Below are 117,087 nucleotides of genomic sequence, written 5' to 3' on the forward strand. Positions count from 1 at the left end.
CAGACCAGTGGTTGGCTGGGGAGCAGAGACTGAGGACCGAATATAAACAGTCATGGGGAGAAGGGAGGCCTATTCATTCATTCATTCATTCATTCATTCATTCATTCATTCTTCATTCATTCATTTTCTTTTTAGTTGCTTTATTTATGGGGAGGTCTTTTAATTTTTTTTAATTATTTATTTATTTATTTGAGAGAAAGAGCAAGGGGGGAGGGGGAAGGGCCTGGGGAGAGGGAGAAGCAGGATCCCACTGAGCAGGGACCCCGATGTGGGGCTCAATCCCAGGACCCTGAGATCATGACCTGAGCCGAAGGCAGATGCTTAACTGACTGAGCCACACAGGCACCTCTATGGGGAGGTCTTTTTAGACAATAGAAATGGGGGATTGTGGTGATGTTTGCACAATTCAGTACATTTACTGAAAATCATTGAATTGGCTGTTTAACCATGGATGAATTTTATAGTAGCTAAATCATAACTCAATAAAGCTGTCCAAAAAAAACACAAACCCTAGGCAAGAAAAACAGAATAAATGGACAGAGTGCCTTATCTAGAAGTTAAAATGGACTAAAAGACTACTTCAAGCGAACTACAAAGACAAAATAAAAAATTATCAATTGACAAACTGGGACACAGTGAGGTTAATATAAAAATTTCAGGAGCTGTTAAAGACATTATGAAGAGATAAACCTATGGAAACAATGTAATTTTAAGAAGGAAGACAAGCAAACAGAAATTCGAAAGGAGATGTTAAAGATAAATGGAGGCATATTAACATTTTTAAGAGTTCGAGCAAAAATCGATTTGAATCGGGCAACATCTGATGCAGCAGATAGGAGGGCCCACTGGTGACCTGTACAAAATGAAAGACTTCTACAGCCAGAAGGGAGATATACCAGGCTAAAAAGCGGGTCTGCTGTTGCAAGGCCACTTTCCTTTAGTGGTGGGGCAAGGGTCTATCAGACAGATGATAGAACTAGGGCTGATCAGGTGACTGTTATCCCGTTTTTAACACAGATTGAACAACAAATATGCAGGATTTTTTTTTTTTAATTAACCCTCCTCTTAATGTTAACACTGATTCTCTCTCAGTTGATCATAAGTGGTTCTCATTTTCTCCTTTTTTCCAAATTTCTTACAATAACACAATTTTGATTATAAAATATTACCTGTGTGCATATTTAAAAGGTAATGAATTTGAACATTTCAGTGAAATGGATGATCTTCTAGAAAACAAAAATCACCCAGAGTGTTTTAAGAAGAAATCACAAAAAAAGGATAAGTTTGTAATTCAAAATGCTCTTATGTCTGTATTACGCATTTTTTAATTTTGGAGAAACAGGTCATTTCCATAACATATAATGCTTCAGGGTATAGAGGAAAATGGGACACTAACCATCTTACGAAGATGACATAATCCCTTTACCAAAGCCTGGAAAGAGTGCACACGAAAGAACCGTAGACCTGTCTCACTTACAGATATCAATGGGAAAATCCTAACTAAAACCCTAGGAGATCAAATTCAAGAGTACAGTAAAAGAATAATGGATCTCAGCCAAGTAAGGACGTGGGCCAGCTGTGTGTTTGAAGGGCCAGGGACCAAGTGACTCCATCCCCACCATTTTCCACCTCCTAATTCAGTTGGCCTCATCATCATCTCTCACCCCAATTTTTGAAACCCTGTCTAATAAGACTCTCTGCCTACACTCTGATGGTAACCTTTTTAAAAGCACATTATGTTCCTTCTATGTTGCAAACTCTTTTAAGCAGCACTTTGCTTTTGGAATAAATGCCAACTTTTCTGCCAGGTTGTCACACACAGGTTGTATTTTAGGGAAGGCAGATGCTGAGATGGGTACGCATGCAAAAGATTTCCTGGGGAGTGACACTGGCAAAAGAAAAAGGGGGAGGGAGCAGGTTTGGGCATCACTGACTGTGACACAGACCTGACAACTTTCTGCTAGTCCGACAGGGATCTTTGGAGCAAAGATTGCCTTAAGAGCAGACGACCATAGGACAGAAACAGCCAGGACTTTTACCACTGTCCTACCCAGTCATTAGTCAGGGGGATGCCTGAGAAGCAGGGATCTCAACTTAAAAGGTGAGGCAAGTATCCTGAATATATGAAGAACTCCTACAACAAAAAGGCAATCCAAGTTAAAAATGGGCAAAGGACTTGAACAGACATTTCGCCAAAGATACACAAATGGCCAGTGCAAAGAAAAGATGTTGAACATCATTCATCAGATTCATCGTTTGTCATCAAAACCATAGTGAGGGCATCTGGGTGACTTAGTCAATTAAGCATCTGCCTTCAGCTCAGGTCATGATCTCAGGGTCCTGGGATTGAGCCCCAAGTGGGGCTCCCTGCTCAGTGGGGAGTCAGCTTCTTCCTTTACTCCCCCCCCCCTTGCTCATGATCCCTCTTGCTCTCTGTCTTTCTCAAAAATAAATAAATAAATAAATAAATAAAAATCTTGAAAAAAAAAAAAGAAAAGAAAAACCCAAATCATAATGAAATACCACTTCACACCCACAGGGGGCCATATCCAAAATGCTGGATAGTTAGTGCTGGTGAAGATGTGGAAACATTTGAACCCTTATACATTGCTGGTGGAAATGTCGAATGGTACAGCCACCGCAGAAAACAGTCTGGTGGTTTCCCAATAAGTTAAGCATAAAATCACCGTATGACCTGGCAATTCTATTCCCAAATTAATATACCCCAAAGAATTGAAAACCGGTGTTCAAAGAAAACCTTGTACACAGATGTTCATGGTGGCACTACTCACAATAGCCAATGAATGAGCCTTGAAAACATGCTAAGTAAAAGAAACCAGACCCAAGAGGCCGTATATTCCATTTATATGAAATGTCCAGACTAGGCAAATCCATATGGCTTGGAGGTTGCTGGGGCAGGGGAGAGGGGGCAAAAAGGGATCAACTGCTTAATGGATATGGGGTTCCCTTTTGTGGCGATGAAAATGTTCTGGAACTAGGTAGCGGTGATGGTTGCATAATATCGTGAATGTCCTTAGGACTGCTCTAAGTGCTCCATCTCTGATGGGAAATTGTATGCTGTGTGTATTTTACCACAATTAAAAAAACATGCTGAGCCAGATTCTGAAAAGCCGAGATGCAGGAAGCTATCAGACAACAAACTGCATTTCTCAGAGCCAGGCAGCCAGCCCTTCCTTGAAGGGGGTTCTGAGTGCACCTCTGTGTCTGCCCTCGGGTTCGTGATGATAATTGTTTCAATATATAAGAAGATCGGGGCGCCTGGGTGGCTCAGACCGTTAAGCGTCTGCCTTCAGCTCAGGTCATGATCTCAGGATCCTGCGATCAAGTCCCGCATTGGGCTCTCTGCTCAGCAGGAAGTCTGCTTGTCCCTCTCCCTCTGCTCCTCTCCCCTACTCATGCTCTGTCTCTCTCTCTCCTCTCTCTCAAATAAATAAATAAAATCTTTTTAAAAAATAAAATAAAATAAGAGTGTAATTCAATGCAGCTTGTACTTTTCAGGGAAGGGAAACTAATTTTCAGAGCAAAAGAGAGTGAGAGAGGGCTGCTGGATTTGGAGGTTCTAGAGGGGAAGGGGCCTTTTTGTCACAGCCCACGTGGATGGAGTTCCCCGAGGTCTCTAGTCTTAGAAATGTTTCAGCACAGGAGTGAAACATAGTAGGTAGACTGAAGAGAGCCCAAACAAACTCATAGAATTCCCTGCAGCCCCAGAGAAGGGCAGGAGAGAAGCCACATTTTACCTGTGTCCCAGTGAAGGGGACAGTTTTAGCTGAAGTAGAGTGGACCTCAAGAAACCCTACGGTAAGGGATGGCGCAGCGGGACCCTGCTCACATCACCATCCTGGGACACATGGACATCTGGGCAGATACCAGCTTGGACAGAAATGAGCAGAGAACCAGCTCCCTCCCTATTGCAAAAGCCCCAGAGGAAAGAGGAGGGAGGACTGCGCTCAGGCCAGGCAGAATGGCAGAAATTTACCCAGGATGCAGATTTTCTCACACCCTGATATAATTTCTCAAAAGAAAAAGTGGATTGACTTGTAAAAAAAAAAAAAAAACAGATTTATTTCTTCCGTGACATGTGCCTTAAGCTAGGGTGCCTGCCACAAAGGCAGTGATGATTTTTCACATGATGGCCCCAGTTCACATTTATGGCCCCTGCTATCTGCCACTTTCTACCCCACACCTAAAATTCCAGCAACATCAGCCTACCCCCTAGCTGCAAACACCCCATGTGCTCTCCTGCTTTCTTAGCATGCCTGTGACATTTTTTTAACTGACCATATGCCTTCCTTTAAGAGGTCCGAGTCTATGTCCCCTCCTGTTAAATCTGAGCTAGCTAACCAGAGTCTCTTTTGTAGCCAACAGAATTTGGTGGATGTGACACCATGTAACTTGCAAAGCAGCTAGGTCAGAAAATACCATGCAGCTCCTGCCTCGTCGTCTGGGAACACTCACTTTTGGAGCCCTGAGCTGCCAAGTTAGAAATCCAACCATCCTGAGGCTGCCATGCTGTGAGGAAGACCAGGCCACAGGGAGAGGCCTCCGGTAGGTCCTTTTGCTGACAGCCCCAGCTGAGGTCACGTCCAATAGTCACTATCAACTGCCAGACACATGCGGGAAGATGCTTCCGGATCATTCCAGCTCCCAGCTGTGGGGTCACCCCCAGCCTCAAAGTCTTCCTAGTCGAGGAGTCAGATACTGTGGTGCAGAGACAAGCTGTCCCCCTTATACTCGTGCTAAATTCTTGATCCACGGAATCTGTGAGCTTCATAAAATGGTGACGTTTTAGGACAGTTGAGTACACAGTAGTAGCAACTGGAATGTACCCTTCTCCATTCTGAGGGGTCAAAGTCCTATTCATTCTTTTCTTTTTTTTTTTTTTTTTTAAAGGTTGGGGGAAGGGGAGAGAGAGACGCTTAAACAGGCTTCATGCCCCTCGGGGAGCTGCCAAACCCTGAGATCACGACCTGAGCCGAAATCAAGAGTTGGACACTTCACTGACTGAGCCACCCAGGCATCCCCAAGGTCCCATTTGTTCTTAATGGCCCAGCAAAAGCATCCCCCCCACCCCTGAAGTCCCTGCTCAGCTCCAGGGCAAAAATCGATGCCCTGGTCAGACTGTTGTAATTTTGAGGTGCACACTGCTCTGCCTCTCCCTTCTCCAAGGCCAACGCATGGTGCGAGCTGCCGTTGGGGGGGCAGCCCTGCCCGGAGTAGGAACTCAAAAGATCTTTGCTCCAAGAATCTTATTCCTCAACTTTACGTGAAATAGTAATTCAGTGCAGCCTGTGCTTGAAATTTGCAGGGAAGGGAAAGGCAGTTTAGAGGACAAACCACGCCTATCTTGAAATGATCCCCCCGCTTCGAAAGGCTCCGGAGGAACTCAGCTGTGTCTTCCTCCTGAAATGAAGTCATAATGGCAGAGAGCCTACAGCATTTCGTCCCTGAGCCTGCGTTCGTTTGTTCCAAGTTTCCAAAATACAGGAGGTTGTGCCTTTTCAGACGCTGCAGTGGGTGGGGCCCTGAGCTGGTGTGAATGAGAAGTGGTCTGGATGGAGCACAGAGTGGTTTTTTTGAAAGGCAGTCCAGAGTATAGTTCCCATATGGTGCCGGCATTCTGCCAGAGAACGTTCTGACCCCCTCTGAATGTCGTTTAGGCTGGGCTGCTCACAGATGCAAGAAAGCACTTGCGAGCCACTGAAAGCCAGACTACACGAATGTCTATTGTAAAAGTAAATTTTATAGCAGCTGTTATGGTGATTGTGATCAGAGTAAACTGATAATTGAGTTTATGCTAACAGATCAGTCTGCAAAAACACTGCATGGACTGTTGGGAAAGGGGGTGTAAAAGGTGAAGCTCTGTGTACACAGCAAGACTCATCAGGAAATAAAGGCCAGGTCACTAATGGGATGACTACAAGCTTGGCTTTCCACCTGCTGGCATTCCAAACTGACAGCACTGAGCCCGGAGTCCAAACTGACGAGCATTTTTATTTATTGTTTTATTTTTAATTTTTTTAAAAGATTTTATTTATTCATTTGAGAGAGAGAGACCACGAGCCCGGGGGGGGGAGGGGCAGAGGGAGAGAGAGAAGCAGACTCCCCATGGAGCAGGGAGTCCAACGGTGGATCCCACGACCCTGAGATCATGACCTGAGCCCAAAGCAGCAGATGCTTAACCGACTGAGCCACCCAGGCGTCTGACCAACATTTTTAAAGATAGTACTGTCTCCCACCCCCAATTTGAAAACAGATTTCCCACAAAATCTTCTAGAACTGAGGGCTGGCTAACAATGTGAAACTAAGCTTCTATTTATTTTAGAGATAGAGAGAGAGAGAGCATGAGCAGGAGGGGTAGAGGGGGAGAGAGAGAGAATCTCAAGCAGACTCCTGGCTGGGCGCAGAGTCCAACGCAGGGCTCCATCTCATGACCCTGAGATCAGGACCTATGCGGAAACCAAGACTTGGGCCCTTAGATCGACTGCGCCACCCAGGCACCCCTATTCAATGTTTTTTTAAAAAGCAGAGTCTTAGCTCTACTGTCTGTCTGTCCTGAACCCACTTTCCTGTTGTTTTTTTAAATTTCCTACTTATGGTAAAGAATATTTCTGCATTGTAAAAATGGGCGCTCCATATATAAAAATACTGCTTGCTTTAAAAAGTTGACACTCAGCAAAATCTGTTTGGGGTTTACCCATCTATTCCTTTTGTGTATCCCCCACCCACAGGGGCTTTAATTTCTCACCTTTAGCCTTCCAGTCCTCTCTAGCCTTCCTTATCAAAACAAAAACGATCAGAGATCGTACCTCAGCCGTACATGAAATCACTTACTCTAATACAACAACTCTCCCAGGCATCTGCAATTTAAACTCTTCTTTTGCAAAATGAGTGACTCAATGTTGTATTAAAATAATGTTTCTGTCACAGCAGGCAGATGGGAAAGTGGTGAGGACGGGTTCGGGGGGCGGGGAGATGGGGGGGCTGAGAGAGAGAAGCAAGGGGCCTTTCTTGTAAACTGTAAATGTCTAACACTGGCCCCCAAGCTAAACCAGTCAACCACCCATCATTCCACTTAGCAAACCTTTGCCACACATCAACCAGAGAAAAGAGTATTCACTCCTATTTACATGATTTCATGTTTCTCACAAGAATCTAACGGAGTAAAAACTGTTATCCTCCCCATTTTACAGATGAGGAAATTGAGGCATAGAGATTCAGTGAAAACAAATGTACAGCTCGTGAGTAGAGAAACAGGGACATGGACATAAACGGTCTGAGCCTGCATCCGCTCCTCTAACCACTGCCCTGGGCAGCTTTTCCCAATTTTCCTTCCTTTCCTTCCCCTTTTCCTTACTGCTGGTAATTCTGCCTCCCATCTCTCTGCCCCAAATATCCAATGCTTTAAGGATCCAGAACCCATTCTTATGCACTCCTTCTCTCCTGGACACCATTACTGTAGGCTGGCTCTTTTTTCCAAACCCCTAAACCCCATCCCATTGCCCTTGGGACTGGCAACATCTGTTCTTCACTGCCTACGGCCTCAGACCTTCCAGGCCCCCCATGCGGGTGAAGAGACACATGGAGCCTGGGAAAGGGGGAGGGGCAAGCCCAGGAGAGGATCAGCTGAGACACATGTACTCAGCTCTGGTGCCTGAGGAAGGGCAACCTATGCAAAGGAACTGGTCTGTGGTAAGAATAACACTGATCTGGGGCACCTGGTAGCACAGTTGTTAAGCATCTGCCTTCAGCTCAGGGCGTGATTCTGGCATTCTGGGATCGAGCCCCACATTGGGCTCCTCCGCTGGGAGCCTGCTTCTTCCTCTCCAACTCCCCTGCTGTGTTCCCTCTCTCGCTGGCTGTCTCTCTGTCACATAAATAAATAGAGTCTTTAAAAAAAAAAAAAGAATAACACTGATCTTTTACTGCATGGACTGAAGTGGGTATCACGGTAAGAATAATTCCAAAAAACTGATAATTGATGGTGTTATCAGGAAATGAAAACACTGACATTCAAAACGTATCTAATAGTACTCTTAAGATCTGTGCATTTCGGGGCGCCTGGGTGGCACAGTGGTTAAGCGTCTGCCTTCGGCTCAGGGCGTGATCCCGGCGTTATGGGATCGAGCCCCACGTCAGGCTCCTCCGCTGTGAGCCTGCTTCTTCCTCTCCCACTCCCCCTGCTTGTGTTCCCTCTCTCGCTGGCTGTCTCTATCTCTTTCAAATAAATAAATAAAATCTTTAAAAAAAAAAAAAAGATCTGTGCATTTCACTGCATATTCACTTTACCTTAAAAAAATCTGTAAACAAACCTTGAACTCTAGTTAATGATGTGCATGTGTTTAGGGATGAGATATTCTGATGTCTGCAACTTTAAAGTCCATTAAAAAAATAAGATAAATTGATGATGGCTAAGTGGATAGATATGTGATAAAGCAGCTTTAGTAAAATGCTATCAACTACTCTAGTCTGTGGGTATATGGGTGTTCTTTGTGGGTTTGTTTGTTTGTTTTTTAAGTAGGCTCCACGCATGGAGCTCAATGCAGGGCTCGAACTCACGACACTGAGATCAAGACCTGAGCTGAGATCAAGAGTTGGATGCTTAACGGACTGAGCCACCCAGATGCCCCAAGTATTTGTACAATTCTTTCAGCCTTTCTGTATGTTTGAATATTTTCATAATAAAATGTTGGGACAAAAATATTGGTATAAATATGGTTGTAGATAACTAAAACATTTTTAATGTTTCGACTAGAGAAAAAGTCATTTTTTTCTAAACACAAAAATATATTTTTTGTGTCCTGATGACTTCTATATATTTTAACGGATTCCAAATTAGTAAGCATGCATGAAACGAACTTTTTGGGCTATTTGGTTATAACATTATACTCTAGACATGTAGTTTCCACTTCGGGAAGTGTGATATCTGCTTGGGCAGATACTCTTTACTTGGCACCTTAAAAAAATGTACAAGAGCTTAGAGCTCAGGACATTAAAGGAAGGCAGGAAAGAGAGACATCTCTGCAGTGAGGGGAAACTAAAAGTCCCAGTAAATTAAGGACATTAAAATATATGTGAACCATTAAAATGAGCGTTGGTCTGATTAAAACAGCGAGTGAGTTTAACGTGTAACAGATGTGACCAAATGACAAGGAAATGACTTGGGAGAGCTGATGAATGCTGAAAAGATAAAGAAGTCAATAATGACACAGTTTAAAGAATTAAATTTTAAGAAAACAACCAACACCCGATAGAAAAATGGGCAAAGTGTATATGAACAGAAATATCAGAAGCTGAGGAATACCAAAGGCAGTGACCTTGGGGCTGAGAGGGGAGCCAGCCTCGAGGATAATGCCAGCACCCCGTGGACTGCAGAGGAGAAAGAGGGGGAAGAGTGTCAGTAAGAGATTTGGGCCATTACCTTAATCAGGGCTGGGACGGCTTCCTTCTAGACTTCCAAGCAAGATAATAAATGTCCTGACTGTTCAGGCAGCTTTTAGGTGGTTCTTATGTTGCTTCCAGCTAGAAAACATCCGTGATGGACTGGTACTATTTTGAGGTTATTTATGAGGACTTTATTGCCGCGCTGTCTGTGATAACAAATGATGGATACAACCTAAATACCAACTGGAGGGGATTGGTTAGATGAATTACGATACATTCATACAACGGAATAACACATAGTCGTTTAAAAGGATGAGTCAACACAGAAGATTACATACTGTATGATTCCGTGCATATAAATTTTAAGAACAGGACAAATTAATCTAGGGTTCTAGCAGCCGGGACAGTGGGTAGCGACTGGAAGGTGCATGAGGGAGTTTTGGGGGGATCCGGTAGTGTTCTGTGACCTGGGCGGTGGTTCCACGGATGTCCAATTATCTTCGTGAGAATTCAATGAGCTGTGGATATACTTTTCTGTATGTGCCTTCTATGCCATTAAAACACACAAAAAAGAATGAGAGCTTCATATACGCGAATAGGGGAGAATATCTAAATGTGTGTGTCCTAAAATAATTTAAAAACTAAAAAGATAACTAGATATTATTATGTATAAAACGTAACAGTGATGATTGAATTTAAAAAAAAAAACTAAATACGTAAGTAAAGGCTGTCCAAATTCACCAAATAAGTAAATGCAGGGGCGATCCAGCCTTCCCTGCACTAGTTAGCTCCTCCCTGTTGCTCCTCCCGCACGGATATAGGTTAATCCAATGTGATTCCAACAAACACACTCTCTTTTTCTCACGACCTAGCGGATACCTGAGCCAGACAACCATCATTCTCAATCCCTCCCCTTCTCCTACGCCGCACGCACGCTCATCACACACCAAAAATATGTTGGGTTTACCATTTACACCTATCTCAAATCTACCCAGGACTTTCTGCCTCTACTCCAGCCAAAGGCATCATTATTCTCCTGGAGTAATGACAGAGAGCCCCACTTCCTGTCTTCAATTGTCCCTCAACATTCTCTCCAATTGCAGCCAGAATTAATGGTTAAAAAGGCAAATTTGACGGTGTCTCTCCCCAGCTTAAAAAACACTGCAGTGGTTTCCCCCTGCCCTTGGGACGAAGCCCAAAATTTTTGGCATGGAGTACAAGGCCATCTTTGGTTGGAGGGAGCTCACCTCTTCCTTTCACCTGAGAGCAAGCATTCTCCAGTTCCTAATCTGTCCTTCAGACACACAGACCCTTCTCGGTTCCTCAAATGACCTCACTTAGTCTCCTGCTAAGACCTCCCCCACCATCTCCTCTTTCCATCTCACCAGGTCCTGCACATCCTTCTAGCGCTCCTTCCAGAAGGGCTTTTTGGAAGCCTACACTGAGTTAGGTCCTCCTGCTCTGCCCCCTGAACTCTCATACGTCCCCTCTCAGAATAGTCACTCACCACACCTTACTGTAATTTACTTAATATCTGTTTTCCAGATAAACCATAAGGATTGTGGGTGCAAGGATGATGTCTGACCTTGAACCACTGTATTTCCAGCATGCAGACTCAGGCCCAGCACATAGTAGGAACACAACGAATACGTTACATAAATGAAATCACAAATGGGTGGCCGGACGAACAAACGCTTTTCAAATTACCCACAGTAAAACTAAAGTTACTTCCTCATCATAAGCGGGTGCTTTCGTGGGCACTGCTCGTGGCAAAGTCCTTGGGGGAAAGCCTTGAAGTCCTTTACAGTCGAAAGCCCTTTTAATGAATACATCCTCCCTTCGATTGCCAAACTTTGTCCCTCTGTACCACAGGAAGTTGTGGGACTCATATAAGGTGCGGGGTTTAGCAGCCTAGAGAGTTACTGAGCTGAGAGAGTTACAGAGAGGGTGAGTGATTTCTGGTCAGTGGAGAGAAGAGAAAGTAGAAGAGAAGGAGAATCAGAATTGTGTGCCTCACACATGACTGGCTGGACCCCAGTTTGGAATGGCAGAGGGAAGAGCAAGAAGACAGCTGGGACAAGAAAAAGGGAAGTGAGTCTGGAGGAAATGTATAATCTAATGGAAACCAGGGCAGAAGTCCAGGGTGCTCCTGACACCTGACATCACAGACATGGAGGGATGGAAGGCAAACAAAGACTGAATGAGCTGCGTGCAAAGAACACCCACCTAGTGGGGAGGCCTGGATTCTGAGCTCTGCCCTGACACGAATTTGTGGTGTGGCCTTACTGGAACCACTTAGCCTCCCTGGCTGTCAGTTTTCCCATTTGCGGGATGCAGGGTTTAATGTAGACTGTGCTTACTGATAGTTCAGAACTTTCGTGAACGTCATGGTTCAATGACAAGGCTTTTCTCCAAAGACAAAAGGAAACGAAATGAAAGAATACTCGGAAGAATTAAACCCTTTCACGTTCATGATCTCTACTAAGCATTTAGCAATCCTCACCTTGGGTAAAGAGTTTCCCTCTCATAAGGCTCTCTAATCTCAGGTATGTTTTCATCTGGGACTAATTTCCCTATGGGATTTCAGTTGTGTTTTCAATCACCACTGCTGCTATTTGTATAATAGAAAGCGTCTAGGTTTTCAAAAGTTCTTTCACGCTGGGCCAGACAAAAGCTCTGAGTGCAGATCTGGAGAGCTGCCCAAGGATACATTGCTCAAAAGGGAAGAGCAAAGGTTGGGGTGTGGGCTTCCCGCATGGACCTGGACTTAGTGCTAATATGGCCAACAGGCTGACATCACCACTTACATGCATGCTTCCACAAAAGACTTCCAGACAGGACAGGACCGTAGCATTTGTCAACTCTCAGATCCTGAATCCCCGGTTTTTAATCCCTCAACATGTTGTGCAAATATTCAAAATTTAAAAATAAAGGCCGTCCATTATATTTCTACAAGCTGTTTCGGAAGTATGCGAGATAATCAATCCTTTCAAATGAAAAGTCTTCCTTTTCCCAGAATTTTTCACCTGAATATACTGTCAGCACCCAAATCCTGATGTTAGTCATGTATCTTGGATAACCTCGATTCACAGCTGTTTATGTACTAAAAATATTTATGTATTCCCTGGTCCTGATGAGCACAATAGCAATCTTTCAAACACCTTGCAGCGGGATGTAACAAAACCTGAACTGTGGCCCTGACTCATTTCTACTTTCGAGTCTGTCTCTCCGTTGCTGAGTCAACTTGGGCATGTTTCAAGAGTAGAAGAGCAGGACCCTGCACTCCCCCTGGAGGAAGTGAGGGGTGACAATTGATCTACTACTTGAGGGAAGAGAGAGCTGCTGACTAGTTTTAGCACCAGGCAAGAGTGCGCAGTTCCCCATTTAATCCTGCAGTGGGCAGGAGGCTGACTGGGGAGCAAAGGTTTTAGAGCCACGTGGTGAAGACCAGAAAGGGCACTGGGTCGAAGTTCGGGCTCTCAGTTCCACAGCTCAGGAACTTGGGACCTGAGTACAAACCTAACAGAGGGACCAGGCCTAGGGCAAAGAGACAAACACCAGAAGCTAAGGGCAGGGTCTTCAGAGTGACACTGACCAGGGCGCCTACACGCTCACTGCATGATACCAGGAAGATGGGGTCAAGTCACCTTAGCCCTCTGCATCCCTGTCCCCCCCTCCATAAAGAGTGTTAGCTCGACGTATCCCTTAGGATTGCTTTGCAGGTTAGTTTCACAGCGTACAAACTACGGGAGAACAGGAGCTGTCTCCGGCTCCTGATGGCTTGTTGGGCACCCGGCACTCTGCTTGACCAAACAGGTATTCACTGAAAGGTTGTTGAATGAGTGAATGCAAAATGCTCAGCACAGAGCCTGACTCATGGTACATACGTAATGAAAATTTGTTGATTGAATGGTTTACGTAAAGCACTTGGGACTGGCCGATCACACAGCATCCAGTAAGTGGTAAATATTAAAATTGACACAGGGCTGATTTGTATAAGAAGAGCTCACCTGAGATAAGAAATCTAAAGGGCGGGTGAACTTACTGCCATCAATGTATACTCTTCCCAGTAAAGCAGCCAACTTGGGAAAGCAAGGTGAGTGAAAAAGTATAAACATGAGCACTTTTCTCTTACTCTCAACATTAAATCTGAGAGTGGAAACCATCTCCCCACACAGAACTTGGGAGCTGAGGACTGAAACTGCTTGCCCTTCTCACACTCTACAGTCGGCATTAATTTACCTTGAGCGTCCCCACTGCCCTTTTTAGCCTGACTTTATTATTCCAGAAGAGTCTGCTCAGACAAATGGCTAGATCGGAGCCAGGACTGGAACTTCCTGAAAGACCCATCAACTGTTCAGTGGAAACCATCAACAGACACTTTGCACCTTAAGATTCTTTGGCTCCCTCACCTCAAAATCCTCACCAATTCTGGATGACTGTATCCTGATCCTTGCCCAATCCTGATCATGCCTCCTGCAGTGAAAGACCCACGGTAAGCCAAATTCCCAATTCTAAGCCAATTTCAACCTTGCCCTCCTGCTTCCAGCCACTGCCAAAGCTCTGTGCCAGTATTGTTCTCTGTTAACCACGGTCAGCAATAAACTTGGCATTATCTTTTTTTTTTTTAAGTTTATCTATTTATTTAATCAAGTCATCTCCATACCCAGGGTGCTTCTCGAACTCAGGACCCTGAGGTCAATAGTGGCATGCGCCTAGGACTGAGCCAGCCAGGAGCTCCCTCAGCCTTCTCTCTTCCATTGGTTGCGTTGGTGCTATTTGGGGAGCTGCTCTGATAAACAGAAACACAGAATCTAGATATTACAAAAATAGCCACAGGGCATTTGATCTTCATGCCGTTCCCCTGACAGTCATTCAGGCTCTGCTCTAAGACCTCCTGTGCTAAGACCCCCTACCTCTTCCCTTCTGCTGGGACCTGTTCTATCTCTACGCAGCTCTCCCCTTGTAAATTCTCCACGCAAATCCTAGTCCTGCCTCTGGAAAGTCTCCCAAACTCTCTTCCAGAAATTAACCGACCCAGAAACCATCAGCCCTATATCGTTATCAGCTCTGCCTGAAGGCAGCCGGCTCATACAGCAGGATCTAAAATGGCAGAGGCTCAGAATTTCCTTTTGTTAAGGTCTGGGGACCTCTCTTCAAATGTAAATGAGTTTTGAATGGGCCACATTTAAAGCTCTTTCCACTTATAATTGCCTCACTCTTCACCCAAGATGAGCTGAGCGAAAATTTTTTTAATATATATTTATTTGTCAGAGAGAGAGAGAGAGAGAGAACACAAGCAGGGGGAGCAGGAGGCTCCCTGCTGAGCAAAGAGCCCAATGCGGGACTCGATCCTAGGACCGCAGGATCGTGACTTGAGCCGAAGGCAGATGCTTAACCAACTGAACCACCCAGGCGCCCCTGAACTGAGGGAAATTTGAATTCTAGTTGACTTGAAAATATTTCATTATTGTTCACTTGCTATGGACATAATGCCTATTCATTATAGAAAAGTTAAAAGAGATCAAATTTTTAAAAGTCTCTATCACCTAAATGTAGCCACCGTAAATATTTTGAATAATTTGGTATTCAATCTTTTGGTTATTTTTCCATTAACATGCAGGAACGAGTGTATGCGTGTATAGTGATAAAGTCAAGTTACACACCAGGACCCACAAAACGGAGGCCATCCCGGTGCCCCAGCCCCCATCACAAATGTAAAGCTAAGTCAGCCTGCACTTACGGGAAACACCTACCAAAGAAACCCAATATACACCAATCACAATCCTCCGACTCAGCTTTAGCTAGCTTACCTTCCCCTAGAAAATAGGACCTGCTAGCCTTACAAGGAAATCCCCAGTCTCCTACCCTACCATGCCCTATTTCCACATTGCCTCTTCCAATGTTCTAGAAAACTTTCTCTTGGCTCAGATCCCTCAGGAACAGAGCTCCACTGCTTGTGAAATGCTATACTCTCCCAATCCATGAATTGTTTTCCCCTGAATACAGGACATCAAACTCAGTACTAAATTGTTTTGTCATTTGGCAATGCATACCTATGTATACATACATACTCTTGTAAACTTTTTAATATATATTGGTTATTTTCATATCATTATTTCCCATAACATCATTTTAATGGTTATACAGTATAAAACTACCTAATTTACCTATTGTTGGACACTTAGGTTTTTCAAATATTATACTGATATTAATTTATTATTCATGTGCATAATTAAACATATGTATAATACACCATTATCTCTCTTTGCCCACCTTTAAGATGTTTCGATAGGAGTGGAATAAAGCCAATTTGTTGTCTTAGGAAACTATGCCACTTCTATATTCCTACCTGCAGAGTATAACAAGGTCCCTTCCCCCCATCTTCATGAATGTTGTGTATTAGCATACCATATACATTTAACATCTATGCCAACTACTAGACAAGATATCGAGCCTCTTGCAATGTTTGAACTACCTCTGATCCTAAACATTCCTTCATGTTTACTGGTCATTTGTGTTTCTGCATGTGCAAATTATCTTTTCATGTCCTGTGCTCACGTTTCTGCTAGGATATTCAGTTTTCTTTACTAAGTTATCAGAGATCTTTATATATGAAGATATTCATCATTGTTCTGTTCCACATTTTGTACAATTTCCTGAAGTTCAGAGACAATAGAGGTGAAGGATCTGGGCCCTATAGTAATAGAGGAAGGGTAGAGCTAGGAAATGTCCACAGAGGTGGATCCTGGGTGGCATGGGGGGATTAAAACCTGGGAATAAGTAGGGAGAGAGAATGTGGAAAGGAAGACAGAACAAGACCCAAGGAGGAGAAAGGCAACAGAAAGAGACCATATAGAGAGAAAGAGGGTGTCTGAATGGATAAGCCTGTCCAAAAAGACTGCGTGAGTTCCTTTTGATTCATCTAAATGGTAATCAACTTTTTTTAAAAAAGATTTTATTTATTTATTTGAGAGAGAGAGAGAGAGAGAGCAAGAGCAGGGGGCAAGGGTGGAGCAGGGGGAGAAGCAGACTCCCTTCTGAGCAGGGAGCCCGACACAGGAATTGATCCCAGGACCCCAAGATCTTGACCTGAGCCAAAGGCAGACGCTTAACACCTGAGCCACCCAGGTGCCCCTTGGTCCCTGTTTAAAAACGAAACAAACCAACAACAAAACCCTGCTAAGTTTCAATCATCTTCAAAAAATCCTGCCTGCTGAATCCTTTTCTGGGCCCTCCACAATCGTACAGAAGCCTTCTGAATCCGTTTGAATCCAAGCTTCCTAGACTCAGTGACGTGATGCCTGGAAGGAAAGCGACCCTTCCCGGAGAGGACTTTACAATCTTCCTTGCGCACCACCCAGAGACCAGCTCACAAGACTGCCTTGGTTGTTGCTTGCTCCTTTTTCGCTCTATATTTAGCCTTTCCTTTCTTTCTATCTTCTTTTCTTTTCTTTTCTTTTCTTTCTTTTTTAAAGTAGGCACCACACTCAGTGTAGAGCCCAACGTGGGGCTTGAACTCACCACCCTGAGATCAAAACCTGAGCTGAGATCAAGAGTCAGATGCTTCACTGACTGAGCCACTCAGAGGCCCCTCTATCCAGCCCTTTTGATTTTTGCTCTGAGACCCAATGAACTCCGACCTAGATGACATAACTCTTTCCAGGCAAGCAGATACATTCAGCTTTCTCTTCGATTGGCATCTAGAGATCTTTGTTTCTTACCATCTGACATTCCATAGCTTGGTTCAGTGTAAGTGATTACCTGGGTTAGGTAATTAATACCAAGCTAGGAATGACCGATAGTCTCCCATTTTCTCAGGACATTGGCATGTCGAAGGTTTTATCAAAGCATATAAGTCTCTAGTGTATCATTGGTAGATCTGTTTTGGGGGTGGGAAGCAGGAAGGGAAACTGTACCTGTGAAATGAGTAGAAAGGAAAAGAGTCGGTGGCCACCTGACTCCTTCCCCTTCCCCATGAAATAGAGATGAACCCCCTGCCCAGCGCTGCCCTGGGGCCTCCACGCCATCCTCAGTACAGAAGTCCTTACCTGGACATGCACTGTGATCACATCCGCTACAAGCCAAGGCCGGAATGTGCTTTTTCTCAATTTTGTCTTCCTAGTATCTCTTTCGCTCTCTCTCCCCCAATCTCTCTCTCTCTCTCACACACACGCACACACACAGTGAAGGACTCTTTATAAATATCAGTTAAATGAATAAACAAACACACACTTGTTAGAACATGCATATGCTATAATCCTTGACTCACTGAAGTGAATGGGTAACACCTTTACAAATGAAAGCTAGTTGGGAGTGTGGGTATGATCTCCCTCCTTCCCCCAACTTTGAGGGTGAGGTGTGTGTTCCCCTCCCCCACCCCCGCTCCGCCCCCACCAGGAAACTATAGACCTTTCCTCTTGAGAAATTAATGTGCTCTGGAGAAAAGTTAACAGGAAACTGACATTTGGGAGTGCCTCCCCAAAAAACCTGTTTGCCACCCCGTCACCCTCGGCTGCCAAGCCCTGCCAATTCACTTAGAGCTGCCTCACTCTTAAATATGAACACATGGCACACATCCTCGAACTTTTGAACTTTTGAAAAAGCTTCCGACATGAGACACCACAAGTAACATGAAGTAAAAACAGCAACAACAAATCGAAGGAAAACACCCTACACTTAATACCTTCAAAGGGTTAAAAAGAATAATGAGAAAGAACTCTTAGAAGTTGAAAACAACACAGAAACAAAACAAAACACCAAGAGGAGCTGAAAGATAAAATCCAGAGAGTGGGGGTGGGGCAGGCAAACAGAAGTGAGGAATGACAAGTGCTACGGGAGAGAAGTTTCAGAAGGAAACTACAGATGAGACGGGAAAGAACAACTTCTTGAAGAAATGAGACAAAAAATTTCATAGAACTGAGAAACACAATAATTCTGATTGAAACTGCACCAGTGAATTTAGAAAGGCCCACGACGGGGTTTTAATCAGGAAATTTCAGGACACTGGGGATAAAAAGAGAATCCCAAAACTCTCAGGATGGGGGGTGAAAAACAGGCCATACAGAAAGGAACAATGTATTAGGGAAGAATCTAAGGGAGTTTAACACAGAGAGATAAAAAATGGAATGGCATACTCAAAGTAGAAATGAATTGCTAACTCACATCACAGCTCAGAGGTAGAGTCGAGGGCTGGAAGGCCAGCTCAGGAATCCCCAACATCCAGCTTCCAATTCTGAGTTCAAGTTAAAGTTTGTTTACCTCCCTCTGTCATGTCTACACCCCACCTCCCTTCATCATGCCTACACCCACCTCCCTCCATCATGTCTACACCCACCATGGGGAAGAGGGGAAAGTGAAAGTGGACTGATTCTTCCTAGGTCACAACCTGAAAGGGAAAACACAGCTTTAACTCACACTCTACTGGCCACAACCTGGTCCCCTGTCTGGAAAGCACCACAAGGAAGGCTAGAAAGTGTAATCCCCAGGTTGAAAGTTAGACACCATTTCACTAAAGGAAAAAAGGAGAATGGGTACTGGAAGGGTAACAGAAGCCTCTTTACCAAACAGATTCAGAACTGAATCCAGTTTTTTACATCGCTGGATACTAATAACCAGTAGAGTAATGTCTCCATAATTTGGAGGGAAAATGATCTTTACTCAAGCATGTCACACTAGGCGTGCCTAGCTGGCTCAGTCAGTGGAACGTGCTACTCTTGATTTCAGGGTTGTGAATTTGAGCCCCATGTTGGGTGTAAAGATTTCTTAAAATTTTTTAAAAAAATCTAAAAAAAATGTCACACTAATTCAATATCAAAGGTGAGGTTAGAACAAAGGCATTAAAGAGAGAAAAACAGGGCGCCTGGGTAGCGCAGTCGTTAAAGCGTCTGCCTTCGGCTCAGGGCGTGATCCCGGCGTTCCGGGATCGAGTCCCACATCGGGCTCCTCTGCTGGGAGCCTGCTTCTTCCTCTCCCACTCCCCCTGCTGTGTTCCCTCTCTCGCTGGCTGTCTCTCTGTCACATAAATAAATAAAAAAAAATCTTAAAAAAAAAAAAAAATAAAAATAAAGAGAGAAAAACAGAATTTCCTGGGAGGTACTGAATGATGTGCTTTACTTAAATAAGAAGTAATCCAAGAAAAAGGAGGACATGGAATCCAAGAACAGGCAGGATGGTGTAAAAGACACGTGGCTTTGGAAAGGAATCGCCAGGACAAAGATGGAATCAATAAATTATATATTATGTTTGATACTTGGGAAAAACTAATGATAGGAACACACTTGATCGAATGAAGCAAATGAGAAAAACTGTAAGAATAGTATGTGAGTTAAAAAACAACAACAACAGGGGCGCCAGGGTGGCACAGCGGTTAAGCGTCTGCCTTCAGCTCAGGGTGTGATCCTGGGGTTATGAGATCGAGCCCCACATCAGGCTCCTCCTCTATGAGCCTGCTTCTTCCTCTCCCACTCCCCCTGCTTGTGTTCCCTCTCTCGCTGGCTATCTCTATCTCTGTTGAATAAATAAATAAAATCTTTAAAAAAACAACAACAACATAGCAATTATTAAGTCCAGGGGTGGAGGGAAGAATAGATGAGAGGAAATATGATTATAATACGCTTTTGAAGCTCTAGCTAATTGTGTTTACATGTCATAATAAGGCAAACTGATCACCAAATTGACCCCAAACCATGATGCAACTATGGAACAGAGAGGAGGCAGGGGAGGACGCTGTGCATGCTTGGGGGGTGGGGGGATAATATTAATGAAGCAAATCCTCATTTATTATCATAAGACATCTGAATTATAAAAATCAAGTAGCAGAAAACCTCATTCATAAAAGGAGAAATGCTATATAAAAGTAAAATGAGAATATTTTCGCCTATCAGACAGGTGACATCCCCAAAGTGTGGTAATACACATCCTTGGCAAAGCTGTGGGGAGGCAGATGCTGCCATACGTTGCGGGGAAGACCGTCAACTGGCCCCACCTCTGGGGAGGACAATTTGGCCATGCCTATCAAAATTACAAAGGTGTATACTCTTTAAGACTTTATTTATTTGAGAGGGAGAGAGAGAATGAGCACAAAATGAGGGAGGGGAAGGGAAAGGGGGAGAGAGAGAATCTGGAGCAGACTCCTTGCTGAGCGAGAGCCCGAAGCAGGGCTCCACACGGGGCTCAATCCCACGACCCTGAGATCATGCCCTGAGCTGAGATCAAGAGTTGGACGCTTAACCGACTGAGCCACCCAGGCCCCCAAAGGTGTACACTCTGTGAACCAGCAATGCCACTTAGGGAAATTTATCCTAGAGGAACATTTACAGGTGTGCAAGATAACATCTGAATAGTCACTGTAGCATTTGTTTGTAAAGGAAATATTGGAAATAATGCAAACGTCCATCTGCTTAAGAAAAAAAACAGTAAAGATGCTCTGTTTACCCAAGTGGCATGATTCATGAAATATTTCTTAGCTGAAAGAAGCCATATGCAGAACGGTACATATACGAGGTAATCATCAGGCCTGTTCACCAGCGCGTCTGGCTCTCTGACTCCTGAGTGGTGGTAAGTTTGCACTCCCCTGCCCTCTCTAAGCTGCCAGGTCCACGTGACATGCTTCGGTCAGTGACCGGGAGCAGAAATGATATGTGTCGCCTCTGGGAGGAAGGCTTTAGGGGCCAGTGAGCAATCTGTCACCTTCTCCGCCCCTGACATTGCAAGCATGAAGCCTCAGATGGCAGAGGCTCTGTCATCTTTTTTTTGCAGCTCCAGGTGAGGACAAGGTGAAATAACGTACGATGGCCGTCGAACATGAGTGAGAAGGAAGCCACTTAGACGTCTGGATTGTTTGTTACTGCAACATGTCCTACTTGATCATGGCTGATACAGGGTACTGTTCCACTTTTTGTATGAAAAAAAGAAAAAGGCAGAGAACGTAAATATATCTTGTTCTTTTCTTGTGTACTGATATGCACAGAAAACTAATGACCGTGGTCACCTGAGGAGAAGCAGAGTAAGGTAGGGACTGGAAGGATCGGAGAAAGGGGTAGGAGAGGTGCTCTTCACTGTATCTCTTTTTGTGTTTTGTTCTGGAGCCATATGAATGCACTACTTATTTAAGTACTTCATCTTTTTTAAGTTTTGTTTATTTATCTATCTATCTATCTATCTATCTATCTATCTATCTATCTATCTATTTATTTGAGACAGAGAGTGAGAGAGGGAGAGCCGGAGCAGGGGGGCAGAGGGAGAGGGAGAAGCAGGCTCCCCACTGGGCAGGGAGCCTGATGCAGGTGAGCCAAAAGCAGATGCTTAACTGACCGAGCCACCCAGGTGTCCCTTATTCAAACACTTTAATTAAACAAGAAATAGTAGCCTAAGTACATTAGTTAGAAATATGGAAGTAAACATATGAAACAGCAAAAGAGCTGAAAGTGGTTATTTCTAGGAAGTAGAATCTGGGCAGGAAGATGATTGCTTTCCACTTAGCATCATTTAGTAGTTTTAAAACTATGACTACGTATTTTAAAACTATGACTATGTATTACTTTGATTTTTTTAAAATAAGAGAAAAAAACCACGGAGAGTGACCGTGTTAAGCATCTTATGAAGTGATATTATGAGGGCTAAGCTTTAGTCACCTCAGTCTTGCATTGGGAAGTGATATATGACTGGAAATTTAAAAATTGTTCCAAAGTGCCAATCCTTACAAATTGAACCACATCTTTTATACTTGTAGGTCGCTTATGGAAAACTCCAGCCAATCTTGAATACTATTTGGCATAAAATGTAACACAAAGATTGATATCTGATTTCATAGTCTAGAAAAGAGGAAATCTAGAAAAGACGAGAGGTATTTTTGCTTTTGCCAAAAAAAGCAACTTCTGCCTCCGAACACTTCTCACCCACCACTAACACCTACCCAGTTGTCTGAGTCAGAAACCTGGAAGTCCCCTTAACTCTTCCCTCTCCCTGACCCTGCATTTCTTTAAATGCCAGGTCTGTAGGTCCTACTTTACCTGGACCACTTTTCTCCATCTCAGCTACCTGCATCTAATAGCTTGTGTGTTCACTGTTCTTGTTTCCAGTTTTGCCCCTTCAAGGACATTCTCTTTGCTACAATCAGAGTGATATTTTATTTTAAAGATTGATTTATTCATTTTAGAAAGAGAGTAGGGGTGGCAGGGCGAGGGGCAGAGGGAGAGAAAGAATCTCAAGCAGACTCCCCACTGTGTGCAGAGCCGGACGTGGGGCTTGATCTCACTGAGATCATGACTTGAGCCAAAATCAAGAACTGGATGGTGAACAGACTGAGCCACCCAGAAGCCCCCGGAGTGATCTTTTAAAAGACAAATACAACCACATCACTTAGCCTAAGTGCTTCAATATTCTCCCATTGCATCCAAAATAAAATCCAAACCCCTGTAACAGAACCTTCCATTACCTAGCCCCTGTCCACCTGTTGGCGTCATCTGTCTTTACCTGTTGGTATGTCCTCTGTTTACTGAATTTTCAGATCCTCAAATGAACCAACGACTGTTTTTCTTTTGCCTTCAAGCCTATATGTATGCTGTTTTCTCTGCCTCAAACGTTCCCCTATTTAATTTGTACTCAATCTTCCTTCTTCCAGAAAGTCTTACCTGGCACCCTGGGCCCAGGTTGGCATGGCTCCCGTCTCTTCCCAGAGTTCCCTGTCTCTTACCAGACCTGATGGTTTGGACTCCACGGAAGATACTTGTTTCTTTATCTGACCTCCCTTCTAGACTGTAAACTTTGTTTCTTTTATTTGACATTGTATCCTCAGCTCTGGCACATGGGAGGAGGAAATATCTGTTGAATAAGCAAATGAACAAGACTCAAATCTAGAAACAAGTGCAGGTTGATATTTGATTTTCAATCGAATAGAAATGGAATAAATATCTGCTTTTCTCTGGTAAGGTATAATACTAAATCTTGGTAAATTCATCTTTTTTTTTTTTTAAGATTTTATTTATTTGACAGAGAGAGCCAGCGAGAGAGGGAACACAAGCAGGGTGAGTGGGAGAGGAAAGAAGCAGGCTCCCAGCAGAGAAGCCTGATGCAGGGCTTGATCCCAGAACACCGGGATCACGCCCTGAGCTAAAGGCAGACGCCTAACGACTGAGCCACCCAGGCACCCCCTTGGTAAATTCATCTTTAAAACTCCCGAGTTCTCCAAGTGATCCAAGCTAGCTGCTACCCCAGATATAATCAATAATAATACTCAGTGCTTGGCTAAGAACTGGCTCCTAAACTATAGGTAGGTTATAGCGGTGTGATTTTTAAAAGAAACAGCAGATCCTTACACTCTCCCAATTTAAGGGACTCATGAAAAGATGCAGTTGGTAGACGAAACCTGGTGCCCAGATCCCTCGGTTAATTAAATAAACCTTGATAGGAACAGATTACAATTGACACCTGCCACTGCTCGGTGTCTGCGGCTCTATTTGGTTCCTGCAAGCAGCCAAATCTGCCTTTCATCCATCACATCTCTATTCCCCAGGTAAGTGAGATAAAAGCCCATATAAGTTTCCAGAATGAGGCATTGTTTCTCTCAGCCAAAAATCTGTAATTTCTCATTAGACTTTCAATAGCAACATCGAAGATGGGCAATTTCATTTGAAGCCAGTTGTACCAAGAACAAATGTCACTGCTGGGGATTGTACATCGTGTAATTAGGAAGCAAAATGGTGACATACGTACTGGGAGGACAGAGCAGATAAAACGTTTCTCCGGACGCGGCCCAAGCAGAAGTCTGCCCTGAAATTAGAGGAATGAATGAAACCAATACCTGTGAAAAAGTTTTCAGCATCACAAAGTAATGAGAAAAACAGAGACTTGAGAGTTTTCTAAAAAGCTAAATGTATTCTTTCCATTTTTCATTTTAGGTTTTCATTACATACGTCCAATTGTTTGAATTTGACAGACTTTTTAATATGAGCTAATGTTAAGTAGAAAAGCAAGTAACAGGACAATGTATAGAATATTAAAAGGTGGGAAAGAAAAATACGTTTGTCTATTTGTGGAAGATTCTTGGAAGGATACACAAGTCATGGTAACAAGGGTTTTCTCAAGGGAGGGAGCTGGGGCGCTGCTGAAAAAGGCAGGGAGAGAATTTCACTACATACTCTTCCAATCCTTCTGGATTTTGAACCATGTGAATTCATTAATTTTTCAAAAAATATATAGATTAAGTTAAAATAATAGGAATAAGGTCATTAAAACAATGAAATGAAGTGGGAATAGTACACGACAATAGTTTATGGGCTTATTTGGAAAAAATTTAAAATTGGCAATTCTCTGTCAGACTTCAAAAGAAGTAAAAATTTTTTAATCCATGAAATCCCAAAGTCTGGGGGCTATTTCTAAATTTTTTTTTCAACAAGCCTATCTTAAATGAATGATGTCTCATTCCAGCTAAAGAAGACACATGTGTCAGTTTGACCCATCACTGGGGATGTTGACTCTGGTCACTGGGTTAAGGTATCGTCAGTCAGTTACTCTGCCGTAAGGTTATTGTTTTATCCTTTGTACATAATTTGTGTGGAGACTTTGAGGCTAATATCCTGTCCCTCATCAAACTTTCACCCCTATTTTTAGCATTCCCTGATGATTGTGTAGGACTGTCATTCCTTCTCTATATATTAGTTGGCATTCTACTGCAAACAAGAGCTTTTCTTTCTGCCTTATTTATTTGTTTGCTTATTTCTTTAGGCTATCCTAGATACACAAATTTTTATTTTATTTTATTCAAAGTGTTTAAGTCTATTACTGTTATTATTTATTTTGATGCTTGTGTTGACCCAGATTTGGTTAGTGGAAAATCCTTTTTTTTTTTTTTTCTTAAACTGTGGACAATTTAACCTGGCCTGACTGCATTTTATGATTGAAATTCTCTCCTCTCACATTTGTTTACTATATTATATAGTTTTCTGTTCCTCAAAAACACAGGCTGTTTAGTGCCTCAGGGCCTTTGCACTGGCTATTCCTTCTTTCTGCAATGCTTTTCTATCCATCTTCCCATGACTGGCTCCTTTGATTCATTCATGGTCCCCTCCTCAGAGAGTCTCATCTAAGTTAAGGCTAATTCCTTTCTCACTTTCTTACTCTCCCTCTCATTCTCTGTTCTCTATTTTTAACCTCTCCCGCTCCACTGTCTCCTAGGAGTATACATGTTCTAGCCTCTTCCACATAAATTGTTCTAGCCTTTACACATAAAACAAAACTAAACTAAACAAAAACAGAACTCCCAAACCTTAAGATTTCTTCCCATTTCTCTTTAGTTTTGCCTTTCTCCTCCCATGTGTCCCTATCCCTTATCTTGTTGTCAGCCTAACTTCTAGAAAACATTGTCTACGTACACTCAAGCTCCACTTCTTTGCCTTCCATTTATACTTCCACCACTGCAAGCTGGGTTTATACTTTGTGCAAAAACTGAAGTTAAACTAGTCTCACCAGGGTCACCAATGACCAGGGTGGTGGCTAGGCCATAAAATACTTTTGTGTGACCTGGAAAAAGGTGCCCCTCCTTCAAGGCACTTGCTTCCATCTGTCAGAAAATAGTCATGTTAAGCATACCCATCTGCAGTGTTCACAGTACATCATTCCCACTGACATTATGCAGTACACTACCTGCACGACCATACTCAAGGGCTCTGTCAGCAGCCTCCTTTCTCCAGCTTTATCTCACTTGACCACTCTCAAACCCACCTCCCTCCCCACGACCATCCCTCCTCTCAAAATGCTATCTTCCTTTGGCAACTGCAATACCATACTTGACCTTCTTGCTGCTCCTTTCTTATCTTCTCAGGCTCCCCTTCTTTGGACCTTCTCTTGACTATTAAGTACATTTCAGAGTCCTGTCCTGGTTTGTCTTCCTTTGTTCCTTGACCCATCTGAGTGATCTCAGTCACTTTCATTCAACAAACATTTACTGAGTGTCCACTCTGTACCTGGCATTGGTCTAGGCACTGACCACTAGACTTTCCACATACGTGCTGATGAACTGTAAACACGTCAGACCAACATATCCAATGCTTCCCTGAAATCTGAACTTGAATACCAAATGGATTCCTCAAACTTAACTTTTTGTTTTAGACTTTATTTTTAACTAATCTCTACACCCAGTGTGGGGCTTGAACTCACAACCCTAAGATCAAGAGTTGCACACTACAATGATTGAGCCAGCCAGGCACCCCTCCTTAAACTTAACTTCCCCAGAGCTCATCATCTTTCTCTCCAGATCTATTCCTCTTTTCCCGTTTCAGCAAATTACATTCATTCATTTGCCCAAGACTGAAAGCTCGAGTCATCCTAGATGCCTTCCACTCTCCACTCAAGAAAGTAGTAAGTCTCATTTTTCTGTTTCCTAGGTATGTCTTGGCTTGGCCCACTTCTCCCCATCGCTGTCACCATCACACTGGTCTCCATCCTCGTCTAACCCACTGTTGCTTTTCATATAGAATACCACAGCAGGCTCTTCCCTGGCTTCTGCCTCCTGGCCCTCCTCCGGTGAATTAATTCATCTGGAGGACTCTTCCTATGACACAGGCTGGTGATTCATTCTTCCCCCATCCACAGTGAATTCCTTTTAGTTTCTGCACATGTCCCTCTCTCTCTAGTCTCTGAATTCTTGCCTATGCTGTTTCCTCTGCCCAGAGGAGCTCACTCGTGCACTCCTGTCTCCTCACCTTGCTGACACCACCTTTTCCTTCCGGCTTCCATAGAGATCTTCCTTTATCTGGGAAGCCTTCCCAGAGACTCAAAATCTGGGACAGGTTTTTGTTTTGTTTTGTTTTCTGGGCTGCCATAGTAAACCAGTAGAATTTATCACACCATTGGTTACTTATCTGTTAATTGGCCTCTATCTCCTTCCAAATTTAAGTATCTAAGAGGGAAGGGACCCAAGGGCGCCTGGGTGGCTCAGTCTTAAGCGTCTGCCTTCTGCTTAGGTCATGATCTCAGGGTCCTGGGATTGAGCCCTAAACCAGGCTCCCTGCTCAGTGGAGAGTCTGCTTCTCCCTCTGCCCCTCCTCCCTGCTCATGCTCACTCTGTCTCTCTCTCTCAAATAAATAAAATCTTTTACAAAAATAAAATAAAGAGGGAAGGGACCCTGCCTTTCTTGTCAGTATTGAAACCCTGGGACCCAGCACAGTGACTGACACATAGCAGGTGCTCAGTAAATATACGCTGAATGAATGCATAATCGGATGAGTATGCGATATGGAATCCAAAAAGCCCGGCCCTGACTCCCCATGGGAAGTTTAGAAAGTCTTTTTTGAGTCTGTACCTCAATTTCCTCACTTGTAATGTGAAAATACACAGTTGGCCCTTGAACAAGGCAGGTGTTATGAGTGTTGACCACCCCCATAATTAAAAATCCTTATACAACTTTTGACTCCCCCCAAACTTAACTACTAATAGCCTACTATTGACTGGAAGGCTTCCTGATAGCATAAACAGTCAATTAACACATATTTTGTATTAAATATGTATTATACACTGTATTCGGACAACAAAGTAAAAGAAAATGTTATAAGGAAACCGTAAGGAAGAGAAAATACATTTATAGTACTGTACTGTATTTATTGAAAAAAATTCATGGGTTTGTATAGAGCAGGTCCACTTATACATGGATTTTTAAAATAAATATACATACAATACTGTAAATGGTATTTTCTCTTACGATTTTAATAACGTTTTTTAATCTGGCTTATCTTAATTATAAGAATTCATTATATATCCCTTCCCCTAGAATTTGGGCTCTGTGATTTCTTGGCCAAAAGATCATGACAGAAGAATGCTATGATAATTTGGGGGGTTCAGATCTTAAGAAACCAGCAACTTCCCTTTTGTTTCTCTTGGGATGCTTGCTGGTGGAACCCAGATACTTTGCCATGGGTCAGGCAGCTTCCCGTTGCTTCTGGAGAGGCCCACACGGAGAAGACTCGGGCCTGCAAGACTGCAGCCCACAGCTGAGGCTGAGCTCCCAGGCAGCAGTCATCACTAACTAGCCAGCCCTGTGAACGAGCCACCTTGGAAGTGGATCCTCCAGCCCTGTTTGAACATCCATCCCCATGCCGTAGAGACCCTTCCTCCCCGAGCCTGGCCTAAGCTGCAGATTCTGGGGCTAAATAACTGAATGTGGTTGTTTTAAGATCTAAGTTCGGGGGCAGTTTGCTGTGCAACGGGTGATAACCAGAACAGATTTTGCTACCCACAAGGGGAATGTTGCTGCCACATAGGGTGCGGCATTGGCTTTGGGACCTGGCAGCCGTCGGAAGTCAGAAAGGCCTCCAGGAGGATAGGAGGTCGGTGGGGAGGGCTTAACAGAGCTGGGAAAAATGTTCTCTGGAGCTAAAGGAAAGGAGAGTCTAGTTACATAGGGAAGTTTGGCAATACTGACGCCATTGCCTCCTGTAATGCAGAAAATAGAAAGTATACTTCCTGAACTCAGCGACCTAGCTAAGGAGTTTTCTGGGCTGAGTGTCCAAAGTGCTGCCTGCTTTCTTCTGGCTGCACAGCCAGTCTTTATCATGATACACGTGTAAACCAGTCATGTTGTCAGAGACATGGTGCCCATGCACCAAATCATATACACCCTCTGGCTTCTCCAGGTCCTCGAAGGGTTGGCCCTGGCACAATGAGAGTGGCTAACTCCAGCCTTCCAGGCTGCTCCCCCCTCTTGGGGAAGTGACACACAGAAGGCCAACAATGTCAGCACTGCCATCTTAGATGACCAGATACGGGTCAGAAGACCAGCTCCCTCAAAATCAGCTTTCCTCACTCTTCTGTACTGTCACTTCTCCTCGCTCCCATGATTTTCATTACATATATATATTAAAACATGTTTATAATAAATGCAAAAGTTACAAAGAATAACCAACCCTTCCCTCCACCATAAACACAGTCCTGCATTTTGTTTACCTTTCCATTGTTCTCCTTCGCAGTTTTACTACACGTGTGTGTATCCCTACCTACTGATATATTTAATTTTGCTTATTTCTGTAGTAACAGAAATGGAATCGAGGTGCATGCCATCTCTTCTGAGTTGCTTTATTCTCTCAATATTGTGTTCATGGGTTTCACCTACTTAGTTTTTGTCTTAATCTTTGTAATCAATCCATAAAATAATCGGTAACTTACTATGTTCTGGCACAATGTGGTGTGCATATCGGGTGATCAATAAACACCGTGTGATGATGCTTTGTCGGGTATGTCCACAGAATGGCCAGAAGCTCATTATCGTACAGGTGTCCTTGCCACACTGGAAGAACAGGAGTTTCCAGACGAGGTAGAAAACTTTCAGGCAAAAGTGAAAACTGGATCACTTGATATAAATCTTTGCAATGCTTGGATACTCCCCCAGTCCATAAATTCATTATTTAATTTGACAACCTCATTTTCTAAGAAAAAAACTTTCTGTGTGCCTGGGTGGCTCAGTCCGTTAAGCCTCTGCCTGCAGCTCAGGTCATGATCCCAGGGTCCTGGAATCAAGTCCCATGGCAGGCTTCATGCTCAGCGGGGAGTTTGTTTCTCCCTCTCCCCCTCACCCCACTCTCTTGCTCTTTCACTCTTTCTCTCAAATAAATAAAATCTTTTAAAAAAATTTCTAGCAAGAAAAAACTAATAAAGCTTGAAAAGTCCGTCTTTCACATTATCCCTGCCTAGAAGTTTTCCCATTACTGCAAAGAAGTGAGAGCAAACTATCAGTGAAGGAATGGAGAAAATCCGTCTCATCCACTACTTTAAGTACTTAGCATAAGTAGTATCGAGAAATCTTTCCTACAATGTAAAGATGAAAACAAAAATAATTGTTAATCCTCTGGACATCGGACTAACAGGCTTAGTATTTTTCTACGGATCAGAGCATTTGTTTCTTCAGCCAGTCGCCACTCAGTGGTTTGGCTTTTTGGTGCTCATCTTTACCGCCTTTGGCAATCACCTCTCGAACTTTAAAAAATTGTGATGTTTGTGTCCCGGGAAATTCTAATAATCCAGGATGGTGCCGAGGCCTGGGGATTTTTAAAAGCTCCAGAGACTCTTCTATGCAGCAGAGTTTGAGAGCCACTGTCCTAAGCCACTTTGTCCTCTTCCCACGTGTCTAGCACGGTGCCTGGTGGAAAGTGACACTCAGAATGAATACATAATGTTCTACTTGTCAGGAAGGAGAAGCATAGTCTCTAGTGTCCGAACCACAAACTCTCCAGGTGCCCTGGGCAAAGACAACGAGGAGGCGCGTCCTGCCAAGCAAGTGGGGGAGGGAGATGCCGCCGGCGTCCAGGTCTCTCTCTCGACTAACTAGAAAGTGTCCACCCTGAAGCTCAGGTACCGTCCAGCCACGTCCAGAAGGCCTCAGAAAACACAAGTTCAACTAAGAAGTTCAAGGGGTGCCAGACTGTTTCCTGTTTCCACAAACGAGGCAGACGCTGAAAAGGCAGGTGTGGGTACTTTGAGCTCAGGCCCAAGTCGAGTCGACTCTAAAGCCAACCTGGAATCTTCTGCTCCAAACTGCAGTGTGGCCGCTCTCCCCGCGTGGGGAGAACGGCGCGAGTGGGGGATGGGCACCACGACGAGCCGGGGTAGGCCTGTTCTGCGGGGTCAGCGGTGCTGCCCCGGACGCTGCGAGAGAGCAGCTGCGCAACCACCCGCGGGTGCACGTGGCCCGGCTGCAGCCGCTGTCCAGGGGCGCGCGGCGGCTGGGGCAGCGGGGCCGCGGACTACAAGTCCCGGCATGCCTCGGGCAGCGGCGGGTAGGCCCCGGAGCCCGGCCCGGAGGCCAGCCCGGCTCAGGCGTGCGCAGTGTTTCTCGGGAGTGGCGGGGCGGGTCCTCCCAGGCTGTCAGCTGTGGCCCGGGGCGCCCGGGCGGCGGTATTTGCGGCCATTGGCGGAGAGACGGGAGGGGCGGGGCCCCCGCGAGCCGCTGTGGGCAAAGCCGTGCGCGCGGAGGCAGGCAGGCGGCCGGCTTGGGGAGGCGCGGGTCGGGCTGCTGCGTTCCATCCTGGCCATGGCAGCGGCGCCCCTGAAAGTGTGCATCGTGGGCTCGGGGAACTGGTGAGCGGCGGCGGGCAGGCGGTGCGGGCTCCGCCTCCAGGAAGCCCCTCTCCCGGGCGGGCTAGGGCCGCGCGTCCCCGCCGCAGCGTGGGCACCGGGCACCGCGCGCAGGGAGGCGGGGCGGGCGGCCTCGCGGCCGGGCTGGGCACCGCGCACCCGGGGAGGCCGCGCCGAGACACTGGCCCGGGAGGCCTTGGGCCCGCGTGCCCGCGGAGGGCAGCACGGCGAGAGGGTACTGCGCGTCCGCGGGCACCTGTCTGCGCTCTCGTCACCGCGCGGCGGACGCACGGAGGCCACCTGCTCGCCACGCCCGGGTGTTTTGCGCACCATTCTAAGAGCGTTCTCCAGTCTCCTGGGCGGGTCGCGTGGGTCGAGGAATCGGTGGAGACGCGAGCGTTTTTGCTGTAGTTTCGGTATTGAGGAAACCGAAGCAGAGAGGGGCTTAAGGGCTCTTGCCACCAGGTCGTGGACGGGACCGGCGCTGTCCTTCCAAGTGCGGGTCTCACCCACCGCTTCTGATACGTCCAGTATCTTAGGAAGGTTATGTAGATAAGAAAAGCCAAGTTCAACAGGCCCGGCTCCCGGAGTAGTCCAGCGGCCTTGGGGATTCTCTGGAGGGGTATTTGCGAAGCTTTGCATCTCCTTTAGGCTTTATATGACTTTTAACATTTATACAAGCACTTTGTGACAGGCGCTCTCCTAAGCACTTTGTAAATGTCGGCTCTTTTAGTTGCCTTTATCAAACTTCGCTACTCTGGTGTGTTGGGTGAGTGTAGAGGAAAGTGAGGCCAGGTTGGGTGGGAAGAAGCAAAATATAATAACAGCCTCTGATATTTTCAATCATTTTTCCATTGCGCACTTTTTTTTTTTCGCACATCCGAGGGGCGGGTATAGAATAATTCAGAGTTGTGTCCTTTCAGTGCTTGTGCTTCTCTGTGGCCGGACACTCATCACAGTTAAGGCTTCTAGGAGAGCTGCAGCATTAGGAGTGGTCCTAATTACTGGTGTTACTTTGTCTTTCTCTTTGACCTGGCCCAGAAAGTTCTTGGAGGAAATCTTATCTGGTTCTCCACTTTTCCATCCCAATAAGGCTGCTGGCCTCTCCCTGTGCCACACCCCCACCCCCTTCAGGCAAGGTAATGATTTATTTCATTATCTGTTACCACTCCTTCCTATCCAGCTCTTGAGAACAGGCATCTACCCTAGTGCCTGGCATATGCTAAATAAAAATTAAATGAATGTTGGAAAACTAATTTTTAAAAAATGTAATTATATTTGATTAGGTAACATATTCACGTTCAAAAACCGGAAGGTACCAAAAACCCCACACAAAAACAGTGAAATACCTGACACTCACACTTGTCTCCCAGGATATTTCCTGGAGGAAAACCAATAATGAATCAGTCTCTTCTGGCCTTTCTGAAGGAATTCCTTCAGATGCCAGCGAATGCTTACATATATTCCTTTCCCTCTCTGCCCTGCAGATACCAGGATATTATGCACTTTTCTGTAAACTTTTTTTGGCCAGCAACAGAATGTTCTATACAACATTTAGTGGAGTTGGTACCTCTCCGCTGCAAAGCTTCATTTCGACTTCCAGGTTGACTTTGCCAGTTTTGATCCCAAGGTCACCTGAATGAGATTACAGCAGCCCCGTTGGCCAGGGGACTGGAAAAGTACTCCTTTAGCACATGTTCTTTTAACATTAGTTTCCTCTTCTGTAAGAGGACACAGAGCCACAGATGACAGAGCCTTTTCCTAATTTGCAAGATGCAGAAGGAGCACGGCTTTGCCACGCTGGATTTGGGCCTGGAGCAGGAGTAGTGAAGTAAACCTCCTGCCCCCTCCAGTGGGATTTGGCTGCCTTCCCATGGCTTCACTCTGATGTACTTGACTGTTTTCTTGGCCCACTCCAGCCCAAGGAAATGGAGTAGAATTTGGCTAGTGACCTTAGAGTGCAGCAATTGAGAAATGTGCCATCCTGATGGTTTGGGCTGGCTGCCCAGCTCCATTAATTATGGGATCAGACAGGAACATTGTTGTTCACACTCGAGTCCTAGAGAGAGGATCACGACCTCCCCAGAGAGATTTCAGAAATCTGGGAACTGAAAACGGCATGGAGAGTCTTCCTAGGGCCCGTGGGGTGTTCAGCTCTGGTCAGCAGGCATTTCCAGCAATGCAGGCACAATGGTACAGAATCCTTGCCTATAAAGAATTTACCTTCAGGGCTGAGATCAATTGTAAGATAAATTCAGAAGAAATGGAAAGTGGAATGTAGTATCTGTCACAAGGTTAGTTAGATGTTACATTTTAAATAGTGTTGCGTAAAGTGTGGTCCAAAGACCACCCGCAACAGAATGACCACTGAGGCTACACTTGCTGACTCATAATCCCTGAGGGTGCAACAGATTTTTCCTTATGGGACTTTGGCCTTCTGCTAATTTTGAAATATTATCTGGAGATGGACCTGCCCTTCCAGATTTGGTCCTTAATTCAAGAATGTGAAGTTGCTTAAGCAATGTTTAAACTTAGGACTTTGAAGTGGCTGAACGTGGCTGTGTAAATAAAGGTGTTGTCACATCTAAACCCATAACTAAAAGGTGGCTATCATGCTCGCATTTGAGTGCCCTGTCCCATGAAAATGATCATTAATTGCAATACAGATAACAAATCTAGCTGACTTGGCCAGGAGCTTCAGCTTGGAATGACACGGGGGTAAAGTCAAGGGGTTGTATATTGTGCCTTTGTCCTGTCCTTTGGCACCTCCTTTTCTGTAGACAGGTCAGAGGGAGGAGGCCCAAGTGGCCCTCATGCATCCGGCTGAGCCCTGCGATGGTGCCCAATAGCTGGGATGCAGGGAGGTGCTTCCTTTTTTTTTTTTTTTTTTTTAAGATTTTATTTATTTATTTGACAGAGAGAGCCAGCCAGCGAGAGAGGGAACACAAGCAGGGGGAGTGGGAGAGGAAGAAGCAGGCTCATAGCGGAGGAGCCTGATGTGGGGCTTGATCCCAGAACGCCAGGATCACGCCCTGAGCCGAAACTGAGCCACCCAGGTGCCCCAGGGTGGTCCTGACCTGCCTGGCTTTTCATGACCCTGGGAACTCAGAAAAACAACAAAAAGAAAAAACAAACATAAATTTTCCTAAGTTCCTCCAAAGGTGAAACAAAGTTTCTTCATCAGAACTTTGGGAAAATGACCCAGACACAGGGCAAGATCCGGTTCTAGCGTTGAAACCTCAGGGCTGTATTTACAGCCAAACCTCTAGTAGGGAGCATATGTCCAAGCCCCCAAGCCCCTTTGGAGGCAGAGTAATGCAGGAGGGGCTGGGGATTCCTACTCCTTGGGTTTCAATCCTGGTCCACTATTTGGCAGCCATAAGGCCTTGAGCGAACTGCTTCTTCAAGAATCATTGGTTATGATATTGGTACCTACTGTCTAGGATTTTGGTGAGGATGAAATGACAGGATGGGGAGAGCACAAAGTGACCGGCACTCTATTACAGACATCAGCTCCTGCTATTGTTTATGTGATCAACCTCGACCAGCACCATCATTAAGTCACCAAATGGATCCAGTTGGAATCTGACCAAGAAGCAGAGGCAGAGAAGGGAGAGAAGGTGAAAGACAAAGAGTGGAACTGATTTGCAGCTGGAGGAGTTGGGGCAGTTGTTTCTCTCTTGCCCTCATTTTCACCATCACCCCACAGCTGGACTGAGGGCAGGGACAGCTTTGGCCTACTTGCACTGATGACCGGAGCTGGATGTGGGTGACTCTTTTTGGTCTGCTGGAACCATCTGAATGCAGTGTTGTGGCCCTTAGCCCTGCTCTGTCACCCTTTTGTCTATGCTGCTCCAGTTTTTCCAGTGGTTCTTGCTGCATGCCCACATGGAGTGTCAGAAGCGGTCTGAGCCGCTGTAAATGAGCTCCCCTGAGGTCAGAAATAATCCCTTCCCTGTCCATAGGGGCCACTGACATTACCTCTGCTTTGGGAGCCAGAGGGATAGTTGAATGGTAGGATGGGTGGGAGCTGAACTGGGAAAAGATCAGAGTTCCCTTGTGAACCAGAGTGAGTGAGAGTTGGTACAACTAAAACCCAGAAAAAGCCCTGATACTTAACTGCCTGTTTCCATCACCTCTGCCCCCTGATCTGTACAGAAGTCCTCCAGCTTAACGATGGTTCGACTTACACTTTTCGACTTCATGATGGTGCAGAAGTGATATGTATTCAGTAGAAACCGTAGTCCGAATTGTGAATCTGGATCTTCTCCCGGGCTGGGGCTGTGCAGTGGGTCCTCCGTCATGATGCCGGGCAGCGGCTGCAGCACCCGGTCAGCCACCAATCACAAGGGCGAACTGGTGGTACATGGACATCCCGTTCTTTTTGTCACTTTCAGGGCAGCGTTCAGTCAGTTACCTGAGCTAGTCAACACGTCATTGTGAAATAGGCTTTGTGTCCAGTGATTTCGCCCAACTGTAGGCTTACGTAAGTGTTCTGGGCACGTTGCAGTTCAGCTAAGCTAAGCTATGGTGTTCGGGAGGTGAGGGGTACTAAATGCATTTTAGGATATTTCAAACTTACGGATGGGTCTCTTGGAACATAACCCCATTGTAAGCTGAAGAAGATCTGTATACAAACCATGGCTGCTCTTGTAGGGGTGAGTGAGGAGCTCCCAGTTCTCCTCCCTGAGCCTTTCACCACTGTCATTATCATTCTCTTCCACGTCCTCCCTCCCCAGGAGGTCGTTTTCCCTCGTGTCAGGTGTGTGCATTACTTCATTTAAGCCTCATAACAAGCCTGTGTAGTACTGTTGTTCTCCCGATTTTAGATGACAAAATGGAAATGCAGAGAAAACTTTTCGAGGTCAGTGGTTAATAAGGTGAAGTTGAAGCCCAGATCCTTGTACATCTAACAGCCTTGTTTCTATAAATTGTTGTCATTTTCATTGAAAAGCATACTTTTCCCTGAGGACAAACCTCATCATCACAGAAATATTGAATATCTGATATCTTACCCTCCCAACAAAAGTCTAGTATAACCGTATTCCACTTAAGAAAAATCAAATTGAGGGGCGCCTGGCTGGCTCAGTTGGTGGAGCACGCGACTCTTGATCTTGGGGTTGTGAGTTCGAGCCCTGTGTTGGGTGTAGACATTGCTTAAAAACCTTGAAAGAGAGAGGGAGGAAGGGAGGGAGGGAGGAAAGAAAAGAAAAAAAGAAAGAAAGAAAAGGAAGAAAGAGAGGTCAAATTGAAATGTGGCCTTGAAAATTGTCATTGTCACCCTCTATAACCGGCCTCCCTCCTTTTGTACCCATGGCAGATAATCATAATGCCCTATTTTGAAGGCAGCTGATCTTCCTAAAATTAATCTAGCAGAATAATTATTAGAAAAACCTTATATCTGAGTGAAAAATCTGTCACTCTAACTTCCATCCCTTAATCTCCGAGCACTGCCTGGGGGAGCCCACTCTGTTCTAAGACATCCCATTGGATAAGTCTTACGTCTGCTCCGTCCGTCTTCTCTGCGGCAGGCCGGGTAGTATCTCCAGGTCTGTCAGTGGTTGCTGGTGGGGGTCCGCACTAGCCAGGTCTCCCTTCTCTCTCTTCCCCTCATGCCTCACCTCCATGCTTGGTGATGTTGCAGACTAACTGCAGCATGCCAGAAGTCTTCTGGGTTTTCTTAAGGTTATACTGGTGGCATTTGGCCATCATTCCCCTTTGGGGCTCAGTCCCTTCCACATTTGGGAGCTGGGAATGGAATCAATTTTCTGCTGCTGCCTGACCGTATCCCCCAAAACTTAATGGCCTCAAGCAGTCGTCATTTATTAGCTCATGATTGTGGGAATCAACAATCTGAACCAAGCTGGAAGGGTCTTCTGCTGGTCTAGCCTGGGCTCACTCAGAAGGCTGAGGTCCGGTGATGGGTTGGCTGGGACTCTTGGTCCTAGATGACATCCTTCGTGTGTCTGGCAGTGGGCAGGCTTCTGCCAGGGTGAGAGGAGTGACCGAGCTGTGTGTCTCTCATTTGTCAGCAGGCTAGTTTGGACTTCTCCATTTGGTGGCTGGATTCCAACAACAGCAAGAGAGAGCACATATAAGTACCTCATCTAAGTGGAATCCTGCAGTATTTGTCTTTCTTGTAGCTGGCTCACTTGACTTAGCATAATGTCCTCAAGGTTCATCTGTGATGTCCCATGTGTTAGAATATCCTTCCCTTTAAGGCTGAATAATATGTCATTGTGTTTATATAGTACATTTTGTTTGTTTATTCATTCATCCTTCAATGGACACTTGGGTTTCTTCCACCTTTTGGCTGTTGTGAATACAGTGGTCCCTCTTACCCACGAGGAATACGTTCGAAAACTCCCCAGTGGATGCCTAGAATTGTGGATAGTACAGAACCCATAAAGACCACGTTTTTTCCTATACGTACGTATCTGGGATAAAGTCTGACCTATAAATTAGGCACAGTAAGAGATTACCAACAATAACCAATAAAATAGAACAGTTACAACAATATTATAAGTTATGCGAATGTGGTTCATCACCCTTGAAATACCTAATTGGACTGTACTCCCCTTTCCTGTGATGATGTGAAATGATCAGCTGCCGACATCATGAGGTGAAGTGAGGTGAATGGCACAGGGATTGGGACCTGGCATTTGGGGGGGGGGGAGGGTAAGTGAAAGCACAGCAAACAGAAAGGGCAGATGAGGGGGACCTCTGTAAGGCTGCTATGACTGTGGGTGTACAAACATCTGAGTCCCTGCTTTCCATTCTTTGGGGTCCATACCCTGAAGTGGAATTGTCGGATCATATGGTAATTCTATTTTTAGTTTTTTTGATGAAGCACTGTAGTGCTTCCCATGACAGCTGCACCGTGGTACGTGCCCTCCTGCAGTGCCCAAGGGGTCCGATTTCTGAACACCCTCACTAACACTCATTATATTTACGGTTTTGTTCATTTGGGTCCCCCCCCCCCCGCCCCCGTAGTAACCATCCTAATGGGTGTGAGGTGGTATGTCTTTTGTTAACCGCATGTCATGTGGCATGTGCAATTTTGCATCCCGTTTTTTGTTAAATGTAACATTCTGTCGTAAGCTGTGTCTTCTGCCCTTTGCATGCTGATAGATAGAAAGGCTTTTTTCCTCTTCCCCCCTCCTTTTCTTTGTGAAGTTGCATACATTGATCTTTTTTCCCCTCTGTGGTTCCTTGCTTTGATTTTAAGCTGAGAAAGCTTCCCGATCCAGAGATCAAATAAACATTCACCAAGTGGAATCTGTATTTAAAATACTTGATTTTTCACATTTGCATCGAATACTCTGGCATTTGATTGTACTTTAAAAGCCCTTTAACGCAAAGAATTACACAAAATGTTAACAGTGGTTCTCCCTGGGAGGTGAGATTATTCATAATTGTCTTTTCATCGTTCATGTATTGCTTTTCCGAGTAAAAAAGTAGATGTTATTTAAAGCAAAGCTTACCACCCTCTTCCCTTGGTTACATAGTCAGATCACCTCTGGAAGAGACTGGGCCGTGGATGTGGAAAATCTGGCTGACCCCTTGCTCATTCCCCTCACTGGGTCTTAGTTTCTTCTGTACAAAGGAGGAGGTACCATAGGGTCCTTTCTGGCCCAGAAGGATTTCACATTCAGTGGAGGAGCATGGGCCACCAGAATTCTGTCGGGTTCGCACCTGGCTTGGTAGGTGGCCGTTCCTTGGCTGATGGAGCACGTGCCCTGCCTGATGAAAACACTACATCTTTTTAGAGAGGAAAGGGCAAGAAGGCAAGAGAGTGAATACCCAGGGGGCTGGGGTGGAGGTATGCCAAGCCTGAGGTTAGGACCTCCCGCAGGTGGGTGTCCATCCAGCTGGGACCCAGGGAGGGAGTCGAGAGTTGAAGACAGGGCCTGGGGTGTGACTGTGACCCTCTGGTCATCCACTAACCACCTGTGTGCTCTCTGGGCTTCAGTTTCTTCATGTAAAAAAAGTGGGGATAATAGAGGCACCTGGGTGAGTCCATTAAACTTCTGACTCTTGATTTCAGCTCAGGTGATGATCTCAGGGTTGTGAGATCGAGCCCCGTATTGGGCTTTGTGCTGGGTGAGGAGCCTGCTTAAGATTCTCTCTCTCCCTCTCCCTTTGCCCCTTCTCCTCTCTCTTTCTCTCCCTCTTTAAAAAAAAATGGGGATAATAGATGGATATTGTAATATATGTAATATATATAATATAAAAAATAATGATAATAATAAAACCTGCCTCAAAGGGTTGCTGAGGCATGAAACAGATAATGTGGGTAAGATATGAAAGCAGTGCTATGGTGGTAATCATACAGCATATATAAATGTATCCGATCAACAAACTGTACATCTTAAACGTACACAATGTTATATCCATTACATTGCAATAAAAACAGCAACAAAAACCAGGGCCTGATACCCGGCAGGCATACCCCTTTCTGGCCTGGCCCCCACCGCTCACTCCCCTCTTACTTTCTCTTCCCTCCCTTGCAGTCCCATTCTTTTCCTTCCTTTCTCCACCCTCTCCCTCCTGCCCTCCCTCTCTCTTCCTTCCCTGGACCTCTTCCCTTCCCGCCTCCCATCCCCTCCTCCCCGCCCCCTCCCTGCTAGTGTTGGCTCCAGGTTAAAAGCAGAGGATAATCTCCCAGCCCCACCTGTTCCTCCACCTTTGCTCCAGGGCCCTGAAGGCTCCCCCCCCCACCCAGGTGAGGGCCTCTCAGCCTTCCGAGTTCAGGGTTCAGCCCTTATTGGCGCTTTCTCCCAGCTCTCCTGGACCTGAGTGTCACTGTGTCATCTGCTTAGCCACTTGGGTCGCCATGGCATCGTTTACTTTTCTTTGTGAGCTTGCTGGGGCAACCTCAGTCTCCATTTACCTCTCTCCGGGCTCCGTGAAGGTGCGGACGTGTGTGCTTTATTGCCTGTCTCCCCCGTTCCCAGCAGTGTCTACGCTTGATAGGTGTTCAGCATGCATTTTCAACACACGATTCTACTCTGTACAAGGGCAAATATGAAAGAGCAGGAAGTGTGGGCTTTGGGAGCAGATCTGGGTCAGAACTGCTGGGTCTAGGTGGGTAACGTGATTTTTGGGTGACACTCTCGAAGCCTCCACTTCTTCATCTGTAAAGTTAAAGGGGACAATGAACGCCTCTCTTGGGGCTGCCGTAAAGATGAAAGGAGATCAAGCCCCAGTAGGTAGCTGGCACTGGAACATGGCTTCCGGTCCATGTCCCTTCTGAACTTCATTTGCATAGGCTTGTAAGTTGCGGTCCCTCGCCTGGTTCTGCCACTCCCTGGTTGTGCGACATAAGGTCAGAGTGACTCTGATCCTCGGTGTCGTAATCTGCAAGGTCGAAAGGTTGGACAGGGTTAAGCCTCCGTCTTGCAGGCTCTGTCCTTACGGCTTTTGGCTCCGCTTCATACTTGGGTTACTGTTTGCTTATTATACTTTGTGTAGAAGTTGACTTTAAAGAAAACTTTCTGTCACTACTGTCAATATCATATGTTGGAGGTAACAACAACCAGGAGAATGAAAACGAAACAGTGTTAATAGAATTCTTGCCAAATCCTGCTACTGCCCAGGCTCAGTGTCTGAGGCCCTTCCAGACTTCGTGAAGAAGGGAAATTAGCACATGCTGGAGAGATGGTAACAACATGGTAGCACTCAAATGAGATGTTCTGCACTCTCTCAGAAGGCCATGGGGGTTGAAAGGGCATGAGTGAGTCAGTGTCCTTTGGTGCGGTGTGGGGGGGTAGCACTTGGCCATTGGGGGTGCCCCTGGTACCCATTCCTCACTTTGGAAAACACTGGACTGGATCGTAGACCTGGAAGGGACCTCAAAGATTACTGCCCCACCTGTCATTTAGTAGATGAATGAGCTGGGCCGGGGGTAGAAATGGTTGCCCGTGCCCTTGACCCTGACAGTGGAAGATCCATGCCTGGATCTGTTGGTGCAGTGGCAGAACGATCCCTGACACGTGGACAGCTCCACCAGTGTGCCGGGGAACCCCAGCCCCAACCACAACCAGGTCACATAGAGACTGCCTGTGTGGACTGTAGCATAAAAGTGTACTTTTATTTTAAGCTCAATTCTAATATCTGGGAGTGTTTTTGGACTGGTTTTCAGCAGGCCAGTCACTTTTTTATTTAAGAGCAGGGTATGTCACTTGCAATAGCCTCCAGTCCCTTCAGAACGCTCAGGTTCCTCCAAAACACTTGGTTTGCTCCATCTGATCTGTTCCTTCGTGTTGGTCAGAAGTAGTACACGTGTGATGAGCACAGATGGTGCCATTTCAGAGCCAAAAAGGAGTTAGGGGTGTGGATTATATACTTCTTTGAAAAAAAACAACAATAACAAAAAACAGCTTTTTTGAAGCATAATTAATATACAAAAACCACTGGACATATTTAATGTATATAATTTGATGGATTTGGAGATATGAATATACCCGTGAAAGCACTACAAATCAAGGTAATAAAAATCTTTGATAAAAATGGAAAGAAAAGGGGCGCCTGGGTGGCACAGCGGTTGAGCGTCTGCCTTCGGCTCAGGGCGTGATCCCAGCGTTATGGGATCGAGCCCCACGTCAGGCTCTTCCGCTATGAGCCTGCTTCTTCCTCTCCCACTCCCCCTGCTTGTGTTCCCCCTCTCGCTGGCTGTCTCTATCTCTGTCGAATAAATAAATAAAATCTTTAAAAAAAAAAAAAATGGAAAGAAAAAAATAATAAATAACAATAAAATAAATGTTTATTTCCTAAAATAAAAAGGTTCTGCTTACCCCTCCCCCATTTCTGGTGGTAAGAACACCCACTGTCATGTCAGCTGTGGGCTTGTCATATTTGGCCTTTATTATGTTGAGGTGGATTAATACATGGAGGTTTTATAAACAACCCAGAAAAAAGGTGGGCAGCAAAGACAATGTTTGGTTCAACATGGAGATTGTACCAAATAACAACCGAAGTACTTGGTTCAACGTGAAGATTTTACTAGATTGCCCAAAGAGATTTTGCTAGATTTTACTAGATTGCCCAAAGAGATTAAAAAAATAAAATAGAGTGTTAGAAGTCCTGATCCCAAAAAACAAAAACAGATTACTGTGTAAGGTATTTAGAAATAACAAGACAAGGCCTCGTAGGCACTAGAATCTTTTTTTGTCCTCGCTAGATTTGTCCTTGAATTAAATTCCACGCTTCTCAGGGCGCCTGGGCGGCTCAGTTGGTTAAGCATCTGCCTTTGGCTCAGATTGTGATCTTGGGGTCTTGGGATCAGGCCCCAGGTCCCTTGGGAAAAAAAAATCCCTGCTCAGCGGGGAGTCTGTTTCCTGCCTCTGCCTACCCCCCCCCCATACTCTCTCTCTCTCTCAATAAATAAAATCTTTAAAAAAAAAATTAAATTCCATCCTTCTTCCCTCAATCCCGATCACCTTCCTTTATCACCTTATAAATGGATAAATTAAGCTACTGGTTCTCAACTTTGGCTGTAAAGTAGATTATTTAGGAGCTTTAAAAATCCTGAGACCCAGGCCACGCTGCAGACCAATGAAATCTGTGCTTGCAGAGTGGGATCAGGCATGGGTATTTTCTAAAGCTCTGCAGGGGCCGACGTGCAGCCAGCATGGAGAACTGCTTTGCACAACCGTCCAGAACTTTGGTGCTGTCCTCCCTCACAAGGAAGAATAGCATGAACTGTTGTACACATCAAAGCTCTGTGGCTTTACCTGTAAAATTCTTATTTTATGCTGGCAAGACAGTCTGTTAGCTAAATTCCTATTCATCCAGTTCTCCTGCTGACACTTTGTAGAAGAGAGGCCAGGAGAGGTGCCTGGGTGGCTCAGCCGGTTAAGCGTCTGCCTTCTATTCAGGTCATGATCTCCGGGTCCTGGGATCGAGCCCCATGTCGGGCTCCCTGCTTGGCTGGGAGTCTCCTTCTCTCTCTTCTTCTGTTCCTCCCCCCACCCCCTTCCATGCCCCCGGCTTGTGCTCTGTCTCAAATAAATAAATGAAATCTTTTAAAAAAGGCCAAGATTCTCCCCACAATCACTAATTCTAGTCTGGGAAACAGCTGCTCGCGGACTCCCAGGGAGGTTAACAGCTCAGGCTCACGGTGTTCCTTGGCGTTGAGTAACTCACACAAGGTCACAGGGAGCAAGTGTGATTCTGGGGAAGTGAGCAAAGTGAGGGGGGCTACTAGGCATTAGGAATCCACATCTAGTAAATCAAGTGGGAAAATAAGCCAGAACCACCAGATCTTCCCGGTGATCTTACCAGAACATATTTGCTTCTCCCTTTACAAACCCCTCTTGGGGAAGCCAAGCATCTGCAACCAAAGGCAAACCTGTAGCATCTGCTGAAATGAGTTAGTTCAGAAAAATCAAATGAATATGGGAACTGTTAAACATTAAGCCCACCAGACCATGCTGGGTATCCTTTGGGATTCATTGGTGCTAAAAATGACATGACAGAAATAAGTGGGGAAATCTCATTACATTACATGTGAGGTCATCAGGGACTTCGCTCTGCCTCCTCCCTGGTTTCACCAGTCACTTGGCTCAGTCACCCATTCACTCATTTATCTCTGTTATTACATATTTACCAAGCGCCCGCTGTGCCTAATGTGTTGGACTAGATGCGTGAGCCAGTAGAACGAGGGCAATGTGCTCTTTGCTCTCAGAAGCTTACCACCCACTCAGAGAGGTGAACAAGGTAAGGGGAATTGCTTCCCGCACCAGGAAAGTTGTCTAAGAAGCAAAGTATTTCTCCATTCAGGGCCACCCAGGCCCAGTCAGCCGCCCGTGGCCCACTCTGCACTCTGCGCATGTGTGGGACGGACACAGGTGCCCGGGGTGACCGGGAACACCTCTTCCGAGGTGGCTGCCGACCCTAGCCCCGTGGCCCTTGTCCAGCGGACTGGCCTTAACCAGTTGGAATGCCTTCTCTTCCTCGTAGCAAAGCCTATGGGACACATCAGTTACCAGAATGTGTCTGGTGAACAGAGATGCAGGAGAAAAAGGGAGCTTGGGGGGCGGGGGCTAGAGGCCAGCTGGGGGGATGTCTACTGGGGGCACCAAAGACCCAGGCAGCCAAGCCCTGTGCCCTCGCTCTGCTCCTTTTCTGGAAGTCACCTAGGTTCTTGTCCTCCCATTGTGACTGCAACTGTTGCAGGTCACCAGAACCCAGTTTTTTCTACGGTAGCTACGTTTTAATCTGTGTGATGGATTTGAAATATAGCCTGGTTGCCTCGGAGGCTTGGAGTACCTGCCAAGTAGTATTTTTATGTTTTATGTCATTTCCTAGGTGAGGTTCTTTTCTGCCTGTCATGGTCTCTTCCAGGATAGGTCGATGCTTACTAGTTTCAAGGGGTGGTGGTTTTGACCTTGAACCAAATTCTGGGGCTTTCCTCATCACGGGGGCAGGGGGTGTTCTTTCCAGGTGAAAACAACTAAGCTTCAAATGGCTTGTGGCTGATAGGACATCCCATCTGAAGTTATAAGCGCAGTGCTTGAATCAGAATCACATGTTTCTTCTGAATTACATCGAATGCTTTCTCTCTTCTGCCCAAGTGAGTTTAATTTTTCTTTTCTACTGTTTCTTTCGTAGGGGTTCAGCTGTTGCAAAAATAATTGGTAATAATGTCAAGAAACTTAAGAAGTTTGCCTCCACAGTTAAGATGTGGGTCTTTGAAGAAACGGTTAATGGGAGAAAACTGACAGACATCATAAATAATGACCATGAAAATGTAAAATATCTCCCTGGACACAAGCTGCCAGAAAATGTGGTAAGACTTTGGGATGGAAAGTACTTTTGGTTAATTCTGAAAGTTACGCTTGGCTGAGTTAGCGCTTGGGGCTTGGGGAAATGGGAAAGCTACTCCGTGCTCCTTTGTTCCTTTCTACTGCCAGCTTATTTGCTTGGTCAGTTTTGGTTTTCCTGACTCTGAAGGTGGGCTTTGTATTGGTTTGCTAGGGCTGCCATAACAGGTACAGTAGAACAGGTGGTTTAAACAACAGAGATTGATTTTCTCACGATTCTGGAGGCTTCCAAGTCCAAGAGGAGGGTGTCGGCAGGTTTGGTTTCTTCTGAGGCTCTCTCTCTGACTTGTAGATGGCCATCTTCTTCCTGTGTCTTCACACGGACTTCGTTCTGTGTGTCTGTGTCCTAATCTACTCTTCTTCCTTTTTTTAATGGATTTATTCATTTGAGAGAGTGCATGCAGGAGCTGAGGGGAGGGGCACAGGGGGAGGGAGAAGCAGACCTTCCGCTGAGCAAGGAGCCAGACACGGGGCTCGATCCCAGGACCCCAAAATCATGACCTGAGCTGAAGGTAGATGTTCAACTGACCGAGCCACCCGGATGCCCCAATTTCCTCCTCTTATAAGGACATGAGTCATGTATAATTAGGGCCCACCGTAATGTCCTCATTTTAATGTAATTACCTCTGTGAAGACCCTGTCTCCAAACACAGTCTTATTCCAAGATACTAGGGTTGGGATATCAATATATGAATTTGGGATGGGGGCGTGGCACACAATTCAGCCCACAACAGGCTACTTTCTTGGCATTCAAAGTGCTGGTCCCATCAGAGCTGGAACTCACAACCTTGCCTTTAGCTGCTCGTGACCCCCCCCCCCGTCCTGATATTCCCTTTCCAAGTGCATGGACTTGATCTGCACACGGGGACAGCTAATGGACTGGTCTGTAATTAAAATTAGGGTCAAGGCCTAAATTACAGAAAGAGATTGGAGAAAACAGAAGATCGTAAGACTGACAGTTTAAAATTTAAGCCTATTAGGTCTGAGAGGGAAGACTACAGGTAATTGCCTGGCCTCATTCCAGTGACTGTGGGAGGTGGGGGGAGGGAGAAATGAGCAAGAAGAACAAAAAGAGTGTACCGTGCGTGCTGCTTGTCTGAGTGGAAGTGAACTTCTGTTGCCAGCTTCACCCTTTGGTGGCTTTCTGTGATAGTCTGTTTGAAGAGCGGGCCACTGTGACTGCCTGATTCCCGGGTTAACCGGACAAACACATCTTTGTTCATGAAATATTCATCGCTTTATATATTCACTCATCAACCTTTATGAGCACGTACCCTGCATGCAAAGCACAGTGTTGGTTGCTGGAGACAGGAAGAGGAATAAGACGACTTGCTTCCTTCAAGGAGTCCAGCAGGGGGGACGGAGTTGTAAGCTGATAAACGCCAGGAAGTCCCGATTTGCAAAGCCCTTGCTCGCTGGAGATTGCTGTTTGGCTTTTGGTTGCAGTGTTCACTAGCACCAAGCGCTGTGCTAAGTAGCTCACGGATCTTGTCTCGTGTAATGCTCTCAGTAACCCTCTTAGGTTGATACCACTGATTTTCCTATTACGAGGATGATTTTGATTTTATAGGGGAGGATACCAAAGCTCAGAGAAGTTAATGAACTTGCCCAGGGTCACACAGCTAGAAGCTAGGGTTTCAGTTTGATTCCTGGTGGACTCATCCCGTTGAATCCGTTGTCTTCTGGACACTGATCACTTTCTCCTCTGTGTCACTGCAGTGGGGTCAGGCAGCATTTCTGCACATTCTCGGCATTGTTGGTGGGGAGAGAAAGGATCCCTACGGTTCTGAGCTTTGAAGTTAAGTTGTCCAAATATCCGAGGGGAGGAACAAAGGGAGCGGCTATTCCCACCGCAGTGGAAGGCTTCTGAGGTCATCTCTGACCCATGCTTGGAGTAGGAAATTCCTGCGTTTCACTTCTCATTCTTGTTGGACTCGATGGCTTCTTCCCTAACAGAAACCACAGGCTTTGTTAATACGTTCCTTCCACCCTGCTTTGTGCCAGTCTCTTACGTACCTACCTGTTCGACCTCACCTGCCCCCAGTGTATGAACCTGACTTTCTGGTTTTTTTGTTCTTCAGTGGTTCCTGGTGCAGTGCTCAAGGCATGTGGGGGGAGGGGAACTTGCCAAGTGGTTCTGTGAAGCTGAAGCTTGTGCCACCGGCCGGGGAGCCAGGAGGGAAGGAGACAGGGAAAGAATTGACATAGAGGAGTCAACAGCCATTACCACGTAGAGCCCAGTCCCCACACTGACTGATTCCACCACCTGCCCCATGTCCCCAGGTGTGGACAGAGGGAGGAGAGAAAGGAGGAACCATCCACTCCCAGGACTCTGTCTGTGGATGTCTGAAGCCTTGTAGGTTCACAAAAGTGAATGTATCCATTCCCTGGAATGGACATTTGTGTGGTTTCCAGCTCTTTGCTGTCATGGACCATGTTCCCAGGCTGGTGGAACTGCCAGGAACACACAGCCCTGACGTCACCACGTCACACCACTGGTTTCCAAAGTGGTTGTACCAGTCTACACTCCCCCTAGAGCACGTCTGAGGGTTCGTGTTGTTCCGTGTCCTTGCCAGGGCTTGGCAGGAGAAACCCAGGCTGTTAGAAAGTTTTATTTCTTAAACTGGTGGAAGGTACACAGATGGGTTTTTTTTTTCTTTATACTTTTTATAGTTTTGAACTGCACTTACAAAATGTTGCATGGTAAAGCCGAGCGACGAGAGGTGTCATGGAGGAGGACTCCTGGGGAGTCCGAGCGCCTGGGCTCGATGCTCACTGTACGGCCAGACGGTTGGGCTGTTCCTAGGGCCTTATTACCCTTAGGGGTTTTGTGAGGCATGAGTGAGGTGATCCACGTGTATTTAGTCTTCTGCAAAGCATTTTTTTAAAAAGCTGGGGTTGTTTTTGTTGTTTTATTTTAGTTTCATGTTTATTTCAGAGTTTTTCAGCTATCTCATTTGATCCTTTAAAAAATCAACTAGTGTTAGATAAGACCCCCATCGTTATGAGAGACCAGTTGCATTTCCATCCACATAGGATTGTTACTTGTGATGTCTGTCAGTTGGCATGCTGACGTGAGAACGTGAGTCTTTTTTGCTCGGGGCCCCCATGCTGTTTCTCACTGAGGTCCTTCATGTCCATCCTCATCACGTGACCCCCCAACCTCTTGTAACAGTGACGTCACCGTGTCATCACCTGTTGGCTAAAAGCTGGGACAATCTGGGTTTGCAGTTTTCTCTGAAACCTCAGTGGAAAGAAAGCTTCCCATTTCTTGCCACTGTCGGGTATCAGGCATCGATCCCGGTTTACAGCTGTCTGTCCTGGTTTACAGCTGTCTGTCCAGCGTCCCATCCGGGTGGAGAGCTCCTTTGCCTTCTCGCTGCCGGTTTAACCAGTCGCAGCGTCGTGCCAGGATTTACGATCACAGCATCTTCTGTGAAATACCGTTGTCATTGCTTCTCATCTTGCTTTCTAAACCTTACGCTTTTTTGAAACAACTTTACCGAGGTACGATTCACAGATCATACAGTTCACCCGTTCAAGTGTACCGTTCAGTGGTTTTGAGTATATTCAGAGTTGTGCAAGCATTAGAATATTTTCATCACACCAAAAAGAAACCCCATACCAGGTAGGAGTCACTTCCTGTTTCCTCCTATCCCCTGCCCCAGCTCTAAGCAACTGCTACTCTTTCTGTCTCTATAGACTTGCCTCTTCCGGACATTTCCTATAAATGGCACCATACAATATATAGTTTTCCGTGTCTGGCTTTGATTTAGCATCGTGTTTCAAGGCTCATCCGTGTGGTAGCTTGTGTCAGTACTTGATTCAATGTTTTCATGGCTGAATAAGATGCTATTTTATGGCTGTACCACATTGTATTTATCCACTTGTCTGTTGATGGACATTTGGGTTGTTTTGCACTTTTTGGCTGTTGTGAATAGTATGGCTGTGAACACTTGCATACGGTGTTTCGTGCGAACATGTTTTCATTTCTTTGAGTGGGTACCTAGGAGTGCAACTGCTGGATCGTATGGTAACTGTTGACCTCTTCGAGGAACTGCTGGGCTGTTTTCCAAAGTGACTGCACTGTTGAACACGCCCGCCTGCAGTGTGTGGGGGTTCCAGATGTTCCACGTCCTTACGAACACCTTTGTCATTTTCTGACTCTTTGATCCTACCCATCCTAGTGGGTATGAAGTGGTATTTTATTGTGACTTTGATTTTCATTTGCCTAATGGCTGACGATGTTGAGTATCTTTTCATGTGCTCATTGGACATTTATATATCTCTCTCAGAGAAATGTGTATTCACAGTCTTTGTCCGTTTAAAAAATTGGGTTATCTTTTTATTAATGAGTGGTAAGAATTCTTTTTTTCTTTTTTAAAGATTTTATTTTGAAGTAATCTCTACACCCAGCGTAGGGCTCGAACTCACGACCCCAAGATCAAGAGTCACATGCTATTCCTACTGAGCCAGCCAGGCGCCCCTAGAATTCTTAATATGTATTAGATACAAGTCCATTTTCAGATACATAATTCAGAAGTATTTTCGCCTTCAAGTTTTCACTTTCTTAATGCTATCCTTTGAAGCATGTAAGCTTCTAAGTTTGAAATTGAATTTATATATTTTCCTTTCTTACTAACTCTTTGGACTTGGTTTCTTACATCAGCCAGTGCTGATGTTTCCTCCGCACCTAGAGTAGTGACTGGCTTTGTTGTGGTCTGGAGGAGTGCCAGGGATGGTGGACATGGTGAGGAGGAACGAAGCAGGGTGAAGAGTTGTATTTCCGTGCTTTCAGTGGTATCCTGTGCGATGTAAGGTTAGGCCGAGACAATTAAAAAAAAATGACCACTTTCTTTTGGATAATAGGGTTGCGATAATAACTATTAATTTTGGCTGCAAGCCTTCTCAAAATTAGAATATCAGGTCACTAGAAGCCTCATTGTTAACTCTTTCCTCCCTGGATTCAACTTTCTGGTTTTCGTTAGAGGAGTCATTGTCACTGCTGCTTCTCGAATTTAAGTGCTCCTCAGAATGGCTTGGAGAGCTTAACAGGGATTGTGGGGTCCACCCGAGGGCTTCTGATTCATGAGGTCTCAGATGAGGCCCATACATTTGCATTTTTAACAAGTTCCCACGTGACGGTGATGCGGTTGCTTCAGGAATCACACTTTGGGCACCACGGGTCTACCTGATCAGTCTACATCACTCGTGTTGTACTGGGGAGTCCAGCTGGTTAACGGCTGTGTTTCTCTCCAAGCGACCTCCCTGGTGGCGTATTTGCATAAGACTCATCAGATAAGGTTGTCTGTGTCTCAGGATCATGTTTCTGAATATAGAGCCAGGGATGTAAATTTCACCTATGCTCTTGGCTGAAATTGAGATTAAATAGAAGGGGAGGGCACCATACTTATATTTTTGAACCTCTGCTTTGCTATATGTGTTCCTCACATGCTGCTGTGTTTCATCTAAATACTTATTCTCTCGAGAATCTAGGCGAGTTGCCTGTGGGTGTCCAGTTAGCTGAGTGGTGACAGAGCTAGGCCAAGGTGTGCATGTACCGTACAGTGATAACTAAGCCAGGGGGATCCAAAAGAACCTTTAGGCTTCTCCACATACATTCACCGGCTTTGTTTTAAATGATTTTGTGTGTGTGTGTGTGTGTGTGTGTGTGTGTGTGTATACATATGTATAAATGTGGACCAAGAGCCCTGGATTCCTGGAAGTCTGAACATTAAGTGGACCAACCATGATGCCTTGGCTCTGTCTTGATTATTTATCCTCCTTGCCTTTGAAAGGCAAGCCCTTTTGTTCTGAGTTGTCTTTCCCAAAGTATTTCAGGTTCTTTAATGGTAGACACCCTCAGAAAGATTTTGACAGGAAGCACGTGAAATAGGTCAGCATTTCTAAAGCAGCGTCTTGATTTTGTTCAGAGTAAAAGATAGGCAAAGCCTTAGCTAAAGGTTTTATTCTGAAACAGGGTATTCCAGTTACTGGGTTACTTGAGGAGAGCTCGTTTGATACCGTGTAAGAGGAGTAATGTTCTGTGAGTGGACCGTGCGCTTCTGTGGGTGAAACCCTAAGCACTCCACCAAGGGGAGCGGAAGGACGTCTGTGTAGTGAGCCCCCAGTCATATCGTCCTGGAGAGCTGTCACGTTCCCAGCCAACTGCAGGTTCTTTGATTTATTGAAGAAGGAAGTGGAAGGGACAGGAAAAAATCCAGACCAGCTGGCAGCTTCCTTGCAAGTTTTTAAAAATGGGACACAGGGATGGGCAACCTCCTTGAAAGGTAAGAATTGTAGGAAGCAGGTAGATTTTTCTGATGTGTAATCTCTTTCGTTTGTTTGGTATCATTTTGAAGCACTCTTATTTATACTACTTAATCCGAAAGCGTTTTGTGAAGTGGCTGAATAGGAAAAGTGATTTTTTTTTTAAGATTTTTTATTTATTTATTTGACAGAGATAGAGACAGCTAGCGAGAGAGGGAACACAAGCAGGGGGAGTGGGAGAGGAAGAAGCAGGCTCATAGCGGAGGAGCCTGATGTGGGGCTCGATCCCATAACGCCGGGATTACGCCCTGAGCCGAAGGCAGACGCTTAACCACTGTGCCACCCAGGTGCCCCAGGAAAAGTGATTTTTATACCCCTTTGTATATGGGGTGATTGCGGTCAGTGAAGATACGTTACTTATCCAAGGTCACACAGCTGATCATTTGCAGATATGGGACTCAAACATACATCTTTTCCATATTTTCTCTTTGGTTCTGGTGTCTTTTCCATTTCACCATGTTGGGAAATGCCTCGAAAGGGCAGAAAGGGAGGGGTGTGTGTGTGTGTGTGTGTGTGTATGTGTGTGTGTATTGGGGATGGATGGGACAGAGGAGGAACAAGAGGTCTAGAGAAGAAAAAAGATTTTAACTACAGTTCAGGCTGTCAGGCTCTGTATGAGAGTGTGCAGAGCAGAAATCCTCGCCTGAGTAAGGCTAGTTACCCATGGTGGAGTGAGGGGTCAGTTCTTAACAAAGGCCGGGAGAGCGTTGGGTGGGACCACAGGCAAATGCAGAAGAGCATAAAGAGCTTTGCCAGTAAAGGACATGGCAGCTGGGAATTGGCATCAGGAGCCTAATGGAAAAGAGTAAGAAATTGCTCTTGGGAGCAGGTAGAATCTGCAAATGCGAGGGGACTGATAGGCAGGTAGATTTTTGGTGACACATCCTTGCCACTCAGCCTGGATTACTAATCCAGAGAAGCCCCTCTGAAGAGGAAAGCAGCTTCTCCCTGCTCTGGGGAATGTGACTAAGAGGGGAAGTGCCAGTAAGCTTTGGGTTATGATCTGCTCTATGGGGAATGACTATGCTGCCATTCAAACCAGCTGAAGCTGAGATAGGGGATGATTTGGTTCATATGACTAAAAACCCAGGTAGGGCTGGTTTTAGGCACAGCCCGAACCAATGGCTGAAATGAGGTTGACTGGGCCCTGGGTTTTTCTCAGTCTCTCTGCTCTGCATTCCACAAAGTTGGCTTCATTCACAAGGGAGCCCCTTGGCAGGACTAGGTTCTCCCCCTCACATTTGTAAAATGGTTGCAGCTGTTCCAGACCTCACACCATCATCCCACACTGTTCAAGGGAAGACCCGGTAGCTATTGGAGAAGAGTAAGGAAGCAGCTGTCACAAAGAAGCCCCAGCAAACATCTCCTTGGCTCTCATTGTTTTATGTGCCTACTGGCTTGGACAAAAAGACCATCCATGGAGCAGGGGAGGGGCCAACTCCACCCAAATTGCATGGTTAAAATGGGGAAGCAGTAGCTTTTGAAATGAAATGTAGGGGCACTTTTGCCAGAAAGGAGGAGAACCCAGGCTGGGTGGTAAATTACAGAAGTCTTCCATACCAACCAAAGGGATAAGGGGATGAAATAATTCCAGATAGATTTCCCTGGGGGACCCTCGGAGGGAGGGAGTGACTCTTAGCATATGTATTAGTTAAGAAAATAGACTAAGATCAAAGAAGAGACCTAATAATCACGTGACTTAAAGAACAAAAGGACTTATTTCCCTCTCATGTAACAGTGGTCTAGCAGTTTTGCTTCACACTGTTAGGCTTGGTTCTATCCTTCTTCCGCATGTCCTGTGCCATCTCTTAGGTCTGGGTTGCCATGAGTTTCAACAACAGAAACTGGGGAGAGAAAGTGTGGAGGAAGCAGCCCGCTGTTTTAGGGGCTCTGGGCCATAAGTGGTGTGCACTGCTCCCTCTCACGCTCTGTCGATGAGAACTCAGTCCATGGCCTGTGTCACTGCGGGACCTGCTGGAAAATGCGATTCCTAGCCATGTGACCAGTGACCGGCTTCCAGCTCTGTGATTACGGAGGAAGGCGAGAAGGAATTTTGGTGAAGAGTTGGCAGTCTCCATCACAAGGACCAAACTAGCTCTCCTAGGAGGCTTAGCCATCCCGAATGATATTCCTGTGGCACATAGCAGCATTTCCTCAGGGAAGAATCTTCCTCTAGTCCCTTCATTTTGGGAACCAGTATGCTTCATAGGAGCTCTATCTCGGTTAGAGTTCGGTTCAGGTTTATATGACAGAAAACGTATCATAGCAGTGACCTAAAAGTTTGCTTTTTCTTCTTTCCTGTAAAAGATGCTTATGGTATTAATGATGTGTTTGTTAATGGTGTCAGGGACTCTTTTATCCTACTGTTCTGCCATCTCAGTATTTGGTTTCCTCCTCATAGTCCAAGGTCACTGTCTGAACTCCAGGCATCTCTTCACATTCCGTCTGGCCAAAGGAGGAGGAAAGGCCTCAAAGAGCATTTCCCGGAAGTCACACACAGCACTTCCGTGGACGCCCCGCCAGTCAGAACTCAATCACATGGGGCACGTAGCTGCAAGGGAGGCTGAGGAATGTAGCCTTTCTGCTGGGCATTTATGAGCCTAGCCCCAAACTGGGGCTTCTCGTGCTGAGGAGGAAGGGGAGAACGGACATTGGGCAACAATAAGCATTCTCTGCGAGAGACCACATGCCCCCACGTCCTCACCTCTGCCTGTGAATGTGTGTGTATGTGTTTCTCTGCCCATGTTAAATTCTAACACCCATCTTCATATTTATCTGAAGGAAGGAAATCACCAAAAGAGCTGACGTGTGTTGAGTGCACACCAGGTGCGAAACACGATCTATATCCCTTATTCTTCACGAGAGCGCTCCAAGTGCCTTACCGAGGAAAGTTTAGCGTGGGACTATTTACAGAGGTGTGGGCAGAGTCAAGGCAACCCAGAGGGTTTCCTGGAGTGCCCAGAGTTTAGCAACAGCAGGAAATCATAACCCACCCCTGAAAGGGCAAGGGGACAGACGGGTGTCAACAAACCAGCCCGACCAGAGCTTAGAGACATGGGAAGAGGGACTGCCTGTCAGGAGGTATAACTGTAGAATGAAGCCAAGCCAGCACCCCTGTGAGCCTGGGCCGGAATGGCCCCAGGAGGCTGACGAGTACCCTGACCTGTCTCTCCTCCCACCTTGGATCTCCTAACAGCGTCCTGCTTTGGCAGACGCCACCTGGGAGGCAAAAATGGTCCACAGAAAGCAGCTCCCTGGGGCAACACAGCAGGGCAAGGAAGGGCAGAGAATGGATTGGGGCATTGGGAGAGCAGCAGAGAACAACCCACACAGTATCAGGACTCCTTTTTCCAGGTAGGGAAACTGAGGCATAGAGAAGCTAAGTCACTCGCCCAACCGGTCAGCAACAGAGGCAGGACCCTCCACGATTCAGATGCGTCCTGAAGGGGAAGGCAGAGCACACAGCACACTTGACTTTCCTGTCTATCTGCACGGTACTGTGCACACAGTAGGCGCCTGATAAACGGTCAGTGAATGAAGTCATTGGCAGAGACATGTTGGTATAGGAGTAACTGTTTCCTCCTCCTCCTCATTGCAGGTAGCCGTCCCAAACCTCAGTGAGGCCGTGCAGGACGCAGACCTGCTAGTGTTCGTCATTCCCCACCAGTTCATTCACAGAATCTGTGACGAGATCACCGGGAGAGTGCCCAAGGAAGCACTGGGAATCACCCTCATCAAGGTAACTGGCCCGTGACCCCAGGCAGAGAAAGCATTGCTGGACATCAGTTATGGGGGGGAATTTATTTTCTCTCACTTCCATCTGTTGGCAAGAGGAGCGGAAAGGGAGGTTATGGCAGTTTTTTTGTTTTCTGGTTTTTTTAAAAAGATGCCTGGAAGGTAATAACACATATCCCAGGAGCTTAGCTGAGCTCAACTTCAGGCGAGGGCTGCTTGCTTTCTGTCACAGCGGGTTTTGGCAGCGGCGGTGATGTGAGGACGGGCTCCTCCTGATGAGCCTCGCTGTCAGAAAGAACCCGTCCAGGACATGGGTCTCAGCCTGCGTTCTGGAAATCACCGGTGGTTTGTGTTGCTGAGAAATGCATCGTCATTAGTTTCCGCTCCAGCGTATACTCCCTGAAGGGAGTTTTTAACTAGAAGTCCACAAGCCACCCCCACAGGTCCCTAGACAGAATTCAGGAGGGTCCTGGACTTAAATGGGGGGAGAAGAGTCCCATTTTTATTCATTTTAACTTCCAACTGAGATGAGCATTGCTTTCACGGATGAATGCCAGCCACAGGTCAGACTTGCCATAACAGCGTTAGCAGGACTTGTGTCCTGTTGTCAGTAGAAATCCAAGGTATTTTCATGCCACTTTATAATGGCTCCAGGTACCTCAAGGTATCATTTATGCTGATCATGACCTTGAAATTATGGTAATTGTTCAACCTGCCAAATCATCTTTTTCTAATTGCATTAATAAAACAGCACGTATATTTGTCATAAATTTGTGTGGTTTTTTAAAACATTTTGATAACCACATTTCAGTGGGTAATCTCATACATTTTGCTTTATGCATATGAAATTCCAAGAGTGAGTCCATAAAACTTCAACAGATGGCTGAGGGTGAGGGCCATATCATAAAAAAGGTTAAGAACCCCCTAGAGAGACTTTGTTCTCAAGTGGTTCATAGATGAGTGTTTATGAGAGCAAACTTGAACAGCTCACACATCAGTTATAAGTACAATGGATAAATGAATAGTGGGCTTTCATTTTGGAATAATACACAGTGGCAAATAGAAACACACCAGAACATTCATGCAGTCACAGGGGTGAATCTCTAAAATAATAGCGTAGCACCGAACAGTACCGCATAGGTGAATGGTGCCATTTCACTTACAGGCTTTCTAAAGCAAGCGTTATGGCATAACACATCGTTTAGGAATAGCTTTATGTGGCAGAATGGTCCAGAACAGAAGGGAGCAGTGCGTCCAGCCTTCAGGATGGTGGTTCAGCCTGGTGGGGGTGGGGACCAGTAGTGAGGAGGAGGACAGACTTGGGGAAGGACACAGGGGACTTCAGGGGTATAGGTCATGTTTCGGGTGGTTACATGTTCATTTCTTTCCCTTTCATCGTTACGCTTGCAATAGTGCAGACGTGGTATGCATGTTACTCTTGTAAGAGCTGTTTTCTAAGTCGTGTATGCCCCCGGGTTCCTGCGTCTACGTGAGTAACAAAGCGACTGTGTCATGCGTCTTTCACTTGGCGGTTTGTTTTCCCCTAACTTGTTGACATCCTTGCAGGGCATAGACGAGGGTCCTGAAGGGCTGAAGCTCATTTCCGACATCATCCGGGAGAAGATGGGCATTGACGTCAGCGTGCTCATGGGAGCCAACATCGCGAGTGAGGTGGCTGCAGAGAAGTTCTGTGAGACCACCATCGGTGAGGTTGGCTGGGTCGGGGGAGCCTTGGGAGCCTGGGCATTCGGTGCTCTAAAACGTACATTTGCGGCATCCGGTGTTTTCTGTAGTGGACTCTTCTTCAGGTGGATATTCCGTGGGTTGGGGATTTACTATAAGGAGGTCATTCTGTGGAACGGAAATGTTTCAGCAGCCTCTAGAATGAAAGGAAAGGCCAGGAGACCCTTTGGACCTCCCATGATTGAATAATGAATGATCAAGGTTAAACACAAAAATGCAAAGTTGCTTATACAGAGAAGCAGGTGGGGATATCCATGGAGGGGCTGCCCTGGCCTTAGAAAACCCACATTTTTTTTTTTTTTTCACTCACAAATGCCAGTATCTTCATCCTCGTTGGATTCCGGTGCGATTTAAAAATTGGTGGTAATGTGCTTGCTTTGGCAGCACATATACTAAAAATTGGAATCATAAAAATTGGTGAGAATGATCCCTGTTTTCAGGTGAATAATCCAAAACTCAGTGAATAAGTTACCTGCCCCAAGGTCACGTGGCCAATTTAGAACCCAGGCATGAACTTGGCCATCTTGTTTCCTAAATCAGAAAGCTCTTTCTATTCTTAGGCAACATTGGTGTTGTGAAGATTTCTGCTTCATTTAAAAAGAGCTTTGGAATTCTCATGTGCCGATGTACCACATTAAAAGACTGATAGAAAAGTAATATTCCTATATTTACAGATGCTTTGCAAAAGTTTTATTTACCACTCCAGAACTTACTTCTACCCTTGTCAAACATACCAGCAGTGTGAATGATTTCTCCTTACAGCTTTGTAAAAGGAAGCTCTGAGAGGGGTCAGGCTCTTTTGAGTAAGATAGAATGCGTGAGAAAAAGTAGCTCCTGATTTTTTTTTTTTTTTTAAGATTTTATTTATTTATTTATTTATTTATTTATTTATTTATTTATTTGAGAGGGGGGATAGTATAGAGGGAGAGTGAGACGGAGAAGCAGATTCCCCGCTGAACAGAGAGCCCAACACAGGGCTCGATCCCAGGACCCCCCGGGATCATGACCTGAGCCAAAGGCAGATGCTTAATTGACTGAGCCACACAGGCACCCCAGTAGCTCTTGATTCTTACACACGCCTGCAAGTTAGGACATTTTTACTTCTTTTGCTTATTTCTCTTTTACTTTTAATTGCATAGATATTATGAAAAATAGGGGTGATCAAAAGAAAACCCTGTCTTACATTTAATTTCCATTATTTTTTTCCTATGTGTGTAAACTACTAATTTACATTTATCGTTAAGCTACATACTGCTTTAAAAAAATACTTTACTTAATATATAACAGGCAACTTTCAAAGTCGGTCAGCTTACATCTTCATAGCTGGACAGTAGTCCATCAATCCCATATATCTGCGCACTTAAAACTTTTTTTTTTTTTGAGAAATACTATTTGTGGAGAACAGAGGTATCACAAATAATAGAATGAAGAAAACAAAATGGACTATAGTCAACCTAGGTTGATATTTATGAAAATGATATATGTAGACACAGGGAAGAAAATTTAAACAGTACAAGAAAATGTGCAAGTAGAATTAAGATTGTAATTTCTGGAATTTGGGATGATGGCAGAGTAGGAGGATCCTGAGCTCACGCCGTCCCACATTTACAACTGGATACCATCCACATCCAAGTCCGTAACCAGAGAGGGATCCAGAGATGGGCAGAACGAAGTCCACAGCTAAAGATGGAGAAGAAGCTGCACCTGACAGGTTAGGAAGGTCAGAGAGGTGGAGGGAGGCTGCCCACAGGAAGGAGGGGGCTGTGTGCATGGAGACGGCAGAGAAATGAGCCCTCGCACCAGGGAGCTCACATGGGAATGCTAATCCCCATAACATTTGGCTTTAACAACCAGAGGGGCTGAATTCTGTGAGTTTGTAACAAGTGGGACTTGTTACAGCCTGGAGCTTCAGAGGTCAGCTGACTCAGCCCTGGGCAAGCCTGGAGGGCAAGTGATAGTTGGGTCTCTACCCTTATAGAGAGCAGCCTGAGTGGAGAGGCAGTTTGCACGACGTGGGGAGCAAACAGGAGACAGATCTGATCATATTGATTTTGGAGCATGTCGGGGGACTTCTCTGAAAATGAGAGAACTGACAGCTGCGATTTTCTGCCTCCACCCCCCAACATAAACACAGAGCCATCTGTGGAAGGCAGGGCTGCACAGACACTTGTAGCCTGTGCCCCAGGGCTCAGGGAAAATTGTATTAAAGCTGTGTGCATGCCCTGCCCAGCCACCGGCTGCACAGCCGTCTCCTTGCATAGCACCCAGCCACCACACCATGCCCAGCTGCATGCCCCCGGCCATCATCACACACCATGCCCGGCCACCACATCAGGCCATATGCCCCCAGCCACCATTATGCACTGGACCCAGCCACACCCAGCCATTATCAAATACTGTAGCCAGCCTCATGCCCCCAGCCACCCTTGCGGGCAGCTCCCGGCCAGGGTGACGCTTCAGGGGATCCGACATAGGACTGGAGGCCCAACACAAACTTTGCTAACACCACCACCCCGCTCCCAAGTTCCCCAGTGGGTATGTCCTATCAGAGCTGACCTGCTTGGGTCCCACTAACACCACGGGAGGAAGCACAGCCCACAACAGGCAGAGAATCAGTGCCGACGACTGCGCTGAAAGGAAAAGTGACTCTGACACGACAGCAGGACATAAGCAACATGCACAGAACTCTCTCCTGGAGTGCCGGGTTCTGGTGAATGGGGGACATGCACTGCAGGGACTCCAGGACCTCCTCTGCATAAAGTTACTGCATTCAAGACAGAAGACACAGATGACTTTCTTCACACACAGAAACAGACACAGAGAGGCAGACAAAATGAGGAGACAGAGAAATTATCCCAAACGAAAGAACAGGACAAGGCCACAGCCCGAGATCTAAGCCAAATAGTACAAGTAATTTGCCTGATAGAGAATTTAAAGCAGTGATCGTAAGGATACTCGCTGGACTTGAGTAGGGTGGAAGACATGAGTGAGACCCTTAATGCAGTGATAAGGAATAACATAGCAGAGATAAAAGGCTCAATAAATGAAATGAAAAACATGCCTGATGGAATGAGCAGCAGGATGGAAGAAACAGAGGAACGAATTAGTGACCTGGAAGACAGAGAAATGGAAAGTATTCAAGCTGAACAAAAGAGAGAAAAGAATTATGCAAAATGAAAACAGACTTAGGGAACTCAGCGACTCAATCAAATGTAATAACATTCATATTACAAGAGTCTCAGAAGAAGAAGAGAGAAAAGGGGGCAGAAAATTCAGTTGAAGAAATAATAGCTAAAAACTTCCCTAATCTGGGGAAGGAAACATATCCAGATCCAGGAGGCACTGGGAACTCCCATCAAAATCAACAAAAGCAGGGGTGCCTGGGTGTCAGTTAAGTGTCCGACTCTTGGTTTTAGCTCAGGTTATGATCTCAGGGTCATGAGATCGAGATCGAGTCCTGAACCTGGCTCTGCACTCAGTGCGGAGTCTGCTTAAGATTCTCTCTCTCCTCCCTCTGCCCCTCCCCCTTGCTCACTCACTCTCCTCTCTCTCTCTTTCTCTCTGAAATAAGTAAATAAATCTTTTTTTAAAAATCAACAAAAGCAGACCCACACCAAGACATATTGTAATTAGATTTGCAAAATCAGGTGGTAAAAAAATCTTAAAAGCAGCAAGATAAAAGGAGTCAGTAACTTAGAAGGGAAAACCCATAAGGCTAGGAGAAAATTTTTCAACAGAAACTTGACAAACCAGAAGGGAGTGGCATGATCTGTTCAAAGTGCTGAATGGGAAAAATCTGAGGCCAAGAATACTCTATCCAGCAAGGCTGTCACTCAGAATAGGAGGAGATAAACAGTTTCCTAGACAAACAAAACTGAAACTAAAACTAAAGGAGTTCATGACCACTAAACCAGCCCTGCAAGAAATATTAAAGGGGCCCTTTTGAGTGGAAAAGAGAGACTAAAAGTGACAGTATAAATGTAGGAAACACAAAAGCAGGAAAAATGAATATTTATGTAAAAAACCAGAAAGGAACTCAAGAAAAAAAGGATATAAAATATAATAACATACACCTAAAACATAAGGAGAAGAGGAGAAAAGAATGCTTTCAAACTGAAACCACTGTCAACTTAATATAGACTGCTATATGCAGAAAGAGGCTATGCACAAACCTAATGGTAACCATATATCAAAAACAACTACTAAATATGCAAAGAATAGAAAGAAATCCAAATATATCACTAAGGAAAATCAGCAAAACATGAAAGAGAGAAAGACAATAAAGGATCAGAGAAAATCTTCGGGAACAACCACAAAACAAGTAATAAAATGGCAATAAATACATATCTATCAATAATTACTTTGAATGTAAATGGACAAAGTGCTCCAATCAAAAGTCATAGGGTATTGGAATGAATACAGAAAAAAAAAAAAAAAAAAGACCCATCTATATGCTGCCTACAAAAGACTCATTTTAGACTTAAAGACACCTGCAGATTGAAAGTGAAGGGATGAAGAATCATGTATCCTGCGAATGGATGTCAGAAGAAAGCTGGAGTAGCAATACTTAACATTGGACCAAATAGACTTTAAAACAAAGACTATAACAAGAGACAAAGGAGGACACTATATAGTAATAAAGGGGACAATCCAACAAAAAGATAGAACAATTGTAACTACTTATGGACCCAACAGAGGAGCCCCCAAATATATAAAACAGTTAATAAGAATCACAAAGGAACTGATCAATAATAATACAGTAATAGTAGGGGACTTTAACACCCCCGCTTACATCAATGGACAGATCATCTAAACAGAAAATCAACAGGGAAACAGTGGCTTTGAATGACACACAGGAACAGATGGATTTAACAGATATAGTCAGAACATTCCATCCTAAAACAGCAAAATACACATTCTTTTCAAGTAGACATGGAACATTCTCCAGAATAGATCACATATTAGCCCACAAAACAGGCCTCAACAAATACAAGAAGATTGAAGGTATACCATGTACCTTTTCTGACCACAACACTGTGAAACTGGAAGTCAGCCACAAGAAAAAAATCTGGAAAGACCACAAATACATGGAGGTTAAATAACATTCTACTAAATAATGAATGGGTCCATCAGGAAATTAAAGTAGAAATAAAAAGATACATGGAAACAAATGAAAATGAAAACACAATAGTCCAAAGCCTTTGGGATGCAGCAAAAGCGGTCCTAAGAGGGAAGTATATAGCAATACAGGCCTACTTCAAGAAGCAAGAAAAGTCTCAAATGAACAACCTACCCTTACACCTAAAGGAGCTGGAAGAAGAACAACCAATAAAACCTAAAACCAGCAGAAGGAAGGAAATAAAGATTAGAGCAGAAATAAATGATATAGAAACTAAAAAAAAAAAAATAACACCACACAAAAAACAGTAGAACAGATCAATGAAACCAGAAGCTGGTTCTTTGGGAAAAAAATCAATAAAATTGATAAACCTCTAGCCAGACTTACCAAGAAAAAAGAGAAAGGACACAAATAAAATCAAAAATGAGAGAAGAGAAATAACAACCACAACAACACAGAAATGCAAACAATTAGAATATTATGAAAAACTATATGCCAACAACCTGGAAGAAATGGATATATATTCCTAGAAACATACAAACTATCAAAATTTAAACAGGAACACGTAGAAAACTTGAACAGACCAATAACCAGCAAAGAAACTGAATCAGTAATCAAAAAACCCCCAACAAACAGAAGTCCAGGACCAGACGGCTTCCCAGGTGACTTCTACCAAACATTTAAAGACGAGTTGATGCATACTCTTCTCAGCCTATTCCAAAAAAAATAGAAGAGGAAGGAGAACTTCCAAATTCATTCTGTGAGGCCAGTATTACCCTGATACCAAAACCAGATAAAGATACCACTAAAAATGAGAACTGCAGGCAATATCCCTGATGAACATAGATGCAGAAATTCTCAACAAAATACTAGCAAACCAGATTCAACAATACATTAAATTATTCACCATGATCAAGTGGGACTTATTCCTGGGTTGCAGGGGTGGTTCAATATTTGCAAATCAGTCAGTGTGATACATCACATCGATAAGAGAAAGGATAAGAACCATATGATCATTTCAGTGGATGCAAAAAAAGCAATCGACAAAGCACAGAATCTATTCATGATAAAAACCCTCTCAAAGTGGGCTTAGAGGGAACATGCCTCAACATAATAAAGGCCATATATGAAAAACCCACAGCTGACATCATCCTCAATGGGGAAGAATTGAGAGCTTTTCCCCTAAGATCACTTTCACAACTTTTATGCAACATAGTACTGGAAGTCCTACCACAGCAGTCAGACAACAAAAAGGAAATGCATCCAAATTGGTAAGGAAGAATTGACGACTTGCTGATGACATGATATTGTAGATAACCTGAAAGACTCCACCAGAAAACTGCTAGGACTGATAAATGAATTCAGTAAAGTTGGAGGATACAAAATCAGTGTACAGAAATCTGTTGCATTTCTGTGCACGAATAATGAAGCAGTAGAGAGAGAAATGAAGAAAGCAATCCCATGTATAATTGCACTAAAAATAATAAGATACCTAGGAATAAACCTAACCAGAGAGGTGAAAGACCTGTATTCTGAAAACTACATGACACTGATGAAAGGAATTGAAGACGACACAAAGAAACGGAAAAACATTCCATACTCATAGATTGGAAGAGCAAATATTGTTGAAATGTCTTACTGCCCAAAGCAATCTGCATATTTAATGCAGTTCCTATCAAAATACCAACAGCATTTTTCACAGAACTAGAACAAACAATCCTAAAATTTGTATGGAACCACAAAAGACCCTGAATAGCCAAAACAGTCTTGAAAAAGAAAAGCAAAGCTGGAGGCATCACAGTTCTGGACTTCTAGTTATATTACAAAGTGGTAATAATCAAAACAGTATGGTATTAATACAGAAATAGACACATAGATCAATAGAACAGAATAGAAAATCCCAAAATACACCCACAGTTACATGGCCAATTAGTCTTTGACAAAGCAGGAAACAATATCCAATGGGAAAGGGTCTCTCCAACAATCGGTTTTGAGAAAACGTGAGAGTAGCATGCAGAAGAATGAAACTGGACCACTTTCTTAAAACATACACAAAAATCAGTTCAAATGAATGAAAGATCTCTAAATGTGTGACCTGAAACCATAAAAATCGTAGAGGAGAGCACAGGCAGTAACTTCTTTGACATTGGCCATAGCAACTTCTTTCTAGCTATGTCCCCTGAGGCAAGGGAAACAAAAGGAAAAATAAACTATTAGGACTACATCAAAATTAAAAGCTGCTGCACAGCAAAGAAAACAATCAACTAAGCAAAAAGGCCACCTACAGAATGGGAGAATGGAATGGAATATTACTCAGCAGTAAAAAAGAATAAAATCTTGCCATTTGCAGCAACATGGATGGACAGAGCTAGAAAGTATAATGCTAAGTGAAGTCAGTCAGTCAAAGGAAGACAAGTACCATATGATTTCACTCATGTGGAATTTAAGAAACAAAAACAAGCAAAGGGAAAAAATAAGAGACAAATCAAGAATCAGACTCTTAATTATAGAGAACAAAGTGATGGTTACGGGGGGGAGGGATGGGTAAATGGGTGCTAGAGATTAAGGAGGGCACCTGTGATGAGCACCGGGTGATGTATGGAATTGCTGAATCAGTATATTGTACACCTAAAGCTAAATATAAAATGCATGTTAACTAACTGGAATTAAAAACTTTTTAAAAAGTTGAAAACAAAAGCCCACAGCAAATCTTAAGGTGTCTACTGAGAAAGTCGAGATTCAGGGAGTTATGGTGACTTACCCAGGATTATACAGCTAGTCATCGGTGGAGTCAAGATTTGGATCAGGACTGTCTGACTTCAAGTTCATGTTCTTTAGATACCATATAACAGTGTCCTTTTTAGTGGGTTCCTAACTCGCTGGTGACTTGGGATCATTCCTGTGAAGATACAAGGGCTTTTCCAATTTCTGTGCCCACCTCTGGAGCTCCTCTGCATGGAAGGAGGCTAGTTCTGTTCGCATAGAGATCCGTGGGGATTCCAGAAAATCACAGGCTGGCAGAGCAAGAAGGAACCTCTGGTGTCTTCCAGACCATCCCCTGCTTTACAGATGAAGAATGAGTTACCCAGGATCACCCAGGGAGAAGGAAATAGTCTTGAGTCGGCTCTCTACCTAACACTGCCTCACTGGAAGAAATTGTGAGCTTTGCTGGCTGATCTCATTTATTCAGCAAATTGTTCAGCAGATATGAGCCATTTATCTAAAATCACGAGATTAGTCAATTTTAATCAAATATAGTCTGACACAATATGAAATAGCCAAGGATAGGTCTGTTGGGCAGACATCCCCCAGCTTCAATTACCAAATGGCCAGCCCCTCACATTTATCAAAGGAAGCATTACATTTCTTATGTAACTTATTTTCTATGCCAACATTTTGAACAGTAAGAAATAAGGGAGGGGCGCCTGGGTAGCGCAGTGGTTAAGCGTCTGCCTTCGGCTCAGGGCGTGATCCCGGAGTTCTGGGATCGAGCCCCACATCAGGCTCCTCCACTGGAGCCTGCTTCTTCCTCTCCCACTCCCCCTGCTTGTGTTCCCTCTCTCACTGGCTGTCTCTCTCTCTTCAAATAAATAAATAAAATCTTAAAAGAAAAAAAAAGAAATAAGGGAAAATGTAATCTGTTCTTGTCACAGGAATTGTTACATGAAAAGAAAAACATCAAATTTCCACATCCATTCTCCAGACTGAAAACATAGGTGTTCCTCTGTAATAGCGATATCATCCTTAGAAAAGAAAAAAAAAATGTAATTTCCCTCCCTCTTCCGGAAGGGAATCCCTGTTTGTTTCTAAGTAGTCTTTCAGAAAAAAAAATTATATGTATACTAGCCTATATATAGGTTTTATTCTTTCACAGTTAATTCTTTTATCCACCTGTGACTTTAATGGAGCCTGTGAAATTATATAACTACTTCTATTAAAAAAATTACTTGTTGGGGCGCCTGGGTGGCACAGCGGTTAAGCGTCTGCCTTCGGCTCAGGGCGTGATCCCGGCGTTATGGGATCGAGCCCCACATCAGGCTCCTCTGCTATGAGCCTGCTTCTTCCTCTCCCACTCCCCCTGCTTGTGTTCCCTCTCTCGCTGGCTGTCTCTATCTCTGTCGAATAAATAAATAAAATCTTTAAAAAAAAAAAAATTACTTGTTCCAACTCAGTCCTATTTGCCAATAATAAATTGGCACTTAGTTTTGGCAATCGGTTGGAAATGGCTGGTTGCCATAATCATTCTGTAAGGCTGAGATACCATCTCCAATCCTTGATTGAAACCCGTGTCTGCCTATAGATTTTGGCTAGAATTTTCATATACCTCTTAGCCATGTTCATTGTAAGAAAGCTTCTAGTTGGGCACATTAGGCTGTTTTGCTTTGTAAAGACAGACAAATGCACAGATGTTACATCTCTTTCCCTCTGGCTTCTATTTATCCAATGTGTCCACTGCTTTCTCTGTGGATTGGATCACGGTTGGCAACAGTGACCTGAATTAAATTAAGTAAAACATTGAAAGGAGGATAAAACCCAAAGGTGGTATTTACTAAGTTGTCTTATATAACCTGAACTTAACCCCTCATGAGGAAGTAACAGACAAGCCCAAAGTGAAAGACACGTTACACAACAGCTGGCTTGCACTCTTCAAAAATGCCACTGTCATGAAAGACAACGAAAGGTTAAGGAGTGTCCTGGATTAAAGACAAAACGTGCCTGCCAAACGCAGTAGGATCCTGGACTGGGGGAGGGAAGGTTGCCATGAAAGACAGCATTGTACTAATTGGTGAGATTGGAATGTGAGTTGTGTGTTAGGTAATTGTACCAACATTAAATCTCCTGCATTTGATAATTGCACTGTGGTTATTAATCCAGATCTCCTTTCTTGATGACATTAGCAACCAACCTATTCTTCATTATGGTAGATTCAGGACTTTTAGCCCACTGGAATCTTCTGTGGAAGACAACAAAACAGCCTTGTTTTTCAGTAGCTTGTAAAAATACCAACTGGCATGGTGAACTGTGGTGCCCCCTTGCGGTGAGAGTTCCCTCGTTCTTGGGACTGACTTCCAGAACTGGAGACTTTCACTGCCACCTCACAGATGTTTTTCAAAGCCTGTTATGTATGCAGCATCTGCTAAGTGTCGAGGGTACACAAGCTCCTTGCAGAGCTTCCAAGCACACAGATATGGAATCACACACTGAAAGGAGGGCTTGAAGGTGTCATACTACAGAGGTGGATTATCCTACAACTTGGCATGAAACAGAAGAGAGATTTCCCTGTCTTTGGTTCATATTGAGTTTGGGGCTGTCCTTCCCCGTGGCTGTTGGGCATTCATTACCCGTTCTGGACCAGATGGTCTGCGTCCCTGCTTCCCTCATTACTACTTATGGTTGGTAATAATACAGTTAGTGCTTTTCTAGCTGTGACTTAAAATAATAATTTTTTTAAAGTACATATGAGAAAAAGTGAGATCGCGGTAAATCAAGCCCACCCCTCTAAGGGACACTGTGTATAATAATTTGCAGCCACAGAGGACCCGGCAGACCCCACCTGTGTCAGTGGTAGATGGAGAGTGCCCTTCTCCCTGCCTGAGCAATCTGTCCGATTGCTCACAGCAGCAGCTCGCTTCTAGCTGCAGACAGCTGGATTCCAGTGACCTGAGCGAGGGGCTTGTCTGTGGTGCTCACGGTTGTCCTTCGTGTTGGAGGCACTGAGCCGTGGCCCCCCGTGAGGGACGCAGGAGTAAGACAGTAATGACGTCATGATGTGGAGGCTGGGGGCTAGTTTACCCAACCCAGGTGATGCAACAGTGTTGCACAGAATCACCCACATGATCTGGTGGACTGTTTGAAAAAGGAAGAGGGCAGTTTGCTCAAACGGACACACTTCTAATATTTGGAGAACTCACCTAAATAATAGATAATAGCAATGCCTGTAGAATAGAAAATGTGTTTCTAAGTATTGGGTGTAAAGATTTTAAACATTTTATTACGGACAGTTTCTTTAAAGAAGACAAGAAGGAGAGGTCGGACAGTGTCATGAGCCCTGTGTATCCATCATCTATCTCTGCTGGATTATTTTGACATTATATTACTTATAGGTGTAACCGTAATTGTTGACAATCATCTTTTTTTTTTCTTCACTGGAAGAATACAGCTCTGTGATGTTTTTTGGGTTTTGCTGGTTGACCTCCCCACCCCCATGAGGAAGCGTAGCATAGAGAGTCAGAGCATGGGTCCCGGAGCCAAAGCACCTGAGTTAGAATTGGGCTCTGCCTCCTATGAGCTGTATGACCCTGGGCAAGTTGGTAAACCTCTCTGGGCGTGCTACGTATAATTGGGGAACATCAGTCATAAGCATATGTCGGTTCTCCCCATCGTTATTCTGTAGGACCTCTGTGTGCTCTAAGAGGCTCTTTCCACACCTTCTAATTTAACCCCACAACAATCCTGAGGGTGTCATAGCATTTCACTCATGAGGAAGCTGAACCCGGAGCCGGTGAACTCGAAGGTTTGAGAACTTGTCTGCCGGAGTCATCTGGGGAGCTTTAAAAGCTACTGATGCTTGCCCCACCTCGGAGACTGCTTAAATTGGCCTGGGATGTGGCCTGGGCGTTGGGTTAGTTAAAGACCCCCAGGTGACTGTGTGGGAACAAGCTTGGGAACCTAGAGGCAGGCAGAGCCCCCATACTGTCACCCACAGTGAGCTCTCTGCCATCTCTGTGTGCTAGCGTTGACTTGGGAGCCAGGACGTGGCTGGCAAGGTTTATCATCTGGTTTCCAGGGCCTCCCCAGAGCCAAGCCGCACCCCACCCCACCCTGCACCCTGCCCGATCAGAGCAGATTTCACACCAGGCTTTACATGTAAAGTTTCGTCTGTGTTCGTCTTAGTTTTAATCCCAAGTCCCTGAACAAAACAAAAGGAAAAGTAAAAACTACAGAGCCTCCATCCCATTGCCGGGGCTGTCCCAGGAGACAGGAGGTAGCCATAGCAAAAAGCGGTACTCTTAGAATGTACCCTTTCCATCTTCCACCGGTTAGTCACTGAGAATAGTTGTTGGTGTTTGTATCGGTTCTCTGTTGCCCCAGTGACGCTAAGTATCGATCACAGAATCTCAGTGGCATACAAAGTAAGCACAGCTAACACCTGGGGGTCCCCTGGGGGTGGGCTGCCCTTGGCTGGGGCTGCTGGGCTGGGTGGCTCCGCTCCATGTGTCTCTCATCTTCCTGCCGGGCCCAGCGGGCTAGCCAGGGAATGTTCTTCTCACATTGAAGGCAGAGGTACAAGGAAACCAGCCCTACTTCTGCATGAGTGGGCTGGAAGTATCCCCTGGGTCATGTCTGCTCATGTCCTGTTGACCAGAGCAGATCACATGACTGAGCCCAAAGTTAAGGGGTGGGGAAATACGCCCCATTTGCTTTGAGTCCAAGCACTTCGCGTGGTCAAGCCTAACATTAGTAGAAGGGAATGCACTCTTTTCCAGGGGAAAGGACAGGGTAGGTGTTTTTTTTTAAAGATTTTATTTATTTATTTGACAGAGATAGAGACAGCCAGCGAGAGAGGAAACACAAGCAGGGGGAGTGGGAGAGGAAGAAGCAGGCTCATAGCTGAAGAGCCTGATGTGGGGCTCGATCCCATAACGCCAGGATCATGCCCTGAGCCGAAGGCAGGTGCTTAACCGCTGTGCCACCCAGGCGCCCCAGGGTAGGTGGTTTTGAATGTGAATCTGTTACAAATGTAAACATGGAAGTTGCCTTCCCATGTGTTTAGGGTAGCAGAAAGTTGCAACAGTTTTAGGTATTAAACATAGAAAGATACTTAGATAATTTAGAACACATGTGCACAGTAAAACACAAAGCAGCTATTTAAAATGATGTAGCAAATATGTCATTGAAAATTACTCGTGCCACAAAATGGGGAAAGGCAGATCATGAATTACATTATGTTCCCAATTCTGAGAAGAACTATGTATATTCATATTTCAGTAGGTTAAAGACACCTGCCAAATTGCTAAGGATCGTTCGTGGTAGAATTACGGAATATTTTTATTTTCTATTTCTACTCCTGAATTTTCTACATTTTCTGTGATGAATATACAGTGCTTATTGTAATAAGAAAAACATTTGAAACTGTTAGATGTGGAAATTAAGATGAAGCATTCCTATTAATTCCCTCTTTTTCTAACCTGTCAACAGGCAGCAAAATAATGGAGAATGGCCTTCTCTTCAAAGAACTACTGCAGACTCCAAATTTTCGAATTACTGTGGTTGACGACGCAGACACTGTCGAACTTTGTGGTGCTCTTAAGGTAAAGTGGGCCTTGTTATTTCTGCTCGAGGAGAGGAGGTGATCGCGCCCAGGCCACTGTCCGCAGTACGGAAGCCGAGCCTGAAGCGTGGGCTCTGTGTTCTGGGCTTGTACTTCGGAGAAGAATCCTGAATTGAGAGCCTTGTTCATCACTTCCTGTTTTACCCCAGCCTGTCCTGGGTGGTTGGACTTCCTCTTCCAGTGGGCTTTGCTTTCATTTGTAAATCTGGGCAGGCGGGGAGGTATGGTGTTTTGTTCTTTTGGAAATTGGCAGCATTAGTATTTAAAAAGCATGGGGAGTACCTTGATCGTGGAGTTTTACAGGGGAGCAAAGCTTCCCCCCCCCATGAATTCATATATTTCTCTTACACATTGTCTTGAGTGGGGAAGGGACTTCCTCCCTCTGAATTATGCTGTTCATTCCATTTGTTTGCGTGGTTGGTGGTTGTTTTTAAAAGGAAAATAGTCAGCTGCTGACAAAGGCTTTTCTAAGAATAGTTTTATCTTTGTCCGTGAAGGGAAATGGTCCAATGAAAGAAGCAGCTTCTCTTGGCCAGTGGCTTGGGAGGGTAGAGGGAAGAGGTTCCACACGGGCTGCTGACCTGTTCCACTCGGCCTGTGGAAGTCGTGGTGGTGGCGGGGCCCTCTCCAGCCTGACGCTGGGGAACAGCCCGTGGGGAGCTGGGCTGCCCTTTCTGACCCTTCTCCCACTGGAACCAGCTGCCTTCTCGAGAAAAAAAAAAAGAAAGAAAGCGCCTCACTGTGAATGAATACCCCCCTCTGAGGCACTTTTGAGTCATTTCTTTTGTAGCAAAAGCTGCTTTTCAGGAATTTGAGCACCTCAGGAAGGAAGTCAGGCAATCTGGCTTAGGTAGAATTGGCAAAGATAGAAAGTATGCTGAAAAGACAAGAATCCAAAGACCGCCTTTCCCCTCTTTCTCCTGATCGTACATACATCCTTGCTTCTTGTCTGAGTTTAAAACCACTCTAGAATTCGTAGCTCGTGTGTTTGTGTGGTCACGTGTCCCTGTACAGTGAGGATTTGAAGAGGGAAAGCCAGTGAGGGGCTCGGGCTCCCAGGAGCAGCACGCGGCCGTGTTTCCGAACGTTTGTGTGGGGCAGTCTTCACGTTACGGGCAGGCCCTCTCACACAGTTAAGGCACTGGCTTTGGCTGCTTTGTGTGGTTTTTGGTGGAGATTTTTATGTGTTTTTAATAGTCCTTCATTAAACTAATGAGCACTTGATAGCGGGGGTATCCTGAACGCCTGATTGTTCAGCACCAGCCTGTGTTACCCCAAAACAGGATTTAAGTGACTGTGTATTTTTGGTGGTGGCTGGAGAACCTGCGAGATCCTGCCCAGAACAAAGGGGGCTTGAGGGGAGAAGAAAGCTTCTAGATGGAGGGTTCTGGAAAAGCTTCAGCTAATGGGACCTCATGCTGGTTTTGTGTCTGAACTTAGACTGGCTTTTCATTTTTGTTGGCAGGAAACCTGTACGTGGATCTGTGCCTGCCACCGGCACAGAGAGTGGTTCGTGGGGGGCAGAGACAGATGGGGGTTGAGCTCCATTTATCATCCTTCCTCTGGCTATCCTTTGAAACGGGATCAGTTACCATCATTCCTGGCAGCTTGCATCAGAGCTGGGATTTTTGAAAACTGAGAAACAGGCATTTTTGGCAGTAACTGGGTCTAACCACTGGGTCGTACAGATAAGGAGACAGAGATCCAGAGAGATTAAATCACTCAGATGTAGCAAATATTGGCACAGATGGAGTGTTTGAAGGCAGGTTCCAAGAATCTTAGCCTGGTGTTCTTTGGTTCCTATGGACAGCCTGACTTTTTTCGTTTGTGTCCAGTTGAACAAAACAAAGCCCTCCCTTGTCAGAGGCTAACAAAGCAAGGACAAATGGACGTACGTTTCTTTTATTCCATAAGTAATAGTTTGTCGTTGTTTTCTGATTATAAAAGTAGTGCACATTCATTGTGTTTCACACAACTGAAGGACGCAAAGAAAGTGAAAATCAATAATCCTGAGATGAGTGGCACCACTGTTGTTTTCTCTATACCCTTCCAGTCTTTTTTAGTGAGTGTACGTATATGTATATGGCCCCTTTTAAAAACAAAAACCGGTGGGGCGCCTGGGTGGCACAGCGGTTAAGCGTCTGCCTTAGGCTCAGGGCGTGATCCCGGCGTTATGGGATCGAGGCCCACATCAGGCTCCTCCACTATGAGCCTGCGTCTTCCTCTTCCTCTCCCCCTGCTTGTGTTCCCTCTCTCGCTGGCTGTCTCTATCTCTGTCGAATAAATAAATAAAATCTTAAAAAAAAAAAAAAAAAAAACCGGATCTTACTGTTCAAATAGTTTGACATGTTTTACTCTTTCACATTAAATTAACAGTCTTTAGTAATCTCCATTCTAGCAGTCAAAGAAATGTACACTCTTTTTTTGGTGCTCAAAAATGTGAGGGCATGTGAATTACAAAAAAAAAAAAAAAAAAAAGTAAACAGCTCACTACAAGGATAAAACCAAAAAGAAGATGTAAAGTTTTACGCAGAATCATTTTGTAGCAGGTGTATTTTGCTGCCTTCAGAATGTCCTTTACCTCTGGCCTGTATTAATCTCCAGTAAGGGAATTTTTTTTTTAAATATCAACTTTATTTAAGCCTAAGTCATGTACATTAAACTGCATCCATTTAAAGTACCTAATACAGTGGGGTGTTTGTTTTTTTTTTTTTAAGATTTTATTTATTTATTTGTCAGAGAGGGAACACAGCAGGGGGAGCAGCAAGCAGAGGGAGAAGCAGGCTCCCCGCTGAGCAAGGAGCCTGATGCAGGACTTGATGCGGGACTCCATGCGGGACTCTCCTGGGATCATGACTTGAGCTGAAGGCAGATGCCCAACTGACTGAGCCACCCAGGTGTCCCCTAATACAGTGGGTTTTAACAGCTGTGCGCATATACCCTGAAAATCACCTCCATAATACGGAACATTTCCACCATCCCCAAGCAATTCTCTGTGTCCCTTTTCAGTCCCTACCCTAGCCAGGCAGCCACTGATCTGCCTTTGTGCACTGCAGTTTGCATTTTCTAGAACTTTCATAATGAAGTTGTCTAGTGTCTACTCTTCTGCTTGTGGCTTCTTTCACTGAGGGTATATTTTTGTTAGTTTTAATGTAAATTTTAAGTGGCACTCCTTACAGAAAAGCACAAAAATCATAACTGCACAGCTCAACTTACGTTATCATTTTTAACAGATGCTTTATCAGGATTAGGTTTCATTAACAGAGACCCAAAGTAATAGTGGCTGAACACAGTAGAAGTTAATTTCTTTCTTACGTAAAAATTCTGAATCCATGTGATAGCTCCATTCCACAGAAGTCTTAGGGACTCAGGTGCCTTCCTGCTCACAAGGGTAGCCCATTGTCCTCATGTTCCAAAGTGGTGACCAGAGTTCCAACTGTCACATCTGCCTCCCAGGTCGTAGGGTGGAAAAAAAGAAAGGATAAAGGGCATGTGACAGCTGTCCTTTAAGGCAGGTTCTGGGGAGTCCAATATAATAACTTGGCTTCATCTCAGTGGGCAGTATTTAACTGTGACTGTACCTAGCTGCAAGGGACGTTAGGAAATGGTTTTTTGTTTGTTTGTTTTCTCCCTTGGTCAGCCATATACTTGCATGAAAGTCAGGGACTCTTATGACTCTGGAAGAGGAGAGTGGATGGGGGGATAACCCCATACCCTGTGTCACAGCCACATGACATTCCCTTTGCAGGGCTGTTCTGTTGTGAGATTAAACATCCCTGATAGCTGGGCATATAAGTTTCTTCCAGAGCTTTAGCTGAGATAAACCACACTGTGAAGCACAGCCTCGGGCTTAGTGTCTAGCCAGGGCCACTGCTGGATCCCACTAGCCATATGTGGCTATTTGTGTTTATATTCGAATTAACGAAACCTTAAAAAAAAAATCGCAAGTTCCGTTTCTGAGTCACAGTAGCCCCATTTCAAAGACTCAGTTGCCACATGAGACTTCACTGAGTCTCAGTGGCTAAGCGACTGCTCTGTTGGATGAGCAGACAGAAAACATTGACATCATTCCAGAAGCTTCTACTGGACATCACTGCTGTAGCTAAGGCCGCTTCTTATCAGGGTGCCCTGCCTGGTGGGCTAACTGTGGGCTTGACCCTCAGCCTTCCTTGAACTTCAGCTGGGCTGCCTTATGCAGAGCCTGACCTGCAGGCCATACCATGGTGCCTTGCCCGTGGTCAGCCTACACTCTGCAGAGTTCTTCCTTCGGCCCAGAGCCCTAGGAGCGGGGGTCAGGCAGAATCAGATGGAGTGTTGGCGGCACAGGAAGTAGTGACTGCAGCCTGGGTTTCACTGGAGCCCTGCGTCCTAGGTGGTGAGAGAGTTTGCATAACCCGCAGGTAGCCTGGACCGGGTAGCTTCTCCACTCTTTTTGCATTCTTTCCGGGGAAGGCTAGGAGTAGAAGGAACGGAGTCCCATCCGCAGCCGCTGCCCTCCCCCTCCGCACCCCTCCCGTTGAGAATTGCAAAGACAGCACTTCAGGGGGAATGATTGCCTCTGAGTATTGCCATAACCCAGGAAATGGGGAAGGGCTTAAGCATGTCTGTCTTCTGCAAATCATGGTATTTTTAGCTCCAGAATAGTTTAAAGCAGATTTAAATGCACAGTGGATAATGATAACTTTCACAGCTGAGCGATCTCAGAGGACATCTGCTCGGATGCTATTCAAACACGATCTGACTGGCTCAGTGTGTATATTTTTCTTTTGACAGTGATAAGTGGTAGAGGGAAAGAGTGAGGGTTTTAAGATCTATCATAAGGCGATTAAACTGGATCCATGCCCAGGATCCCCTTGGAAAGGAGGAGTTTACCCTGCAGTGGCCTTCTGCTCCTCTTCCCCCCGCCCCGCCCCTACCGTGGGGAGGTCAGCCATCTAGGGGAAACTGAGGTAGTCCTCACCTGTGTGCCCTGCAGTGAAGAGGTCACAGAAGGGCCAAGAGAGCGGCTGCAGTCCCAGGCCATGGGCACCGTCATCTGTCTTTTCTCTGAGAGCAGTGACACGAAAGGTCAGAAGCATTGCTCTAGAGCTCAGCGCTCATCCACACAGCTCCTGCTCGGATGCTTCCAGTGACTGAGAGCTCACGCCTTTACCTCCAGGTCCTTTTGGTTAGGTGAGGTCAGCTCTTCCTGTTAGAAAGTTCTTATCTTGAATCTTAGGTGGCCCCTCTGTGCCTTTCATTCACGGACCTAGAGCAGCACAGTGTGATCTGCCCCCCCCCGGAGAGAACTCTGGGGCCAGGCAGCCTGGTCCTGTAGGTACCCACCGTGTGACCTGGGGCCCGCTGCTTACTCTGTGTGTGGGAGTTTCTTTACCTCTGCCTGAGCATAATCATGGGGCCTGCCTTGTAGGAACGTTGTAAAGATTAAACCAGGTAATAATACTGGAAGCCCTTAGAGCAGTTCAAGAGGGTTAACTGTCATTTTTGTTACTTTCCCCCCAAAATCTGTTCTTCTCCTAAGCCTGCCCTTTTATCTCCCAAGCCTACATGCAGGCCAGAGAGGTACTCCCCTTTGACATCTGATTGCAGAGGGTTCAGGAAGGTCTCCGACCCAATGCAGGGTGGGAGTGGCCAGGCCAAGTTTGCCAGACCACGGAAGAGGCAAGGTGCAGGAAACAGAGCGGGCCTGTGGAGCCAGGCACCCAGACGGTGTCACTCACCGATAGGGTGTTCTCGGTAAGCCGCTGAACCTCCGTGAGCCAGCCAGGAGGCGAGGGACACGTGAGCCTGGGTTGTCAGGAGAATTCAGAGGAGACGGTGTGCACCATGGGCGCGCTGTAGGCCCTTCGTCAATAATCCCTCTCTCCTCCTCTGTGTCTAGGAGCCCCTTGTTGGAAGGAAGTCGTTGTATCTCTCATTCAGTCTGTAGTCATGTACTGAGGTTGGTTCATCAAGTAACCTCCACCTTGTGAAGGGGTCACCCTCCGGAGACGGTCCAGGAGGCGGCAGAGAGCCATTTCAGCAGTCTCACTGTTTGGAGCCTAGGCCTTGGCATGTTGCCATGGTAAATTCAGCAGCCTCGCCCTACAGTTGGCCTCCTGGCCTCTGTTCTCAGTCCCCCTGCCTGTCCCTAGGTGTCTCTTTGTTGCCTTGGGACCATCCCACTTATCTACAGCCTCAGGGCAGGCCACAGCTCAAGGCAGCTTTCCTGGAGGAATGTCACCACCAGAAGGGCCTTGAAAGATTTATATATATATATATATATATGATTTTTTATTATATTATGTTAGTCACCATACAGTACATCCCTGGTTTCCGATGTAAGGCTCGATGATTCATTAGTTGCGTAGAACACCCAGTGCACCATGCAATACGTGCCCTCCTTACTACCCATCACTGGTCTATCCCATTCCCCCATCCCCCTCCCCTCTGAGGCCCTCAGTTTGTTTCTCATAGTCCATAGTCTCTCATGTTTCATTCCCCCTTCTGATTACCCCCCCCTTTCTTTATCCCTTTCTTCCCCTACCGATCATCCTAGTTCTTACGTTCCATAGATGAGAGAAATCATATGATAGTTGTCTTTCTCTGCTTGACTTATTTCACTTAGCATTATCTCCTCTAGTGCCATCCATGTTGCTGCAAATGTTGAGAACTCGTTCTTTCTGATGGCTGAGTAATATTCCATTGTATATATGGACCACAACTTCTTAATCCAGTCATCTGTTGAAGGGCATCTCGGCTCCTTCCACGATTTAGCTATTGTGGACATTGCTGCTATGAACATTGGGGTGCATATAGGGCCTTGAAAGATTTTATTCAAACCCTGAATTTTATCCCTGAGGCCCAGAATGCTCAGAGAGGTGGGGTCATTGTCCCAAGGTCACACAGCGGAGAGGCAGAGTGAGAACCAGAGGCCAGAGACCATCCGGGTATCAGTGCATGTGCTTCCGGTGTCTCCCCCTGGCTTCCTTAGTCCGGCTGCTCTGCCAGGAGGGTTGTCTGGGTCTGCTTGTGATGAGGTTGTGGAATGTAGGTGCGGTTCAGGGGCGTGAAGTCTGGAGCTGAAAACCAAGAAAGAATTCTTGAGACCTCTTGGGTGCAAAATTGGTGGTTTATTAAAGCATGGGGACAGGACTCGTGGGCATAAAGAGCTGCTGCCCTAGGGTTGTGAGGGGTGGCTGATTATATTACCATGGGGTTGGGGGAGGTGAGGAAAAGGGGAGGTTGAGAAAATACTTTCATATGTTAAAGAAGATTCCTAGGATGCGGGAGGCCTTGCTATTGTCAAGTTAAGGTGGTTTTTCCCTCTACCAGGGCGTTAACAGGAAGATAGTTGGGAACTTCCTGGATTCCTAGAATTATCTGTCTGTGGTCTGCAGGCTATAAGACATTTAGTTGTATTTACGTTCCCTTCTGGAATCTAGGTTAGTGATAGAAGTGCTTCGTTCTTGTAAACTGCTAAGACATTTACAAACGAAGGGAGACCTAAGTCTTGCAAGATTGTGGTCTCTCTAGGTTAACTGTTTCTTTGTCCTTTAGGGCAGCCAGGAGTGCCTGAGAAATGCTGCATATATCCCGGGGGGGGGGGGTTTGCAGGGTGTCCGCCTCAGCTTGCCTTCTGTTCCCTCATCGCTTGGACCCAGCCCTTGGGTGTTCCTACCATCCCCAGCTCGTCTTTGCTTTGTGCCCCACCTAAGAGGTTAGGGAGTTGTTTCGCCCCTCAGCATCTTGGGGCTCCTTTCCCACTGCCTCTCTCCTCTCCTCTTCGCGGGAGGCTTCCAGAGCCTAAGGAGTGTGCCAGGCCAGGGGCTGCCCACTTCCTGTGTCGGTGAGCACGCGCAGCAGGTACTTGGGGAGGGATGGGTGCAGTCGGGCGATGAAACCCATAGTTTCCATTGCCTGTGTGGCAGGAAGGGGTTGGGAGGCTTTTGCAGGTACAGACAGAAGTTAGTACCGTAGGGGGGGCGCCTGGGTGGCTCAGTGGGGCGCCTGGGTGGCTCAGTCGTTAAGCCTCTGTCTTCGGCTCAGGGCCTGATCCCAGGTCTCTGGGATCGAGCCCTGCATCAGGCTCCATGCTCCGCTGGGAGCCTGCTTCTTCCTCTCCCACTTCTCCTGCTTGTGTTCCCTCTCTCACTGGCTCTCTCTCTCTCTCTCTCTCTCTCTGTCAAATAAATAAATAAATAATCTTTAAAAAAAGAAAGAAAGAAGTTAGTACCATAGGAAAACATAGGCCCTCTGCTCGGGCTGTGAATGCAGAAAACCCCATTGACCCAATTCCTTGTCAGCTCTGCCTGCCGCTGTGGGAAGTGGGGTCTACCTGGAGTGCGGCCTTTGTCAGGGGGTGAGTGATCCACCTGGAAGCTACTTTGTTGGTCTGTTAGAACAGCTCACCACCTCCCCGGGAGGCCCTCTGGAGCACAGAAAGAGAGCAAATTCGTCTAAAATCTGCCCGTGCTCAGCCAGCTTTCTGATCCTTTTATAGAGAATAATTGTTTTACTCTTCCCTTTCCATGTCAGTAACCGCGAGAATAGCCAGCAGCCAGAGTGAGCCCTGGGATTATTCCTGAGGAAGAGAACAAGATAGATTTTGGGCGCCCTCCACTCCCATCCCCTGTTCTAGCCCCTCTTCATTCTGCCCCCGAAGCTTGGAAGAGAGGGTACTTTTTTATTGGTGTGTTGGGAGTAGACAAAAGCTTCAGCAGGGCTCAGTGGTTTTTTTTGGGGGGGGGGGTTCCTTTTTCATTGGCAATGGCTTAGTGTCTTCGGTCTCCTGGTGAGCGATAGCTGTGTTTAAATGGCCAGCTCTGTTTCTCGGGGTGCGCCTGGCCGCATCAATGCTGTGTTTGATGTATTTTATTAGAAACTGCATATCAACCACAGAAGACATTTTCCTCGCCGCTTTGTTCTGTTTTTAACCTCCTCCCTCAAATTTTATAGGCCTGATGTTTTGAGAGATATTCTTTAATTAATTTTAAAAAATTATTTATTTATTTATTTATTTATTTATTTATTTATTTATTTTAGGAAAAGATGTGCTTATTTCATTTCCTGTTCGTTACCAATTAGCTTCGTATTTTAAGATCTTTCCAGGCACAAATTCGTAGGTAGTCACCAGGTAGTATGGAAAAATGCTAGTGTGGTTAGACAGAGGCAGCGTACTTGGCATATTCCCTGGCATCAAGCGTTCTCAGTGAAGGAACTGGTGAAGTGGACAGGGCTGGGAACCCGGGGACTTGACCGAAGTCCCAAACGAGTGGGCACATGCAGACATTACTTGTCATATATGGTTGCTTGGTTTTACATGGGATTTGAGGCCCAGCTCAGATGCCACCTCCTCCACGCAGCCTTCCCGGCTTTTGAAATGAAACTTGTGGCTTCTGCCACCACTCAGCACACCCTTATCCTTGATGCACTTTGCTACCTGTTTTGCCAGTTGTATCATCAGCTCTTTGGGGACAAGCTCTGTGTCTCATTCTGTCTTGGCAGCTCCTCCCTGGGGGCACCCTCAGCCCCCACTTCCCCCAGCACCACTCTCTGGGCCCTGCATACACAGGGCATGCTTAGTACACATAGATTGAAATGAAAATCAGATTTTCAGTCCCTTTTGCGGGATATCACTTTCTGCCCAGGTTATAATTATGTGCGCCCATTTTATTTTCCTATTAGGCCAGAGGTTGGCAAACTTTTTCTGTAAGGGCCACATAGGAAATGCTGTGGGCTTTGTGGCCCATACGGTCTATGTCACAAGAACTCAAATCTGCTGTTAACAGCGCCAAGGCAACCACAGATGATATGCAAACGAGCAGGGGCGCCTGGCTTCCAGACATTTCCAGAAACAGGCAGTTGGCCCTTAGTGTGCTGATCCTTGAACCAGATTATCAGCTTCTGAAGAGGCAGGTCTCGGTCTTATCTGCCTTGTGTGTAGCAGAGGGCCGTGCGGGAGGGGGGGGGGGGGCCACGAATGCTTGTACAGGGGTAATTAAAGGAAACAAAAGGCCGAAGCTCGAACAGCACACTTGCAGACGTACTGACCCAGCAGCTCCACTCCCAGGCACACACCCAACAGACATGCCTGTGTGTGGTTACCCAGGGCCCTGCGCCAGCCTGGCCACAGCAGCACCATTTGCAGTGGCCCCAACCTGGGAACTACTCCATTGCCAATTAGCAAGAGAATGGCTGAAAAAAGTGGTACTGTATTCACACAGTAGAACGCCAAGAGCAAGGGTGTTCTGTACAACTCACGGAACCCTGAACTCTGCCTCCGAAACTAACTGCACTATATGCTAATTAATTCAGTCTAAATAAAAAAAGAATACACTGCAGCAATGAAAATAAATATGCTATATGTAAAAATACAGCTAAATCTCACAGACGTGATGTCGAATTGAGACAAAGATAGACACATGATTACATATGATTCTACTCCTATCAAATTTAAAGACAGGTGAAACAAATCTATGTTGTTGGAAGTCCGAAGAGTGGTTACCTTTGTGGGGGTGGGGACTGGGAGGGGTGTGAGGGTGGCTTTCCGGGGCACTGGTTATGTGCTGGTTAAAAGGGCGTGTTCAGTTTGTGAGAATATCACCAAGCTGTACACTGCTGACCTGCATACCTTTCCACGTGAATGTTAGTAATTCAGTAAGGCATTCGATTCAAAAAAAAAAAAAAAAAAAAAAAGGCCGTTTGTCCAAACAGTATCTAACCAGAGCCTACAGTCAACCATTCTAATTCTCTGGCTGATTCTCCCTTAACTCCTGCTTCCTACTAAGCCCAGACCTGGGCTCTTGGTCCTGTAAATGGGAGCGTAGAAGCCTGGTGCCTGCTTTCACTACTGGCAGTCAGGGCGCAAGAGCAGAAGCTGGGGCTGTGCGGGAACCAGTGGAACGTTCTGAGGGTGGGCCAGGGGTCCCTGCCCCCCCCCTCCCCCCACCCTCCGGCAGCCTTGTCTGTGGCCGGTGTGTGACAGGCATCCCGGGGCTTCCTTGTCTCCTTCACAGAACATTGTAGCGGTGGGAGCTGGGTTCTGCGACGGCCTCCACAGCGGGGACAACACCAAAGCTGCCGTCATCCGCCTGGGGCTCATGGAAATGATCGCCTTCGCCAGGATCTTCTGCAAGGGCCAGGTGTCCACGGCCACCTTCCTGGAGAGCTGCGGCGTGGCCGACCTCATCACCACCTGCTATGGGGGCCGGAACCGCAGGGTGGCCGAGGCATTTGCCAGAACTGGGAAGGTAACCCCTGGCCTGCCCTCCCCCGACCTGTCCACCCGCATTGAGAGCCCTGGGCTGGGGCAAGGCAGGCATTTGTCACCTGCTGGGCATATCCTGCCGATACTTGTCTGCTTTCACTTAAAAGTACTTAGCCTGAGTCCTTTAGCTTGTGTCTCTTTCTGTGGCTTACAGTGGAGAATGGCAGCTCCCCTCAGCTCTCCTCTCGAAATAAGTGGTTCTCTAGTCTTTTTTTTCCTAACGATTTATTTATTTGAGAGAGAGAGAGCACGTGCATGTGTGCACATGTGCATGGTGGGGGAGAGGGAGCGAGAAAGTCCAGCAGGCTCTGCACTCAGTGCAGAGCCCAGCCTGGGGCTCCATCTCATGACCCTGACATCACGACCTGAGCCGAAGCCAAGAGTCAGACACTTTAGTGTTTTCGTCCTTGTTTTTAAGACCATCGAGGAATTGGAGAAGGAGATGTTGAATGGACAGAAGCTCCAGGGACCTCAGACTTCCGCTGAAGTGTACCGGATCCTGAAACAGAAGGGGCTGGTCGACAAGTAAGTCCCCCCGCTGTCCCTGCGACCAGAGGAGGGCCACCGCTGCTTCCCTCATGACCGCCAGCCCAGTCACTGCTCGCGGGCACATTGTGTGCGGAACTCCGCTAGAAGAGTTCCGCCCTCGTGTGATGTGAACATCTGTGGCAGGAAACGTCTTCCTGCCCTGAAAATGAGTGTTGACACAGAACCAGGCTCAACTTCAGGGAAAAGAACTCAATTCTCCTTTTTTTTTTTTTTTTTTTTTTGAGAGAGCGCGCACGTGTACACAGACGAGAGCAAACAGGGAGGTGGGGAGGAGGGTGCGGGGGCAGGGCAGAGGGAGACAGAGAATCTTAAGTGGGCTCCATGCCCAATGCAGAGCCTGACGCAGGACCCGATCCCATGACCCTTGAGATCATGACCTGAGCTGAAACCAAGAGTCTGACACTTAACCGACTGAGGCTCTCAGGCGCCCCAAGAAGAACTGAATTCTTCTATAAAGCATGTTGCAAAACATGGAGTTTGAGGTTGGTTTATCCTGCAGGGTGTTTGGTAAGAGCTACATGTCGTAAGTTTTGAATTAAAAAAAAAAGACTACCTTGTTATTTGTTATAAAAAGATACAGTCTTGTTAATAAGAGGTCAGACAATTCAGAGAAGACGACGGTACGAGTTACCCCAGAATTCTACCACGAGACGTGACCTGCGTTAGGGCTTGCTGGGCAGCTTTGCAGTCTCTGTGTCCTGTGGATGGACGGGTGCCTCTAGCCGCCACTGCCCTTCCGGGATGGTCAGCTACTAAAGGTGGTCTTGGGACAGCTTGATTTGCCACCTGATCGAGGGAATAAACCCTACGTAGCACCACAAAGCTGCCAGCCTCTCTGCAGCTGGCCCATGGCCCTTCATCTTTCCCATTTGCTGAGCCTTCTTCCATAACCACGAAGCCAGCGACACTAGCTAATAAATGCGTACACATTTATTTATTCTGTGTACCCTTCGCTCTTCGGGAGGGAGGGGGAGGTTTGCTTGCTTGGGACAGGAGGGGGTGGGCAGCTGTGTGGACGCTGCCAGGTGTGGCCAGTCGGAGCGCACACTTCTCCCTGAGCCGGTGATGGCTACAGACGTGTCTGCTGTTCTCTGGTGTGTCTCCTTCCTCCTCTTCGGCTCAGTCTGTGTCTGCTGGTCCCGACCATCCACCTTTACCTCCCCTGCGCGCAGCGCTCCTCCTCGCTGGACCAGTACACGCTGATCAGCCGTAGAGTTCTCTGTGGAGAGTTGAAAAGGAGGGAGGACAGGACGTTCGTCTTCCTTCTTCCGTTTGCATTTTATTTTTCTGAAACGGCTTTCAAAACCAGCCAGGCAGAGATGGAAGTCATCAACAGGCCTCCAGAGGAGGAAAAGTACCTTTAAATCCTGACCAAAAGGAAAACCTCTCCGGTGGGCACGGTTTTCCTTACACACTTCAGGGCAAGCGCTGATGTGTTTGTGCGTGGCCGGGCTACTTCAGCGACCGTTAAGTATTGATCGGGAGTTTTTTTAAGTCTTAAGAAAATACTTGGGTGTCTGTGGATGCTGATGGTCTCCTAGTCAGGGTTGTAAAGTGCCATCTGTCCGCTGCCGTGGGGTGTATTTGATAGGATCCTGTGAACGGATGAGTCTGTGTTCATCATGGACCTCGGGGAGGCTACGGATTGGAAGTGGCATTCTGGAATCAGTACCTGCGCCCATTTTAAAAAAGCAGGTGTAATCAAGCAGGTGAAACGTGGCTCTGAGCAGATGCCCCTCCTCCGTCACGTCCCATTTTCTTTCTCCTGATTAGACACGGAACAGGTTGTGCCTGTGCTTAATGAGGTCCCTGCCAGGTTGGAGGGGACACGCCATGCTTCCTGCAGGCTGCGGCTCAGAGTTCTGTGGCCCCCCGCCCCCGGCCACCCCACACGCCTCCCAGAGCTGCTCAGGCAGAGCCCGAGTTCTGCCATTCCCCCTTGATTTTCCCCTCTGTCACCCCAGCCATCTCGACTCAGGTCTTCCTGTCTTTCCTTCCTCCCCCCTTCTCTTCTCGATGGCTACGGAAGAGCAGTGAGCGGAAGGGCAGCATTTCCGGCCACCTGGTGGCTTACTAGCCGTGTGGTCTCGGGCAGGTCATTTTTTTACCCGTGCCCCAGTTTTCTTTACCCACCAAATCAAACTGGCGCACCGGTGATCGCCGCCGTGCCTTTCCCTTTGAGTATTCTGATCCGCAAGCCGTCTGCTCACCCAGAACGCGTCCTTAGGCTGGCATCTGGGTCAGCGCCTCTCGGTTCTGCACCAGTGGAATTCCTAACACCGTGTCCTGTGCCCCTACAACCCCTTCTTCAGTTGAAGCCGACCTCCCTTTGCCCCGATACCTCCTTCTTGGAGACTTCTGCGCGCATCTGTCCTCCTGCCGTTCGGCCTGCCAGGACGGCCCTCCTTGACGTGCGTGCCAGCCCTGACCACCCTTGAGGCGGCCCGGGTCTGCCCTCCGAGCAGCCTTCATCCACCTCTTCCAGACGCAGGTAACTTTCCCCGCTTCGAACGTGCTGTTTACCCCAGCGGTCGGCAAACTTTTCAGTAAAGAATCACATAAATATTTAGTCTTTGCAGCCCACATATAGCTCTCTGTTGCATATTCTTTTTTTTTTTTTTTTTCCTTTTACAGCCCTTGAAACACGTAGGAATCGTCCTTAGCTTGCAGGCTGTACAAAACAGACCACAGCTCCGGTTGGCTTCTCAGGCTGTGGCTTGCCGACCCCAGGCTTAGATAGTCCTGCTGCTCGTGGGCTGTGGGCTGCTTACATAAGCACACAATTTTACTTTCATTCTTCTAGATTGGGAGGGGAGGGGCACATGCTCCTGGTTTTAAAAAAAAAAAATTCAAATCCTAGAAAAAGGCACCCGGTGAAAAGTGACTCCGGGTCCCCACCTTTGATGCAGGCAGCTTTCTGAGTTTTTAGTATATCTGTCCATTTATGTAATGGATGCTGGGCTCCACGTTCTGCTCTGCTTTTCTTCACTCGAGGGTATGATTCGAAGATCCTGCCCCATCTGCACCAGCAGATCTCATTTACTGGCTGCAGAACATTCCTCTGTGTGGGAGAGCCACAGTTTATTTAACCAGTCTCCTCCGGATAGATAGTAAAGTTGTCTGGGTTTTTCTGCTGTTAGAAAATCTGCTTTATTCGGTTTCCTTGTGCATGTATCTTTATGAGCATGCGTGAGTATCCGGTATTTGTATCCGTTCGCGAGGGCGGCCGTAACAAAGTACCGCGGACTGAGAGGCTTAACAGCAGAAATCTCCTTCTCACGGTTCTGGAGGCTGGAAGTCTAAGATCAGGGGGTCAGCAGGTGCCTTCTCCGGAGGCCTCTTTTCTTGGCTTGTAAATGGCCATTTTCCCCCTGGGTCTTCATGTGGTCTTCCGTCTGTCCATGTGTGAGTCCTATCTCCTTTTCTCATAAGGACACCAGCCACATTGGTTTGGGGCCCACACGTATGAACCCCTTTTAATGTAATTATCTTCTTTAGGGCTCTATGTCCAAATACAAGTACTGGGGCTGAGGACTTCATTGGAAGAATTTGGGGGCTGGGGGCACAACCCAGCCCAGAACAGTGTTGTAAGTTCCTTGAGGGCTGGGGCCTTACTGGTAATTCCACATCCTGCACCTGGTTGAAGGCTGACACGTCTTAAGTCCTCAGTATCCGTCAGTGGGGTGGCTGATTGACTGTCTTATGCTGATATTTTTCAATGAAATACTGCCTTTGTCCTCCTTTCACCTCTAACCTCATTTAGAGAGCTCCCCAAACTGATCTAATTGGCCGTATAGCATTTTATGTCATATAAAATAACATTTAGATGGGCAGTCTAGCCTAGTGGTTGAATCTTGGCCCAAGAGTGCCTCGGTTTCCTTATCTGTGGAATGGGGATAATGTTATTACTCACCTCATAGGGGGGTTGCGAGGATTAAACAAGTTACTTGTCCATAAAAACTCCCTTCCCCCCATACTCCCCCCATACTCCAAATCTCTTGTTAGCATCCCATCTCCACAATTTGGAAGCGCTGGTTGTGAAAGTTGGGAGTGCTTCTGGCTGCAAGAGCAATGCCCAGTTTAAAATGCTTCAAACAATAGGGCTATTTTCTCATAGAACAAGGATTCTGGAAGTGGGCATCATTGGTGTTGGCACAGTGCATCTAGCGTCGAGTCTCAGTGATCCTGTTGGTCTTCCCTCAGAACCTCAAGATGGCTGCAGCAGTTCCATGCATCACATACACAGCTGTACTCAGTGACATGGAGCATATGCAGTCTGGGGAGCAGAACTTTCCTCCAGTACCTCTCAAGGAGAGAAGTATCTTCCCCAGAAGCCCCCAGCAGAGGTGTTGTGTCTTGCTCTTTAGAACTTGCTCCCTGGCTAATTCTAGGAGAAAATAAAGCTGGGAAACTGAGCGTTAGGCTATTCGTAACATTGGTAAAGAGTGAAGGGATTTCACTCATCACCTCCCACCCTGCTCTGAGGACACACAGGTTGTCCTCATGATAGGATCAGGAAAACTAAGCCATGGAAAAACGAAGGGACTAGGATCTGCAGGCTCTAACTGCCATTCCTAGTAGTTCATTCAGCAAATATTAGCTGAGCACCTGCCCTCATCTGTGCTGTGCCAGGCCCCAAGGACGCAGAGGTAAATAAGACATTTGGGGTCCTGTCCTAGGAGCTTGCTAGGACCTAGTGGCCATCTTGTGGCTGTGTGTATAAACCGTCACTGCACACCCACCATGTGCCAAGTGTTGTACTCTGCAGGTTACACTAAGTCCCTTCATACAACAGGCCTTAACAACGGGTCCTGCCCCATTTTATAGAGGGGTTGTGAAACTTGCCCAGAGTGTTTAGGCTGTGGGGTCAGATTTGACTGCCTGCCTGCCTCCAAAAAATAAAACATTCTGTACCTTTAAAAACTCACAGTGATAGACATATGACCTTTCAGGGCTGTTCGCCATTCTTAAATAAGTTGTCATTAATAGGATTCCAACTAGATAATTTCCAGAATGGCCTTGAAGACTCTATTGATCCTGTCAAGCTTGCTTTGGCGTGTGTGTGTGTGTGTGTGTGTGTGTGTGTGTGTGTGTGTATTTAAAAGGCTGATTGAAATTAACTTTGTTATTTCCTTAGTGATACCTACTATTTAAAATAGTTGCTGAGCCAGCTGGACCCTGGGATAATGCTGTCCTTTCTCATGGTGCATTATTAGCCCACACCTTTGTACCCTCAGCCATTTCTGTGTTCACATCTTGAAAGAAAAGGCAAAATAAACCCAGCTTTCAGCTTGAGATCAGTGCTTTGCTAATTGTGGGTGCCCACGTTGATTCTTGCAGGAATGTTCCAGACGCGAACTATTTATGGTGATGTGGGGGCTGCCTCATCTTTATCCTTGGATGATCCCTTTTGGAGAAGGGAGAGCAGTACCTCCTTGCAATTTAAAATTTATTCTCCAGCCTTTTAAGATATTGACAGAAACTTGGACTCATTCCAGACTTGCCCTGCAGCTCTTCATGTCAATGGCCACCAATGGCCCTGCAAGGATTACCATGGGACTTGTGAGTAGACTGTGCAGTCCAAACAAGTAGGCCGCGGATGGTCTAGGTCATACCACCATCTTACAGCCACCAAATCATAGAGGAAGACAGAAGGTGTTCACTTTGTCGTCCAAAGTAGCACACCCATCTGCAGTCTGTTAGGCAGGAGACTCATTTGTTCTGTGAGGTAAACCAGATGGCTCAACTTGTCTTTTTTCACATTTCCTCCCAACCAGGTTCCCGTTGTTCTCAGCAGTGTATCAGATCTGCTATGAAGGCAAACCCGTTCAAGAGATGTTGTCTTGTCTCCAGAGCCACCCAGAGCATGTATAAAGTGGACAGTACAGCGTGTCGGGGAGCGTGCTGCCTTTCTGATCAGTCTTTTTCGTTCGAATGGAAACTGGGACTGGGCAACACGATGTTTGCTTGACCATAATCCTGTCATGGGTGCGGATGAATTTTTACCAGTTCATTTTTTAATTGCAAGACGCAGTTCACTGGCTAAGATGTGGTGGGCAACAAATAGACACGTGTGAGCGTGTGAGTCTGTGTTCATTTATCATGCTGTGGATGTTTTATGAACCAAAATTAAAGGTCCCTTTTAAAAATTACTTTGGAAGTTTTCCCACCGTGGTAGCTTAGAAGATGGGAATGATCTCAGCTAAATTTTTTACATCGAATCCATATGCATTTGAGTGAAGGGATTTTTTTTTTCCTCATGCTCTTGATGTTAAAACCGAACCAGCATTAACATGGTAGAACGGAGGAGTGAGTGTGTTCAAAGATCAACATACTGTAACTTAAACTCTTATCTCAAAGCCAGCATAATTAACTACTTTGATTGTGGGTTGATCTTTTTTTTAACAATTAGAGATTTTTAATTAGGTGATCCACTTACGTATCTTCCTCTTTGCAGTTTTCTGCATTTTTAGCCTCTTTTCTCTTCATTAGCTGCCAGAATGTGCTTTCATAAAGGCTCAGCTGTGGCGGAAGGCAGAAAATGCATCTGGGATTTTCCTGCTGTGACTGACACGTTCTACTGATTAATGACACTTGTATGATGCTTTTTGTTGGGTAGTCCTTTTGTGCAAACATTTCCTCTAAGCCTCACAGATCGACTGAGATGGGACTCCCATTATTCCTCTTTTGAGTTGCAGTCATGGTGCCTGGTCACCTGGTGAGTAGGGGCAGAGCTGGGAGTCAAGTCCAGTGTTCCTCCATTCCACCTAGGTGCCCAGACCTCAGGCATCACTGGGCTGATCTGACCGCCAGCTAATTGGTTGTAGCAGATGCCACGTGCAGCCTTTCCTGAGACTCTAACAGGGCTTCCTGCAGCTGAGATTTGTGTGGGTCATTCTCTGGATGGATGCCACTCAAAGTGCGGTCCTCACCCCATCAGCTTCACTTTGGAGTCTCTCAGTCTCAGAAATGCAGGTTCCCAGGTCCCACCCCAGACCTCTGAAGTGGGGTAAGGTCTCTATACTCTAAGATGCCTTCCATGTGTTTCTGATGCTCACTACAATTTGAGAACCACTACTTTAGAAATTCTACTCAGATTGGCATTTCTCAAACCATGTTCCATAGGACATGAGTGTCCTGGGATCCCATGGTTGTTTGGGGTGTTCTCTGGCAAAATCAAGTGCGTTGGGAAAAGCTGCCTCTGCACACCCCTCTTGAAGGCGTAGTATGTCAGTATGTCAGTAGAACTTACCCAACCCAGCAAGTTCCAAACACCTTACACTATGAAGATTTTTTTGGCAGAGAATCTTGCTGAGTTTTCAAGGGAACACTGTTCCAGGCTGCAGTGACCCCAGGACAGCTCAAGTATACCCTTCACTCCCTGCAGAAGTTAGGATGAGTAACTGCCTACCTGTGGTGTTGTTAGCTCCGAACTTTCACAGTTCAGGCCTGCAATGAATCTTCATGAAACTTCAAGGTGACACTGTCAAGTACAACCAAGTAGATGTCAACCTCGCTGAAACGCACATTATATCGAATAAGTGCTTTCCATTCTAGAATTAGAATGGGAATTATTGTATCTTAAATGAGATTGATTTCAGGACAGCATTATAGTTACCTTACATAGCACTTGGTAAGTGTGAAGGGAACGTATGAATGTCACTTATATATTCATGGATTTTCAGTCACTTTGTGAGATTTTGACTTTTTTTTTTTTTTTTTAATTTTCCAGTTTGGGACTTTTTTCCTTCTATACCTGAAATGATTGTAGAATAGACTTTTGTGGGAATTTTAAAAACTCAATCCAAAACATCGTGGGGGGCATTTTAAATCCTCATACACAGAAGTCTATGAAAGCACACAAAATCTACAAGGTCCATTGATTTTCGTGCCACTGTTAATCGATTTTTGCTTGTCTCATGATTAATCTTTTTAAAAATTTGTACATAGATTACAAAGTGTTATTTTTTAAGATTCTTAAAGGGCTGTAAGCTAATTGTGGTGTCTATTAAGTAAGATAAGTGAGGAGTTCGGAGGTGGTTTGATGTATATTTTCATCTGCATTCAGCTTCCTACTCTGGGTTTTGTATTTCATTGTTTTTCCTTTGCGCATTCTCTTGCCGATCTGAAGTCCACTGACTGTACCTCTTGAACGTAACTTCTGATGTTCTGCACATTCATGGAAAAAGGCAAATTTCGTAAGTTTGTGCTCTGCTGTCTATAGATATTTATTACTCTACGAGTTACCTATTTTTGTAGCCACCTGTGGTCCATAGTTTAATTTTAATTCTCATTTCTTACTAATTATGGTAATAGGGAGGGAGACCTCTAGAGGAAAAGCTCAATTTGTACTAGTTCAGCCAATCCGTGAATGTAAAAACTTCACTGTTGCCTTGCTATAATCCAGCCTACTATAATGTGGAACAAATACCTGTCTTGAAATCCGCCCTAGCAGGTGGAGGTAGACTCCTTCTGGTTTTTCATTTAACTCTTGAACTAAAACCCGGCCCCATGGCGTCAGCCCACGGAGTGACGAGATGCCTGTGTGCGAAGGGATCTTTCATTTTTCCACCACTTCTAATCTAAGAGCCTTTTACTTACATGTACTGTATCTGTTTACAGACTGTAGGTGGATATAATTTAAAAGCTTGATTTAATAAACATTTAATGCCCCAAACCTGTGCTACTGGCCTTCTTTTAATAATCAGCTTGGTTAAGAGTTTTATTTATCTAGGTCAGCTCTTTTTTCCCCTCAGTTGTGTTGCATTAACGATAGGCAATTTTTAAAGGAAGGGTTTCCTCTCTAATCCCAGTCCTCAAACACGTCTGTTTCCATTTGTCTGCATTCCTTCCCATTGTTTGGTGATATTTTTATATAATCATAATTGTAGGATGGAGACCTTCCAGTTCTGGCTACACAATGGAGCAATAAATTTTATTATATGTACGTACGTATGTATGTATTTCTTAAAGATTTTATTCATTTGCCAGAGAGAGATTGAGACAGAGCACAAGCAGGGGGAGCTGCAGGCAGAGGGAGAAGCAGAATCCCTGCTGAGGAAGGAGCCCCATGCTGGACCCAATCCCAGGACTCAGGGATCATGACCTGAGCCAAAGGCAGACACTTCACCAACTGAGCCACCCAGGCGTCCCTGGAGTAATAAATTTGAAATCCACACCAGCACCACCTCGAATACCTAGAAAACCTGGGAAGATACAACCAGCGTCACTTTTATACGTAGGGCTGATCTCACAAGAATGTGAGGGAAATCCCCAGGAGGCTGAGATAATTAGGGACTGACAGAGCAGTAAAGCCACTGGATGGCTCTGTAGCTTCCAGGGGAGGGAGTGGGAGTACTCTCCATTATCTGAGGGTTTAGGTTGTAAAGCTCAATACTAGAACTAGAGCCTTCTAAGGGCTACACTGTCAGGGGCAAGAAATGGGCTAAGAAAACCCATGGATAGGCACAACCAAGGAAGGGGTTCCAGGTGGAGAAAAAGGTCTCTGCTAAAAACTTGTAATCATGAGTCCAACACCACAAACAGGTTTTGGGTTTGAATTTTGATAGCCAGGAGATCACAAGCAAAAACAAAAAAATGGGAACATGGGCTAGTAATGCCCATAAAGAACTGGCAGAAGCAAACAGAAAACCACTGTAGAAATCCACTGTGGGTCCAAGCGGCACAGGCCTCCCATAAATAATGTCCCGCTGAATATGCCCTGTAAAAATAGAAGATAATTACAAAATAACAAGGGTTGACCAGGGTGCGGAGAAAAGGGAATCTTCATGCACTGTTGGTGGGAATGTAAATTGGTGTAGCCACTGGGAATGGTTTCTGAGGAATATGGAGTTTCCTCAAAATATTAAAATTAGAGTTACCATATGTTCCAGTAATGCCCCTACTGGATGTTTACCCCCCTCAAAAATGAAAACACTAATTTAAAAAGATAAATGCACCCTTGGGGTGCCTTGGGGTGGCTCAGTCAGTCGAGTGGCTGACTCTTGATTTCGGCTCAGGTCATGATCTCGGGATCCTGGGGCGTCTGCTGTCTCCCTCTCTCTGTCCCTCCCACCACTCATGCTCGCGCTCGCTCTCTCTCAAGTAAAAAAATCTTAAAAAAATAAGTGACTCGAGCTACTGAAGCAAGCCATGTTACCTTTGGTTTGGATGGGAGGTATAGTACTGGGGCGTGTGGGAATGCTATCATGCAGTCTAGCTCCCAGGATTACTTGTGCAGGTCAGTGAAAAGCAGGAAATCTTATTAACATTAAAGGAGAAGACCCCCATGATCATATTAATAGCTGCTTGTGACAGAGACAATTCTACGTGTTCACTAAATTTTTTTGTGAAATACACAGTGAAATGACCTCTCTCGGCAACCCAACAGTCAGGTGATTGACTTCTGGCCAGTGGCACGGGAAAGAAAAAAATGCCACTTGTTTCTTTGCTCTTGGGTGTGCTGCTTGGATTATCAATTTCCAGGATGACTTGGAAGCTTTCTGTTGAAGATAGTAGAGCCCCTTTCAGCCTGGATCCCTACATGACTGTGGACAGTATCCCCCCACCCTTGGTCCACATTGTACTGTAATAGGTACAAAAATAAAACTCACTGTTGTATTACACCCCTGAGATTTAGGAGCTGTTGTAAACAGCCGCTAGCATAACTTACCCTAAGATGGTGCTAAGAAGATGTTTGAGAGGTGAAGGGCTGAGGCTTGGAGAAGTATCAAGAGATTTGGGAGAATTTATCCATTGGTCATTACAGTATCATGGTTAGTATCCATTTGGGGATCGTTCATTTGGACGAAGAGGCTGTATAGGAATGTGGGTGGGTAAGCCTGTGACTGTCTGTCTGTCCCTCTCCTCAGGACTAATGAGCTAAGTCCAGACTTAGTGTCCATAATTGTCCCTCCTTCTCCAGAATGAATGCAGCAAGGTCCAGGATTTAAAACATGTGCTTCTTCGGGGCGCCTGGGTAGCGCAGTCGTTAGGCATCTGCCTTCAGCTCGGGGCGTGATCCCAGCGTTCCGGGATCGAGCCCTACATCAGGCTCCTCCGCTAGGAGCCTGCTTCTTCCTCTCCCACTCCCCCTGCCTGTGTTCCCTCTCTCGCTGGCTACCTCTCTCTCTGTCAAATAAATGAATAAAATCTTTAAAAAAATAAAATAAATAAACTGCATTTTAAAAAAATTTCTATTTTGAAATAATTATAGGTTCACAGGAATGAATCTGTATTTATATATATGAATTTATTTAACCTTCACAATTTATCATCCCCCATTACAGAGGAGGAAATTGAGATACAAAGAGGCCAAAGAATCTGACAAAATCACAGAAATCATCATTGATAAAGGCAGGATTTGAACTCAGGCAGTTTGGCTTAAGCTCTTATGTCCCTAACTTACGGGCTACACTACCTTCTTGGAGAAATGGCTTGTTTGTAGTTAAGCAAAATCAAACAACTCTTTCTGCCAATTTGTACACATGTCCTATGTTCGTGCATGTATAAGATTTTAAAATACTGTTCTAAAACTTTCAATTTAAAAAAAAACTTTATTTTTAAGTAATCTCTTCACCTAATGTGGGGCTCGAACTTACAACCCTGAGATCAGGAGACACAGGCTCTACCCACTGAGCCAGCCAGGCGCCCCTAAAACTTTCTTTTATAGTCTTAGTATTGAAGACTATGAATCTTCCATATCCTTTAAATATCTGCATCATATTTTATTTATGACTATTCCATAATTTATTACAGATGAATATTTAAGTTGTTTTCTCCACTTCTCTTACTACAATAATTGCTGCAGTAAATGGCCTTGCACATGGCTCTCTGCTCACTTATATGAGTAAATCTGAAGGAGAAAGTCCTAGAAGTGGAACTGTTGGCTCAGAGCTACGTGCGTTTGCTATTCTAACAGACAACGCCGAATTAACCTTCAAAAGGATGGCTTCCATTCATGCCTCTGACCTGTCTTTCCTAATGACCGCTATAACCTCTATTAGGGATTCCTTTATAACAGAGACCCTAAGTGAACCAATAAATCCAAAAAATTGTGCAATTTTGTATTCATCAAGAATTCAGAGGTCTCTCCTACCTGTGAAATTTTGTTTCCTAAACCACAATTTTGTTGAAGTAGCCGTCTTAACTCACAGTCGTAAAGGTTTTTCTAGGCACAGAATGGGTCATTAAGTTCACCGTTGACAAGGAATGTTGAAACAAGAAACATTAAGAGTTTTAAACACCACACAATCACTGTTTAAGCCAAACCCCAGAAGGCTCTTGTTAAAAAAAAAAGGGGGGGGTTGCTGAAAGGGGTTGAGATGCTCCTTTGAAAAAATTCTGGGTTCCAGTGAATGATGATACTCCTGTCCACTAGAGGTCACTCTCTGGGAAGGACTGTTCCCTGGGCTGTTGGCTGCCTTCAAAAAATGGCATCGCTCCTTGTTCCTGCGACTTTGGTCAAGTGTTTAGAAGGCCATGCATTTCTTACGCTGGGTCTGTGCGAGGCAGTGGTCCAGTGTCTATGTTTCCTTTCGACTTTTTAACTCAAAATCAACCATAAATTCTGACGCACGGCAGTTTTACTTACACCTGGCCTGTTACTTACACATCCATCCTATTGGATTTTTTTTTCCTTCTGGATCTCTTTCCCTTCCACGATGTTGGACACCCACTTATGTCTGTCTTTTCAAAATTACCGTCTTCTTCTCCCTCGCATTCTGACACTGACATTCCTACAAAAGCAAAAATACCTGCTTCCTGCTTTTTGTTTCCAGGAAAGACCCCTGGAACATCCTGGGGGAAACACTTCTAAAGAAGGGGTCTTCCATGCTTTCAAGAAATTTCGGCAAGGAGGGTGGTGTATAATGAAAGAAAAAAACCTCTTTGCCTCCTAAGCTTCCCTCTGGTTTGCCTGTCTATTATCTCTGGTGATGGTATAATTTTCATTTAGAGACCATTTCTTCAGGAAGCTAGTGAAATTCAAGCTTCAAGGACCTTCCTTGTGCAAGTCCCTTCTATGGCCCTGTACATTTGTTTTCTTAAATTTGTGTTCTCTTTCTTAAAGAGAGATCACCTCTGGCCCCCAAGTTCTGAGAGCTGCTGGCCCCATAAGTCCACATCTAATTTCAAGACTTTGGAGTCAGGTGGGGTTTCGATTTCTGGACCCGTGTGACTTTGGGCAAGTTACTTCACCTCCCTGGGCTTCAATGTTCTTATCTATCAATAGTGTCAGTTTTTTTGAGAAGTCAGAAAACATGTACTTTGCTTTTCACAGTTCCCTGAACACATAAAGGAACTTCAAGAGGGAAAGAATCTGGGGAGAAAAAGACAAATCCATCATTGGTTTGAATTGCTTAGGGCCTTCTGTAGGGAGATGTCTGGGGGCGAGAGAACATTCTGGACTACAGATCAAAAGGGAACGAGGAGCAGAGGTGTTGTTTGGGTGAGGCATGTAAAAGTCAGAGTGGAGTGAAAGGGGAATCTGTGAGGTATGGCAGGAAGGGGAAATCTAGCACCCAGAAGCAGCTGTCTTATTTTTTTAATTTTTTAAAAAATATTTAATGTATTTATTTGACAGGAGAGAGCACAAGCAGGGGGAGCTGTAGAGGCAGAGGAAGGAGCAGACTCCCCATTGAGCAGGGAGCCCGATGCGGGACTCGATCCCAGAACCCTGGGATCACGACCTGAGCCAAAGGCAGACGCTTAACTGACTGAGCCACCCAGGTGCCCCAGCAGCTATTTTAAATAAGATAAAAGTGAAGTGTCCAGGGCAAGGCCTGGACAGAAGTTCACATTTCATTTCTTCAAGGAATTCATAAATCTCGCACCGTGTTCCTCGAGATTTACTCATTCAGGGACCCATTTTCATTTTCTTTCTAGCTTTATTGTGGTGCAATTGACAAACAATGATTGTATATATTTGGGGTGCAAACATGATGATTCTACTTACATGTACATTGTGAAATGATTACCACAGTCAAGCTAGTTAACTTACTCATTACTTCATATAGTTACCTTTTTACTGCAGTAGTGGTGATGAAAAAATGTAAGATCTACTCTCTTAGCAAATTTCAGCCATACGATACAGTATGATCAACTACAGTCCCCAGAACTTAATCGTCTTATTACTGAACGTTTATACACTTAGACCAACATATCCCCATTTCCCTCTGCCCCCCGTCCCTGACAACCACCACGCTCCTGTCTGCTTCTATGAATTCGATTTTTTCTGATTCCACATAAAAGTGCGGTCGTATAGGATTTGCCTTTCTGTTTGGCTGATTTCACTCAGCATCATGTCCTCCGGGTTCATCCATGTTGTTGCAAATGGCCAGAGTTCTTTCTTTTCATGGCTGAATAATATTCAGTTATATATATGTGTGTGTATATAGATGTATTCATATATATAAAAATCACATCTTCCTATCCATTCATCCACTGACTGAAGCTTGTTTCCGTATCTTCGCTATTGTGGATAATGCTACAATAATATGGGGCTGCCGGTGTCCCTTCAAGATACGGATTGCATTTGCTTCGGATATATATACCAAGAAGTGGGATCGCTGGATCCTACAGCAGTTCTATTTTTAATTTTTTGAGGCCCCTCCATGCTGTTTTCCATAACAGCTGTACCTTCCCAGCAACAGTGTGCAAGGGTTCCCTTTCCTTCACAGCCTCGCCAACACTTCTTATCTCTTTTATAACCGCCCCGCTAGGGTGTGAGAGGTGCTGTCTCATTGTGGTTTTGATTTGCGTTTCCCCGATGGTTAGGCACGTTGAGCACCTTTTCATGCCCGCCTTGGTTCCTTGGGTCGCATTTGATCCTGCAAAGTATGAAAGCCATTGGGAGTCCATTTAAAATGAATTGTTGCAAATGCCCGGAGGAATCACTGGAGGGCAGTACTGCACAAGGGTTATTCAGCCCACACCACCGAATGGACACACACTTACTGACAGCACGTAACGCGCTAAGGGAGCTTGTCAGTAGGGCATTGGCTGATTCTGGGAAGTCAGGGGAGGCTCTCCTGAGGTGGTGACCCTTAAACCATATATCAGGATGCAGTAGAATTGAAGAGGGAAGGGAGAAGTGTTCTAAGTGAAGGGAACAGCAGGTGCTAAGGCCCTGCAATGGCAGAGGGCCTAGTGAGTGAGGGACAAACGGATAGTACGGTAGGAGCTGAGAGCAACTGGGATATGGAAGGAGATCAGAGCAGGAGCTAAATTTCTAGATTCTGTTAACATTTGTTCAGAAGCTACTGTGTACCAGGCACTTTCCCAAATTTATTTCATTTCAAGGCACGTGACATTAAATCTGCTTTACAAAGGCAAGAGGCATGGCTACCACCAACCTTTCCTCCAGCCTCCTCTCCTTCCCAGAGGGTCTCCTACTCCACTGGCCCCTGAGTCCTGCTTTTCCCTCCATGCATAGGTCAATTCTCTCCTTAGGTTGAGTGTTACTGATCTTTTTGTGTATGTCTTCTGTCTTCCCGATTAGATAATATCTCCCTGAGCCAGAAGGTTCTGCTGATGACCTCAAGTGTGTCCCGTATCTAGCCCAGAGCTGATATCCAGGGGGCGCTCCGTTGCCATTGGTTTCCGTCTGACAATAATGTTGACAGCCCAGCGCAAGGTCATGGGGATGCATAGATTGCCATCATGGCCCCAATTCGGCACGCTTCCCTGAATCCATGCCCTTGGCCATGAGGCTTTACGGATGGCGTCTCTTTCCCCCCAGCTTGAATCAGCGCTTGGCCTTGTGACTTGCTTTCCCAACGCAATGTGGCAGAAGTAGTGTGGCAGGTCCAAGCAATAAATAGTGTTCGTAAAGTTTACTTTCTCCTGGACCTTGGCTCTCTTTTTTTTTTTTTTTAAGATTTTATTTATTTATTCGACAGAGAGAGAGACAGCCAGCGAGAGAGGGAACACAAGCAGGGGGAGTGGGAGAGGAAGAAGCAGGCTCATAGCAGAGGAGCCTGATGTGGGGCTCGAACCCAGAACGCTGGGATCACGCCCTGAGCCGAAGGCAGACGTTTAACCGCTGTGCCACCCAGACGCCCCTGGACCTTGGCTCTCTTTAGCCTCATTTCTGGGAGATAATATGAGTCATGTTTTAAATATTTTTATTACACAAAATAGCTCAGATTCATTTATTTTTAACTGCAGTCTAATTTTCCGTTATATGAATAAACCCCAATAGAATTATCCATTTCCCTACCCATGGCAGGTGGGTCATTTGGAGTTTTTTACTTATACAGAAAATAATGAGAAAATGCTCCTGTGTGTGCTTCCTGTATGCACTGGTGAGACTTTCTCAAATGTATATGCTAGTAAGTCATGGCGTATACACCCTTCAAATTTGCTGAAATATCACTATATTGGTTTCCAAGTATTTTGAACCAATCTATTCTCCCGCCAGCAATCCATGAGATGCTCACTGCTCCACATTTAGCGTCAGCGTCGTCAGACTAATTTTTGTAGTTTCTTTGCTAATCTAATGGGTCTGAAATGGTATCTGGTTAATATTTTAATGTTTGTTTCCCTGATTTCCAAGGAGGTGGAGCCTGTTTCTGTGTGTATATCGGCACTTCTGGCTTCCTCTTTTGTGAATATCCTCTATTTTCCTGTTGGGTTGTTTGCCTTTTTTTTTTTAAACAGACTTGCTCCTACACGTTTTTATATAATCTTTACATGTTATATAGTCTTACATAATATATATCGATATCACATAAAGATAGTATATCAAGAATATAATGGATATTGTATATATAATATGTAAAGAATATTGCATATTCTTTATACGTTTGGTTGCTTTTATGAACAGCAAAGATCTTATCTCTGTAATTATTTAACAACTTGATTGAGGTATCGTTCACGTATCATACAATTCACGCATCTAAACTGTATAATTCAATGCTTTTTGAGTAATCGGTTTTGGAACATTTTTGTGACCTCAGAAAGAACCCCGTGCCCTTATTTCCCCATCTCTCTAGCCCTAAGCCACCACTAATCTACTTTCTGTCTCTGTAAAAATGCCAATTCTGGACATTTCCTAGAAAGAGAATAGATATAAAATGTGGCCTTTTATAACTGACTTCTTTCAGTTAGCACAATATTTTCAAGATCCATATTTAGAATTATCAGAACTTCATTTCTTTTTATGGCCAAATAATATTCCAAAATACACCACCTTTTGTTTACTGGTTCATCTCTTGAAGTAATGTCTACCGAAAAATGTAACTGAATACAAAAATGGTTCTTCTAATTTCTGTGTGTCTGATCTCCCATTCATGACAAGAAAAGTGGGTTTTTTTGGGGTTTTTTTAATTATTTAAATTCAATTAGCCAACATAGAGCGCATCATTAGTTTCTGATATAATGTTCAATGATTCATTAGTTGCGTACAACACCCAGTGCTCATCACAGCATGTGCCCTCCTTAAAGGAAAAGGGTTTTTTTTTTTTACCAAAATGACGAAAAGGTTTATCACTGACTTTGAACTGTGCTTTACTGGTGAGAATCCTTGGTCCAAGCCCCACAGAGAGAAGTTCTAGAGACCCTAGTTACCCTATGTGTGGCCGCTGGGTGACAGCAGTGCCTGCCCTGAAGCTCAGTAGGAAAGCAGGCTCTCCAGCCCTTCCCAGACCTGCCTGGATGAAACTCTGAAGTTTACGGAGATCCCTGGGTGACTCATTGGCCCATTCAAGTTTGAGAAGGGCTGCTCTATACCAGTACGTCTTCCCCAGCGTCCATGTTGAAAGCACCGGGAGGCGTTCAGACCAATGCCAATGACCTGCCCACTTTTCAGACGTTCAGATTTCACAGGTGGAGGAGAGTGGGTCCTGGCCCCTCGGGGCTGAGTCCACTGAGCAGCCGGGCCTGAGAAGCCCTGACTACACATACCTTTTAGGAGCAATCCCAACTTTTTTCTGTAGATCACTTGACTTTAGGAATTTTACATGCTTTAAGCCATCAAGATGGTAATTCTGTTTGTTTGTTTAAAGATTTTATTTATTTGAGAAAGAGCATGACGGTGGGGAGGGGCAGAGGGAGAGGGAGAAGCACACTCCCCACTGAGTGAGGAGCCCAATGCGGGGCTCCATCCCAGGACCCAGGACCCGGGGATCATGACCTGAGCCAAAGGCAGATGCTTAACCGACTGAGCCACCCAGCTGCCCCAGCAATTCTGCTTAGCACAACTGACCAGAGGGTTCTCCAGAAAGGGTCCCCATGTCCCTTTTCTAAGGAATTGGGGTGTGATGGCCAGCTCCTCCTTCTGCCCTCTGACCTCCCTCTCTGAGTGGGTGTTCAGAGCTCTGTTGACAAAGATGGTCTGTGTTTTGAAGAAAACACAGCTGAGGCCCCTGCAAAGGGCGTGCTGCCAAGGACGCACTAGTTTCTCTTGGTTCGTTTTCAGTATCCAGTTTACAAACTGGCTCCGCAAGGAACGGCTACTCCTTTGAGCATGTTTACCCAATGATGGCATCTCCCTTGCTCCTGCCAGCAGATGAAATACAGGAAGAACAAACATCTTGGGTAGACACCCGGATTTCTCTCTTTTTAAATAAACCCAGTCCTGATTTTATCTCGGCTAAGGCAGCCACAAGGAACAAGAAGACCTGGTTCCCACCTCTGCTCCTCCTTCCCCGGGGATTTGCTCCCCCGCCCTGGCTTCCAGATGTGCCTGCGTCTCTGTCCCTATCCTGTCATGGCAATAGCTGCGACATCCCTCTCGCTGGCCAGAGGGGGGCAGTAGAGCCTCCACCTCGCATTTCCATGAAAGGTTTCACCCCTCCCCCCACACTGCGGTTTGTCTATGCCTCCTGGCCATTTATAATCCTGTCCTACCTCTGTGTCTCCTAACGTCACCGCGATGCCCCAACCCTGTGGCCGAGGCCACTTTTCCCAGTTAAAGGAAACAGGAGGGAGGGGAAGGAAGGTATGTTTGTCCTGTACATCCTGCCATTATCCGAGTCCCAGACACACGTGCGAGGTCCTCCGAATTTTCGGTCTACACCCTTTTCAGCCACCTCCGCGCTATGCCACCTTAACTTACTGAAAGGAGTGACTGCGAGAATCAAAGGCCCTGAGGTTCCTGAAATGCACACCAGGCAGGGCGCTTACAGGTGTCGAATAGCTTCTCGGGTTCTCTCCAGGGGCAGCTGAACTGCTAAGCTCCTCCCTTCACCGTTCCCTCACACCGGGCCGAGGAACCCTGCTTTATTTTCCAGACACCGAGTGTTACTTCTCCTGTGTTCGTGATACTTCTCCTAACTCCAAGTCCAGGACATTGCCCTATTACTTGCAGCAGACCCCTTGGAGGGTTTTAACCCACTAGAGAGTTCTCGAACCTGGGCAATTCAAGGTCTGAGTCTCAGTCTCCAAGAGGACAGACCTGGTCTGACCCAGCATTTCAAAGTTCTTTCCACGGGGCCAGTTCTGGATCCCCAGAAGCCAGCAAAGCCTGCCCAGTGGTGTGGGACCTGGGGCCTGCCGAGGGCACTTACTCGTGTTTTGATCTTTGCTAAAGACTTTTGCTTCGATTGCTGGTACACTGCCTCTCGGATGGCATTTCAGGTCTGCACCCCTGTGTGTGTGTGTATCCTTTATAAATAGCAGCCTGTGCTTTTCTTTCTGCCGGACCCTACCTACTCCCCTATGCTGCCCTTCTCATTAAAAAAAACAAAAACAAAAACAAAAACCTGGTTTCATTCTTTTAAATTAGAACACCAGTAAAGAATTCAGGACCTGAGCCTGATGTCCCTGTTTCCTGGAGGTGGGAGCACGTGCATGATATTTACTGGTAATTTCCACAGAAGGGTGTTGAGCAATTTGCAACAAGATTTGTTTTCCCTTCAGAACAACCTACCACCACTTCTGAGAGGTCTCTGATGTCCTTCACACACTCCAGCTTGCGTGCTCCTGCCGGCGCTCTTCTGACAACGACTTGATGTGAACACCATTTTTTTTCACTTTGGTGCTTGTATCTGCAGAAGAGTCTGTGTTCTTGTCAGTTCAGAGGGCTGACTTAAAGAAGTTGGTTTCTGTTATAGAACCTTCTCTAACAACAGCCTGAACAGTGTGTGTGTGTGTGTGTGTGTGTGTGTGTGTGTGTGTGTGTGTGGGAGAGAGAGAGAGAGAGAGAGACAGAGACAGAGATACAGAGAAACATGAAACAGTGTCCCATGATTTCATTTGTTCATTTCTCCCTAAATTTCTAGCTCTTTCTCTCTCTTCCCCTGCCTCCCCTATATGATACTCTCTTTCTCCCTCCTGCTTTGTTTCTTCATTTCTAACCACCACACCCAGTCCCACCCACCTTAACTGACCTTAATACAGAACATTACATAGAATTCCAAATTAATTGAACTTAATAAGTTTTAGTCTTGTGTTATTAAATGGCAGCAAAGTAGAATAATTTCTTCTTTTCCATTAAAGAAGGAGAAGGGCTGGTAACTAAAATGTTTTCTTTTTCTCCTCAAAATTTTTAATGCCACATATATGGTTTTATTGTCAAAATTCCAATATGATCCCGCTTTTCTCATTTTACATTAAACCAAGAGCATTTTCCCATGCCATTAAGTATTCTTAGAAAATGTATATAACTATTTGTAAGTTAATGGCATTTTAGTGTTTGTTTTTTAATTTTAGGATATACAACTTAATTATATTCATGGCTGAATTGCCAGTACTAGAATTACAGGGTTTCAAGGGTATATTTTAAAAGCTCTCAATAAATATATTTGTCATGCAGTCCTGCAGGTGGGCCCATCTAGCTGGCATTGAGCAATGTCCTGGAAAAAGACAACTTTGTCCATTTAATAAGTGAGAACAGTATCTTGATATTTTAATTTGCATTTCATTGATTACTAGTGAAGTCAAGACTCAGAGATAACAGCATTTAGAAAAGGAAGGAATTTACTTGCAAAAAATATGAGACACCCAGAAGGACCTGCTTATCAAATAAAAAACACAACGGGTCATTAAAACCAAACACCACAAAATTACCAATGGGATTGAATTTATAGTTGGTATGTTCATGACCAAAACCCAGCAATTTTCTTACAGGGCTATCATTTCTGCAAAAATTGTGGCCAGTCTTCAGACAGCAGCATTGCAAAAGTCAGGGATAAAGTTGTTTGCATTAAGCAGTCAGCAACTTACAGGAAATGCTCAGGTGTGTTTGTTTATTTGGGGGGCTGAAATTAGACAGGGTCTTAAGTATTTATTGTCCCTTAACCATGGGACTTAATGGAGGCAATATGTGTATAAAGGATGTGCAGGAAGGACCATGCCTTCTTTTGTAACCGCATATTTCTGTCTTTTGCTCTATTTAACTTTATTAAAGTTCATTTTTTGCTGATTGGGTTTTGCTCGCAGTATATTAAAAATCCGTTGCTGGATATTGCCAAAAAAATGTCCTGTGTCATTTGACTTTTGATTTGGTTTATGGTATTTTTATCATAGCCAACACTTATATTTTTGTGTAGTCAAATCCATCAATTATGATAACTTCCGTTTTGGTATCATGCTTAGAAAGTCTTCCGCAACTCTTTTAATATTGCTCATAGACAACCCACAGAATGGGAGAAAATATTGACAAACCATGTATCTGATACGGGGCTAATATTCAGAATTTATAAAGAACTCCTACAACTCAATAACAAAAAAACAAACAACCTGATCAAAAAATGGCCAAAGGGCTTGAATAGATATTTCTCCAAAGAAAATATACAAATGGTCAAGAAGCACATGAAAAATGCTCAACATCACTAATCATTAGGGAAATGCAATCAAAACCACAGTATCACCTTCTATCTATTAGGATGACTATTTAAAAGGAAGGAAGGAAGGAAGGAAGGAAGGAAGGAAAGGAGGGAGGGAGGAAGGAAGGGAGGGAGGATGGAAGGGAGAACACGTGTTTGTGATGATATGCAGAAATCGGAGGTTTTGTGTATAGCTACTGAGAATGTAAAACGGTGCAACTGCTTTTGAAAACAATACAGTGATTCCTTGGTAAAAACAGAATTGCCACAGGATCCAACAATTCCACTTCCCAAAAAATTGAACCCAGGGGGTGCCTGGGTGGCTCCGTCTGTTAAGTGCTGCATTCTTGGTTTCGGCTCAGGTCATGATCTCAGGGTTGTGAGCTCCAGCCCCGTGCGGAATTCTGCACTCACTGCAGAGTCGGCTTGGGATTCTCTCTCTCCCTCTCCCTCTGTCCTTCCTCTCTCTTTCTCTCTCTCTCTCAGATAAATAAAGTGAAAGCAGGAACTCAAACGTATTTGCACATCCACGTTCATAACAGCATTATTCACGACAGCCAAGAGATGGAAGCAGCCCAGGTGTCCCTCAATGAAAGAATAGAAGAAAATGTGCTATCTACATACAAGGGAATATTATTCAGCCTTAAAAAGGGAGGAATTTATGACACATCCAGAACGTGGATGAACCTTGAGGACATTATGCTGCCTGAAATAAGCCACACATAAAAGGGCAAGTGCTGTCCTGTTTTCCCTTACTACCTAGAGTAGTCAAAGTCAGAGACAAAAGGAAAATGGAGGTTGCCAAGGGCTGGGGGGGGAATGGACAGTTGTTTAATACACGTAGGGTTTCGGGGTTATAGGATGAAAAAGTTCTGGAGACGGACGGGGGTGGTGGTACAGCAACACGACTGCACACAATAGCACTGAAATGTACACTTCAACATGGTTAAAACGGGAAGTTTCATGTTACGTATATTTTACCACAATTTAAAAAATACATTGCAGGGCACCTGGGTGACTCAGTTCGTCCAACTCTTGGTTTCGGCTCAGGTCATGGTCTCAGGGTTGTGAGATCGAGGCCTGTGTCCAGCTCCACGCTGGGTGTGGAGCCTGCTTGGGATTCTCTCTCTCCCTCTCCCCCTGCACCCACCCCCCAACCCACTTGCATGTGGTTTCTCCCTCTTAAAAAAAAACAACCACATTGCTTATATTTTCTCATATTACTTTTAATAGTGCTGTGGGTCTATAATTGTGCTGTGGGTTTTTAGGAACGATTCTGACTGAAAATCATCAGCAATTCCTATCCACATTTCAGGTTCACCTGTTGGTAGTGGGGATTTGGTGGCTGGGGTCTGGGGGCCTGGTGAGAACTAAATTAAGGCGAGTTAGTAATGGGGACAGACCCTGAGAGATAGAGTTGGGTGGGTCTGTCATGCTCTTTTGATGACAAGGAATACGGATTTTCTTAGGGTACCTGTTCCAGGTCCTGTTGCTGTGTGACAAATTACACCAAATTTTGTTGAGTAAGCAACAACCATTTTATTATCTCATGGATTCTGTGAGTTGGCAATGTGGGCGGGGCTCAGGCTGAGCAGTTCTCATGGTGTCGACTGAGGTCACTCAGGGGTACTCAGCTAGTGGGTGGGTTGGTCTGTGTCCAATGTGGTGCCTTGATGGGGGAATGGCTGGATGGCTAATTTCAGCAGGGACGGTCAACTGGACAGCCCACACGTGCCCTATTCAGATGGTGGTCTCGGGGTTGTTAGATTTCTTACATGGTGACTCACACCTCCTTGAGTGAAGATCCCAAGAGAACAGGTTGGAAACTATGGCTTTTCTGACCTAGCCCTGAAAGTCACATAGTGTTACTTGCACCGAATTATTATTTTTTTAAGATTTATTTCTTTGAGGGGGAAGGGGCAGATGGAGAGAGAGATTCCTCAGGTAGACTCCCCGCTGACCCAGAACCTGACATGGGGCTCCATTCCAGGACCCTGAGAAATTAAGAGTAGGCTGCTTAACCGGCTGAGCCACTCAGGCACGCCACTTGCACTGCATTCTATTGGCTCCAGCATAAGTCAAGGAGAGCGGAATTACAAGCCGTCTCCCAATGGGGGAGTGGTGAGGTCACACTGAGGAGAGACTGTGGGATGGAGATATCGCTGTAGCTGTCTATAGACAATACATCATACCTTACTGCTATAAAAACACACTGCACTAGTATTAGGAGAACCCTGGAATGGAAGCAGGGCAGGACTGGCACAGCTGGTCTGCAACCTTCTGCATATCTGCTTCGGTCCCTGTCTGGCTCACTGTCTTTCCCTTGGTCTTCCTCAATTTCCTTTGGCCCCTGCTCTTCCCTCAGCCCTCCCCAATTCTCCACCTGTGGCCTACCATGGCCCCTCCAGCCTTTCTCAAGCTTCCGCGAAAATGTCTTCGTTCAAATTCCTGAGAGCGACTCTGATTGGCTCGGCTCATATTCCTCAGCAGCTGGTGGTCCAATCATGGGAGAGGCTGGTGCCAGTTGGCAGTAAAGGGAATGGGGGCTGGGCAGCTGTCAGATCACATTGCCATTGGCTCTCACACCGGGCTGCACACTTGAATCACCTGGCAGCTTTCAAAAAAAAAAAAAAAAAATACTCATGGGGGTGCTGGGGTGGCTCAGTCAGTTAAATGCCTGCCTTCGGCTCAGGTCATGATCTCAGGGTCCTGGGATCAAGCCCTGCATTGGGCTCCCTGCTCAGTGGGGAGTCTGCTTCTCCCTCTTCCTTTCCCTCTGTGCTCTCTCTCGCTCTCACCCTCTCTCAAATAAATAAATAAAATCTTTTAAAAAGATACTCATGGCGTGGGTCCCATCCCTAGATGTTCTGATTTAATTAGTTTGGAGTTAGAAACTGAGCACGGGTATTTTTTAGATACCCATGCTTCTCCCACAACCAGGGAATGCTGCTGCTGGCTGTGATATTCTGGGAATAAGTAAGGTATGACCACGAGCTTGCCCAGGGAGTATCGGCTACCATACGGGGAAAGAAAAACAGGCTTTTCTTGTTTTTTTGTCTTTGCGTATGTGTTGTGTTTGTGTGTTTTTCACAAATAAAATCTCAAAGAATCTGTGAGCTAGAAAGCAACCCAGAGGCCACCAAACAGGACACATTCATTTACAGATATGGAATAGTGTGACCAGTTCACCTTGGTTTGCCTGGGATGGTCCCAGCTTTAATATGGAAAGTCCTATCACGTCCCCAGGGAAATCTCTCAGTCCCAAGCAAACCGAGAAGGTTGGTCACCCTATATGGAAACTCTATCCCCATTGGCAGTCACTGCCCATTGTCCCCTGCCCTCAGCTGCTGGCTGCCACTTATATTTACTTTCTGTCTGTATGGAAATGCCTGTTCTAGACAGCTCATATACGTGGCATTCTACAATATGTGGCCTGTTGTGTCTGGCTTATTTCACTCAGAATAATGTTTTTAAGGATCATTCGTGTAGCATGGGATCAGTACCTCATTTCTTTTTATGGCTGAATAATATTCCGTGGCATGGCTATACCACAGTCGTCAGTTCATGGACATGTGGGTCATTTCCACTTTTCAGCTATGATGAAAACTGCTGCTGTGAGCATACAGGTACAGGTTTTTGTGTGGACACGTGTTTTCAGTTCTCTTGGGTATGCTCTGAGGACTGGAATTGCTGGGTGGTATGGTAACTTTATATTTAACATTTTGAGGAATTGCCCTATTGTTTTCCACAGCAGCTGTGCTATTTTGCAATCCCACCAACAGTGCACAAATGTTCCAAGTTTTCCACATACTTACCAACACCTGTTATTATCTGTCTTTTTAATTATAGCCATCCTCGAGGATATGAGTGGTATCTCATTATGGTTTTGATTTGCATTTTCCTGATGACGAATGATGTTAAACATCTTTTCATGTACTTATTAGCCGTTTGTATATCTTCTTAGGGATATGTGTATTCAGATCCTTCGTTCCTTTTTTATTTTTATTTTTTTTAGAGAGATGGGGGCCAGAGGGAGAGGAAGAGAGAGAATCTTAAGCAGGCTCCATGCCCAGCGCAGAGCCCAATACAGGGCTTGATCCCACGACCCTGAGATCATGATCTAAGCTGAAATCAAGAGTCAGATGCTTAACCAGCTGAGCCACCCAGGTGCCCCCCCACTTCACTCATTTTTAAGTTGAAGGTGTTTTTAAAATTAAGTTGTAAGAATTCCTTATATATTCTAGTTACGAGTCCCTTGTCAAACATATGATTAACTGCTATCCAGTGGGTTTGTTTTTCATTTTCTTTTTTCTTTTCATTTTCTTTTTTTAATTTAATTTTAAAAAAGATTTATTTATGCGTTTGAGATAGAAAGCGAGAGAGAGAGATAGAGAGAGAGAGAGAGCGTGCGCGCGCACAAACCAGGGGAGAGGCAGAGGGAGAGAGAGAGAAGCAGGCTCCCAGTGGGGCTTGATCCCAGGACCCCTGGACTATGACCTGAGCCAAAGACAAACATTCAACCCACTGAACAACCCAGGTGCCCGTCTTTTCATGTTCTTGATTGCGTCCTTGCAGCACGAAATTTAAATTTCGATTAAGCCCTATTTATCTACTTTTTCTCTTCTCACTTGCGCTTTCGTGTCATAACCTAACAAACCATTGCCTAATCCAGAGTCATGAAGATTTAAGCCTATGTGTTCTTCCAAGAGTTTCCTAGTTTTAGCTTTTGCATTTAGGTCTTTAATCTGTTTTGAGCTAAGTTTTGTATATGGCCTGAGGTAAGGGCCTGCTTCGTTCTTTTGCATGTGGCTCTCCAGTTGTCCCAGCACAATTAATTAAAGAGCCTTCTTGCCCCTTTGTTTTTGTTTGTTTGTTTGTTTGTTTGTTTTAAAGATTTTATTTATTTATTTGACAGAGATAGAGACAGCCAGCGAGAGAGGGAACATAAGCAGGGGCAGTGGGAGAGGAAGAAGCAGGCTCATAGCGGAGGAACCTAATGTGGGGCTCGATCCCAGAACGCCGGGATCACGCCCTGAGCCAAAGGCAGACGCTCAACGGCTGCGCCACCCAGGTGCCCCCTTCTTGCCCCTTTGAATGGTGTCAGCACCTTTGTCAAAAACAAGCTGACCACAGATTAATGGGTTTCTTTCTAGACTCTCAATTCTTTCCTTCCCTCTCTCCCTCCCTCCTCCCACCCTTCCTCCTTTCCTTCCTTCCTTCTTTTTTTAATTAAAAAAATTTTTTGGGGGGGGCGCCTGGGTGGCACAGCGGTTAAGCGTCTGCCTTCGGCTCAGGGCGTGATCCCAGTGTTATGGGATCGAGCCCCACATCAGGCTCCTCCGCTATGAGCCTGCTTCTTCCTCTCCCACTCCCCCTGCTTGTGTCCCATCTCTCGCTGGCTGTCTCTAATAAATAAATAAAATCTTTAAAAAAAATTTTTTTTTTTGAAGTAGGCTCCATACCCATGGAGCTTCAACTTATGGCCCTGAGGTCAACAGTCTCATGCTCTACCGACTGAGCCAGCTAGGCACCCCCTTGACTCTCAGTTCTATGTCATTGACCCGTGTCTATCCTTACGCCCATACCAACACTGTCCTGATTACTGCAGCTTTAGAGTAAGTTTAGAACAAGAGAAGTGTAAGTCCTCTAGCACAGTTCTTCCTTTTTGATTGTTTTGGTTATTCTGGGTCCCTTGAATATCCATATATGATTCTTGTTCTCAGAATCTAGTGGGAACCCAGCCATGTCCACTCCCAGCCTGCAGACCTTCTGCCATCAACTCCCGGGGCCCCTCATCGGGGTAGTGCCAGCCTGTTCACCACCACACCTCTGAGATGCCTCTGATTCTTTGGCACCTTCCTTACCTAATGCTTGAGGACTCAGCTCTTCTTTTCCCAACAGTCAGAAGAAAGATTCTCAAACACAAGAGAAAAACAAAAAAACAAAACAGGAGAGGTTGGCCATTCTGTGGTCATTTCAGCTTCTCTGTCTGTGGGCCAAGGGCTCCTGAGACCCAGTCTTCTGGCCGGTTTCTACGTGATCTACCAATTAAATGGTTACTGGAGGATGTGCACTGGCCTCTCACCTGCTTTACAGGTGTCTTACAAGAAGGTAACCTGCTCAGGGCAGGAATAAAATATGTGGACATTTTGGGCAGGCTCATAACTTGGCATCCCCTCAAAGTGACACTCTTTAAATATTTGCTTAGCAGGAGTAGAAGAACAGATTTTCTATTCATACACGGGCCCAAACAGCTCAGCTCACTGCGTATCCCTCTGCTGGCCGCAGGAGTCAGTGGACTCAAAGCTTGGGGCGAAGGAGATTCCCTCGGTGTCTGATGTCCCTCTTTCTCCAGTTGTCTGTTGGGCTTTTCTGAATCAGACACATATTTTTAGCCTCAATTACAAAATTATGTTCCTCGTATTTGTCAGCTTGTCACTTACTGTCATCTTCTTTCCGAGCCATGCCTCCCTCTTGTATTCATTTTACTCGGTTCTCCCCACGAGCACACACTGCAATGTGTAGTATTTCCTTGGACACGACCCCGCCTTAGAAAAGCCCAGAAAATTGTGTCATGTGTGTATGCATTCGAAATGCACGTACATGCTAACCCATCTTCAGGGGCATCAGAATGCCCTGGAGAAAGATACAGATTCCTGGGCCCTGCCCCAGACGTGATTCTACAGATCTGCGTGGGGTTCCTAACAGGCTCCCGGAGGATGTTGAGGCTGCCGCGCGGTGGGCCATACTTTGAACTGCTTTCGTTTAGATCTCCCTCTATTTTTAACGTTCAAAAATGCAACCTTTTATTTTCAAGATGTGTCCATATTATTGCATATGTCTTCAGTTCATTCATTCTAGCCGATCCAAGAATTCCATGGTCTGCCTCTCTTCAACAGCTTACTTTCCCACTCTCCTAGCGATGGACACCACCACCCTCTGTCACCCATAGGATGCTGCCATGACTGTTCTCACACGTCCTTGTGGATGGAGCAGCGAGTTTCTCCGAGGCTTATACCCAGGAGTGGGGACCGCGGAACGATCAGCACATATTTGCACACCTAATTTTTCTAAGCACTTCCAGACTGTTGCTTTCCAATGTGATCAAACCGGACCCACTCCCATTTGTGCAGAGTCTATAAACATCTTGGGAGACCTAAAGTGTTTTTAATTTAGATAATAAAAGAAATCTGTCAGTCCCTGTGAACAGCAAGATGAGAAGCAATATTTGGTTTCGGAATTTGACCCGATCGACCCCGCATGCTCCGAAACCACTGGGCAGAGATAGGTCTCTGCCGGCGAGGAGTCCGCACGCACGAATGCACACACGCACGCACACCCACACGCACGCACCCAGCCCTGAGGCACGGACCGCGCCTGCACAAGCAGAGACTGCTTTTATTTCTCTGTCTTCCCTGAGTGTGAGCTCCCCACAGAACCGGAGAATGACAGATCATCCAGGATCTGCCTCTGATCGCTGCTCTGTGAAGCACAGGGAACTAGAAGTTGCTCCCGGGTTGGGAAGAGACCCGGAACTCTTGCAGGCTCAGTGAGAAGCTTTGTAGCAGCGGCCGGACAGCCCATTGTCTCCACTATCTGATCTCACACGGTAGAATTTGCTTTCCTGTTGATACCTGATGTTCTCAACAATAAGCATAAAAATAGAACCTTCATGACTAGGCTGTGCCTTTAACCCACAAAACTGTTTAGCAGATGCTTTTGTTGATCTTAGATATTCTTTTAAAGGGGATCCTTTTTGATACTTACAAGGGAAGTTAAATTGGGCATTATATTCAAATGACCCAATTTTCCTTTCTAAAGGAGTAAGGCAGGGCTAGTGGAGGTGTGATGATTTGGGCAATCCTCCAGACAACAGATGTGTGTGTTGGTGTAGGGATATTACAGTTCTTTGTAATTCAGTGCTGTCGTGACTTAGGTTTGAGATGCCACAACCAGTCTAGCTACATGCGACTGCTCGGACTCTCTGGAAAAAACAATCAGCTGATTTGGAAAATACAAGTCAAGAGACTTCAGAAAAGGAAATTTATCAAACGTCAGGCACAAGTACATAATCATTCATTCAAGTATATATGATGGTCTTTGAATTGATGTGGCATTTCATGGGGTACTGGTGATTGTTTTGTCCACATTTTGTCAAATCAACTATTGATTTAAAAACAAAAATCTTTTTTTTTTAAAGATTTTATTTATTTATTTGACAGAGATAGAGACAGCCAGCGAGAGAGGGAACACAAGCAGGGGGAGTGGGAGAGGAAGAAGCAGGCTCATAGCGGAGGAGCCTGACGTGAGGCTCGATCCCGTAACGCCAGGATCACGCCCTGAGCCGAAGGCAGACGCCTAACCGCTGTGCCACCCAGGCGCCCCTAAAAACAAAAATCTTAAAAGTCACACTTCCCAACTTCGCTGATGACCCCAAACTGGGAGAAAGGGCAAATTAAAAAATGGCAAGATGCATATGTCAACGATTTCAACACATCAGAACGCTGAGCTGAAAGCCACGAGATAAAATGGAAACCGCTGCTGTATTTAAGCATAAAATAAATAAGCCCACACAGGTACGGGACACCAGGCGCCTGGCGTTGTCCCCACCCATGTGAGAAAGGGCTGTTGCAGAGGCCAAGTAAGATGAAACAGTTTTAGGAGAAAGCCCTTATGAGGAGAAGGAGTCATGATCCTGAGAAATAGTACCGGTACTCTCACGGTCCCTGTCTTCTTTGAGACACTGCAGGCGTGGTGAGGTAGGGATCGGGTCCTCCTTGCCCTCAACTGGATCCCAGAGCCTGGCTGGCAATAGGTGTCCAGGGCCTAGTTGGTGAAGGAAGGAAGACATACTGAACTGAACACAGGCACCCCACTGTCAGAGGCAATATTGACAATGAAGGTCCGTCCTGAGGAAAACCAGGTGGTGAATCCTGGGTAGGATTCGCCGGTGACAGAGAGCCAGGACGGAGTGCGTGGGATGAACTTGAAGGGGATCTTCGAGTACCCAGAGGGCAGTCGGGGGAACAGTGGGATTGTGCGCCTTGGTCCAGAGCCCAGCAGTGCACTCCTGGGTAAGAGAGAGGGAGGTTCAGGTTTAATGTAATAACCTTCCCAGGGTGATAACTGTCTGGCGACAGAAGACGGACGGCCTTGCCTGGCAGTATGTTCTTTCCTGTTGAAGAGTTCCAGCAGCGCTTGACAGGTCTGAGAGGATCCCTCTGTTGAGGGAAGAATTTTATTTCCCCCAAAATAGTGCTTATTCGGTTGCCTAAAATATAGGGAAACATGAAGAAGAACAGAAAAATAGCCCATAAGTCACCTCCTTTGGACACTACCAAAGATGAAAAATAAAATGATTGAAAGGCATTTAAAATGTCATTTTAAATTTTACTTGTTACAGTTTAAATTGGTAGTGGAAATGGTGGTAATTTTTAACTGGAGCCAGATTGTGGACGGTCTTGAACATCTGGCCCCCAAATATCTAGATTCTATTCAGATGGTCTCAGGTGGCATTCAAAAGCTGAAGTGTTCAACCAAAGAAGTTGTTTTGAGAAACATACGTGGGTTGCTCGCAGCCGTCGAGGATTATATAGCTTGAAACTTCATCCCTTCTCAGGGCAGAAACTTCCAGAAAGAAATGAATCCCGTTTATTGCTAAGCCTGCTGGGTTTGTTTCTTTAAACATAAATCTCTACAACTTCCACCCAAAGCTGTAGTTATATTCTCAGAATTGGGTCTATAAAGTCCTACAAGTCTTCTCTCAGGGTTGTAACCAGGGAGCCCATTTATCCGGGCCCTGGCCGCAGGCCTCCTCTCTCCGTGGAGCACAGGAAGGGCAGCCTTTATAGCCAGTCCTCCAAGAGAGCAAAGCTTAAGGTCAGGACTTCTTGCCCGTGGTGCACAGCTATGGATCTGTCAGCCCGTGATGGCGCCCCTCCCTTCTTCCGGCTCTGTGCCTTGCCCTAATCCCGCGCTCGCCTGTTAGGCCACAGTGATTGGTAGAGCGGTATGCCCCTGACTCAAAATAAGCCAAACCACATGATTCAATCTCTTACCACCATAATTGCCACAAAGATCCACCCCAAACTGGACCAAAGGCAAGAGGAGCTAACGATTGGAACCTGAAAATCGTGAATGGCCATGTTGTCCATACCTGGCAGAAACCCAACCCAGGGAATGAAGACAATATGGCAGATTGTGTTTACAAAAAAATGGCCGCAGAAATATTTCTCATCCCACATGCTTTTCTAGAATCTGGCTACTCCCTTTCAAGAGGTGGAGTTTATGACTGTCCCCAGCCTATGAGACCAGTGGGCCTCTGTGACGGCCACCACTGCCAGAGGAAGGCAGAGAGATACTATCTGACTCTGAGGCCGGCTCACAGAGGCAACACAGCTTCCTCCTGGCTCTCTCTTGAAGGCTTGTCCTTGACGTCTAGCTCCCATGCTACGAGTAGCCACACGGATAGACCCGCACAGAGAGACGTCAGGAGCCCTCGCCCCAGCAGACCTCCCAGGTGACAGCACTAACTTGCCAGCCTCATTGAACTCTCATAGAAGCAGATCGCCCACCCTTAGCTGAGGCCTCCAGCTGATGCCACAGGAAGCAGAGATGAGCCCTCCCATCCGCGCCAAATCCTGTCCAAACTGCAGATTCATGATCATTATAAATGACTGTCATTGTTTGAGGCTCCCCGTGTTGGAGCGGTGTGTCGTACAGCAGTACGGAACCGGTGTGCTCGGGAAGATGGAGAGTCACGGTGGGCTTTGAGTACTTAGTTCCATTGTCTGCGAGGCCTGCCTGCACCTTCTTGAGGTAATGAGAATCTTGCAAAATCACCTGTTATCTCAGATCACTGGGTTCCTGTCACTTGCTGTCAAAACCTGATTCACACTGATTAAGGAAGGGTTGTGCCCAAATAAGAAGGTTGTCTGACACCTGCAGGCCCTATACCACCCTCCCCTCCCAGGGCCCTCAGTTACAGACCACTGAATTTTAAGATGAGCAAAACTGCCCCACAACCCCCACCCCACCTTCCAAAAATCTGTAACGATGGGGTTGCCAACTTTAATTTTGTCACATTGGACCATTTTTAAAAAAAAATCAACTGCTATCTACTTTTACTATTATTATCTTATATAAAAAAAGGATATTTAAACATTAAAAATGTAGAAAGGACATTATCTCGGAATAAAGAAGAGTCCTTTAAATTGAATACATTTGGTGTCATGCAAAATTTACCATACTGACGATTTTTTTCCCCTTTTCACTATGGCGTAGTGCAAAGTTTATCACAGCCCGGAATCAGTCCCCGATGCTTGGAGACTGGAAAGTTTGCTGGGTACCACTGGGAGGGGGAAGCAAAGCGCCATGTGGCACAGTCTGCCCTCAGAGAACTAACTTTAAAGAACCCCAACACTGGGGATACAGAGGGGGCTGGCTCGGTGTGGCTGGCCCTGCCTAGCCGTGTTGTTTCTGGAGCGGTCCTTCTCCAGACAGACTTACATGTTAATGGATGACCTTGTTTCATGAAGCAATATTGAATATTATGGTCAGGTATGCAGATTGGAGAATCAGAAGAAAACCAGGTTTAAATCTCAGTGTCAACCACTTTATTTATATTTTATCTATTTTCTATTTTCTGTTATCTATCTATCTATCTATCTATCTATCTATCTATCATCTATTTAGTTATTTATTTAGAGTTTGGGTAATTTACCTCTCAATTTCCCCTGACTGTTAAACAGGAATATCTTAGTTTGAATTTCTCAGAACAGGCCCCAGGGACTAGGGTTCTCTTGAAAGTGAAATACCAGGTATTTAAGAAAGAAAAGAGATGAACATATGGGAAGGGGGAGAGAAAAAAAGGAGAGAGGGAAACAAGCTGTAAGTGACTCTTAACAACAGAGAACAAACAGGGCCAATGGAGGCAGGACAGTGGGGGATGGGATGGGCTAGGTGGGGGATGGGTTTTAAGGAGGGCACGTGTGCTGAGCACGGGTGTTGTATGGAAGTGATGAATCACTGAATTCTATCCCAAAAACCAATATTGCACTGTACGTTCACTAACAAAATGTGAATTAAAAAAATAAGCTGATATTGATTTACTGGAAAAACAAAGAAAGTGACAGCAGGAAGCATCCCCGGGGTAAACCCGGGAGCGGCTGGTGGGACAGGCAGGGGAAGAGGGCCAGGCCAAGTGCACTTGCAGGCCGCATCCCACTGGCGCCCTCTGGCTCACTTCTGCGGGCGTTAAGGACTTGCTGGGGCGGAAGGACGCTTGGAAACTGCCAGGCATTTGCCACAAGGCTTCCTGTGGCCTGAGGACCATTCTAGGACAAAGACACCAGAGACTGGGCGGCTGGCTGGGGGGCTTGTGTGCCAGGAGTGGTGGAGAAACCCAGAACGGTGTGCAACGCCGACAGCCCCAACTAGGGGGGCCTGGCAGTACTGACTCCCTCATTTTGTGGTTGTGCCTGGCTCCGGGTCTCTACTTTTCACAAAGAAGAAAGAGGAGAAAGAGAAGAGCAAGAAGAGGAAAAGGGGAAGGAGGTTCTTGTGGGCATTTTGAGAAAAATCGATCTGCTCTAGGTGTCCTTCTAGGTAGCCAGCCTGAAGGGGGAAAGGATAAAAATTCTAGTAAGTTGGGGGAAATTCATTATACACAAGCACGCTGAAGGCTCTCAAGTGTCTGACGGCAAATAAATTGTGTGCTTTTGCTTAGCACTGCACATCCCACAGTTTTTTCTGATTCACACTCATGCACAGAACACTCTAGAAGGGACCTCCCTCGGCTGAGTTCAACCCTTTCAGGAAACCCTTAACCCATCTCAGAGCTGGGGTGAGTGACGTCCATCCACTTCTCCACGCACCCCCCCACACACCCACCATAGTACCTGATGAATTGGATTAGAGCCGTGCTCTTTGAAAAACACAATGTTGGTTACCAATTTAGAATTCTTTGAAGCAT

General features: G+C 45.5%; 1 protein-coding gene and 1 long non-coding RNA gene across 2 annotated transcripts; one reads left to right on the forward strand and one right to left on the reverse strand.

The window, feature by feature from the left end:
- Window positions 1–20,110: 20,110 nt before the first annotated feature.
- On the reverse strand, window positions 20,111–31,145 carry LOC113253843 (uncharacterized). The gene is made up of 3 exons (XR_003315549.4): window positions 29,561–31,145; window positions 24,118–24,174; window positions 20,111–23,226 (listed from the first exon to the last, which is right to left on the reverse strand). It is a non-coding gene; the product is annotated as an uncharacterized LOC113253843 (long non-coding RNA).
- A 128-nt stretch (window positions 31,146–31,273) lies between these two features.
- GPD1L (glycerol-3-phosphate dehydrogenase 1 like) lies at window positions 31,274–91,024 on the forward strand. The gene is made up of 8 exons (XM_026496847.4): window positions 31,274–31,468; window positions 45,080–45,257; window positions 55,220–55,360; window positions 56,923–57,061; window positions 70,418–70,530; window positions 81,548–81,781; window positions 82,217–82,323; window positions 88,125–91,024. Exons 1-8 carry the CDS (start codon window positions 31,422–31,424, stop codon window positions 88,219–88,221), a joined length of 1,056 nt encoding a protein of 351 aa, XP_026352632.1. The 5' UTR covers window positions 31,274–31,421; the 3' UTR covers window positions 88,222–91,024.
- Window positions 91,025–117,087: the final 26,063 nt, after the last annotated feature.

The sequence above is a fragment of the Ursus arctos genome, unplaced genomic scaffold (genome assembly GCF_023065955.2).
Source record: "Ursus arctos isolate Adak ecotype North America unplaced genomic scaffold, UrsArc2.0 scaffold_20, whole genome shotgun sequence".
NCBI lineage: Eukaryota > Metazoa > Chordata > Mammalia > Carnivora > Ursidae > Ursus > Ursus arctos.

What these genes read in the sequence shown, in the direction of transcription:
- GPD1L (XM_026496847.4), top strand. Translation starts at nt 31,422, where the DNA reads ATGGCAGCGGCGCCCCTGAAAGTGTGCATCGTGGGCTCGGGGAACTG. An exon ending in TGGGAATCACCCTCATCAAG is followed by an intron (nt 55,361 to 56,922) that starts GTAACTGGCCCG and finishes ACATCCTTGCAG; the next exon opens with GGCATAGACGAGGGTCCTGA. An exon ending in CAGAAGGGGCTGGTCGACAA is followed by an intron (nt 82,324 to 88,124) that starts GTAAGTCCCCCC and finishes CCTCCCAACCAG; the next exon opens with GTTCCCGTTGTTCTCAGCAG.